A 144,179-nucleotide genomic window follows, 5' to 3' on the forward strand; every position below is an offset into this window, starting at 1 on the left:
TTTGCGAGAAACATGATTTCAAAGCCAGTCCTAGCATAACTGCCTTTTCCTCTGACACAGTCCCACGAAGTAGGCATCCATTCTTTTCTAATATTATGGGGACATTACTGGTTAAGGTTGAGAGGCTATGGACTAATAAAATAACTTTATACATAGAAAGATGTTACCGTGGTTCACGGAGAGAGAGAAACTTAAAGTTGTACGTTTTTTTGGTAAGCCTAACTTGTCTCATGGCTTTTTTTTTTTTTTTTTTTAATAAGGACAAAAGTTTGAACTTCCAGTACAGAGGCGGATAGAATTGTAAATGCACCACTCTTCCGGGGTTGGGGGAGTAGAATAATAAAACTTACTCTTTCAGGACCTTATACTGAACACTTTGATCTCTTCCCAGTAGTGTGACTGTATTAGCAAATTTGGTGCCCAGGATTGTTGAGTGAATGAACCTGTGCACAGTAATCCACTATAAATGTGAAATAAAGATTGTCAAATTGCACTGACTTAGAGTGGGTCAAAGTGACCAAAAAATTGGTCCAAATCCAAATCAAGGTTGTACATTGCACTGGATGGACCTATCTTTACACAGACACACACCCCACACAAATACTTTTATTTCTTACATTTCTAGAAGCTGGGAAGTTCAAGATCATATACAGATGGATTTGGTGCCTGGTGAGAGCCCCTTCCTTGTTTGTAAACCTTCCTATCATGTCCCTGTTTCCTTACATGGTGGAGAGAAAACATACCTTTTTAGTTTCTTTAAATGGGAGCAGTGTTCCTTTCACCTGCTTTCATGTTTCACAATGACATTTCTGATGAATCTAGAATGTTTATCTTGTAGAACAGCTATCATTCTGAATATATTTTGTCATGAACAGGTTAAGTTTAAATATATTTGGCAAGAATACTATGGGTGGTGGTGTGTTCTTCCTATTGCATGACATCAAGAAGCAGACAATTGGAGTTTGATCCATTTTGGTGATACTAAATTTGATCCATTTGGTTCAAGTAGTGTGTGGACCTGATCTCTTTCTGGTAAGTCAAGAAGCCAGTCAAGAAGTAATTTGTCTTTGTAAGTCAAGAAGTAATCTGATGGGGATATTTTGAGACCATTTTACACATAGCCTTTTAACTAATGGTTTTAGGATTTATTGATGATCCTTGCCTAAATAAGTTCTTAAATTTGGGGCTACAATGGTGATTTTTTCATGTTATCATTCCTTCTTTTGTGTATAAGAGCTTTGCTTCCTCCTCCCCCTCTCCCTCTTCTGTTTTTTCTGTTTTAAGTATCACTATGATTCATGGATTTTTTTTTTTCCATTCAGAGTATTTTAGCTCTTCGTTATCATCATTCTTTATGTTGCTCATATTGTCCCAAATTTGGCCTCTCAAGCTGGCTCGTCTATCCTCATTTGTCTTTGAGCACTTCCTTACTTTTTGACACAGATATTCCAGACTCACATTGTACAGACCTGGAATTAGCCACTTTCTTAGAATTTTTAAGGTGATATTTTCAAATGTATGTCCTTAATAAAGTTAAGTAATTTGTGGTAAACATGCAGTGGAATGTTATACACCTGATGAACTTGAGTTTATAAAGATTATAAATTTTAAATTAACAAAAATTAATCTTAAAGCTTTACTCAGCATTATATCAGTGACATATGTCAATATTATTAATGTTTTATGTCATAAATGTGAATGGCTAGATAGATACTATTCCATTGTTCAGATTTATCACAATTTATTTGAATCATTTCTCTCTGGTGAATATGTTGAAACCATTAGCTAACAAAGCCCAGGTGTTTGATTAACAAGAATCATATTTGACAATTTTACTTGAGAAGTTGCCTTAAAAGTTCCAGTACAAGGGTGCTTGGCTGGAGTGCTTGGGTGGCTCAGTCAGTTAAGTGTCCAACTGTGCCTCAGGTCATGATCTCACAGTTCCTGAGTTCGAGCCCTGCATCAGACTCACTGCTGTCAGTGCAGAGCCTGCTTAGAATTCTCTGTCCCTCTATCTCTGTCAAAAATAAATAGGGGCGCCTGGTGGCATCCGACAGGTCATGATTTCACGTCAGGCCCTGTGCTGACAGCTCAGAGCCTGGAACCTGCTTGGGATTCTGTGTCTCCCTCTCTCTCTGTCCCTCTCCTGCTTGTGCTCTGTCTCTCTCTGCCTCAAAAATAAATAAAAACATTTTTAAAAAAATAAAAATAAATAAATAAAAACACATAAAAAATTTTTTTTAAAACAAGGGTGCTTCTCTGTCTCAATTGGTGGAGTATGTGACTCTTCATCTTGGGCTGTAAGCTCGGACCCACATTAGGTATAGAGATTACTTAAAAATAAAATCTAAAAAAAAAAAAACCACAACCCTCCATATTGTTTAAAAAAAAAAGTTACAGTACAGTGGGGAAAATTGAGTCCACTTCAGGATGACTTACCAAAAGAATTTCGCTTCCCTCCCTCTTTTGATCTGTAGCATTCAAAGGTAGTTTCTATTAAATATTGAGTAGATACAAAAAGAACACTAATGAAATGCATGTAAGGTATAATGATTCACAATACAGCAAAAAACTGTATACCAACTACCTATTTTAAGAAAGAGAATGTTACTGTTAACTTTGAAGATCTTATTCCTTTTCCTTTCTCCTCAAATACAACAATTATCTACAATTTTGTGTTAAAATTCTGTTGCTTTTCTTTATAATTTCAACTATTCAACCCCAAAATATGTTGTTTAGCTTTGCATATTTTTGAGTTTTGTATAAATATTTTTATACATTCTGTGACTTGCTTTTTTTTTGTCACTATAAGATCCTGAGATTTAGCTATATAGCTATAATTCATTTTCCTTGCTGTATGGTGGTCCGTTGTATGTCTTTATCACAGTTTTTAACTGATTCTCTATTGATAGAAATGTAGGTTGTTTCAAAATTTGATATTATACAGCTGCTATAAACATTCTTGTACATATTTACTAATGGATATGCAGAGATTTCTCTAGGGCAGAGGCTGGAAAACTTTTTCTGTAAAAGGAAATATAGGAAATATATTAGGCTTTGTAGGTCATATGGTCTCTGTCACAGCCACTCAATTTTGTCATTGTAGCATGAAAGCAGCCACGGACAGTAGGCAAGAGAATGGGTGTGGCTGTATTCCAATAAAACTTTATTTACAAAGACAGGCAGTAGTAGGATTAGTTTATGAGCTATAATTTGCCAACCACTGTTCTAGGATATCTATTAGGAATATGGTATTACTGAACATAGGATATTTGGAGCATGCAAATATCTTCAACTTTACTAGGAAATATGCAATATTTTCCAAGGGAAATTTTCCAAAAAGCCTCTCACACTCTGTCTCTCAAAAATAAATAAACATTAAAAAAATTTTTTTAGGGGCGCCTGGGTGGCTCAGTTGGTTGAGCGGCTGACTTCAGCTCAGGTCATGATCTCACAGTTCATGAGTTTGAGCCCTGCATTGGGCTCTGTGATGACAGCTCAGAGCCTGAGCCTGCTTCAGATTCTGTGTCTCCCTCTCTGTCCCTCCCCTGCTCATGCTCTGTCTCTGTCTCAAAAATAAATAAACATTAAAAATTTTTTTTTAATTTTTTAAATTATTTGGGATATTTATGTTTCTTAATTTTTTTAAACATTTATTTATTTTTGAGAGACAGAGCATGAGTAGGGGAAGGGCAGAGAGAGGGAGACAGAATCTGAAGCAGGCTCCAGGCTCTGAGTTGTCAGCACAGAGCCTAAGGTGGCGCTCAAACTCACAAACCATGAGATCATGACCTGAGCTGAAGTTGGACACTTTACCGACTAAGCCCAGGTGCCCTGGGGATGTTTATATTTCATATGTGCCAAACATCTAGTTTATAGCTTGTTTTTTCATTATTTAGTGATCTTTTAATAAATAGAAGCAGTCTGTTTTGGGTCACCTGGGTGGCTCACTCAGGTAAGTGGCTGACTCTTGACTTTGGCTCAGGTCATGATCCCATGGTTGTGAGATCAAGCCCCATATCCAGCTCCATGCTGGGCATGGAGCCTGCTTGAGATTCTCTCTCCCTCTGCCCCTGTCCTGCTCTTGTGCATGCATTCTCTCTCTCTCTCAAAAACAAAAACAAAAAAAATTAAAACTACTCTGTTTTAATGTCCAATTTAATTTTTCTTTATGTCTTGTAATTTTTTATGTTTTGTTTAAGAAGCTCTGCTCTAGGGGCCCCTGGGTGGCTCAGTCGGTTAAGTGTGGGACTTTGCCTCAGGTCATGATCTTGCAGTTCATGGGTTCAAGCCCTACGTTGGGCTCTGTGCTGACAGCTCAGAGCCTGGAGCTTGCTTCAGATTCTGTGTCTCCCTCTCTCTCTGCCCCTCCACCGCTCACGCTCTGTCTTATCTCTCAAAACTAAACAAACATTAAAGAAAAAAAATTATCCTCTATACCAAGGTCATAATTTCAGTTTTCTACATTATCTTCCTAAAGCTTTATAGTTTTGCCTTACACAATTTTTTTTTGTTGTAAAATCTCTTAGAATGGGGGCACCTGGGTTGCTCAGTTGAGTGTCCAACTCTTGATTTTGGTTCAGGTCATGATTTCAGGGTAGTGAGATAAAGCCCCGTGTCAGATAGCATGGAGCTTGTTTAAGATTCTCTCTCTCTCTCTCTGCCCTTCTCCCATGCACTTCCATGCTAAAAAATAAAAATAAATAAATAATAATACAAAGATAAAAGCTCTTGGAATCAAACTCTTTCTGTAAGATAAAGAAGGGGTACAACGTGTGTGTGTATGTGTATGTGTATGTGTACATGTACCAATTGTCTTACATTATGAAAAGGCTATCCTTTCCCCTCTTACTGACAGTAATAAACTGGTCTGTTGGGGGCACTTTTTATTCAATTCTGTGGTCAATTTATTATTCCCAGCACTATATATATGCTCTTAATTAACATAGTGTTATAATAATTTTTGGTGTATGATAATACAAAGACCTATTTGGGACCTTATTAATCCTCTTCATTATATAGCTCTTTTACTGTTCGCTTTATTTCTTATTCTTTCTTATTTCTTTGCTTTCTTTCAGTTTATTCTACAAATTTTTCTCACATTTTAAGTTGGATACTTAGGTAATTAATCTTTATACTTCTAACATAAATTCTTAAGGTTGTAACTTTTCCTTTATGTACTACTTTGGCTGCATCCTACAATTTTGGTATGTAGTAGTCTCATCATGCACTTTTAAATTCTTCTTTTTAAATTTATGATATGATTTTTTCACCCATAAATAATTTGGAAGGATATTTCTTAAGCATATGGATTTTTTTCTAATTATTCTTTGATGGCTTATTATCTAACATAACTTTTGTGAGCACTGAAGTTGGTCTATATGAAATGAGTCTGTTGAAGGGTGTCTGGGTGGCTCAGTGGGTTGAGCATCCAACTCTTGATTTAGGCTCAGGGCATGATCCCAGGGTCATGGGACTGAGCCCTGCTTCGGCCTCCACACTGAGCGTGGAGCCTGCTTAACACTCTCTCTCTTCCTCTGCCCCTCTCCCCCACTCATACTCTTTCTCTAAAGTTAAAAAAAAATAAAATTAGTCCATTGAAATTTTTTCAGATTTGCTTTGTGGCCTAATATATGTCTGTTTTTTCTGAATATTCAATATATCTTTAAAAATAATTTGTCTTCTGCAGTTATTGTGTATATATAGTATTTTTAAAAATGTATCCATTAGGGGCGCCTGGGTGGCGCAGTCGGTTAAGCGTCCGACTTCAGCCAGGTCAGGATCTCACAGTCTGGGAGTTTGAGCCCCGCGTCGGGCTCTGGGCTGATGATGGCTCAGAGCCTGGAGCCTGTTTCCGATTCTGTGTCTCCCTCTCTCTCTGCCCCTCCCCCGTTCATGCTCTGTCTCTCTCTGTCCCCAAAATAAATAAACGTTGAAAAAAAAAATGTATCCATTAGATAAAGCTTATAAGTTTTTGGTCTAAATCCTCTATAATCTTACTGATTTTTGTCTCTCATAAATCAATTAGTAAAAGAAATATGCAAAATCTCCTACTATGGTTTTGATTTTATTTTTTCCTTGTAGTTTTACTAATTTTCGTTTAAATGTGTATATTTGGTAACATAAGTTTAGAATTTATATATTCTTGGAGATGTAATCATTTCATCATTATGTACTGATCTTTTTATAATAATGCTACTATTTAAGTCTATTTTATCCAATATTAACATAGCTACATCAACTTTCTTTTATATATATTTAACGTAGGTGCCCCTACATCAACTTTCTTTTCATTAGTATTTTGACTGATGTTTTTTCAGGAGTTCCCTCATTTTCAACCTTTCTGTGTGATTCTCTTAATGTGTCTCTTGACAATAGCATATAATTAGATTTTATTTATCCAATCAGACATTTACTGACATATTTGTATTTATTTCTACCATTTTATCACATCACTATATATGTCATATGTAACCCTTTAATGTTTCCATTTTCCCCCTTTATTCCTTCTTTTGATTGTTCCCCTCTCCCTTTATTTCCTCCTCTTTTGGAAGGTATATATTCTATTTTGGTGCCTTTGCTAAAACTTTAATTTAACAGGACATACCTGGGGCACCTAGGTGGCTCAGTCGGTTAAGCATCCAGCTTCAGCTCAGGTCATGATCTCACTGTTCATGGTTTCGAGCCCCACGTCAGGCTCTATGCTGAACAGTTCAGAGCCTGGAGACTGCTTCAGATTCTGTGTGTGTGTCTCTCTCTTTGCCCCTTCCCCCCTCGTGTTCTCTCTCTCTCTCTCTCAAAAATAAACATTAAAAAAAAAAAAGAAAATAAAATTGGAGACATTCTCCAAAGACGGACTTATAGTCAGTCATCAAAAGTGTCAAGATTATAAAAGGGCAAGACTGAGAAACTTTCAGACTAAAGAAGATTAAAGAGACATGACATTTCAACACAATGTGTGATTCTGAACTGAATCCTTTAGTGCAAATGACATTATTGGCATACCTGGTGAAACTTGGATGGAATCTAATATAGATGGTAGTAATGTATTAATATTAATTTCTTGATTTTGATAATATATTGTGGTTATGTAGGGACATCTTCAGGGTTGATGTGGCATTAGGTCAGCAATTTAGTCTCAAATGGTTCAGGGAAGAAAAGCTCTTTGCACTATATTTGCAACTTTTCTGTGATTTTGAGATTTGATAGATGGATTTTTTTTTAAGTATGGTGCAGTCTTTAAAAATATCTTGTGAGTTATACTTCTAATCTTAAAATAATTTTTAAAATTCAAATTGAAGCTCCATAGGCCATATATTGGTGCTTCCAAACAGTGAGGTTATTCTTGGCTTTTGATGGATCATAAAATCTTAAGATTGTTCCCCCATAAGGTGATTGACCTTATTTACCTGGAGATTTCTAGTGTGACTTGTCTGGAGCTACTAAGTAAGCCTGATAGTTCATGGCTTCTTTTTCACCCAGGTTGGCCATTTCAAGATTCTACTTCTCTCCCAGGAAGAAATGATCAAGTCTCAAATGAGTTTTAAATAATGTGTTTCTTTTACTTTTTTATTCTGCACTGCAGATAAAGTAGGTCACAATAATCTCAACAATAAGATGAGAAACTAAATGGATACAAATATGTCAGGAAAAAATATAAATTAGTAAGACCATGCAAAAATTGCAATTAGACTATACAGAAATAAGTTAATTTAGAATTGAGCTTTAAATTTGAATCTGACCTTCAAAGGGAAAACAAATTAGGACATAAAATTAGCAAGATTGATTACATAGTTTATGTTGTCTTCCATTTATAAAGCTAATTAATATCTCAGAGGAAAATAAACAATTTTCATGGATACAAAGTAAAGTGCTTTGCATAATTTTGAAGTTGTGGCCCATAGTTAGTCTTTCCTAAGCCTTCTTTACTTTGGTCTCAAAAAATGAAGTGTTTCTCCTCTCAAAAATATTGTATTATCTTTTCCATTCTTGATCCCATTTTTTCCTGTGTCTTCTAGGACATTTCTTCATCTGTTAATACTTAAATATATGAAATAGTTCTTTCTTTACACATTCCCCTTTCTTTACTTATGTCATTTTCCATATCCTAGGAGAAAAACAATTCTTCTATGTGTCCCTATTAGTTAATTCTGATAATAATAGAGGTTAAGTGCATAGACTTTAGAGATAAAAAGGTTTCAATCCTGGCTCCATCACTTTATGTGTGACCATGAGCAAGTTACTTAAACTGTCACTACCTTAGTTTTATCACCTAAAGATGAGTCTAAATTTTTGGATGGTGTTTTTTTTTTTTTTTTTTGAGAATTAATGAGTTGTTACATATAACTTGTTTAGAGCAGTGATTGGTTCTATTAAGTGTTTAATGTTTGTCAGATTTTTTCTGTCAGGAATAGTACTAACTTAGATCTTGGTGATACCTTTCTATCTCATCCCATTTGTATTATTTTTGTAAGAAAGTCCTCAAAGTATAGGATGTATGAAAGTAAGGATGCCTCACTTTCTTATTTCCATTACAAATGATTTTTTTCTTATTCTGTACTCTTTTGGAAGTTAGGTTTTTGGTTTTTTGTTATTTTGTTAGTTTTATAAGAAGGAAAGTTAAAATCTGGTCTTCATGACTTTTTTTTTTTTTTAAAGAAATTTGAAATCTCAGGGTGCCTGGGTGGCTCAGTCAGTTAAGTGTCCGACTCTTGGTTTCAGCTCAGGTCACGATCCTGCAGTTCATAAGTTCGAGCCCCATGTCAGTCTCTGTGCTGACAGCTCAGAGCCTGGAGCTTGTTTTGGTTTCTGTGTCTCCCTCTCTCTGCCCTTCCCCTGCTCACTCTGTCTCCCTCTCTCTCTCAAAAATAAATAAACATTAAAAAAATTAAAGAAAAGAAATCTGAAATCTCTTCTTTAGCTTCATAAATCCTAATAGGGATCCTTCATAGATCCTAATGGGGTTGCAGGGGAGGGGCTCGATCCCATGAACAGAGAGATCATGACCTGAGCCAAAATCAAGAGTAGGATGCTATTTTGGGATGAACACTGGGTGTTGTATGGAAACCAATTGGACAATAAATTTCATATATTGAAAAAAAAAAAGAGTAGGATGCTAAACTGACTGAGCTAGCCAGGCACCCCAATATATCTGTTAATGAATAGACTATCAACTCACCAATCCAGATTTCATTTTCAAGCTGGAGCAGAAAGAAAAGCCTTGGATTGTAGAGAAAGAAATGTTAAGATGTTCAGATAAGTGACTGACACATGTGTGAATGGTACAAAGTCACATAACAGTTGTTTAGAAGATAACACCTCTGAAATGTTTTCCAATGTTATTGTCTTAAAAGTCCCAGTCTTTTGAGTGGTAGTTGCTATAACTTCTCAGATACCTAGATGGCACTTCAATATATTTCTTATACATCAGGTCTTTCTTTTTATTGAAATTTAGGGGATTATATTCTGGATACCAAGTATCCCCACTTTCTTTGCACTTTGTTTTCATGATTATTTTCCTTTTTACTTGCATTTTTATTCTTTACCTCACCTGCTTTCTTATAGTTATTTGTTTATGTATTCAGTCCTTCAGAATTCTGGTCTTACCAAAACTATTTGACACACAGTTTCATTTTTCATTTCTTTCTCATTTAACTCTTTTCATACATTGTGAAATGGCTCAGAATCATAAATTTAGAGCCATAGGCATAACTTTCATTGCCCTTTTAATGCCTATACCATACTTTAAAAAACTCTCCCATTCCACTCCCATTTTGTTATATAAGTTGCTGCCTTCCTGCCAGCCCAACTCTAGCCTTACTACCCTGTGGGGTTTTTGGTTCTTTTTTTTCTACCAGTTATCTTGTGAAATATAACAAACTATCAAAAATGCATAAAACATAAATGTATGACTTTTTTTCAAGTTTTTCAATTACAGTTAGTTAACATATAGTGTAATATTAGCTTCAGAAGTAGAATTCAGTGATAAATCACTTCTATACAACACCCAGTGCTTATCGCAACAACTGCCCTCCTTAATACCCATCACCCATTTAATCCATCCCCCGCCACCTCCCCTCCAGCAACCCTAAGTTTGTTCTCTATAGTTAAGAGTCTGTTTTATGGTTGCTTATCTCTCTTTTTTCCCCTCTATTCATCTGTTTCATTTCTTAACTTCTACATATGAGTGAAACCATGTGGTATTTGTCTTTCTCTGACTTATTTCACTTAGCATAATACACTCTAGCTCCATTCATGCCATTGCAAATGGAACATTTCATTCTTTTTATGGCTGAGTAATATTCTGAATGTATGTATATATACATACATTCATTCATCACTCAGTGGACATTTGAGCTCTTTCCATAGTTTGGCTATTGTTGGTAATGCCGCTATAAATGTTGAGGTGCATGTGTCCGTTCAAATCAGTATTTTTGTATTCTTTGGGTAAATACTTAGTAATGCAATGGCCGGATCATAGAGCGTGGGGGATAAGCTTAGGAATCCCCCGGGGCTTACACCAATGAGTTAACAAGGCATAAAGAAATACAAAGTCATAAAATGCTCACACCCGAGTTTGGGTAAATCAGATTGGCACCCCAAGAATAGGGAGGCACAAAGGTGCCAGGATTAGGGAAGTGCAGATGCACCCCAAAATAGAGAGGGGGGTGCAGAGCCCCCAAAATAGGGAGAGGCAAAGGCCTGAAATAGAAATGTTGCAAAGGTGCCCAACACATAGGTATATGAAATAAACAAGATTAGATATTCAGGATGGAAGCACCCCCAATTTAGTACTATAGCAGAAAAGCTGCTTTCACGGGAGAATAGAGCCAAGTTAGGTAAATTGGTGAATTGGACTATGGACCGCTGCGCAGCAGGCAAAGCAGCCAGAGTGGAGATGGTTAACAAAAGAAAAGGTGCCTTGTCAACCCTGAGGTTATTCCCCCTATCTGTCTCATCCCCAGGCTAGCCAAGATAAACCAAGGTGCTGCCTCATGTCCGCTGTAAACAACCTTTCTCCTGACTGCCCAGCGCCTGGATTTTGTTTTGTATTAACCTAAACCCCTAACCACGGGTATCTTCAAGACTCCTTTTTCCTCATGTCCACAGGTAAATGTTCACAGATTCATTGCCTTTTGTACACGTCCATCACCATGTTTGTAAGCCTTCTGATCCTAATAAAAATGGGGTAAGGACCCTTATTCGGGGTTCATGTCTTTTCCCAGACATTAGCCGTCTCTTGCTTTCAATCCTGCGTCCCGCTGTTTTGCTAGACAAGAGAGAACTTTAGACCCAGAGTCTACGACAATAGAGTAGTTTTATTTTTAACTTTTTGAGGAACCTCCATACTGTTTTCCAGAGTGGCTGCACTAGTTTGCATTCCCACTATCAGTATAAGAGTATAACATAACAAATTATTATTAAACATCCATGTAAGCAGTATCCTGGTTAAGATACAGAACATTGCCAATTCCCCAAAAGCCCTTCAACAATGCCTTGCAATCACTATTCCAACCCTTTATCCTAAATATAACAATATCCTGACCTTTATGATCATAACTTTTTCTTTTTCGTTTCCATAGAGTGTTTTTAATTTTTCCAAATCAATTTTATTGAGGAGTAATATGCTATATTAGTTTTCCAGGAGTGCCATAACAAGGCACCACAAACTGTGTGGCTTAAACAACATAAATCATTGTCTCATAATTCTGGAGGCTACAAGTCTGATATCAAGATGTTGGCAAGGCTGGTTCCTTTTGAGGGCCGTGAGGGAAGGATCAGTCCCAGTTCATGCTCCTTGGCTTGTAGATGGCTATTTTCTTCCTGTGTGTTCACATCATCTTCCCACTGTACATGTGTGTCCTAATCTATGTTTTTTGTTTTTTTTTTAAGTAAGCTCTGCACTCAATGTGGGGTCTGAACTCATGACCCCGAGATCAAGAGTTGTATGCTTTACTGACTGAGCCAGCCAGATGCCCCTGTCCTAATCTATTATTTTTTCTTTTCCTTTTTCTTTTTTTAAATAATTTATTATTTTTTTAAAATTTATATCCAAGTTAGCATATAGTGCAACAATGATTTCAGGAGTAGATTCCTTAATGCCCCTCACCCATTTACCCCATTCCCCTTCCCACAACCCCTCCAGCAACCCTCTTTCTCTATATTTGTCTCTTATGTTTTGTCCCCTTCCCGGTTTTTATATTATTCTTGCTTCCCTTCCCTTATGTTCATCTGTTTTGTATCTTAAATGTCTTAATCTATTCTTATAACAATACCAGTCACATTGAATTAGGGGCCTGCCCTAATCCAGTATGATCTCATCTTAACTAATTATGTCTGCAATGACCCTATTTCCAAATAAAGTCATATTCTAAGGTGACTGGGATTACGACTTCAACCTATGGGGGTGTCTAGGTGGCTCAGTCAGTTGAGTGTCTGACTCTTGATTTTAGCTCACTACAACCTGAGACCAAAGTGGAATGTTGTTTGACTTCCTGGAGAAATCTAAATGCCAAGGGAAGGGTTGACTAGTGCTGCTTTTCCATCAGCCAACAATCTCAGAGTGTATCCAGAATAAGAATGCATGAATGTTTCCCAAGGACCAGATGTGGCCCTAGGTCTAATAAAGGAAAGCCACTTAGAGAATTGAATGAACTTTAGCATAGAGAATCTAGAAGTATTAAAATCCTAAGGGCTGGAGATACATTTGTCTGAATCAAAGGAACTGTAGGGGCACCTGGGTGACTCAGTGGTTGAGCGTCCTACCCTTGACTTCGGGTTGTGGTCCTGGGGTTGTGGGATCAAGCCCCGTGTCGGGCTCTGTACTGAGCATGGAACCTACATGAGATTCTCTCCCTCTGCCCCCCATCTCTAAAATAAAAAATAATAAAACAATTTTTAAAAGGAACTGCAAGTTCCCAACTGCTGGCTGTTCTCCAAAGAATGCACAAAAGCATTCCATTAGGTAGTCATCTATAAATATCTGCCAATTGCAGATAATCACAATGTTGAATCACAGTTTCAGTCAAGTAAGAAATTACCTGAACCCTTTTGCTTATTTTAGGTCTAATCTTGAAGAGATCAGAAATTAACACCATTTGCAACATGATAGATCTAGAGAGTATTATGCTAAGCGAAATAAGTCAGAGAAGGGCAAAAACCATATGATTACACTCATATGTGGAATTTAAGAAACAAAATAAACAGTCATGGGGGAAAAAGAGAGGAAAACCAAGAAACCAACTTTTAGTAACTATAGAGAACAAACTGATGGTTGCCAGAGGGGAGGTGGAGGGGGTAATGGGCTAAATAGGTGATGGGGATTAAGGAGTGCACTTGATGATAAGCATCACATGTTGTATATAAATGTTGAATCACGAAAGTGTACACCTGAAACTAATACTCCACTGTATGTTAACCAACTGGAATTTAAACAAAAACCTAAAAAAAAAAAAAAAAAACTAGTTAGCCAACTAAGTGATGAGTAAAAGTACTACCATGGTAAAGACAAGTTATTTCTATCACTCTCCTTCCCTGATGGAGACTGCAACAGACTGAAATATAATTAAGGAGAAGCCTCAAAAGATAAAGTTTTGAAGTCTTCATATACTGGATTGCCTAAGAATGACTGAAACCAATGAGTTCCCATGTTTCATCTGTTGGAAGAACCAACCTCAGTGAATTCACTGAATAAATTTAAGTGGGCACCAGGCAATAAAAATAGTTGCCAAGGATCCAACCTATTAATTAGCTGCACACAGTAAAGAGGCAGTACAGAAAAGTGGTTAAGTGTACAGACTTGAAGCAGACTACTCCAAGTTGAACTATAAAAACTTCTATTTTCTCAGATCCAGTAAGACAGTACTTTATGTGGAAAAGTATTGCCAGCAATATTGTGCTTCATTACGAAAACAGAGTTGCTATCATTTTCATAAGTATCTCCACAGTTTGGTCTGAATCATGGCTCTGCCACTGTAGCTTTGCAAACTTGGCCAAGTTATTTTATTTCCTTGTGCCTCACTTTCCTCACCTAAAATGGAGATAACAATTTCTACATACAGGTGGTGTGAGGATTCAGTAAGTTTATATACAAATGGTAAGTAGACATGTTCTAAGGAATATTGTCTGGCACTATAAACATTCTATAAATGATAACCATTATACGTTCCAGGATATCTTGTGGTAAGAATTCCATACATGATCTCTTTTTAACCAGATTCAACTACCCAAAACAGGAAACTAGTGTGCACTGTGAGTCACACGTAGGGAGATTACACCTATCAACACAGTGGCAACAGTCTCTGATTCTCATTGGCTGAAACCCTGGTAGAGCCAGTTCTCAGAATCATGGGGACTGAGTGGCAGGGGTAGAGACAATGGTTTTTCCACTAGCCCAATGATATGTTCCAAGATTTCTTTTGGTTTTACTGTCCTTGATCCTTTGCCCTCACCTTCACACCTGAGATTCTGAAAACTATCCTTTAATAAACCCCTTTCTACTTAAACTAGCTATAACTCTGCTGTGGATTAAAAACTTTGACAGGAGAAACAGATAAACTGTAACACATATGTAATGGAATATTAGTCCAGACACAAAAATAAAGTTTATTTGTATATTTCAGCCTGAATAGGTCTCAAAAATAAATAAGGAAATTTATGGAAAGGTAGTATCATTTGAGGAAATTATAAACTATGCAAAATAACATGTTAATAGGTACACATACATTATCTCTCATGATTTGAACATGTATTATCCAAATATTCAGTGTTTAAAATTTTTTACCCCACATGCACCATCTGAATAAAAAACCTCTCAATAATTAATCTTAATTCTCACACTATGTAAAAAGTTTAAATTGAAGAAAGTCTGGGTGATAGGATGGAGAGTATTGTGGTCACATCCCGGCCAACCTAATTGATTTTGTTTGTTTCAGACTTTTATTTCTGTTTAAACTTGTTCACTATCACTATCATTTCTCCAAGCATGTAGCCCTTTATAGGTTTCAATTCACTTCCACTATGTGTTCAGGAGCACTACCAACATTTAATTTAGAGTATTTTTTACATTATATCTTTGTTGGGTTTCATTAGAGAACATGCCCCTTGTGTTATAAAAGAAAAACATGATTGAATTTCTTTTGTTAAAGAATTATATGTTTAGGGGCACCTGGGTGGCTCAGTTGGTCAAGCGTCCGACTTCGGCTTATGTCATGATCTCAGTTTGTGAGTTCGAGCCCTGCATTGGGCTCTGTGCTAACAGCTCAGAGCCTGGAGGCTGCTTCAGATTCTGTGTCTCCTCCTCTCTCTGCCCCTCCCATGCTCATGCTCTGTCTCTGTCTCTCAATAAGAAATAAATGTTAAAAAAAAAAAAAAGAATCACGTGTTTAAATGCTTTATGTTCATGAGAAGTTTTTAGTGGATTATTTCATGGATGATAAAGAGTATCTTAGTTGCATTAAGAAAAGTGGAGTTTGGGAATGAGATAAATACACAGTACTAAGAAATGGTTCCTACCACTTCAAAATTACCCATCCAGAGGCACCTAGGTGGCTCAGTTGAGCATCTCTCTCTCTCTTTTTTAAAAGTGTTTATTTATTTTGAGAGAGAGACAAAGTGTGAGCAGGGAAGGGAAGAGAGAGAGGGAGACACAGAACCCAAAGCAGCATACAGGCTCTGAGCTATTAGCACAGAGCCCAATGCAGGGCTCAAACCCACATACTGTGAGACCAGGACCTGAGCTGAAGTCAGAGGCTTAACCATCTGAGCCACCCAGGTGCCCCAAACATCTGATTCTTACTTTTGGCTCAGGTCATGATCCCAGGGTTGTGGATTGAGCCCCACTTTGGGCTCTGCACTGAGCATGGAGCCTGTTTAAGATTCTCTCTCCCTCTCTCTCTCTCTCCCCCCTCCTCATGTGCTCTCTAAAATAAAATAGTTTGAAAAAATAAAAATTAGCCATCCAACACATTTAGGGAATAAATTAGATCTGGAAAAGTGATAGATACCTGTATATGGGCTAGAATTATACACACTAAATCTATAGGGGTACCTGGGTGGCTCAGTCCATTGAGCATCTGACTTTGGCTCTGGTCATTATTTTGCAGTTGGTGGGTTGGAGACCCACATGGGGCTCACTGCTGTCAGCATGGAGTCTGCTCTGGATCCTCTGTCTCTCTTTGCACCTCCTCCACTCATCCTCTCTCTCTCAAAAATGAATAAACATACATACATACATAAATAGATAAATCTATAATAGGGCTGCCTCAGGAAAAGGTTTGAGAAACAATGGGTCTTTGACATTCGTAGTTAATGTTTCATATATTTACTATAAAAATATGAAGCAAACATATATGTTAACATGTATTAATTTTACATAATACATGAGAACCTTGTCGCATTTTCTTAACTATTCAAAAGAATTTATCCATCCCATTCATTGCATACTAATCAGAAAGTTAAAAATTATTATATATACCATGGAAAGGTCTAGTAGTCACTACCTTAATCAGTGAACAAATTTAGCAGTACCAATACTAGGACAACTTATTTTACTTATATAATTATATTTAATACTTTATATTCTACACAGTGTATCTTCTGCTATAGTAAGTACATATCATCATTCTATTTATTTTTTACCAAAACTGCTTCTCCTGCATTTATTCATGAGGAAATAGACAAATTTTGAAAGCTGGACATTCTGCTAAGCCTAGATTCTAAAAATGGTAGTGTCTAAAAGAATGAGATGAGATGAGAGCCTCGATCAGATCCGTGTTTGGAAAAACATTTCATAAGCCAGTTTTGAGATAATTTGGGAACTTATGGAATTATTTTTAATTTTCTAATATAGTGCTCTTATAATTAAGACAATCTCCTTATTTTTAGATTATGCATGAAGTATTTAGGAGTGAAATGTAACTCCTAATAAAGTAGGAGTAATAAAATAAAAATAACTCCATATAAAATTAATAAAGATGTGGCAGGATGTTAACAACTAAGTCAACCTAGGATGTGATGGATAGTCATTGCACTATTATTTTAGCTTTCCTGTAGTTTTAGAAACCTTCAATAGAAAAATTTGGGGGGAAATTTAGCTTAAAAAGGCTTTAAAATACAAAAAATATTAGAAGATATTTAGGAAAATGTGAATAATCTTGGGGTGTATGTAGGAAACACTCTATGTAGATTATATTTCATTCCATAAAAGTAAAAATAAAATCTATTACAAAGGATATATTAAAAAACAAGACAGACTGAAAAATTATTTTTACAACACATATAATAAAGATAATAGCCATAAACACAAAAAACTTCTACAAATTAATGAAAGAAAAAAATACAATAGAAATTGCGCAGACTATCAATAGGTAATTTACAGAAAATTCATATGGCTCGTAAGCAGATGATATCATGCTCAATCTACCCAATATTTAAATAAATTCAAATTAAAGCAATGACATATTTTTCATCAGAAAGACTGACAAAGAGCACCAAGTGCTGTTAAATTGTGGGAAAATGAAAATGGGCAACTCAAACAGTGTTGATGGACTGAATGTACTATATCTGGAAAGTAATGTTACTAGCTATTGTAATAAAAAAAAATACACATACTACCTGATGTAAGAATCTATCTTACAGAAATAAAAACATATATATGCAAGTATTTATGTATAAAGGTATTTATTGACAATTGTCTAACGCAACAAGGAAGTGGAAACAATATAAACATTCATCAATAAACAATATGAACATATAATACTTCTACATACGTAGTATTCTGTAGCTACTAACACTAAAATGAGTAAGTTAGATTTATATGTACCTGGAAAGATGTCCATGATGTATTTTATAGGAAAAGTCACAGTTTGATATCCATATAGTGATCCTTTTTAAATATATAAATATCCACAAACAACCATGAAAAAAAGAACCATGTATAAACATGTACATTTCAGCATACAGAAAGCTACAGAAAAGTATTAATGAGGCTTCTAACATGTTAGTTTAGGAAGCCATATTTTCTTTTTCCTTTATGTATATTTGCTATAATTTCTCATTTTGGAGGTAATTGCATTATGTAATTTCAGAAGGCAATTCAGTCCAATATGATAAGAAAAACTACATAAAAATATAAGTTTAATTTCTAACATTTCCTTTGAGAATAAGTAAAAAAGCATTAGAAGTAGAGAACAAAGTAATGGCACCATGGTCCACTTGACCATCTTTATTCTTCTATTTGTTATACCATTTACCTCAAAAAAAACAACCTCTAATTCTGAAAGCTTGATTTATGGACTAGATATATCAGTGATAAAGCCATTTATTTTATTACCATGCTTCTAAAATCCCACAAACCTGTTTTCTTGTTTTTTGTTTTCAATATCTCATTAAGTTGAACTAAGAAGTGGGGTATAGGGAAGAGTAAGAAAGGACTGTGAAGGAAGATCATTACATAGAGGGATTTCCCTTTTTTAAAAGGACAAGGGTCCCATATGTAGAAGAAGAATGTGACTGGTTTACAGAGAAAGCAACTTGCTCTCTCATAAACTTAGTGGGCCTCAAGCTATAATGTTTTAGAATTTCCACCCCTGAGATTATTTCTTTCAGCTAGAGCAGTGTTTACAAAAATAGTTCACATGCAAAAGATATTAATAGGCATTATAAGAAGGGACTTATGGTCAAGTAAGTTTGGCACATGATGAGTTGAAGTTTTAAAAAGCTGCTTTACTACAATATTTATTACAGCCCTGATGAAATAAAATGAACTTATTGCTTCAAAAAGACCTTGAGAAACTTAACAGAAGACCATGGGGGAAGGGAAGGAGAAAAAAAATAGTTACAAACAGAGAGGGAGGGAGGCAAACTACAAGAAACTCTTAAATACAGGGAACAAACTGAGGATGGACAGGGGTGGGGGGAGAGGGAAAATGGGTGATAGGCATTGAGGAGGGCACTTGTTGGGATGAGCATTGGGTGTTGTATGTAAGTCAATCTGACAATAAATTATATTTTAAAAAAGTGATGTGAAATATGCCATGATTTACAGGCTTGTTTGATCACACAGTCTTTCTAATATCATCTGAGTTCTAGCATTACTTGAAATGACTACAGGAAATTTTAGGCTAACATATTATCTGTGGAATTAAATTAACACAGAGATATGGTCCTTAGTAAAAGGATTCAAAACAAATCGTTTTAAAGTAGCACATGCTATATTACTTTTACATCATTATAAAAATATTTTTCATGAGACATCCTATAGAGGCACCTGGGTGGCTCAGCTGGTTAAGCTTCTGACTCTTGATTTCGGCTCAGGTCATGATCCCAGGTCATAGGATCAAGCCCCATGTTGGGCTCCACACTGAGCACGGAGCCTGCTTAAGATTCACTCTCGCTCCATCTACTCCCCACCCTGCTCATACACTCTCTAAAATAAAAAAGAAAACACATCCTATAAAATGACAATAATCAAGGCAGTGTAATATTGGCAGAGGGATAGATACATAGATCAATGGAATAGAAGAGAAAACCCAGAGGTAAGATATACACAAATACATTCAATAGATTTTTGACAGAGGTACAACGGCAATTTAATGGAGGAAACACAGACTTTTCAGCAAATGGTGCTAAAGTAAATGGACATCCATAAGCCAAAACAAACTAAGAAAGAACACCTAGCTAAAGCATACAATATACATGAAAAGTTAACTCAAAATGTATCACAGACTTATGTGTAAAACATAAAATCATGAAAAATTTATGCAAAAACATAGGAAAAAAGTCTTCAGGATCTGGGCTAGGCAAAGAATCCTTAGATTTGACAGCAAAGCAAGATCCATAAAAGGAAAAACTGGTAAAGCAGACCTTATCAAAATTGACAACTTTTGCTCTCCAAAAGACCCTCTTAAAGGGGTGCCTGAGTGGCTCAGTCGGTTAAGTGTCTGACTCTTGACATTGGCTCAGGTCATGATCTCATGGTTTGCAGGATCAAGCCCCACATGGGGCTCTGCACTGATAGTGCTGAGCCTGCTTAGGATTCTGTGTCTCCCCTCTCTCTGTTCCTCCCCTGCTTGCACACACACACACTCTCTCTGTCTCTCTCAAAACAAATAAACAAACAAAAACCCTTAAAAAAAAAAAAAGGAAAAAAAGATAAGCTACGCACCTGGAAAAATATTTGCAAACCACATAACAAAGGACTACTATCATCTAGAATACAGAAAATACTCTTTCAAAACCTAGGAGTGAAAAATAAAACAATTCAAAAATGACTAAAAGACACAAACAGGCATTTCACCAAAACAGATATACAGATGACAAGCACATGAAAAGGTGTTCACCATCATTAGCCATTAGGGAAATTCATATTAAGACCACAAAGAGACATCACCATACCTAACATGAGGGCTAAAACAAAAAGTGATGACAACACCAAATGCTGAAACACTGGGTTACTCATATGCTCCTGGTGTAAATGTAAAATGGTAAAGCAATTTTAGAAAATACTTTGTCCATTTCTTGTATGAGAAAACGTGACTTTTGTGTAAGGCCAAGAAATTGTACTCTTAGGCATTTATACCAGAGAAATGGAAATTTACATTCACATAAAAATCTATACACAAATGTTCATAAATAGCTTCATTTGTAACACCTAAAAACTTATTTTTTTCCTTAAGGTTTCCTTCTAGTAAGAATTTTAATGTTCAGAATGAGGTACAACCTCACATTAATTATATGAGGAAGTTCTGCTCCAAAATCATTTATCTGATGATTAGTAAGAATGATAAAAGATTTACCTTATGTACTGTATTTGAAAAGTCTTCCTCTCATTTGAATTCTATAATAGTATACAATTAAAATACTGAAAAAAGGAAACCTCCCTGCACTGTCGGTGGGAATGTAAATTGATGCAACCACTGTGGAAAATATATGAAGTTTCCTCAAAAAATTAAAAATAGAAATACCATACTATCTAGTAATTCCACTACTTCAGTATTTACCCAAAGGAAATGAAAACACTGATTTGAAAAGATATATGCACCCCAATGTTTATTGCATTATTTACAATAGCTAAGATATGGAAGCAACCTAAATATCCATCAACAGGTGAATAAAGAAGATGTAGTATGTATATACAATGTAATATTACTCAGCTATAAAAAAAATGAGATCTTGCCATTTGCAACAATATGGATAGACTTAAAGGACATTATGCTGAGTGAAATAAGTCAGAGAAAGACAAATACCATCTGATTTCACTTAATCTGGGATCTAAAACACAAAAATAGAAATATAATCATAAATACAGAGAACTGGTGGTTGCCAGAGGGGAGGAGGTTTGGAAGATGGATGAAATAGGTGAAGGGGATTAAGAGGTACAAACTTCCAGTTATAAAATCAATCTATCAATAAATTAATTAAAGGGGCGCCTGGGTGGCGTAGTCGGTTAAGCGTCCGACTTCAGCCAGGTCACGATCTCGCGGTCCGCGAGTTCGAGCCCCGCGTCGGGCTCTGGGCTGATGGCTCAGAGCCTGGAGCCTGTTTCCGATTCTGTGTCTCCCTCTCTCTCTGCCCCTCCTCCGTTCATGCTCTGTCTCTCTCTGTCCCAAAAATAAATAAACGTTGAAAAAAAAAATTTTAATAAAAAAAAATTAATAAACAAATCATAGGGATGAAAAGTACAGCATATGGAGTATAGTCAATAATACTGCAATAATGTGGTATTGTGACAGATGGTAATGACACTTATTTTGGTCAGTATTGAGTAAAGTACAGAATTGTCAAATCACTATGATATATACCTGAAATTAAAATAACATTGTATGTCAACTATACTTCAATTAAAAAAAAAATAAAATGATTCTTGAGCCCAGAAGGAAACAATTTTAAAATACTGAAAAAACACAATTACAGTAATAACTAATATTTATTTAATATAAACTATGTATTACACATTGCTTTAAGTCTTTTTATGTATTTGCATCTTTAAATCATTATAATGAGAGTGATTTTAATGTTTTATAAATGAAAAAACTAAAGCAAACAGGGGTTAACTAGCTTTTTCCAAAGGAATACATGTGTAGTAAATGGTGGAGTTCAGATCATGCTGAACAAGAGAATGATGCCAAACAAGAAAACCCTACATTTTATGGTTGTGCTCTTGTATAAATTCACCAATGTCTAACAAAGATTGAAAAATGATGGAAACTGATTCTCCATTATATTACACTAGCCTCTCTCTGTTTGAATTTTCTGATAGAGTTACCTATGGATGAAAGTAAAAAAGGATTCCCACTTTCATAATCTGAATTTTCTGATATTCCAAAGCTGAGTATCATTGAGCAATCAAAGGATTTAATAAATTTATATTTTCATAAAGTTTTTCTCAATTATGAAGTTTATGATGTTGAGTGAGGTGTGAATTACGTCTGAAGTCCTTACCACATTCGTTACATTTATAAGGCTTCTCACCAGAATGAATTCTCTGATGTTGAGTAAGTTGTGAGCCACGATTAAAGGCCTTCCCACATTCATTACATTTGTATGGTTTCTCACCAGTATGAATTCTCTGATGCTGAGTCAGATGTGAACCACGAATAAAGGCTTTCCCACATTCATTACACTCATAGGGCTTCTCACCAGTATGAACTCTCTGATGGTAAGTCAGCTGTGAGCCACGAATAAAAGCCTTACCACATTCTTTACATTCATATGGCTTCTTACCAGAATGAGAAATCTGATGTAAAGTAAGTTGTGAGGCACAAATAAAGATCTTCCCACACTGCTTACATTCATAGGGATTCTCACTTGTATGAAGTCTCTGATGCTGAGTCAGTTGTGAGCTATAAATAAAGGCCTTCCCACACTCTTTACATTCATAGGGTTTTTCACCAGTATGAATCCTCTGATGCTGAGTAAGATGTGAGCCACGAATAAAGGCTTTCCCACATTCCTTACATTCAAAAGGTTTTTCACCAGTGTGAATTTTTTGATGTTCAGTAAGTTGTGAGCCACGAATAAATGACTTCCCACATTCTTGACATTCATAGGGTTTCTCTCCAGTGTGAATCCTCTGGTGTCGAATAAGCTGTGAGACATAGTTAAAAGCCTTCCCACACTGCTTACATTCATGTGGTTTCTTACCTGTATGAATCCTCTGATGTTCGGTAAGTTGTGAGCCACGAATAAAGGACATTTCACAGTCTTTACATTTATAGGGCTTTTCACCAGTATGAAGTCTGTGATGCAGGGTAAGCTGTGATCCATAACTAAAGGTTTTCCCACATTTCTTACATTCGTAGGGTTTCTCACCCGTATGAATTCTCTGATGTTCAGTAAGTTGGGAGCCACGAATAAAGGCCTTTCCACATTCTTTACATTGATAGGGTTTCTCTGCAGTATGAACTCTCTGGTGGTAAGTAAGTTGAGAACCACGAAAAAAGGCCTTACCACATTCATTACATTCATAGGGTCGTTCACCAGTATGAATTCTTTGATGCTGGGTAAGGTGAGAGCCACGTATAAAGGCCTTCCCACACTCTTTACATTTATAAGGTTTCTCCCCAGTATGAATTCTTTGATGATAAGTAAGCTGTGAGGCACAAATAAAGGCTTTTCCACATTCCTTACATTCATAGGATTTCTTAACAACATGAACTCTCTGATGGTAAGTAAGTTCTGAACCCCGAATAAAGGCCTGTCCACATTCTTTACATTCATAGAATTTTTCATCAGAATGAGCTTTCTGATGTTCAGTCAGTTGAAAGCCATGGATAAAGTATTTTCTGCATGCTTCACATTCATAGGATTTCTCAGGAAAATTAATTCTTTGTTTTAACATAAGGGATGCAGTCTGGCTAAAATTGGGGATTCCTTTACAAGTGATTAGTAGTTGCTTGAAAAATCCCTCTTTATTTCCCAATTGGCTTTCAAACTGGTCTTTGCATTCCCTATCATCTTGAAGGCTTTTACAATCACACTTAAGTCTTGTAAGCTGTTCTATGATCTCCCACTGAGATGATTCTATTTCATAAATTCCTTTTGTTGAGAACAGCTTTTTGGTCTCACATCTGGATTCCCAGGCTATAAGGTAAAAAGAAAGAAAATGTTATTTTCATATTCCTTGAAAAATGAAATTTCTAAGGTAGAAACAGTAGACTCAAATTGAGTATCATAGTCATAAGATGTCAATGGAACCAATGGAACAGAAAAGAAAAATCCAGAAACAATTATAAGTGCAAATTTAGTACATAATAAAAGCTGGCAGCTCAAATCAGTAGGAAAAACATGAACTCTTTTTAATAAATGAAATTGATAAACATACAGATAAACACATCAAAAAAAGAAAACTGGATTAATTCTACATATCTTACAGTTGGATAAATTCCAAATGGATCAGACATCCATATTTACAGGAATGAAAACATACATATATTAGAATAAAATTTGGGGGACTTCTTCTATAAACTAGGAATGGGGAAGACTTTCCTAGTCATAATTTGATAAAAATGACTGCACTATGGTTACAGAAAAAAGAAAGGTTGGCATGTCAAAAACACGGTTAAGGTTAGGTTAAGTAAAATGACAAACTTGGAAAAAATATTTGCCAGGTTGCAATATCCCTAATATATAAACAGTTTCTAAAATTAGACTAGAAAAAAAAGACTACCATATAAAACTGGGCACCAACACTATGTAAAAATAGTCTAAGAAAATGGGACAGTTGATAGAAAAGTAATGTAAGTAGCTTTTAACCATATGAAAATATACTCAACTTTGCTCATAAGATAAATGCAAATTAAAGCTAAACAGAGGTGAAGATATGAAGAAATTGGAATCCTCACAGCTTGCTGATGGGAATATAAAGTGGTACAGCTGCTTTGTAAAATAATTTTGTACTTCCTCAAAAAGTTAACATAGTTTCCATATTACCATGCAATTTTACTCCCAGTTATATGCCCAAGAGAAGTGTCCAACATAGAGTTCCCACATAACCCAAAAATCCACTCGTAAGTATAAAGCCAAGAGAATTGAAAACATATCTATATAAAAACACAAAAACATTGTCCATAACAGCATTAATCATAATAAGCATAAGGTGGAAACAAGTCACTCATTAATTGATGAATGGGTAAAAATGTGGTGTATCCTTAACAATAGAATATTTGGCAATAAAAATATTGACACATGCTACAATATGAATAAACTTTGAAAATATTATGCTTAGTTAAAAAAGCTAGTCACAAAAGACCACATATTGTATGACTGCTTTTATATGAATTATCCAAAGTAGGCGAATCCACATAGACAGAAACATCAGTAGCTGAACAGGGCTGGGGGATGGACAGAGACACAGAGTATCTTGCTACTACAAGATATTGGATTTCTTGCTGGAGTGATAAAAATGTCCTCAAATTGTGATGGCTATATGAGACTGTTAATATAATAAAAGTCATCACTGTTTACAGAAATGGGTAAACTGTACAGTATGTGAAATATATCTTAATAACGTACTTTTAAAAAACTACAGAGATGCTATTTCTTACCTCTTGGAATAGGGCATTTCCAAATGTGACATCAAATACTATTAGCAAGACTGTAAGGAAATTGGTACTTATAGACATTACTAGTAAGAATATGAATGGTACAAAGGAACCTATGAAAGGAAATACAGCAGTATTTAGCATAATTACATATATCTTTTGATCTAACAACTCCACTTCTGTGAAATCAATCCCAAAATTGCCCTAACAAAATGTCAAAAACATGATGCACAAAAACTGAAGCACAATGTGTTAAAGCAAGAGATAAAAAATAATCTAATTGGGGGTGCCCGGGTGGCTCAGTTAGTTGAGCATCCAACTTTGGCTCAGGTCATGATCTCACAGTTTGTGAGCTCAAGCCCCACGTCGGTTCCGGTGACAGCTCAGAGCCTGGAGCCTGCTTTGGATTCTATGTCTCCCCCTCTCTCTGTCCCTTCCCCACTTGTGCGCACGCTCTCTCTCTCTCTATCTCAAAAATAAATAAACATTAAAACAATTTAAAAACTATAACCCAATTGTCTATTAGATGACTGATGGAAGTAATTCATGGTATACCCACATCACAAAGTACTATGCAGCAGTTAAAAAAGGGGAATATATTAATATGAAATGCTGTTTACATACATTATTAATTGCGAGAAAATGTGTATGCGAGAAAAGCATGTATAGTTATGCCTTTTCTCTTAGGAAGAAAGGGAGAAGAGTAAGTATGCATGTATAAAGTACATTTGCTTTTATTTTTTTAAAGGGGGGATGGATTGCAGGTGAAGAAGGAATAAGTGGGGGGGGGCAAGGATAGAAGACCTCTTTCAATACAACTTGTTTTGTAAATTTCATTTTGGAGCTACATAAATATTTTCTGTTATTATAAAACAAATTATAACAACCACAGCGTAAAAGTGGAAAATACTGAATTAAGAAAACAACACTATTTACAATTGTTGGAATAACCAAAGAAATTATTTCAAAGAACTTTCAAATATAGTAATTTGACTGAAATATACATGGGGGAAAAAAAAGAATTGCCAAAACAATTGACTCAAACTGTTTTGAGTAACCATACTATTGGTAGTAATGCTGATCTTCTTTTAGAGACTTATATTTATAAGGTAGGATAAAATAAGTAATTATATGATATTCCAATCCTATAATTTTTAGTGTTCACGATAACTGGGAGTCTTAGCATGGGAGAAAATGGGTACAGATATAAGATCATTAAAAGGGTTAAATAAAAAGCCTATAATTAAGAATCTGAGGGGTGCCTGGGTGGCGCAGTCGGTTAGGCGTCCGACTTCAGCCAGGTCACGATCTCGCGGTCCGTGAGTTCGAGCCCCGCGTCGGGCTCTGGGCTGATGGCTCAGAGCCTGGAGCCTGTTTCAGATTCTGTGTCCCCCTCTCTCTCTGCCCCTCCCCCGTTCATGCTCTGTCTCTCTCTGTCCCAAAAATAAATAAACGTTGAAAAAAAAATTTTTAAAGAATCTGAATTGGAAATACTGGTATGAACTCATGCTATAGTTTACTTTGTTTTTTTTTTTTTAATTAATGCATTTTCTTAGAGCAGTCTTAGGTTTTAGGTTTATAGAAAAACTGACCAAAAGTCAGAGTTCTCTCTTTCCTTGCCACTCTCTTATTATTAATATCTTAATACTTTGCACTGGTGTAGTACATTTGTTATAACTGATGAAGCTTTATTGATATATTATTAACTGAATCCAATAGTTTACATTAGGGTTCACTCTTTGTGTTATAAAGTTATATGGGTGTTGCCAAATGCATAATGTCATGTAGTCACCATTACAGTATCGCACAGAATAGTTTACTTAAAAATCCCCTGTACTCCACCTAGTTATTCCTCCTCCCTCCCCAAATCCAGGCAACCACTGATTGCTTTCCCAACTCTACTATTTGCCTTTTCCAGAATGTGATGTAGTTAGAATCATAATATATGTAAACTCTTCAAACTGGCTCCTTTCACTTAACAAGACACTAAGCATTTTCATGGTCTCATGGTTTGATAGTTATTTTTCATTTCTGAATAATATTCCTTTGTATGGATTAACTACATTGTTTATCCAATTACTAAATGAAGGGCATCTTGGTTGCTTTCAAGTTTTGGCAATTATGAACAAGCTTCTATAAACTTATGTGCAGGTTTTTGTATGAACAAAAGTTTTCAATTTATTTGGGTAAATATCTAGGAGCACAATTGCAGGATCATATACCAAAACTATGTTTATTTTGTTTTGTTTTGTTTTTTTCAAGTTAGTTAACATACAGTGTAGTTGGCTTCAAGAGTAGAACCCAGTGATTCATCTCTTACATATGACACCCAGTGCTCATCCCAAAAAGTGCCCTCCTTAATGCCTGTCACTCACTTAACCCACTCCCATCATCCCACAGTTTATTCTCTGTCTTTAAGAGTCTCTTATGTTTTGACTCCCTCTCTGTTTTTATCTTATTTTCCCTTCCCTTCCTCTATGTTCATCTGTTAAGTTTCTCAAATTCCACATGAGTGAAATCATATGTCTTTCTCTGACTGACTTGTTTCGCTTAGTATAATACCCTCCAGTTCTATCCACATTGTTGCAGATGGCAAGATTTCATGATTTTTTCATCACCGCGTAGTATTCCATTGTGTGTGTGTGTGTGTGTGTGTGTGTGTGTATGTATGTATGTATGTATGTATATATCACTATTCCATTGTATGTGGGTATGTATGTATGTATGTATGTATGTATGATGTATTACATCTTCTTAATACATTCATCGGTTGATGGGACATTTGGGCTCTTTCCATAATTTGGCAATTGTTGATAGCGCTGCTGTAACATTGGGGTGCATGTGCTCCTTCGAATCAGCATTTTTGTATCCTTTGGATAAATTCCTAATAGTGCAATTGCTGGGTCATAGGGTAGCTCCATCTTTAGTTTTTTTGAAGAACCTTCACACTGTTTTCCAGAGTCGCTGTACCAGTTTACTTTCTCACCAACAGTGTAAGAGGGCTTCCTTTTCTCCACACCCTTGCCAACATCTGTTGTTTCCTGAGTTGTCAATTTTAGCCATTCTGACTGGTGTGAAGTGATATCTCCTTATGATTTTGATTTGTATTTCCCTGATGATAAGCGATGCTTTACTTTTGTGTATGGTGTAAGAAAGTGGTCCAGTTTCCTTCTTCTGTATGTTGCTATGCAGTTCTCCTAGCACCATTTGCTAAAGAGACTGTTTTTTCCATTGGGTAATCTTTCCTGTTTTGTTGAAGATTGGTTGGCCATATATTTTGGGGTCCACTTCAGGGTTTTCTATTCTATTCCATTGATCCAGGTGTCTGTTTTTGTGCCAATACCATAGTGTCTTGATGATTATAGCTTTGTAGTACAGGTTAAAGTCCGGGATTGAGATGCCTCCAGCTTTGGTTTTTTCAACACTACTTTGGCTATTCAGGGTCTTTTGTGGTTCCATACAAATTTTAGGATTGTTTGTTCTAGCTCTGTGAAGAATGCTGGTGTTATTTTGATAGGGATTGCATTGAATGTATAGATTGCTTTGCGTAGTTATCGACATTTTAACAATATTTATTCTTCCGTTCCATGAACATGGAATGTTCTTCCACTTGTGTCTTCTTCAATTTCTTTCATAAGTTTTCTACAGTTTTTGGTGTACAGATCTTTCACCTTGTTGGTTAGATTTATTCCTAGGTATCTTGTGGGTTTTGGTGCAATTGTAAATGCGACTTATTCCTTACTATCTTTCTGTTGCTTCATTATTGGTGTACAGAAATGAAACCGATTTCTGTACACTGATTTTATATCCTGTGAATTTACTGAGTTCCCATATCAGCTCTAGTAGTTTTTTGGTGGCATCTTTCAGGTTTTCCATGTAAAGTATCATGTCATCTGCAAAAAGTGAAAGTCTGACTTCTTTGCCAATTTGGATGCCTTTTATTTGTGTTATCTGATTGCTGAGGCTAGGACTTCCAACACTAGTTGAACAATAGTGGTAAGAGTAGACATCCCTGTCATGTTCCTGGTCTCAGGGGAAAAGCTCTCAGTTGTTCCCCATTGAGGATGATACTGGCTGTGGACCTTTCATATATGGCTTTTATATTAAGGTATGTTCCTTCTATCCAGACTTTCTTGAGGGTTTTTATCAAGAAAGGATGCTGTATTTTGTCAAATGCTTTTTTCTGCATCTACTGACAGGATCATAAGGTTCTTATACTCTTTTTCATCGTTGTGATGTATCACACTGACTGACTTGCAAAATTGAACCTGCCCTGCAGCCCAGGAATGAATCCCACTTGATCATGGTGAATAATTTTTTTTTTAAGTACTGTTGAATTCAATTCATCCAGATTCATCAGGGATATTGGCCTGTAATTGTCCTTTTTAGTGGGGTCTTTGTCTGGTTTGGGAATCAAGGTAATGCAGGCTTCATAGAATGAGTTTGGAGGCTTTCCTTCGATTTCTATTTTTTGGAACAGTTTGAGAAGAATAGGTATCACCTCTGCTTTAAATGTCTGGTAGAATTCCCCTGGGGAGTCATCTGGCCCAGGACTCTTATTTGTTGGGGGATTTTTGATAACCAATTCAATTTCTTTGCTGGTTGGACTACATTTAGTTTTGTAAGAATGTGTCAAACTGTCTTCCAAAGGGGCTGTACTATTTTGCATTCCCATCAACAATGAAAGAGAGTTTCTGTTGCCCTACATTCTTGACACTATTTGGAGCTGTCAGTGTCTTGGATTTTAGTCATTCTAAGAGACCTGTAGTTACATCCCATGGTTCTTTAAAAATGTGATACCCTGGGGTGCCTGGGTGGCTCGGTCGGTTAAGCGGCCGACTTCGGCTCAGGTCATGATCTCACGGTCCGTGAGTTCGAGCCCTGCTTCGGGCTCTGTGCTGACTGCTCAGAGCCTGGAGCCTGTTTCAGATTCTGTGTCTCCCTCTCTCTCTGTCCCTCCCCTGTTCATGCTCTGTCTATCTCTGTCTCAAAAATAAATGAACGTTAAAATAAATAAATAAATAAATTAATTAATTAATTAATAAAAATGTGATACCCTGATGACATGATATCTGAATATCTTTTCATATACTTATTTGCCATGAGTTTATCTTCTCTAGTGAGGCATCAGTTCAGATCTCTTGGCCACATTTAAACTGGGTTCTTTTGTTACTGAGTTTCAAGAATTCTTTGTATATTTTATATATAAGTCCTTTACCAGGTACTGTCTTGCAAAGATTTTTCTCCCATTCTGTGATTTGCCTTTTCATTCTCATAACTGTCATTCACTCAGAAGTTTTTAATTTTAATGAAAACCAACTGTATCTTTTGTGTTCATGATTATAGTTTTAGGTGTTTATATAAAAACTCATTCTGAGCCCCAAATCACCTAGATTTTCCCCTCTGTTCTGAAGTTTTATAATTTTCATTTTACATTAAGGACTATGATCTATTTTGAGTTAATTTCTGTGAAAACGTATGACATCAATATTGAGATTTTTTTTTTTAAGTGTGTATGTTCAGTTGTTCCAGTAACATTTGTGAAAAAGACTATCCTTTCTCCATTGGATTGCCTTTACTCCTTTGTCAAGGATCAGCTGAGTATATTTGTATAAGTCTGTTTCCGGGCTTTCTATTCAGTTCCAAGGATGCATTTATTCTTTCACCAATAATACAATGCCATCCTGATTACTATAGCTTTATGGGAATTCCTGAAGTCAGGAAGTTAAGTTTGTCTCTCATTTCCTGCATACTACAGTCTTCTTTTTATTCTTTTCACTTCTTTTAGTTGACTTTTGTAGAGAAATATTTATATTCCTTTCTCATTCCTTTTATGTACAGTTGACCCTTGCACAATAAAGGGGTTTAAAGGTAACAAATACCCAGTCAAAAATCTGCATATGACTTTTGACACCCTCAAAACTTAACTAATAGCTCACTGTTAACCAAAAGCTTTAATGATAACATAAGCAGTTAATTAACACATATTTCATGTTATATGTATTATATACTCTATTCTTTGTTGTTTATTTATTCTCAGAGAGAGAGGGAGAGAGAGCAAGAGCGGGTGAGGGGCAAAGAGAGACAGGGAGAGAGAATCCCAAGCAGGCTCCATGCTGTCAGTATGGAGCCCGACATGGGGCTTGATCCAACGAACAGTGAGATCATGACCTAAGCTGAAATCAAGAGCTGGACGCTCAACTGACTGAGGCACCCAGGGGCCCCAATATACTCTATTCTTACAATAAAGTAAGCTGGTGAAAAAAAAATTATTAAGAAAATCATAAGGAAAAGAAAATACATTTATGGTACTATACTTTAAAAACTACACATATAAATGGACCTGCACAGTTTAAACCCATGTTGTTCAAGTGCCAACTGGATCTTCTTTTGTGTATGGCTATTTTCGTTGTTATTACTGGGGGAGGGTTACATTTAATGTCCTAAAGTTATAACTCTTTTTTTTTTAATTTTTTTTTAACATTTATTTATTTTTGAGACAGAGAGAGACAAAGCATGAACGGGGGAGGGGCAGAGAGAGAGGGAGACACAGAATCGGAAGCAGGCTCCAGGCTCTGAGCCATCAGCCCAGAGCCCGACGCGGGCTTGAACCCACGGACCACGAGATCATGACCTGAGCCGAAGTCGGACGCTCAACTGACTGAGCCACCCAGGCGCCCCAAGTTATAACTCTTTAATTTGAATTTATACCAGCTTAATTTCAATAACATACACTTAATTTCAATAACACTACTCCTTTATGTCTCAGTCCCCACCCCCTGTGATTGTCAATGTCACAAAATTACATCTTTATACATTTGTGCCAAAAAACAAACTCAGTCTCTTAAAGTATTAGTTACTCCAATTAAGTAGAAAACAAGATTTGGAGCTACAAACCAAAGTTACCAATAATACTAGCTTTTAGACTAACATTGTGGGGTTTTGTTTGTTAACTTTATCAGTCTCTTAAATGATGCAGAAGAGAAAAAGTAGTTACAAGCTATTGTTACAATAATAGCTTTTATAATTGCTCATCTATTTACCTTTATTGAATTCTGTATTTCTCTATATGGCTTCTAGTTACTGTCTAGTGTCCTTTTATTTCACCTTGCAAGAATCCCTTAAACATTTCTTGCAGAGGAGGTAAGGTAAAGTGGTCACAAACTCTCTTGGCTTTTATCTAAAAATGTCTTATTTTATCCCTTTTGAAACACAGTTTTCTTGGATATAGGATTCTTGGTTCACAGTTTTTGTCTTTTAGCACACTGTATATATATATATATATTGGCCCACTACCTTCTGATCCCTAGTGTTTCTGATGAGAAATCTGATCATCTTACTGAGGATCACTGTGTATAATTATTTGCTACTCTCTTGTTGCTTTCAAGATTGTCTTTGACTTTTGAAAGTTTGATTATAATGCATCTTGGTACAGATGTCTGAGTTCATCCTACTTTAGTTTGTTGAGCCTGTATGTTTATATTTACATCTTTCATAAAATTTGGGAAGTTTTTCAGCTATTGTTATTTCAAATGTTGTCTCTTTCTGCTCTTTCTGCGACTCCCAAAATACATATGTTTAGCTGCTTGATGCTGTCCCACAGGTCCTATAGGCTCTGTTCACTTTCCTTCTACTTTTTTTTTCTTTCTAATCCGCAGACTAGATACTTTCTATTGTCCTATCTTCAAGTTCACTGATTCTTTCTGCCTGCTCAAACCTGTCTTTGAATCCCTCTAGTGAATTTTTCATTTGGGTTCTTGTACTTTTTAGTTCCAGAACTATTTCTTGGCATCTGCTTAGGTTTTCTAGTTCTTTATTGGTTTTTGTTTTGTTCACATACAGTTTTAGTGACTTTATCCACATCTTCCTTTAGTTGTCTATCTTTAAGACAGTTGTTTTACAGTCTGTCTGGTATATATGCCATCAGGTCTTTTTCCAGAACAGTTTCTGTTGGTTTATTTTTTTCCTTTGAATGGGCCATATTTTCCTGTTTCTTTGTATGCCTTGCGATTTTTTGCCACAATACTGGACATTTTATACAATTCTTTCTTTTTTACATTTATTTATTTATTTTGAGAGAAATAGAGAGAGAGGGAGAGAGAGAGGGAGAGAGAGAATGGGTGGGGTAGGGACAGAGAGAGAAGGAGAGAGAGAACTCTAAGCTTAGTACAGAGCCTGACACAGAGCTCAAACTCACAAACTGTGAGATCACGACCTGAGCCAAGATCAAGAGTTGAATTCTTACCCACCTGAACCACCCAGGTGCACCCATTTTATACAATTCTAAGTAACTCTAGAAATCAGATTCTCTCCCTCCCTCAGGGTTTGACAATTTATGTTACTATTGTTGTTTTGATTGTTGTAGGCTTCTGTGCTGAGGACCACACGCAGGTATAAACTTAAGGTCTTCTCCAGTCTTTTCTGGGCTTTTCTCTGGGTATGCATGGTCACTTTCTAATTTTCTCTAGATATGCCACTGTTTTTGAATGTCCTAGTCTTTAATATCTGGCTCCCAAATGGGAAAGAAAAAAATGAACAAGGTGAAAAAATGGTGCCAGCCCTTCAAGCTGTCCCCTGGAAGTCACTTCAGCCAGAAGGGGAGGGACTTAGAGCAAATGGGGAAGTGCAACAATGGCCACTTCCACTTTGTCTACAACTCTGTGATCAGGACATTGTTAGGAAACATGTTGGGGAAAGTCAATATTGTAGACTTGTCAATTTTCTCCCAAAATGATTTGTAGAGTCAATGCAATCTTAATCAAAATCCCAACACATTTGAAGGGAGAAGGCTGTCAACCTAATTAGAAAGACATAAGACCATGAATGGTCATAACATTCTTAAAGAGAAGATGAAAATATTTTAAAAGCAACTATAATTAAAAGCAACTATAATTAAAACTATGTGGTATTATCACAGGGCTTAAATATACGAAGTCCAGAAATATGCCCACATAAAAAAGGAAATTATATTTGATAAAAGTAGCATTTCGTGGGGGGAGAAAATAAACTTTACAATCAATCTTGCCAAGACAACTAGAAAAACTAGACCCCTATTTCACACACCATGAGAGAAGTCAACTATAGGTAGGATGAAAACCTCAATGTGAAAGGAAACATTAAAAATCTTTTTAAGGGGTGCCTGGGTGGCTCAGTCGGTTGAGGGTCCGACTTCGGCTCAGGTCACGATCTCACAGTTCATGAGTTCAAGCCCTGCATTGGGCTATGTGCTGACAGCTCAGAGCCTGGAGCCTGCTTCGGATTCTGTGTCTCCCTCTCTCTCTCTGCTCCTCCCCTGCTCACACGCTGTCTCTCTCTCAAAAATAAATAAAGGTTAAATTTTTTTTTAATCTTTTTAAAAATAATTATATAGAAGAATATATTAATGAATTAAAGGTATAGAAGGATATTTTTTAATAGCTCACAAAAAATATCCATCATAAAGGAAAAGATTGATAAATTCTACTACTTTAAAATTAGGAACTTTTATTCATTGAAAGATTCTAGAAAAAGGGTGAAAAGTCAAGGCACACAGCAGAAGATACCTAAAACACAAATATACTACCTATAAAAATAAAAAACCCATCTAATCAGTAACAGAAAGATTAACAATCCAGTAGAAGAATAAGCCAAAAATACGAACAGGAATCTACAAAAGAAAAGTTCCAAATGGCCAATAAATATATTAAAAAACAGCCCATTAGCATTCATTAGTAATCAGGGAGATGGAAATAAAATTCTAATGACAGATACAAGCTGAGTAGATAGGCAGATATTTTTAAATCTGACAATATTATGTGTGGTCAAGGATGTGGTACAGATTCTCATATACTATTGATAGGGACTGGGCACTGGTACAATTACTTCAGAACACAGTTTGGCAGTAAAATCAAAGATACACATATCTTTTGACCCAGCACTTTTACTCTTAGAATATCTATCTAAGATAGAGATTCCAGAGAACCTCATGCTCAGGTATATGAGTAAACATACTAAGTGACATTTATAGCATCAATATTTATAAACAGCCCAAATTAGAAATGACCTACATTTTAGCCAAGAATATACTAAAAATTAATAACCAAGAGTTAATTCTGGTATATTCAAACAATGGAATTCTTATAAAAATGAATGAACTAGAGCTACCTTTGGATGACTCTCACAAATACAGTATTGAATAAAAGGAGCCTGACACAAAAGAATATGTACAATATGACCCCACTCACCTAAATCCTAAAATGGGCAAAACTAAACAATACATTTTAGACCTGTATACCTAAGTCACAAATATATATACTCATAGGGTGTTTCTGGAGTGATGGCAATGTTCTGTTTCTTGTCATGGGTGGTTGTTAATCAAACTGTACATATGTTTTATGTACTTTCCCATATATTTCACTATAAAAATAGGTTTTTTAAAGTTTATTTATTTATTTTGAGAGAGAGAGAGAGAGAGAGAGAGAGAGAGAGAGAGCGTGCGTGCACATGCATGCAAGCAGGGAAGGGACAGAGAAAGGGGGAGAGAGAAAATCCCAAGCAGGGCTCTATCTCATGAACTGTGGTATCATGACCTGAGCCCAAATCAAGAGTTGGATGCTTAACCAACTGAACCACTCAGGCACCCTTAAAAATAGATTTAAAAAAATCATATGGCTGATAGTGTTACTTGTTCTAAATGTTAGCAATATTCCCTAAATAAAAATTCTATAAGTAAGAACACTGGATTCCCCTAATGCTCCCTGTGAGGGTCCAGGGCAAATTTGGAACCTGACGCTTATATTCTTCTCCTTTCAACTAAAACAGTTTGAGTTGGCCCAGTGTGGTAGAACAATAAGTGAAGGGATGCTAATCCATACAAAGAATTAGACTAAGAGATAACAAGACTATTAAATGAGTCTGGCACCAATTAGAGATCAAAGGGATTATTCTATGTCTAAAGTATGAAATGTGTTATAATCTAATTTTTTTCTAATTTTTTTAATGTTTACTTATTTTTGAGACAGAGAGAGACAGAGCATGAACGGGGAGGGTCAGAGAGAGAGGAAGACACAGAATCTGAAACAGGCTCCAGGCTCTGAGCTGTCAGCACAGAGCCCAATGCAGGGCTTGAACTCATGGACCTCGAGATCATGACCTGAGCCGAAGTCGGACGCTTAACCAACTGAGCCACCCAGGTGCCCCACAATCTAATTTTTAAAAATAAGACATTTCTGGTTCACATGGCCTGGGGGTTGGACTGCAGGTCTCCTTGCAGTGGCGGCATCTCCAGAGCAGAGTAGGAACTGCGGCAGCTGGAGTCATGGCAGGACAAGTGTTTAGAAAGTTTCTTCCCCTTTTGACCGAGTTTTAGTTGAAAAGAGTTGCAGCCAAAACTGTAATCAAAGGTGGTATTATGCTTCCAGAAAAATCTCAAGGAAAAGTTTTGCAAGCAACAGTAGTAGCTATTGGATCAGGCTCTAAAGAAAGGGTGGAGAGATTCAACCAGTCAGTGTGAAAGTTGGAGATAAAGTTCTTCTCCCAGAATATGAAGCACCAAAGTAGTTCTAGATGACAAGGATTATTTCTTATTTAGAGATGGTGACATTCTTGGAAAGTATGTGAACTGAAATAAATCATTATTGAAATGGCATAAAGTGAAGGCACCCATTCCAGTGAAGCTGTGAAATCTCTCATCATGTAAATAATTTTCATGTCTCTTTTTTATAATAAACTAATGGTGTCCAAAAATAAATAAAATAAGCAATTTCTGGGGCATGCTATAAAACTATCCAGGGAGGAAGAGAAAAGGCACTCAGCAATGGCTATAACTGTAGCTGAAGAGGCAAGGGAGAATGGGAGGTAAGGAAGTATAGGTAATTCATGGCCATCAAGGAGAGCAGAGTAAAGGAATGGAAAATGTAACATCAAGCACAATTTTTTAAAAATATGGACGACATTACACTATGTGGGTTGAAGTGGTAGCATAAGAATAAGTCAGTTGAAAAGTTTAAAAAAAGCTGTCAGAGAGAGTGAATGTTTGAAACAGATTTTGGGCTGGTAATTACAAGGTTTCTGTATCAGGGTGTGAATAAATGAAGGAATTTGGAAGAGAAAGATAATTTGAAATGAGATTAACGAATTGAGAATTAAGATGTATTATTATAAGGATGCTGAGATCACCAACAATGGTGACAGGTGTAGTGGAGGAGAGAAAGTTAGTGGGCAAAGTGTTTTGATCTTTAGTCTACTCAAGGAGAGGAAATTGGTAAATAATAGAACAAGAATACCTGGTGGGTGGTTCAGTCTTTAAAGTGCTTCAAAGGAGCTGGGGGCTTTGATAATGGAAAATAATGGACTGTGAGGGAAGACAAAACAAGAACCATTAGCAAGTGCTTTAAGGGAAAGCTGTATATTCATGGCATGGCTAAAGTGTTCATTTGAAGACAAAAGGTGAAAGGAATATTAAAACATGCTGAGGATAATATGGGATATTTCTTATAAAGTTTCAAACAGTAAGGTGGAAAAGATTTGGGTGTTAAGAAAAGAGTGGGGAATGAAATCCAATTGGGAGACATATAGATCTGGATGAGAAAAGAGTTCAGCTGATGATTGATGCCCTGGAAAGACTGGACTTCTGGACCTGAGTGAAGTAACTGAAGATGTAAGACAAATTGGAATTGGTCCTAAATAACCTCTTAGGAGAAGGTGGATAATTTTGCTAATGGAAATTGGTTTCTATGAAGACAGTTCTAGTGGTAAGAAAAATACTGCCATGTTAGTACAGGAAGTGATCTTGTTTCCCATAAATTCTGCTGGAGGCCTGTATGGAGGGGATAATTTTCTTAAAGGCACATGAGATTTTTTTAATATGAAATTTATTGTCAAACTGATTTCCATACAACACCCAGAATAGCACATGAAATTTTGAAGGTTCACTTAAGTCAGAGGCACATAGAGCTCTGCAGATCTCCTTTACAGACAACAATGTATGGTGTTGCAGCCAAAGAGTTATGATCTTACTAGGATTACTATATTATAGAATTATAGCTTAGAAATTACCATAAGAAAATCTGAAAGATCATTACTGAGAATGAGGTCAGGAAAGAATTCTCAGGATATAATGATATATAGGTTGAGCTCTAAAGAAGCATAGGAGTTAGGTGAGCAGAGTGAGTGATGTAAAGAGGTAGAGCACAGACACTAGATACATAGATACTAGATGTATCTGAGATAATGAATGAAGGCTACTGTGGCTGGAGTCTAATGAGAAAGGGGACAGGTAGCTAAGGAAGGGTTGTAAAATCTTTCAGGAGCTAGACTAGGTAGGGCTTTCTAATTTTGATTTTATTGTTATGTGATCTGATTTATATTTTTTAAAAACATTACTCTTGTGTCAAAACCATTTAGAAGGGTAGTGCAATACCCCAAATTAGAGACACTATAGGTTTAAAGTGTTGCTAGTGGATATTGTGAGAGCACACAGAATCAAGAGATGTTTAGTTAGAAGAAGTCTTCAGGAAAAACTTGATTGTATGGTAGTCACAACATAGAGTAGCCCCTAGAATGTTTTCTAGCCTTCTGACTGGAGCTATTCACAAGCTTCTACTTTGAAATCTTCTGTCTGCACTTCAAAATGCAGCAGTGTAGTTTTTTCATTTCTCCTAATTTTCCTTCCATAAAAATGATCTCTTATTGAGAACTTAGTATAATGTAATTGTATTCAGTATTCCAAATCTTCTCAACAATCTTATCAGTCTGGTAAAGTAATGTGCTTAAGACAAAAGCTGGCATTAAAACCGTGGTCTAAGTGATTCCAGTTCTTCCAATCATTCCGTATACTAAATTCCCTCCCATTTCCCTTCTCTTACCTTCTATCTGAACCAATCTACAGCTTTCTTTTCCCTCATTACCAAATCCAGTGATCAATTCTGAGTCCTCAACTTACTCATGTTCCCTGATATGAAAGATGCTGCCCTTTCGTAAATACCTTTTTCCACTTGGCTTCTGAGATACTACATTTTCTTTATTTTCCTATTAGCTCACTAGCTATTCCTTCTCAGTCTCCTTTGCAGAATCTTCCCCTTCCTTCTAACTAAAATACAGAGTGGATTAGGGTTTTTCTCTTTTTTAACTATTATATAACTTCATAAATTATTTCTCCTAAGTTTTAAATTCTATTTATATGTATATTATTTCTTTCCAGGTCATTTCTTGATTTCTTCCGATTTCTAATAGATATCCCTAAAGTATCATGAACAAAACAGAACTCTTGAATACCTGTCTTTCCTAACAAAGAAAAAGATATTCAGTTGCTCAGGCATAAATCTAAGAAGTTATTCTGGATTTCTCTTTCATCATATACCACTTCCAATTAATTAGCAAGAGGTACTTCCTTTAAAATCTGATCAGAATCTGGGGTGCCTGGGTGGCCCAGTCGGTTAAGCGTCCGACTTTGGGTCAGGTCATCATGTTGCAGTTCTTGGGTTCAAGCCCCATGTCAGCTCTGTACTCACAGCTCAGAGCCTGGAGCTTCCTTCCGATTCTGTGTCTCCCTCTTTCTCTGCCCCTCTCAGCTAATTCGCTCTCTCTCTCTCTCTCTCTCTCTCAAAAATGAATGAACATTAAAGAAAACTTTTTTAAAAATCTGATCTGAATCTGACTCTTTCATGTCACCTTTACTTATAAGCTACTGCCCTCATCTAAACCACCATAATTTCTAATGTGGACTAAAAATGGCTTTCCAACTGGTCTTCCTGCTTCACTCTTGCTCCCATTTTATTTTCTATACAGTATCCAGAGTAGTCTTTGAAAATAACAAGTTCAGTCACATAACTCCCCTGCTCGAAATAATTCTTACCGTACTTTCAACATAATCCCAATTCTCCATCATGGCATACAAGTCGCTGCATGACCCAGCCCCACCTCCTCTCTCAGCTCATTTTCAATGTTTATGCTCCCTCACTCATCCCAGCCACACCTGTTTATCTGCTGATCCTTAAAAGCATCAAACTCATTCCTACCTCAGTTCCTTTGCAATTGCTAGTCTCTCTGCCATACACACTCTTCTCTCAGAATTTGCACGACTTACTCCAGCACTTTAGTCATTTCTCTCCTCAAATGTCAGCATCTCAGAGGGCCATCCCTGACCACCCTCTATAAAACACCTCCTCCCATTACACCATTATTCTCCTCTGCTTGTTGTTTTACTTCATAACACTTATCACTCCTTCCTTCTACATTCTTATTTGTAACTATCTCTTCTGCTAGGAAAGAACAGATCTTTCCTAGGGATGGGGATAGGGAGTTTTTCTTGTTCACTCAAAACTTAGACCATAGAGGGTATTTTTAAAAAATATTTGTTAGATAAAGGCGCATACAGGTTTCACTGGATCAAAAATACAGGTAAAATTGTTATCACAGGAGAAGAAGGAAGGCTTTTCCCTGTTTGAAAATATAGGTGAATATGAAAGAAAAGCAAGGAAGTGGTAATTCGGGTAAAAAAGGGATTTCCTTTGGTAAATGATGCTAAAACAGTTTTACCTTCCAGCGTTCAAGCTTTTACTCCACATGCCTTGGTTTGATCTTTGAGGAGAACTGTTCAGCTAATATCTCAAAGTTGTAGCCAATGAATTAAGCGATTTGACTGTTCTCCACAATGGCCTCCCCTTGTTTGACCATCTCTTACTCACCTGAACTCTGACTTCTTGTCACATCCTGTACAACCTTCCAGGGCTCTTTCCCTTGTTTCAATAAGGAAAGTACATCTGTCTTAGAAATGGAAAATCCTGCTTATAAGAATGGAAATAGATATGGTTATACTCTGCTCATCCAAAATAAAATTGAACCCTTGTTCATAAAGGAAGAACGTCCGAAGAATACAGAAAGATTCACAGGAAGATTATCTGAAGAATAGAGATGATTAAGGTACTCAATGGAGCTGCCCATTTTAAAGTCTACAAGCAATAAATTACTTAGTTGGGAACAGGGATCTGAAATTCATCTAGGTACTTAAGACATTTCCTGAATTTGACAAAGATTGAAGTTGAATTATTGGGACCAAACTTACCCAGTGAGACCAGATTGTTATAGTTTTCCAACATCACATCTCTGTACAAATCCTTCTGTTCCAAGTCCAGGCATTCCCACTCCTCCTGAGAGAAGTCTATGGCCACATCCTTGAACAAAACCAACCTCTGAAATGACAAGTCCAAGTGTTAATGGCAAAATAAAGAAAGTTTTTTTAGAAGTAATTGAGAGGAACACACACACACACACACACACACACACACACACACACACAAGTAATGAGAGGAAGAGAAAAGTATCACATAAAGGGGCCAAAACAGTGAGCAAATATATTACAGTTGGAAGCTTTCTGTGTGGGTAAGTAATAGAAAGGAAGTGAGTGTGAAATACAGAGTATTTAAACAATTCTGAACATTCCTATTACTTACTCTTATTCATAGCCTCTTGGGAATAGCAATGGGAATGAACAAAACCCAGGTAAGTACAGTTTTCTGATTAAATAGAATAATGTATGCTAGCACATAACACATGCAAATCCTCAAATAAACTCAAAGTTCCTTCCTCCCCTTTCCCTTTAAAGAATGAAAACAGAAAGAAAAGAAGAGAGGGAAAAAGAGAGGGCTGGAAGGAGAGGAGGAGGAAGACAAAAGAAAAAATAAATCTGATGGGCACATTCCAAAATGTCTTTTAAAATGTTTACCTTAGAAAATAAGATTTATATATAATTTCAGAATTTCTTTCCAAGTCAAGTTTCAGAATAATTTCGTAATAATATTCTTTCTTCCTAGCCCTGGAAAATCCTTTCATAGATAACATTTTTAGACTATGTAATATTCCATATTAAGATTGTCATCATTTTCATATTTTGCGGTAGTTTGCACTCTTCCTCTAATGATCTTCACAGCTATGTTTCTGAAATTCTCAATCATTTAATCATCTGGCTGATCATATTTACCACTTATCATTGCTCACTGTACAGTTCTGCTTATTATGAGCAACAGAAAGCTAATGAAAGATGAGCTACACTCACACAGATGTGGCCCTTGGCTTCTACATACTATTTAATTCAAAATGGACCCTGTCAATGGTATTAATCACTGAGGTATTCCCTTACACAATTCTCTCTCTGTCCTCAATCCTACATTTGATCACATTACCAATCTTAAAATCACAGATTAGAACTCACCACATTCTGAGACTAACACCAATTTCCGTCTTAATCAATAAGAACATTCAGGTCAATGAGAAAGACCAAATTTTTCATGTGTAGTACCATCTCATCAAACCACATCCTGACTGGAGAGGTTCTATGCTTTCCTCAAATACATTTCCTGATTTGCAAATGTATCCCTAAAATATTGTTAGAGAAGTGGGGGGCAATTGAGAAACACCTGGGACCCATTCTCATCATTCACTAGAAGGGGAGTGAGCAGGAGAGCACTCAGTAAAGCAGAAAGTCTGGAGATAAGGATACTGAATATTCATATCCCAAAAAACAGTGATTGTTTGAAATAAAGGGGAATAAGAAACATGAACTCACACAAGGCATGACTTAGAATTTCAATTTATGAGTCCTCCTCTGGCTTCTTCTCATGGAGAAGTGCAGTCCTGAGAAGACAGGGGAGGGGAAAGGAAACCATGAAAAGAGGCCTACTTCTAAATGACTAAGTGAAGTATTTCTTCCCCTTTTCATGGCACCTGGTCCCTTCCACACCCCAACTTATATACTGAGAAAATCTTCAGAAGTTTTTTTTGTTTTTTTATAAATATGAAATTTATTGTCAAATTGGTTTCCATGCAACACCCAGTGCTCATCCCAACAGGTGCCCTCCTCAATGCCCATCACCCACCCTCCCCTGCATCCCACTCCCCATCAACCCTCAGTTTGTTCTCAGTTTTTAAGAGTCTCTTATGTTTTGGCTCCCTCCTTCTCTAACCTCTTTTTTTTTTTCTTCCCCTCCCCCATGGTCTTCTGTTAAGATTCTCAGGATCCACATAATAGTGAAAACATATGGTATCTGTCTTTCTCCGTATGACTTATTTCACTTAGCATCACACTCTCCAGTTCCATCCACGTTGCTACAAGAGGCCATATTTCATTCTTTCTCATTGCCACGTAGTATTCCAGTGTGTATATAAACCACAATTTCTTTATCCATTCATCAGTTGATGGACATTTAGGCTCTTTCCATAAAAAGATCTTCAGAAGTTTAAACAATCTCATCCCTTCCCTAATTCCAGATAACAGAAATGTAGAAGAATTAATTTATGCTAAAGCAGTATCCAATCCCCATGATGTTGTTAGGGTTCTCTGACCTGGCCTGAATGGCTCATCTTTTACAGCCTAGGGAACCCTGATGCAAATTTATCTAAGTAGTACCCACCTGAAGGACACTGATGGGGCTCTCAGGCCTGGAAATGGTTATCTTTGTAGGCCAATTCCTTGAAAAAACACTTTCCACGACTAAGATCTGACTCTTCCTCCCAGGTCTCAACACACTAAATACCTCAGGTGCTTCCCTGGCACATTCTCACATTCATGTGCAAGAAGCATTCTGAATCCAAAGCATAGGTTTCATCCAGACCACAGAAAGTGACATTACCCTCACCCAGTAACCAAGGAACAAATCCAAAGCATTCTCTAGCAGAAAACAACAGCCTGTTGCATGGAATCATGGCCTTAGCTGAAGTCAGGAATTCTGGAGGCAGCAGCTCTCTGTTATCTTGCCTAACATCATCCTGTCTCCCAATGTCAGACTAAAGATGGTTTGAAAAAGTACCTGTACAACAAATAATTTCATCAAGTGAAAAGTATGTGCTCAATGCCTTATACACATTAACACTTAATTGATCAGCAAACAGGTCTGTGAATTTAACCACCACTACAACCATTCTCCACCCCTATTAGGTCTAACATCTTTCTTGTATTCGTTTCTTTTTCTAACAGCTTTATTGATATATAATTCACATTTCATAAACTCATCCCTTTTTTTAAAAAATTTATTTGTTTTGAGAGAGAGCAAGTGGGAAAGGGGCAGAGAGAAGGAGAGAGAGATTGCCAAGCAGGCTCTGCTCTGACAGCATGCTCGAACCCACTAACTGTGAGATCATGACCTGAGTTGAAATCAAGAGTTGGACACTTAACTGAATGAGCCATCCAGGTGCCCCATAAATTCATCCTTTTAAAAATACAAGCTATAGGGGCGCCTGGGTGGCGCAGTCGGTTAAGCGTCCGACTTCAGCCAGGTCACGATCTCGCGGTCCGTGAGTTCGAGACGATCTCGCGGTCCGTGAGTTCGAGCCCCGCGTCAGGCTCTGGGCTGATGGCTCAGAGTCTGGAGCCTGTTTCCGATTCTGTGTCTCTCTCTCTGCCCCTCCCCCATTCATGCTCTGTCTCTCTCTGTCCCAAAAATAAATAAACGTTGAAAAAAAAAATACAAGCTATAGGTTTTTATTATATTCACAGAGATGTGCAATCATTACCACTATCTAATTTTAGAGTATTTCATTATCCAAAAACAAAACCCATATGCATTAGCAATTACTTCCATTCTCATTTCCCCAGACCCTGACAACAACTAATCTATTCTGTCTATAAAATTGCCTACTCTAGACATTTTGTATAAATTAAATTATATAATATGTGGTCTATTCTGGCTGGCTTCTTTCATATTATACATAGTATAATGTTTCAAGGTTCATCTATGTTTAGCATGGATGGGTACTTCATACCTGTATATTGCCAAACATTCCGTTGTATGGATACAACATCTTTTTTCCCCATTCATTAGTTGATGGACATTGCATTGTTTTCACTTTTGTTACTATAAATAATGCTATTAAAAACATTCAGGTACATGTTTCTGTGTGGAACACATTTCATTTCTCTTAGATATATACACTTAGGAGATTTGCTGGGTCATATTGTAACTGGTAACTCTATGTTTAACATCTTCAGGAACTGCTAAACTCTGTTCCAAAACAACTGCATCATCTTTCGATTCTGACAAAAATATGTCAAGGTTCCAATTTTTCCGCATCCTCACCACTATTTGAGGTTATAGCCATTCTTATGAATTTGAAACAGTATGTCATTTTGATTTTGATTTGCATTTCCCGAATGATAATGAACACATTTATGTGTATGTTGACCATTTCTATTCCTTCTTCAGAAAAATATGTATTCAAATTCTATGCTCATTTTAAAAATCTGATTGTCTTTTTATTATTGCTCTGTAATAATTTCTCATATATTTTAAGATACAATGTTTTAATGAACATATAATGTGCACATTTTGGGCACCTTTTGTGGGCTATATTTTCACTTATTTCATGGTGTCTTTTGAAGATCAAAAGTTTTTAACTTCGATTAAGTCCCAATTTATGTTATTTTTTCTCCTTTGGTTGTTTGTGCTTTTGGTGTCACATGAAAGAAACCATTGTCTAACCTAAGCAACAGAGATCTCCTTTGTTTTCTTCTAAGAGTTTTAAGGTTTTAGCTTATTGTTTTCTTTTTAAGCTTTTATTTAAATTCCAGTTAGGTAACACACAGGGTAGTATCAGTTTCAGATATAGAATTCAGTCATTCATAACTTATATACAACAGCCGGTGTGCATCACAACAAGTGCCCAAAACATCCATCACCCATTTACCCATCCCCCAATCTACCACCCCTATAGTAACCCTCAGTTTGTTCTCTATTGTTAACAGTCTGTTTTCTGATTAGCCTTTTTTCTTTTATACCCTATGTTCATCTGTTTTCTTAAATTCCACATATAAGTCAAATCATATGGTATTTGTCTTTCTCAGACTTATTTCGCTTAGTATGATACATTCTAGCTGAATCCATGTTGTTGCAAAAGGAAACATCCCATACTTTTTTATGGCCGAGTAATATTCCATTGTATACATACACCACTTCTTTATCCATTCATCAGTGAATAGTCATTTGGGCTCTTTCCATAATTTGGTTAACGTTGATAATGCTGCTATAAACATTAGGATGCATGCATCCCTTCGAATCAGTATTTTTCTATACTTTGAGTAAATATCTAGTAGTGTACTGCTGGATGATGGTAGGGTAGTTCTATTTTTAACTTTTTGAGGAACCTCTACACTGTTTTCCAGAGTGGCTGCACCAGTTTGCATTCTCACCAGCGAGAGTTCCCCTTTCTCTGCATCCTCGCCAACACCTGTTGTTTCCTGTGTTGTTGACTTTAGCCATTATGACAGATGTGAGGTGATATCTCATTATACTTCAGGTTTGTATTTCCTTAATGATCAATGATGTTGAGCACCTTTACACGTGTCCTGCTAGCCATTTGTATCTCTTCTTTGGAAAAACGTCTATTCATGTCTTCTGCCCATTTCTTAACAGGATTTTTGGGGGGGGGGGAGGTGTTGAGTTTGATAAGTTATTTATGGATTTTGGATACTAAACCTTTATCAAATATGTCATTTATAAGTATCATCTCCCATTCCTAAGCTTGCCTTTCAATTTTGTTAATTGTTTCCTTCACTGTGTAGAAGCTTCTTATTTTGATGAAGTCCCGATAGTTTATTTTTGTTTCCCTTGCCTCAGGAGACATATCTAAGTAAGAAGTCGCCATGGTCAACATCAAAGAGGTTACTGCCTGTATTCTCCTCCAGGATTTTGATGCTTTCCTGTTCCACATTTATGTCTTCCATTCACTTGAATTTATTTTTGTGTATGGTATAAAAAGTGGTCTGGTTTCATTCTTCTGCATGTTGGCATCCAGTTTTTCCAAAACCATTTGGTGAAGAGACTTTTTTCCATTGGATATTCTTTCTTGCTTTGTTAAAGGTTAATTGACCATATAGTTGTGGGTTCATTTCTGGTTTTTCTACTCTGTTCCATTGATCTACGTGTCTGTTTTTGTGCCAATATCATACTGTCTTGATCACTACAGCTTAGTGATAGGGTTTTCTTAGTTTATTTATTTAAGACAGAGTGAGCAACAGAGTGAGCAACAAAGAGAGCGCACATGAGCATGAGTAGGGGAGAGGCAGACACACACACACACACACACACACACACACAGAGAGAGAGAGAGAGAGAGAGAGAGAGAGAGAGAGAAAGAGGGAGAGGAGAATCCCAAGCAGGGTCCACACTGTCAGTGCAGAGCCTGATGCAGGGCTTGAACTCACATTCAAGAGTCAGACACTTAATTGACTGAGCCACCCAGGCACCCCTGTAATATAATTTGAAGTCTTGAGTTGTGATGCCTCCAGCTTTGCTTTTCTTTCTCAAGATTGCTTTGGCTATTTGGGATCTTTTGTGGTTCCACACAAATTTTAGGATTGTTTGTTCTAGCTCTGTGAAAAATGCTGGTGATATTTTAATAGGGATTGCATTAAAGGTGTAGATTGGTTTGGGTATTATGGTAATTTTAACAATATTTGTTCTTCCAATACATGAATATGGCATATTTTTCCATTTCTTTGCATCATCTTCAATTTCTTTCATCAGTGTTCTATAGTTTTCAGAGTATAGACCATTTACTTCGTTTAGGTTTATTCCTAGGTATCTTATGGGTTTTGGTCCAATTATAAATTGGATCAATTTAATGATATCTCTCTCTGCTACTTCATTATTGGTATGAAAAAGCAACAGATTTCTGTACATTGATTTTGTATCCTGCAACTTTGCTGAATTCGTATAACAGTTCTAGCAATTTTGTGTGTGTGGAATCTTTTGGGTGTTCTACATAGAGTATCATGTCATCTGCAAATAGGGAAAGTTTTACTTCTTCCTTGCTGATATGGATGCCTTTTATTTCCTTTTGTTGCCTGATTTCTGGGGTTAGGACTTCCAGTACTATGTTAAATAACAGTAGTGAGAGTGGACATCCCTATCTTGTTCATGACCATAGAGGAAAAGCTCTAGGTTTTTCCCCATTGAGGATGAGGACTCTGTGTCCCGCACATAGTGTAAAACCCTGACACCTGGGTTAAATTACTGAAAATTACTAGTAAAACAGGGCAGTTTTATCCTTGACACTGTCAAGAAACCACAGTTAGGGGTTCCAGTCCAAGATGGCAAGGTAGGAAGAAGACCCTGAACTCATCCCTTCCACAGAATACATCCAATTACACCTATCATAGAGCAATTCCTCCTGAAGAAGACCTGACAAACAACTAAACAGATTCTGTACAACAAAATGCAGAGAGAACAGCACAAGAGAATAAGATAGATAGAGACATGGTGACAAAGGGAACCCCCACCCCTGATGCTGTGAACTGCAGTGGGAAGGGATAACACTGAAGGGCCAGGGAACAGATTCATCTGACATTGTGCACAGGATAATCCAAATGCAGTTTAAGGGAAATGCTGTACTTGTTTTGGCAGCACATATACTAAAATTGGAATGATATAGAGAAGATTCAAATGGCCCCCACACAAGGATGATGTGAAGTTTCCATATTTTTAGTCTTGTTTCCTCTACTAAATTTACTGCAGTGAGAAACAAGAGCTACATCAATAAATGCCATCTGGTCACTGTGAAAAAAAATAATAAAAAATAAAAGAGTAATGGGGCACCTGGGTGGCTCAGTCGGTTGAGCGTCCGATTTTGGCTCAGGTGGTGATCTTGCGGCTTGTGAGTTCAAGCCCCGCGTTGGGCTCTGTGCTGGAAGTTCAGAGCCTGGAGCCTGCTTTGGATTCTGTGTCTCCCTCTCTCTGCCCCTCCCCTGCTTACACTCCGTCTCTCTCTCTCTCAAAAATAAATAAACGTAAAAATAATAATAATAAAAAAATAAAAATAAAAGAGTAACTACTTTACAAAAGTAAGCCCCAGAACACCAACAAATGGTAGAAAATCTTCTGGAACTCTCTCTGGGTCAAAGGGACTGGAAAGCAATAGGGTTTACACTCCCCTACGCACCTTGAAAAACTGGAGGAGGGTCCAGACACCAGAGCCAGCCTCCTTCAGTGAGCCCTGGGTGCCCTAGTCCACACCAGCCCCAGTTGTACTGGGGCACAGGGGGAAAAAAGCCTGGTTTAAAAGAACTAGCAAATAAAAAGTCCAGCCTTAAAATTCTGCCAAAAGGCAAGGATGCTGCTGGAACTGTCCCCATGTGGGAGGAGCTAATGGACAGTCTAAGTGCCCTACCTGCCTGCCACCTCAGTAAGCCCTAGGTCCCTAGCCCACACCGGCCCCAGCCATTCCACCAAGGTGGCCACAGAGTAATGCACACTAGGACACCAGTTAGTGCTCCCTACAGCTCCAGCCTTCATGCCAAGGTGACACAGGCATAAAGTACCCCAGAACACTGCAGGCCCACACCACTTTTGCCTCAGATGGCTTACCTACAGCATCCCCAGGGCAGAGAGCTCTGGAAACTCCTACCTGAGTTCGCTTTAGATTCAGCCAACCTGCCAGGGTGCCCCCTGCATAGTGTACCGTGGGAACTCCTGGCCCATGCCTGCATTGGTTCCCACCACTGTGCCAGGGCAAACCCTGTGCTGCATACAGTGAGACACCCTAGCTTGCACCTAATTCAGGTTCAGTTATCCTGCCAGGTTGTCCTTAGTATGGAGAACCCTGGGACACTCCAACTTGTGGCCACGTCAGCTTCAACTGTTCTACCAGGACACATTTTGCATGGAAAGCCCAAGGACCCCATTGGGCTATGACTTGCCTTAACTCCAGCTACCCCTCTGGGGCACAGTCTGTACAGATTCCTGGAACACCCTGGTTTACACCCACATCAGCTTCAGCTATCCTGCCAGTATACCCTCTGCACAGAGCCCAGGGACCTCCCAGCCCACACACTGTCTCAGCTCCAGCTGCCCCACCAGGGCACCCCCAGCCCAGAGCACACTGGGATTTACTAGCCTGAACCCATTTCAGTTTTAGTTGCCCTGCCAGGACGCCCTCAGTGCTTAGAACCCTGGGAACATCTGGGCTGCACCCACTTTAGCCTTAACTGTCCTGCCAGGGTGCCCTCAGTTCTTAGAACCCTGAGACCCACCCCCACCCAGCCTGTACCCACTTCAGCTTTAGCTATTCTGCCAGAATGCCTGCTGCACAGAAAGCCCCAGGACCTTCCAGCCTGCACCCTGCCTCAGTTCTAGCCACCCTGCCAAGACACCCTCCCCACAGAGAGCCTTGTGACACCCTAGCTTGCACCCACGTTAGCCTTAACTGTCCTGCCTGGACAAGAGCTGTGTGGAGCATCCGGGGACCACACTGATCTGCACCCACTTCAGCCTTAGCTGTTCAGCCAGAATGCTCACTGCACGGAGGGGACTCCCAAGCCCATGCAAGCCACAATTCCAGCCAGCCAGCAAAAGTCACCAAGCACACACAATCTATAAAGGGGACAACCATACACAAGACCATTCCTTCAAGTTTAAGTAGCTGTTCTGCCTAATCCATAGAAACAAACACGGAAAGTCAAGCAACATGGGGAGATAGACGAATATGCTCCAAAAGAAAGAACAAAACAAAACCTCATACAAGGAACTAAATGAATTGGAGATAAGCAATATGCCTGAAAAAGAATTTAAAGTAATGATCAAAAAGATGCTCACCCGGCTGGAGAGAAGAGTGGAAGAACTCAGTGAGATCTTCAATAAAAAGACAGGAAATATAAATAAGAACTAATCAGAGTTAAAGAATAGAATAAGTGAAATGAAAAACACACTAGAGGGAATCAACAGATTGGCAGATGCAGAAGAATCTACCAGCAATCTGGAAGACAGGCTAACAGAAAGCACTCAACTGAACAGCAAAAAAAGAATAGGGGAAAAATGAGGAAGTTTAAGGAATCTCTTGGATAACATCAAGCAAACAAACATTCACATTATAGGGGTCCCAGAGTTCTTATTTGAAGAAATAATAACTGAAAACTTCCCTAACACAAGGAAGGACAGCCACTCAGGCATCAAAATTAGCAAAGATGAAGTCAAGCTTTCACTTTTTGCAGATGACATGATAATATACATGGAAAATCCGATAGACGCCACCAAAAGTCTGCTAGAACTGATACATGAATTCAGCAAAGTTGCAGGATACAAAATCAATGTACAGAAATCAGTTGCATTCTTATACACTAATAATGAAGCAACACAAAGACAAATAAAGTAACTGATCCCATTCACAATTTCACCAAGAAGCATAAAATACCTAGGAATAAATCTAACCAAAGATGTACAAGATCTGTATGCTGAAAACTATAGAAAGCTTATGAAGGAAAATTGAAGAAGATATAAAGAAATGGAAAAACATTCCGTGCTCATGGGTTGGAAGAATAAATATTGTCAAAATGTCAATACTACCCAAAGCTATCTACACATTCAATGCAATCCCAATCAAAATTGCACCAGCATTCTTCTCGAAGCTAGAACAAGCAATCCTAAAATTCATATGGAACCATAAAAGGCCCTGAATAGCCAAAGTAATTTTGAAGAAGAAGACCAAAGCAGGAGGCATCACAATCCCAGACTTTAGCCTCTACTACAAAGCTGTCATCATCAAGACAGCATGGTATTGGCACAAAAACAGACACATAGACCAATGGAATAGAATAGAAACCCCAGAACTAGACCCACAAAAGTATGGCCAACTAATCTTTGACAAAGCAGGAAAGAATATCCAATGGAAAAAAGACAGTCTCTTTAACAAATGGTGCTGGGAGAACTGGACAGCAACATGCAGAAGGTTGGAACTAGACCACTTTCTCACACCATTCACAAAAATAAACTCAAAATGGATAAAGGACCTGAATGTGAGACAGGAAACCATCAAAACTCTAGAGGAGAAAACAGGAAAAGACCTCTCTGACCTCAGCCGTAGCAATTTCTTACTTGACACATCCCCAAAGGCAAGGGAACCAAAAGCAAAAATGAACTATTGGGACCTCATGAAGATAAAAAGCTTCTGCACAGCAAAGGAAACAATCAACAAAACTAAAAGGCAACCAACGGAATGGGAAAAGATATTTGCAAATGACATATCGGACAAAGGGCTAGTATCCAAAATCTATAAAGAGCTCACCAAACTCCACACCCGAAAAACAAATAATCCAGTGAAGAAATGGGCAGAAAACATGAATAGACACTTCTCTAAAGAAGACAGCTGGATGGCCAACAGGCACAAGAAAAGATGCTCAATGTCGCTCCTCATCAGGGAAATACAAATCAAAACCACACTCAGACATCACCTCACGCCAGTCAGAGTGGCCAAAATGAACAAATCAGGAGACTATAGATGCAGGAGAGGATGTGGAGAAACGGGAACCCTCTTGCACTGTTGGTGGGAATGCAAACTGGTGCAACCACTCTGGAAAACAGTGTGGAGGTTCCTCAAAACATTAAAAATAGACCTACCCTATGACCCAGCAGTAGCACTGCTAGGAATTTACCCAAGGGATACAGGAGTACGGATGCACAGGGCCACTTGAACCCCAATGTTTATAGCAGCACTCTCAACAATAGCCAAATTGTGGAAAGAGCCTAAATGTCCATCAACTGATGAATGGATAAAGAAACTGTGGTTTATATACACAATGGAGTACTATGTGGCAATGAGAAAGAATGAAATATGGCCCTTTGTAGCAACATGGATGGAACTGGAGAGTGTGATGCTAAGTGAAATAAGCCATACAGAGAAAGACAGATACCATATGTTTTCACTCTTATGTGGATCCTGAGAAACTTTACAGGAACCCATGGGGGGAGGGGAAGGAAAAATAAACAAAAAGAGAGGTTAGAGTGGGAGAGAGCCAAAGCATAAGAGACTCTTAAAAACTGAGAACAAACTGAGGGTTGATGGGAGGTGGGAGGGAGGGGAAGGTGGTGATGGGTATTGAGGAGGGCACCTTTCGGGATGAGCACTAGGTGTTGTATGGAAACCAATTTGACAATAAATTTCATACATTGAAAAAAATAAAAAATTAAAAAAAAAAAGAACTAGAACAAACAATCCTACAATTTATATGGAACACAAAAGACCCTGAATAATCAAAGCAAACTTGCAAGAGAAAAGCAAAGCTGGAAGCATCATAATCCTGGACTTCAAGTTATGTTACAAAGTAATCAAAACAGTATGCTACTGCACAGAAACAGACACATAGATCAATGGAACAGAATAGAAAGCCCCCCAACTATATGGTCAATTCATCTTTGACAAAGCAGGAAAGAATATCCAATGGGCAAAGAACAGTCTCTTCAACAATGGTGTTGGGGAAATTGGACAGCTACACATGCAAAAGAAAGAAACAGGACCACTTTCTTACACCATAGACAAAGCTAAACTCAAAATGGCTTGAAGACCTCAATGTGAGACCTAAAACCATAAAAATCCTAGAAGAGAACACAGGCAGTAATTTCTCTGACACTAATAACTGTAGCAACTTCTTTCTAGCTACATTTCCTGAGGCAAGGGAAACAAAAGCAAAAATAAACTTGGGACTACATCAAAATAAAAAGCTTCTTTCTGCACAGCAAAGGAAACAATCAACAAAACTAAAAGATAACCTACAGAATTGGAGAAGATATTTACGAATGACATATCTGATAAAGGGTTAGTGCCCAAATATATAAAGAACTTATACAACTCAACACCTCAAAAAATAACCCAATTAAAAAATAGGTAGAAGACATGAACAGACATTTCGTCAAAGAAGACATCCAGATGGCCAATAGACACATGAAAGAATGCTCAACATCACTCATCATCAGGAAAACGCAAATCAAAACTACAATGCAATATCACCTCACACCTGTCAGAAAGGCTAAAATCAGCAAGACAAGAAACAACAGGCGTTGGTGAGGATGTGGAGAAAAGAAAGCCTTGTGCACTGTTGGTGGGGATGCAAACTAGTGTAGCCACTGTGGAAGACAATATGGAGGTTCCTCATAAAGTTAAAAATAGAACTATTCTACAATCCAGCAATCACAGTTCTGATATTTACTCAAAGAATAAAAAGACAATAATTCAAAGGGATAAAAGCTTTTTAAAAGAATGTTTGTTTTTTAGTTTTTTTTTTAGAGAGAGAGGACATGTGTGCGCATGAGTCAGGGAGGGGCAGAGAGAGAGGGAGAGAGAATCCTAAGCAAGCACCTTGTTGTCAGCTCAGAGCTGGACTCGATCTTTGTAAGATCATGACCTGAGCCAAAATCAAGAGTCAGATGTTTAACCAACTGAGCCACCCAGGCATCCCAAAATAAGCTTTTGCACAACAAAGGAAACCATCAACAAAACCAAAAGGCAACCTACTGCATAGAAGATATTTGCAAATAATATATCCTGTAAGGAGTTAATATCCAAAAACAACCTACACAACTCAACACCAAAAAACACAAACAACCTAATTATAAAATAGGCAGGAATGCCTAAGTGGCTCAGTTAGCTAAGTGTCCAATTCTTGATTTCAGCTCAGGTCATGAGCTCATGATTTGTGAGATCGAGCCATCGTCGAGTTGTGCTGATAGCATGGAGCCTGCTTAGGATTCTCTCTCTCCCTCTCTCTGCCCCCACCTTGAAATAAATAAAACATTATAAACACTTTTAACGTTTTTTTTATTTTTTAGAGAGACAGAGACAGAGTGCGAGTGGGGAAGGGGCAGAGAGATAGGGAGACACAGAATCCGAAGCAGGCTCCAGGCTCTGAGCTGTCAGCACAGAACCCAATGCGGGGTTTGAACCCACGAAACACAAGATCATGACCTGGCCGAAGTCAGACGCTTAACCAACTGAGCCACCCAGGCACCCCAAAATAAATAAACATTTTAAAAACAATTAAATGAGCAGAGGATCTGAATAGACATTTCTCCAAAGAAGACATAGAGATGGCCAAGAAACACAGGAAAAGATACTCAGCATCACTAATCATCTAGGAAGCAAATATAAACTACAAAGAAGATGTGGTATATACACACAATAGATTATTACTCAGCCATCAAAAGTAATGGACAGGAGGAGGTCAAACTTTCACTCTTTGCAGATGTCATGATACTCTATATGGAAAACCCAAAAGATTCCACCGATAGAATTGATTCGTGAATTCAGCAAAGTTGCAGGATATAAAATCAATGCACAGAAATCAGTTGCATTCCTATATACCAACAATGAAGCAACAGAAAGAGAAATCAAGGAATAGATCCCATTTACAGTTGCACAAAAAAACGTAAAATACCTAGGAATAAATCTAACCAAAGAGGTGAAAAATCTATACACTGAAAACTATAGAAGGCTTATGAAAGAAATTGAAGAAGACGCAAAAAAATGAAAAAAGACTCCATGCTCCTGGGTAGGAAGAACAAATATTATTAAAATGTCAATGGGGCGCTTGGGTGGCGCAGTCGGTTAAGCGTCCGACTTCAGCCAGGTCACGATCTCGCGATCCGGGAGTTCAAGCCCCGCGTCAGGCTCTGGGCTGATGGCTCAGAGCCTGGAGCCTGTTTCCAATTCTGTGTCTCCCTCTCTCTCTGCCCCTCCCCCGTTCATGCTCTGTGTCTCTCTGTCCCAAAAATAAATAAAAAATGTTGAAAAAAAATTAAAATAAATAAATAAATAAAATGTCAATACTACCTAAAGCAATCTACACTGACAATGCAATCCCTATCAAAATAACACTAGCGTTCTTCACAAAGCTAGAACAAATAATCCTTAAATTTGTATGGAACCAGAAAAGACTCCAAATAGCCAAAGCAATCTTGAAAAATAAAACCAAAGCAGGAGGCAACACAATCCCAGACTTCAAGCAATACTACAAAGCTGTAATCATCAAGACAGTATGGTACCGCACAACAACAGACACTCAGATCAATGGAACAGAATAGAGAACCCAGAAATGGACCCACAAACGTATGGCCAACTAATCTTTGACAAAGCAGGAAAGAATATACAATGGAATAAACACAGTCTCTTCAGCAAAGGGTGCTGGGAAAACTGGACAGCAACATGCTGTCCAGAATGAACCTGGACCACTTTCTTACACCATACACAAAAATAAACTCAAAATGGGTGAAAGACCTAAATGTAAGACAGGAATCCATCAAAATCCTCAAGGAGAAAGCAGGCTAAAACCTCTTTGATCTTGCCCGCGATAACTTCTTACTCAACACATCTCTGGAGGCAAGAGAAACAAAAGCAAATATGAACTACGGGGACCTCATCAAAATAAAAACCTTCTGCACAGCGAAGGAAACAATCAGCAAAACTAAAAGGCAACCAATAGAATGGGAGAAGATATTTGCAAATGACATATCAGATAGAGGGTTAGTATCCAAAATCTATAAAGAACTTATCAAACTCAACACCCAAAAAACAAATAATCCAGTGAAGAAATGGGCAAAAGACATGAATAGACACTTCTCCAAGGAAGACATCCAGATGGCCAACTGACACATGAAAAAATGCTCAACATAACTCATTATCAGGGAAATACAGATCAAAACCACAATGAGATACCATCTCACACCTGTCAAAATGGCTAACATTAACAACTCAGGCAACAACAGATGTTGGCGAGGATGTGGAGAAAGAGGATCTCTTTTGCACTGCTGGTGGGAATGCAAACTGGTGCAGTCACTTTGGAAAACAGTATGGAGGTTCCTCAAAAAACTAAAAATAGAACTACCCTACGACCCAGCAATTGCACTGCTAGGTATTTATCCAAGGGATACAGGTATGCTGTTTCAAAGGGGCACCCAATGTTTATAGCAGTACTATCAGCAATAGCCAAAGTATGGAAAGAACCCAAATGTCCATCAATGGATGAATGGATAAAGAAGATGTGGTATGTATATACAATGGAGTATTACTCGGCAATCAAAAAGAATGAAATCTTGCCATTTGCAACTACATGGATGGAACTGGAGGGTACTATGCGAAGTGAAATTAGTCAGAGAAAGACAAAAATCATATGACTTCACTCATATGAGGACTTTAAGAGACAAAACAGATGAACATAAGGGAAGGGAAGCAAAAAGAACATAAAAACAGGGAGGGGGACAAAACAGAAGAAACTCATAAATATGGAGAACAAACTGAGGGTTACTGGAGAGGTTGTGGGAGGGGGGGATGGGCTAAATGGGTAAGGGGCACTAAGGAATCTACTCCTGAAATCATTGTTGCACTATATACTAATTTGGATGTAAATTTAAAAAAATAATAAAAAATAAAACAAGTTAAAAATAAATAAATAATAAAAATTTTAACAAATAAAATAAATAAAATGTAAAGTGGTACGTGGTACTAGATACATGTGTTAAACTCTTATCAATAGGACTAATTAACAGAAAAGACATTCTAAGTTAGTGAAAACTCTATATTGGAGTTTTTTCAAAAGAAACTCAACTTCTTTAAAATATACAAAATAAATATCTGGAGTCTGATAATAATAATATACATTTAGTAAGTAATGCCTTTGAAGGGCTTAAACAGTTAGCTTGTGTATTTTATAGATTAAAGTGTTTCCGTACAAATGTGAATGGAGCTAGAATGTATTATGCTAAACAAAATAAGTCAGTCCAAGAAAGACAAATACCATATGACTTCACATGTGGAATTTAAGAAACCAAACAAATGAACATTGAGAAGAGAAAAGGCAAAGAGAAAAAGAGAGAGAGGCAAACCATAAGAAACTCTTAACTATAGAGAACAAACTGAAGATTGATGGTGGGGCAGTGGGTGAGGGATGTGCTAAATGAGTATTAAAGAGAGCACTTGTTTTGATGAGTGCTGGGTGTTCTATGTAAGTGATGACTCACTAATCTCTATTCCTGAAAGCAGTATCATACTATTTGTTAAGTAACTATAATTTAAATAAAAACAAACAAAATAAAAATAAATAAATTTATTTTAAAAACTACAGTGAGATATCATCCTACACCTGTCAGAATGGCTAAAATCAAAAAGAGAATAACAAGCACTGAGGATGTGGAGAAAAAGGAACTCTCATGCACTGTTGGCAATGCAAACTGGTGCAGCCACTGTGGAAAACAGTATGGAAGTTCCACAAAAAAATTCAAAAGAGAGATATCATATGATCTAATAATTTCACTACTGGGTATCTGACCAAAGAAAATGAAAACACTAATTCAAAAATATATTATGTACCCTTATCTTTGTTGCAGCCTTATTTACAATAGCCAAGATATGGAATCAACCTAAATGTCTGTCGATAGATGAATGGGTAAGGAAGATGTGGTGTACACACACACACACACACACACACACACACACACACACACAGAGGAATATTATGCAGCCATAAAAATCAATGAGCTCGTACTATAGATGGACCTTAAGCATATTATCCTCAGTGAAATCAATCAGACTGAGAAAGATAAATACCATATGATTTCACTCATATTTGAAATCTAAAAATTAAAATGAATAAACAAACAAAAAGCAGAATCAGACTATGAATACAGAGAACAAACTGATGGTTGCCAGAGGGGAGGGGGGTGAGGCTGGGCAAAATGGGTAAAAGAGAATGGCAGATACAGGCTTCCAGTTATAGAATGAATAAGTAATGGGAATAAAAGGCACAGCATAGGGAATATAGTCAGTGATATTGTAATAGTGTGGTGTGGTGACAGATAGTCATTATACATGTGGTGAACATAGCATAACCCAGAGAAATTAAACCACTAAGTTGTACACCTGAAAACATGTGTGTCAACTATACTCAAAACATTTTTTTTTATTCAAAAACTAAAATTAAATCTCTCAGTACCCATAATGTCTTTTAGGCTTATTTGGGTTCTGGAGGCAACATATCCTCATTTACAAATTCTACTTAATCTCACGGATGCTAATACTTACAAATTGTCTCAACATGAAGAGGGCCCCCTCCAATGAAAGGCTCCACAATCTATTCAAAGTAAAATCAACAGTCACTCCTGTTAGTGTCCTCAGAGTCTCCTTCACTGGAGAGGCTATAGTTGCCTCCTCTCATATCTCTGGAGTCTGTGGATCACCTATGATGGCCACAAACTGCCCATAGGCTTATAAGACAAGAAACTGCCCTTTTTGGCCCTGCCACACACCATTAGTGACAATTACTGGCCTTCTACTGAGATCTCTTGAAAATAAAGGCTTTCACAGACCCTGAGCATGGGACCCTCTGAACCCAACTGCTCATTATGCCTTGAATCATAGAAACAGCACGCCCACAAGCTTGGCAAAGATGCTGAGGCCTCCTTGATTCAATCCTATAGGATGGAGCCAAGTCTAGAGGAACACTCCACCTGCAAAAAAGGAGTGTTCTTCCCTGTTCTTAGTCCCTTGCCAGATGTCATAGCACTAGAGGAGATCACCTCTTCCCCAAGCTCCTTAAACACCTCAGAAGGCCCTTGGTATTAACTCAGTAAATAACAATGGAAGTTCACAAAACAGTATGGTAACACTGCCTCTTGTCACAGGTGACAGAACTCAGTGACATGCTTTTGCTTTGAACTAGAATGTCTTCCTCAATAAGGGATGAGATTCAAGGGTCAAAATAAGTGGTCAAACTTCAGGAAGTTATCTTAGCACTGAGTGTCCTTTCAACAAATGGCCCCATCTGTATCCTTTAACAAACTCTTGGGTCACTGCCTAAAAGTTTCCCCCTTTAAGGGTAAAGAACTCTGGGAATCTCTGGCCTCACAATTACCCCCAAAATAAATCAAAACCACATGTCTCTACATATATTAAGGCTATGATACAAGGCCTCATCAGGATACTCCTTATTCCCCTCAGAGTTCCAGACATTACTGACAGTGACTTAGGGCACACATTTCACCTCTCAAAATATACAGTGCTGGGCTCCTGGGAAAGATATTCAATGGAACTTTCATCTCCCAATAGGTACCAGACAGCTGGTTTAATTAAGAGACATATCTTCTCTTCAAACAATTCCCTTTTAAACACTAATCTGGCAAAAGGGCCCCTTAATGTGCCTCTCTTGCCCCAAACCTTAATCTCAGTTTGAGTCCTCCTGGCTGACATTTCTCACAGAAACTTTAAGAAACCCCCTATCACCATTTCCTATATGTCTTGCCCTCCATGTGTATGAAGATTCAACAAATATGAGGCCTTTTAATAATGTCTCCCTCAGGGTGCCTGGGTGGCTCAGTCAGTTGAGCATCCAACTCGATTTTGGCTCAGGTCATGATTCCAGAGTCATGGGATTGAGCCCCACATTGGGCTCTGCACTGAGCATGGAGCCTACTTAAGATTCTCTCTTTCTCCCCCTCTGCCCATCTCTCCTGCTTATGTGCTTTCTCTCCAAAATAAAAAAAATAAAATAGGGGCACCTGGGTAACTCAGTCAGTTAAGCATCCAACTTTGGCTCAGGTCATGATCTCACAGTTTGTGGGTTCAAGCACTCCAGACTCCATGCTGGCAGTGTGGAGCCTACTTGGGATTCTCTCTTTCTGCCCCTTCCACAAGCTCATGCTTTCTCTCTCTCTTGATCTCTCTCAAAATAAACTTTAAAAAAATAAATAAAATTTAAAAATAAAATAAAATAATAATGTCTCTTATCCTAATGGATTTTTTTTAGTTTATTTATTTATTTAGAGACAGAGAGGGCATGAGTGGGGGAGGGGCAGAGAGAGGGGGAGAGAGAGAGAGAATCCCAGACTCCACACTATCATATCAGCACGAGCCCAATCTCAAGAACCATGAGATCATGACCTGAGCCAAAACCCAAGAGTCAGATGCTTAAATGACTGGACCACCCAGGCGCCCCCTACTGGATTTTCAATTCTGCCACCACTTCACAAGGGCTAGAGGTCAGATCAAGGTCACACACTTTCCTAACACCAATTAACCATAGATTATTATAAACCAGACACATATCCACCTGGTATGTGATCCATATGAATCTGAACTTTCCCTATCTAAGACACCATCCCAACATTTGGGTTACAGGGGTTGAAAATTAATCTGGGCTCTCCTTCTGATCCCTTTCAGGAAATTAAAATTAGTATTCTAGGGCTATTCCCATAGATAGTGTGGACAACTAAGAAGGGAGATAGAAAACTCCACTTAGTAAGCAAAAATCACATTCAGAGATAATAGTGAATAGCATATCCCATAAAATGAAATCAGAGGACTCCTCTTTGATAATAACACATGCCAGAAGAAAATCAATATCAGGTGACAAAAGCCTGTCAAGTAAAACTGCACATCATTCTGTTGACTATTGGTCTTATTACTATTGGTCTGGGTGTTTTCACTGATTTGCTATCTGAAGGCCCAAACCCTCCAAAGCAAGCCATTTTTCAACCAAATATGGGAAATGATGAGGCCCACAGGCCATTGAGTATGGCTACAAGCCCTACAGCACAAAGGCCCTATTGGTTTGCCCAACAGCAATCAAACGAGTACTTAAAACAGAGGTCCATAGGTTGAAAGGCCTGCCTACATGCTAGTGGTAGGACTCCAATCTCATCTACAGAGATCTTTTTTTTTTTTTTTAATTTTTTTTTTGACGTTTATTTATTTTTGAGACAGAGAGAGACAGAGCATGAACAGGGGAGGGGCAGAGAGAGAGGGAGACACAGAATCGGAAGCAGACTCCAGGCTCTGAGCCGTCAGCCCAGAGCCCGATGCGGGGCTCGAAGTGAGATCCTGACCTGAGCTGAAGTCGGAGGCTTAACCGACTGAGCCACCCAGGCGCCCCTCATCTACAGAGATCTTAATTGGAAATCAATCAAAAACCTTACTGACTGCGCACACGCAAATCAGGTGACATGATCTAAAACCCATTTGAAGCAGAGCCACCCCTCATTGTTTACTTGGCCAAAACCCTGGAAAACCAGGAGCTCTTAGCTACCATCAGTGGGATCTCAATTATGTTAGTCATGTCCCAGCTACTCTGGTCCGCCTATGGCAACATCAAAAATAATAGCAATGTTTTGTTAACTGTGCACCAACAAAACCCCTGAAATTAAAAGATATTTATAAATCGAGCTCTAACACTGCCTTCAAATTTTACAAAAGATTCAAAACCAATATATAACCATAGAGCCACAAAAAAACATGACCCACAGAAAACTCAACAGATTCCTGCATGGGAAGGGTTCCCTGGGCCTGCAGTAGAGACGACTTCATCCCAGGCACTGACACCACCTTGCTTTCAACACTCATGGGCTGCCCCTCCTAAGGTGCTGACAAACTGGACATACAACTTTTACTATTTTTCTTCCTTTTATATTATGTATCTTATTACATTTCCTAAAGCTTACTGTTTGCTTAATTCACAACTTGTTATATTTCTTGTTCTACACTGAAATATAAGTCCCCATCCCCATGAACCTGAAACTACCTTAACCCACTATAAATTCATTTGGGATCACAATGTCTCCTTAATGCCTTTTTCATTTCACCAGCTAACACTCCCACATTCCCACAGTTAAAGGGAAATCTTGTAGGGGCGCCTGGGTGGCTCAGTCGGTTAAGATTCCGACTTCAGCTCAGGTCATGATCTCACAGTCCATGAGTTTGAGCCCCCGTGTCAGGCTCTGTGCTGACAGCTCAGAGCCTGGAGCCTGCTTTGGATTCTGTGTGTGTGTCTCTCTCTCTCTGCCCCTCCCCTGCTCATGCTCTGTCTCTCTCTGTCTCAAAAATAAATTAAAAAAAAAAAACATTTAAAGGGAAATCTTGTAGAAGTTACTATTATCTATGCCACTTTAAAAATTAATAGAGAGGGGCACCTGGGTGGCGCAGTCGGTTAAGCGTCCGACTTCAGCCAGGTCACGATCTCTCGGTCCGTGAGTTCGAGCCCCGCGTCAGGCTCTGGGCTGATGGCTCGGAGCCTGGAGCTTGTTTCCAATTCTGTGTCTCCCTCTCTCTCTGCCCCTCCCCCGTTCATGCTCTGTCTCTCTCTGTCCCCCAAAAAATAAATAAACGTTGAAAAAATTAATAGAGATTATTGCTCCCCCCAGAAGGTAACTACCTCCTATATCAATCAACTCCTCACCCCTATAAAGAGAGGACTTCCCATAGCATGGCACCTTCTTCTACTGCCCCCTCTTCCTCCAGCTTCCCACCATAACCTCCCACCCTGCCTCACCAACCTTGCCCACTATAACTACACAGTCCTTTTGGTTTTAAACGAATACCACTAAGTTTTACATGTCTTACTTATAGTTCATACCCTTCAACCACATAGCTATTGGACTTATCATTTATATTATTGTCATGAAAAATATAACCCATAACTTTTAACATATTTTACAACTCCACCAAGACATTGTTAGAGACCCCAGAAATTTCAGATGTTTCCTTGGGTAATACCATGTGAATGGAAAATTTGGTTACAGGCCAGCCTACAAGAACTTCTATTTCTCCTTGTTTTCCTCCTTTTTACTCTCATAATAAAATGCTGTCTTTTTTATATTAAAGGGTGACATTTGCTCTATTATCTAGACGTTGCATTCACCATTTGGGCCATCCAAATATCTCAAATAGCTGAGCTCAAAACTGATGTCAAGAGATCAAGGAATCAATTGTAATGTTTTACAAGTGATTTCCTGCCCCAGGTTTGAAGTCATGGCTAAAATCTCTTAATTGCCCTTCACAGGCAGTTTGCTAAACCTCACCCTAACTTGCTTCATCAGGCTCTAACATTTATGGGTTATAATACACATCTAATCCAGTAGGCAAAGGCCTCCAGATACCTAACACCCAGGGACGGCCCCTTCTTCCTTGGGCCCATAGAATTCTACAAAATACCCAATCTGTAGGAAGCCCATAAAACCTAGCTAACGCCACCCCACTTGCCATACATAACAGGCCTCCTACTGTTCCAGTTTGCTGTTACCGTGTTCCTAGGTTCAATTACCTGTGTGGCAGCCTTCTAGTGTTTAGAGCTACAAATAACAAAGGGCTCTGTCTTTCATCTATTCAAGTGCCTTTATGATGTATCCTATTATCAAAATAAGCTTGGAATGTTATACAACAGAGACCAACTTCATTCCTTTGCACGTGGATATCCAGCTGTCACAGCACCACTTGATGAAAGGACAATTTTCCTCCATTAAATTATCTTGAAACCCTCCTTGAAAATCATCCACAAATGTGAGTTTATTTCTGGACTCTATTCTATTCTCTTGACCTGTATGTCCAACTATCCTTATGTCAGTCCCAGGTTGTCTTAATTACCGTAGCTCTGAAATAAGCTGTGAAATAAGGAATTATGAGACCTCCAACTTTACATTTCTTTTTCAAGATTGTTTCAGCTACTTCAATTTTCATATGAAATTCAGAATCATCTTGTCAATTTCTGCAAAGAAGCCAGCTGTGATTCTGATAGAAATTGCAGGGTATTTGTAGATCAGTGTGGGGAGTACTGCCATCTTAACAAATCCATGAACATGGGATATTATTACTTTATTTAGGTCTTAACTTCTTATAAGAATATTTTGTAATTTTCAGTATACAAATCTTGTATTTTTGTTAAATTTACTTCTAAATATATTTTTATGCTATCATAAATGAAATTTTTAATTTCATTTTCAGATTATTAATTGCTACTGAATATAAATTTATTTTTGCATATTTACCTGTATCCTGAAACTTTGCTGACCCCATTTATTAGCTCTAATAGTTTATTTTTAATACATTCCTTAGGATTTTCTTTTCTTTTTTTAAAGTTTTTTATTTATTAAGTAATCTCTATACCCAATATGGGGCTCAAACTCATGACCCTGAGATCAATAGTTGTATGCTCTTTCAACTGAGCCAGTCAGGTGCCCCAATTCCTTAGGATTTTCTATAGAGAAGATTATGTGATCTGCAAATAGAGATAGTGTTACTTCTTTTCCAATGTGAGTGACTTTTTATTTCTATTTCTTACCTCAAAAACAATGTTAAATAGAAATGGTGACTGCAGACACCCTCATATTTTTTCTGATCTTAGTATCCAGTGTTTTAACTATTAAATAAGACAGTAGCTGTGGATTTTTGAGAGATGTTCTGTATCAGGTCAGACTGCCTTCTACCGCTGGTCTGATGAGTATTTTTATCATAAAAGGTTGTTGAATTTTGCCAAATGGTTTTTTTTGCATCTATCGACTTTTGCCCTTTATTCTACTATTATGGTATACTATGTATACATATATTTTTTCAAAGTTAAGCCAACCTTACATTCCTGACATAACGCTCACTTAGCCATGGTGTACAATCTCTTATATTTGCTGGATTCAGTTTGCTGGCATTTTTGTGTGTGGATTTTTGCTGTGTAATCTTAAATACTAGTAATTTTCTTTTGTAATGTCTTGTCTAGTTTTGAATTCAGGGTGTTACTGGTCTCAGAAAACTCACTAGAAAGTGCTTTCTCCTTTATTTTCTGGAAAAGATTGTGAACAAGTGATGTTAATTATTTTTTTCTTAAAAATGTTTAATGTTTATTTATTTTTGAGAGACAGAGAGTGAGCAGGGGAGGGGCAGAGAGAGGGAGATACAGTATCTGAAGCAGGCTCCAGGCTCTGAGCTGTCAGCACAGAGCCAGATGCAGGGCTCAAACTCACAAATTATGAGATCATGACCTGAGCTGAAGTCAGCGCTCAACCGACTGAGCTACCCAGGTGACCTGAATGATGTTAATTCTTTAAATGTTTGATAAAACTCACCATGAAACCATCTAGGCTTCATTTTTCTATGTGCAAAGTTCTTTGATTACTAAATCAGTATCTTTGTATAGGTCTACTTAGATTTTTTTTTTCGAGTCACAAGCTTCAGTAATTTGTGCCTAAGTATTTGTCTATTCATCTAAATTATCAAATGTATTAGCATACATATGTTGATAGTTATTTCCTTATAATATTTTTTATTTTGGTTAGATTGGTTTTGAAATCTGCCCTTTCATTCCTGATGTTAGCAATTTGAGTCTTCTCTCTTTGTAAGTTAAGCAAAAGGTTGTCCATCTAGTTGATCTTTTTAAACAACCAAGTTTTGGTCTTGTAGATTTTTCTCTACTGTGTCTCTATCCCCTAGATTATTTATCTTCAATTCCAATCTTCAGTATTTCCTTCCTTCTCCTTGCTTCCGGTTTAATCTGCTCTTCTTTTTCTAGCCTGAGGTAGAAATTTAAATTATTGTTTGAGACTCTCTCTTTTTATAATATGGGAATTTGTAGCTATAAATTTCCCTGTAAACAATGCTTTTAGCTGCATCCCAATTTTGATATGTCATGTTTTCATTTTCATTCATATCAAAATATTTTCTAATTTCTGTTGTGATTTCTCCATTGATTCATTTGTCATTTATGAGAATGTTGTTTAATGTTAATATATTTGTGAATTTTTCAAATTTTGTTCCATTGTTAATTTCTAATTTAATTCCACGTGGTCAGAAAACATAATTTTATGACTTCAATTCTTTTAAATCATTTGAGACTTATTTTATGGCTAGCATATGGTCTATCCTGAAGAATGTCTCATGTACATATAACAAAAATGTGTATTCTGTAGTTTTAGGTGAAATGTTCTATAGATGTCTGTTAGCTTTAGACAGTTTAGAATGTTGTTCAAGTTCTCTATATCCTTATTTTTTGCCTAGTCTTCTATCAATTATTGAAAGTAGACTTATGAAGTCCCCAACTATTCTTGCTGTTATCTGTTTTCCATTAAATATGTCCATTTTTGTTTCATGTGTTTTGCAGTTCTGTTACTAGGTGTTGTATCTTCTTGATATTGTCTTTTTATCATGATAATATGCTCCTTTTTATCTAATACCAGCATTTGTGTTAAAGTCTATTTTATCTGATATTAATATAGCCAATCCTACTTGCTTAAGGTTGTAATTTACATTCTTTTCTCTCTCATCCTTTTCAACCTATTTGTGTCTTTGAATCTAAAGCGAATCTCCTGTAGGCAGCATATAGCTGGATCTTATTTCTAATTTTTAAAATGCAGTCCAAAAATTCTGTCTTTTGGCAGATTGGATTGCTTAAGCCTTTCACATTTAATATTAATATTGATATGGATGAACAGCATCTGCCATTTTGTTATTAGTTTTCTTTAGATCTCATGACTATGTTCCTTAGTTTCTCATTTTTTACCCTCTTTTGTCTGAAGTGGATGTATGTTAGTTTATCAGCTTAATTCTTTAAATGACTTAAAGCTATATATTTTAAAGTGCTTTTCTAATGATTGCTCTTAGGCAATCATTACAATATCCATCTTATTAGAAGCGACTTAGATTATTACTAACTTCATTCCAGTTTGGGGGAAAGTCTTTACTTTCAAATTTGAAAGATAGCTTTGCTGAATACAGGATTTTGGTTGTTTTTTGGTTTCTGTTTTCTGCACTTTAAATACATTGTCACACTGCTTTTTAGCTTCTATTATTTCTGATGAGAAGTTGGCTGTTAATCTTATTGTGGTTCCATTGTACATGATGAGTTAATTTTCTCTTATTACTTTCAAGATTATCTATTTTGGGCTGTCAACATTTTGATTATGATGTCTCTGGGTATACATTTCTACATTTATCCTACCTGGTACTCATTTAACTTACTGGATGGCTAGATTAGTGTTTTTCATCACATTTGAAAGTTCTTTGACCATTATTTCTTTGAATATTTTTTCATTCAAATGTAAAATCTAGCCTTGATACATTACAATATAGTCTTAGTATCAAGGCTGTTTTTGGCTTTTGCCTCAATATCATTAGTCATTCACTCAATTCTTGTTTTACTCTTGCTGGTTTTCTGTTCCATGTGTTTTATGAAGTTTTGAATTTCTGATTTAGATGTTGTTTCACATTGTCAAAGCTTATTTAATGAATTAACTCACACCAGAACCCTGTTACACTTTTCCTCTGTTTTCATGTTTAGTTTTGTATACAGTATTAGCTAAAATGGTTTAATTCTCACTTCTGTTTTCTTTTAGTAACTTTGCATATATGTGTATGTCCATATATATATGTGTGTGTATATATACATACACACATACATTTCCTACCATTTTCTGTTAATTTTTTCAAGTATTAGATTTGTGTTAAAGTCTATTTTGTCTGATATTAATATAACCAACCCAACTTGCTTAAGGTTGTAGTTTTTACATAAACAGGTATCATTAAAGAAGGATGTGAGATTTGGGGTAACTTAATAGAATTCCCAATTCAAGGGCATTTTCTTTTTTTTTTTTTTTCTTTTTTTATTTGAGAGAGAGAGAAAGAGAGAGAGAGAGAGTGTGTGTGTGTGTGTGTGTGTGTGTGTGAACACGGGAGAGAGAGAGGGAGAGAGAATCCCAAGCCAGCTCCACGCTCAGTGCAGAGCCTGACATGGGGCTCAATCCCACGACCCTAGGATCATGACCTGAGCTGAAATCAAGAATTGGATGCTCAACCGAGCCACCCAGACGCCCTGAGAGCATTTTCTTCTTTGATACTGTGATCTGCAATGTTCTTAGTAATAACAGCATAAACAGGTATCATTAAAGAAGGATGTGAGATTTGGGGAAACTTAATAGAATTCCCAGTTCAAGGGCATTTAGTTTCTGACACTTGATTCCGTTTTTCCTTTCACTATCATCCTTGAAGGCATGCCTCCCCTCCAGGAGTGGGCATTTCCTACGACTGCCAACTTCCAACTCACCATTTTCAAGAATCTTCCTTTCAGGGCGCCTGAGTGGCTCAGTTGGTTGTGTCCCACTTTGGCTCAGGTCATGATCTCAAGGTTTGTGAGTTTGAGCCCCACACAAGGCTCACTGGTGTCAGCACAGAGCCTGCTTTGTATCCTCTGTCTCCACCCTCCCACCCCCCCGCCTCTCTCTCTCTCAAAAATAATTAAAAAAAAAAAAAAAAAAGAATCTTCCTTTCAACCAAAAGGCAATGCTCTGGTCTAACAGGCTGTGAGTCATGTTGTATTTTCCCACTCAAGGTGGACCTCTATCTTCATGGGATTAAGTTATCCATTTTCCAACACTGCCAGCACTGCAATGTTTCCCTCACTTTTCTCTCCCTAACTCTTCAGTCTAGGATGGACATCAGAATTGGATCTGCCTGTTTGAGGAATGTATTTCCTCCACTTACATAGAAACTGAAGTTTATAGTAACCTCTAGCTCTGAATAAGGCTGTAGGCACAGACTGTTACATGCAGTTTTAATTGTTTTCCTTGTTGATTCATACTGCTTTTAAAGGGTATGTGGGAAGATACAAATTTAGGTATCCTATGGGAATCTTCAGAAGCTCTCCTAATTCCTTTCAATTATTTCAAAATTATAGAGAGAAAATCCAGTGAAAATTGTGAGATCTAAAAAACTGACCCAAATATTTGGAAATTTCATATTTGATAAAGGTGGAATCTTTAATCAGTGAGAAATATATGGACCTTTAAAAAGGTGATGAAGGGGATGCCTGGATGGCTCAGTCAGTTAAGTGTCCAACTCTTGATTTTGGCTTAGGTCATGATCTCACAGTCATGAAATCAAGCCCTGTGTTGGACTCCACACTGGGTATGCAGCCTGCTTAAGATTCTCTCTCCCTCTCCTTCTGCCCCTCCCTTGCCTGCACACAGGCTCTCTCTCAAAAAGAAATAAATAAAAAAATAAAAATAAAATAAAAAGGTGATGATGAAGTAAAATGAAAAATGAAAAAATTGGACTACTCCTCAGAATATATCAGATTAAGTTCCAGATGGAGGCCCTTGTGAAAATGTAAAAATTTAAATCACGTAAGAGGAAACAATGCCTGAATTTTTCTAAAATTCAGGAGTTAGAGAAACTTATCTAGCCATGAGCCAAATCTATAGATATTAAAGGAAAGATGGATATTTAACCACACAAAAAAAATTGATTTTAATTGGGAAAACACCGTTAGTAAAAGAAAAGATAAGTGACAACCTAGGAAAAGACATTTGGAACTTATATTACAGAGAAAGGGCTAACATAAATAAGATATAAGATGGCTTTAAAAGCAGAAAAAGAGGGGCGCCTGGGTGGCTCAGTCGGTTAAGCGGCCGACTTCAGCTCAGGTCACGATCTTGCGGTCCGTGAGTTCGAGCCCCGCGTCGGGCTCTGGGCTGATGGCTCAGAGCCTGGAGCCTGTTTCAGATTCTGTGTCTCCCTCTCTCTGACCCTCCCCCGTTCATTCTCTGTCTCTGTCTCAAAAATAAATAAACATTAAAAAAAAAATTAAAAAAAAAAAAAGCAGAAAAAGAATAATACTCCTATAGAAAAATGGACAACAGAAATGACAGTTCAAAGAAAAACAAATGCAAATACACTAAGTATATAAAGAGATGCTCAACTTTGCTCACTATAACAAAAATGTTAATTAAAATTACAATGAGACCAATATCAATGGAAAATACCCAAAAGTTTGCCAGTATATTCTTCTGGAAGATCCCTGAGAAAACCAGTAGTAAAATGTTGATTGAGTAAATGTACAGTTTCAAAGGAAGGAATTTAGCAATAACTAGGAAATTATAGAAGCATTTTACCAGTGACCCCACTCCTAGTAATTCCTTTCAAAGATAAGCTAGCAACATTTCAAAAAGATAAATGCTGGGGCGCCTGGGTGGCGCAGTCGGTTAAGCATCCGACTTCAGCCAGGTCACGATCTCGCGGTCCGGGAGTTCGAGCCCCGCGTCAGGCTCTGGGCTGATGGCTCGGAGCCTGGAGCCTGTTTCCGATTCTGTGTCTCCCTCTCTCTCTGCCCCTCCCCCGTTCATGCTCTGTCTCTCTCTGTCCCAAAAATAAATAAAAAACGTTTGAAAAAAAAATTAAAAAAAAAAAAGATAAATGCTGTTGAACTTGGTTTTTTATTTATATATCTTGTTGATTTTTCATTTCTTAATAATTTTTAGAATACTTCCACATTTTTTTGTATCCCTATAGACAATCATTATCTGCTAATCAATTTTTGGTTGCTTTTCAACGGTTACACTTTTTATTTTTCCCCCCAGGCTTGGTGAAGTGCCTACAATCTAAAGTAAATGTTGAATAGAAGTAGGGACATTACTCATTTTTCCTGATTTTTATTTATGGTCATACATTTTAAAACAATTCTGTTGAGATTTAATCCACACACCATACAATTCACATTATTAAGTGTACGAATCAATGGTTTTTAGTATAGTCACAGAATCCATTACCATAATCAATTTTAGAATACTTTCCTTATCCCTGCAATTGTTAGTCATCACTCCTCCAGACTATTTTCCAAAGCAGCTACACCATTTTATATTCTCTTTATATTTAAATATTATATTCTCACCAGTTGTATATGAGGGTTCTAATTTCTTCACATCCTTCTTAACACTTGTTATTATCTGTCTTTTCTATTTGAGCCATTCTAGTCGGTGTGAGTGATATTGCATTGTGGTTTTGATTTGTATTTTCCTGATGGCTAATGATGTTGAGGATCTTGTCACACGCTTAATAGTAATTTGTTTATCTTCGAAGAAATGCCTACCCAGATACTTTGGCGATTTTTAATTGGGTTGTTTAACTTTTTATTTTTAGATTGTAATATATCTATCTGCTGGACATAAGTCCCTCATCAGAAAAATGATTTGTAAGACTTTGGCCCATATTGTGTGTGGGCTGTCTTTGACTTTCTTGATGATGTTCTTTGAAGCACAAAAGTTTTTAATTTTGATGAAGTCCCTTTATCTACTTTTTGTTTTGTTGCTTTTGGTATAGATAAATACAAATACCTATAATACATATACACTCATGTGCTTCCTTATAGTATATTTTAAAAGATGGAATAAACTGCAACACAGAAGAAAGTGACTACTTATAGGTAGAAAGTACAACAATGGAGGAAGAGATCAAATTAAACCTTCTTTTGCATATTTGACTTTGGGACCAAGTACTTTATATAATTATAGGACAAAATTAAAATTTTAAATTTTTAAAAATTAAATTAAATTTTAAAAGACAAAATTAAATTTTAAAAGAGCAATCTCTAAAAATTAAAAAGTGAAACAAACAAATGTGATTCCAATTTGTGGCATAGCCTCTCAAGAGGCACTATTCCAAATGACTCTAGAACACACTAATTTGATTCCATATTCCTACTAGAATATACCCTAAAAAAACAAAAAGATTAAAATAAACAAAAAAACACCAAAAATAGAAAATTGGTTTCAGTAATCAAATCACTATTATTATTGAGTGTTCTTTATAAAGTGGGGAATAAAGAATCAGAATATTTTTTCCACACTTTATAAAGCAAGGAATAAAGAATTGTCCTTTTTCTGTTTCATGATCCCATCCAAGATACCACATTACATTAACTCATCATATCTCTAGGCTCCTTGGGATTGTGACAGTTTATTTTTTAATCTTTTCTCTTTTTTTAGTGTTTATTTATTTTTGAGAGAGAGAGAATGAGCCCACAAGCAAGGGGGGGGGTTGGGGGGGGGGGAAGACAAAGAATCCCAAGCAGGCTCCATGCTCAGCGGGAGCCGGATGTGGAGCTCCATCTCACAATGGTGAGATCATGACCTAAGCCGAAATCGACAGTCAGACACTCAAATGACTGAGTGGTTGCCACTGAGCCACCCAGGCGCCCCTATTTTTTAATCTTTTAAAAGATACGTATATATTAGCTTTGTAAAGCCATAGAAACAATGATCAACCCAGTAGCAATGAATATCCTAGCACCTAGAATATCGTCTTAAAATACCATTTCCCATTAATATGAAGGAGGCCTGAGTTAGGAAACGTACAAGAGCCTAGAAGAGGGTAATAATGGCGTGTTGGCCAAATCAGCCCACTGCTTGATTTCTGGTTTTGTTTGCAATTTATTTCAATTAAATATAATTCAATACAACTCAATCACTTTGGATCCCTGCCATGAGACAAGTCCTATTTGGGGCATTATTCAGCCAGTAACCTCACAAACAAAGGGTAGAAATGCATAACAATAAAATAACACATATTAATATGAGTCTTCTACTTTTCCTTTTCTCTCAAATTTAACTCCAATAAATTCCATGTATCCATTTTTCCCCCTAAACACACTATCGAGTTTATAAGAGGCCTTTTCATAAAAGGTGAGGTTCTGATTTGAAACATTACCAGAAATCTGACAATTGCTTCTTAGAAACAGAGTAATAGCATTTCTCTTTCATGGGTGTTACAGGGAATTTGATTTCCATTAAGTGTGTGTTCAGAAGGTGTGTATGTGGGAGGTGTTTGCTTAAAAACTGCAGCTGGTACCTGTTCTTTGTAACAATTTAATCATCTCTATCAGCATTCACTAAACTAGATACAAAATTTCACCCTTTAAATTCTTTTTTTTTTAAATTTTTTAAGTTTGTTTATTTTGAGAGAGAAAGAGAGAAAGCATCAGCAGGGGAGGGGCAGAGGGAGAGGGAAAGAATCCCAAGCAGGTTCTGCACTGACAGTGTACTTACAATGCACAGCCTGATGCAGGGCTTGAACTCATGAACCATGAGATCATGACCGGAGCTGAAATCAAGAGTCAGACAGTTGGGGCGCCTGGGTGGCTCAATCGGCTAAGCATCCGACCCTCAGTTTCTGCTCAGGTCATGATCTCGCGGTTTCATGAGTTTGAGCCCTACATTTGGGCTGTGCGCTGATGGCACGGAGCCTGCTTGGGATTCTCTTTCTCCCTCCCTCCACCCCCCTCTCTGCCCCTCCCCTACTCATGCTGTCTCTGTCTCTCTCAAAATAAATAAACTTAAAAAAAAAAAAAGACACGTAACTGAGTGAGTCACCTGGGTGCCCCTCACCTTTTAAATTCTGCTCCTATTTGATATACCCATTGTCTGTTTTTGGAAATAAAGTTTCATTGGAACTCAGCCATGTCCATTTGTTTATGTATTATATATGGCTGCTTTCACTCTACAACAAAGTTGAGTGGTTGCAACTGAGAAAGTATGACCCATAAACCTAAGAAACTAACTATATGGTCCTTAGCAGAAAGTTTGTCAACTCCTGACAGAGAAGATCTACCAAAAAGCAAGAAAGCTATCAAAGCCTACTAAGATCAAGTCAAAAAGACCCATGAGCCAATCTGAATAGGCTCCAAATGGTCAAATATGACACAATATGAATTTAAGTATACATAAATAAAATGACAATAGATTGAAACATTTAAGTGTATCAAAATCCATACCTTTATAATAATGGTAAAAAAGAAAATCAGTGGTCCCCAGAAGAGAATGCTAGCAAAACATCATTTCATTATCGTTCATTATTTCCTCATTTTGAAAACTGGTTAAGTTATGAGAAAAAAAAAATCTGTCCTGCCTCCCTTGAGCAATCTGTACCTCAAGATAACCAAGAAGTTGATATGGAAAATTTGCACTTTCTATAATTATTCCAGTTAAAGAAAGAAGATACAATTAATGAATTAGACTATAACTATTTAGCAATCTCTAACGAAATAATAATAGAAAATATCACAAAAAAGGCAGACATTATGTGCCTCTTCGTGGAAATATACATTAGCATCAGTGAATCATTTTGCCAAAGAGGTGGGGAAGAGGGTGGAAGGAAGCCTCTAGATACAACTTCTTGATCGAGCCTCTAGATACAACTTCTAAGAAATACATAAAAACACGTTAATGATGACAAATTGTGGGAAATTTTACTGGACAATCACCCAGTTTCTTCAAAAAATTCATTGCAAGGAAAGAGACAAAGAAAGAATGAGAAACTAAAGATTTTAAAAAAGACTTTATTAAAAGACTTATGAATCATCACAACACATGGATCCTATTTGGGCCCAGATTCAAAGAAATCTTAAAAACAAAGTTATCTGCCCTGTGGGGAAATCTAAACTCTAAATGGATATCTGATATTAAGGAAATATTATTATTTTTTCAGTGAGGATAATGGTATTTGATTATATTTTTAAAAGGCTATCATTTATGGGGCACCTGGATGGCTCAATCAGTTAACCATCCGACTTTGGCTCAGGTCATGATCTCATGGTTCATGGGTTCGAACCCCATATCAAACTCTGTGCTGACAGTTCAGAGCATGGAGTCTGCTTCTGATTCTGTGTCTCCCTCTCTCTCTCTGCCCTCTACCACTCATGCTCTGTCTCTCTCAAAAATAAATAAACATTAAAACAATTTTTTAAATAAATAAAAGACTATTATTTATACACACATTTATGAATAGAATGATACTTCTGGTATGTACTTCAAAATACTTCAAAATAATCCTAGGTGGGTAGATTAAAGACAATTGGTCATGAGTCAATCACTACTGAAGCCTAGCAAAGTGGTACATAGAGGTTCATTGCTATTTTTTTTTAATTTTTTTTTTTTCAACGTTTATTTTATTTTTGGGACAGAGAGAGACAGAGCATGAACGGGGGAGGGGCAGAGAGAGAGGGAGACACAGAATCGGAAACAGGCTCCAGGCTCTGAGCCATCAGCCCAGAGCCTGACGCGGGGCTCGAACTCACGGACCGTGAGATCGTGACCTGGCTGAAGTCGGACGCTTAACCGACTGCGCCACCCAGGCGCCCCTATTTTTTTTTTAATTTTTTTTAACGTTTATTATTTTTTTTTTAATTTTTTTTTTCAACGTTTATTTATTTTTGGGACAGAGAGAGACAGAGCATGAACGGGGGAGGGGCAGAGAGAGAGGGAGACACAGGATCGGAAACAGGCTCCAGGCTCTGAGCCATCAGCCCAGAGCCCGACGCGGGGCTCGAACTCCCAGACCGCGAGATCGTGACCTGGCTGAAGTCGGACGCTTAACCGACTGCGCCACCCAGGCGCCCCTTAACGTTTATTTTTGAGACAGAGAGAGACAGAGCATGAACAAGGGAGGGGCAGAGAGAGAGAGGGAGACACAGAATCTGAAGCAGGCTCTAGGCTCCGAGCCATCAGCCCAGAGCGCGACGCGGGGCTCGAACTCACAGACCGCGAGATCGTGACCTGAGTTGAAGTCGAACGCTTAACCGACTGAGCCACTCAGGTGCCCCGGTTCATTGCTATTTAATCTATTTTTGTACATGTTTGAATTTTTCACAATGAAAAGTTAAAGAAAATACTGGTCAGGACTTAGCAAATTGATTTTACCACACACAAAAATCAGGTTAACAACCCCATAGTTTGAAAAACTCTACAACAGCATATTAATAATTTCCTTAAACTTTCCAACAACCAGCAAAATACCTTGACTGAAACACAAAATCAGAAAATACTGGTTAGAAAAGTGACAATATAGCCTTTATGAGGGAAAAGATAGCAAAAACTATTAAAATTTAAAGTCCACATAAAAGTTATCCAAGAAATTAGCATTCATTCTACCAATAAACTCATTGATAAGCTAAATGTTATATATTCAAGGAAAGTTATCCCACCATTGTTTATAATAGTGAAAGACTGATAGCCATCTGAAAGTACAGAGAATTCCTTTGGCAGTCAGTACTCAAGAAACTAGTCACGCTGGCTGCCTCTGAAATAGGAAAAGTATGAGACTAGAGGCAAGGCTGGAAGGAAGAATTCACTGTATACTCTTCTGAACCTTTTAAATACTTAAACAATAAAAAATAAAATTGAGGGGCACCTGGCTGGGTCAGTGGTGGAGCACACGATTCTTAATTTCAGGGTCGTGAGTTCAGGCACTACACTGGGCGTGGAGCTTACTTTAAAAACACACATACATAAAAAAAAACAAGAGGGGCGCCTGGGTGGCGCAGTCGGTTAAGCGTCTGACTTCAGGCAGGTCACGATCTCCCGGTCCGTGAGTTCGAGCCCCGCGTCAGGCTCTGGGCTGATGGCTCAGAGCCTGGAGCCTGCTTCTGATTCTGTGTCTCCCTCTCTCTCTGCCCCTCCCCCGTTCATGCTTTGTCTCTCTCTGTCCCAAAAATAAATAAACGTTGAAAAAAAAATAAAATAAATAAATAAAAAAACAAGAAAATTGAAAACTAAATACTCAAAATCAAGGCTTTTGAATTTTACTCAGAGATGTGTTCTAGTCCTTAAAAAATCTTAGAAAAAGACTAAGTATAAAAATGGAATTGAAATATTTATCAGGTGAATAAATGTACCTTAGATCAAAAGGAGCAAAATGGAGTGGAATAACTTCTTTGGGTCCATTCCTTCTGGCCCCATTATTCTATGGAATAGCCAGGCCTAAAGACCAGAACACTAAAAGGATCCCTTTTATGGAGTTTCAAAAGAAAAAAAGCAAAAATTCCCACACCATGAAAAAACAGAAAACACTTCAGAGACGAAAGAATGATTTACCTTGGATAAAACTCTCAGTTGTCCAATAGTGGCTCTTCCTTTAGTCTCTGGTGACCCGTGTAAGTTAACTTACAAAGTTAAGACAAAGCCATTAATTGGTAAGGAATAAAGAATCTTGAGACACCAAGTCTTTCTTTCTTTCTTTGTTTTTTCCAATTTTTATTTAATTTCTAGTTAGTTAACAGTGCAATACTGGTTTCAGGAGTAGAATTCAGTGATTTATCACTTGCATATAACACCCAGTGCTCATCATAATAAGAGCCCTCCTAAATACCCATCACCCATCTAGTCCTTCCCCCCCCCCCAACTTCCCTCCATCAATCCTCAGTTTGTTCTCTATCTTTAAGAGTCTCTTATGGTTGGGGCGCTTGGGTGGCTCAGTCAGTTGAGCGGCCAACTTTGGCTCAGGTCATGGTCTCACATCTCCTGGGTTCGGGTCCCATGTGTTCGGGTCCCATGTCAGGCTCTGTGTTGACAGCTCAGAGCCTGGAGCCTGCTTCGAATTCTGTGTCTCCCTCTCTCTGTCCCTCCCCCACTCACACTGTGTCTCTCCCTGTGTCTCCTCAAAATAATTAACATCAAAAAAATTTTGTTTAGGGGCGCCTGGGTGGCGCAGTCGGTTAAGCGTCCGACTTCAGCCAGGTCACGATCTCGCAGTCCGTGAGTTCGAGCCCCGCATCAGGCTCTGGGCTGATGGCTCAGAGCCTGGAGCCTGTTTCCGATTCTGTGTCTCCTTCTCTCTCTGCCCCTCCCCCGTTCATGCTCTGTCTCTCTCTGTCCCCCAAAAAATAAATAAACGTTGAAAAAAAAAATTAAAAAAAAAAATTTTGTTTAAGTATCTTATGGTTTGTTTCCCTCTCTCTCTCCCCCCTCCCATATGTTCATCTGTTTTGTTCCTTAAATTCCACATATGAGTAAAATCATATGTTATTTGTCTTTCTCTGACTGACTTATTTTGCTTAGCATGTTACATTCTAGCTCCATCCACGTCGTTGCAAATGGCAAGAGTTCATTCTTTTTTATGGCTGAGTAATATTCCCTTATATATATACCACATCTTCTTTATCCATTCATCTGTTGGTGGACATTTGAGGACACCAAGCCTTTCTTTGAGCCCAGACTGACTTGTTAGAAGCAAGCAACTACTTCCACTCCCTCCATTTACTCAGAAGTAAACATTCAAAGGAAGGTTAGAAAGAGACTGAGAACCAGAGTCAGAGAGTACCACAGAGGGAAGGTCGAGAATTCCCACAGGTCTCCCCAGGTGATTTCCTGAGGGAAGTGATTGGAATCTTACAACCCTGGCTTTTTTCTCAGCCTTCCCCCCGCCCCAACCTGGGACTATTTCTGGTTCTTAAAGTCTCAATCTGAGATCAGGTTTGTGACTTAAAAGATAAATTTATCTGGAATCTTTAATCTGGGACTCATCTTTCTAAGTTCCCAAATCAGGCAGGGACATTTCCAGGGAACTTGGGCCCCCATGGCTACAAGGAGAGGGAGCAGCTGTTAATGGCTGACTCTAGCTGGTCTTAAGAGTTAACTTCCTTCAAGTTAACACACTCCTTGCTTGCTGACTCAAGGCCCCTGATCTGTGACAGAACTAATTTGCTTCCTTTGAGATATGCAGACCACTGACCTTCAGGAATAAAGGACCAGAATGTTCCCAGGCCACAGAGGCAAGCCTGTTTGAAGCTCTCTTAGCTTTCTGATTAGCCCAGCAATCTTTTAGCAAAATGTTTTTCTCGTTTAAGGTCACACAAATGACTTTACTGACCTCCCTCTGTGCATCTGTAGACCTTGCCCTCCTTTTCAGAAAGAACAGAGTACTCTTGCACAACCCCCAGGTACCAAGGAACAAGACTTTCTTGCACAACCCGCCCAAACTCAGAGTACCAAAGAACCAGAACTTCTTGCACAACCTCCAAGCACTGAGATAACTCTACAGCTAGCATCAACTAGTCTACACATAATCCAGAAATGTCACAGACCACTGCACTCCCTTAACTGATTAAACCCCTTTAAAATTCTCTGGGCCGGGGGTGCCTGGGTGGCTCAGTTGGTTAAGTGTCCGACTTCAGCTCAAGTCATGATCTCGCAGTTTGTGGGTTCAAGCCCCCTGTGGGACTCTGTGCTGACAGCTCAGAGCCTGGAGCCTGCTTCGGGTTCCTGTCTCCCTCTCTCTCTGCCCCTCCCCCATTCACACTCTGTGTGTGTGTGTCTCTCTCTCGCAAAAATAAACATTAAATTTTTTAAAAAAAATCTCTGGGCCAAAGATAAACAAGAAAACAAACAAACAAACAAACAAACAAACAAACAAAAAACACAAAACTAAATAAAAATGTCCGGGCCAGGGAAAAACCAGAGAGCTGGCCTTTGGACAAGACTTGGCCTACCCAGCTAGCTGACCCGCCTCCTGAATAAAGCTCATATTGCTTTTCAATCAAAACTCATCTCTTGTATTGGCCTTTCCAGCTGGTAGCCCAGCTTGGATTTCCGCAATGCAGCAAGCCACAGAGACCCCACAACCACAAGCTTCCAGAAACTGTCGAACCTCCAAATAGCCTCAGTGTGAGCATATCTCTATCCATGCCTGCCCGCAGTCGGCTCCCGGCTAGGCACAGCTGAGAGGGAATAGACACATAAAAAAGCAACGACATAATTAAAGAAGGAGTCAATCTCACAGCTTCGCACAAGTACGCTCACAGCTGGAGACACAATCAACACTCCTTCAAGTGGTCACACATAACCATGCAGTCTCACAGGCACATTACGTCACACATTCACACACATACACTGACGTGTGAAGGCCTAGGGCTCCACACACGCCGGTCTCCGACGCCGGGCTCTGACACGCCTCACCTTCAGCTTCCCCAGCGTCAGGCTCACGTCCCCCAGTCCCGGAAGAAACCAACGGCCTCGGTCGCCGCGCTGTTCCACTCGCTCCAGCACTACGGAGCTGACCACCTTAGAAGGAAGTGACGTTACACCCGGAGGCCTCTGGAAAGTGTAGTCCAGAACACGACAGACCCCAAAGAGCGGACAACCCGACTAATCCTCCCCGGGCTCCTAACGACAACCTGCTGCTCCTCCGCTCACTACCGACGAACCACGCAACCTGACAGTCCCAGTTTCCCACCGGGGTCACTCGCAATCGCAATCCCCGTTGCTTCCGGCTAAACGCCGGAAGTTTATTTCCGCCCCGAGGACTTCTGGGACTTGTAGTGTGGCCTAAAATCCCCCCACCCCCACTCCCCCCCGGAGAGCTGATGGGACAGTCTTGAACCCTCAGCCGCAGATTGAGCCTTGCTGCGGGAGGTGACTCCGCAGAGTTTGGAAGACCCGCGGTTGGAGGACACGATAGAGCGGAGTCTGTAGAGGCTAAACATGAGGAATACTTGGGCCCTAATGGCAGTCAGGCTTGTGGGGAAGTAGAGGGAGAGTGATGCTTTAGTGCTGGTGTGCGTGCGTTGGCTTCAGTTTATGACCTCGGGTGTGATTATGCTGCTGTGCCCGAGACTGTATTTTACGGTTAAAAAAAAAAAATGTTGAATGTTTAAAGTACAGTTTTTGAATGTAGCATAAAAAACTGCCCAAATCAGCTGGGTAAGTTTTCAGAGATTTCTCAGACCGTATAACTAGCACCCCAGAAGTCCCCTACCTGCCTCCTGTAAAGTCTCCATCATCTAACTTACAATGTAGATTAGTTGTGCCTGATTTTGAAGCTTACATAAATGTTATCATATTGTGTGCACACTCTTTTCCCCCTTTGGTCTGACTTCTTTCTGCCAATTATTGTTTGTGAGTTTAATCAATAAAGTTAGTTCATTCTCATTGTTGATGGTATTTGGCTTGTTTTCAGCTTGGGGCTACTAAGAATAGTGCTCCATAAACATTCTTGTTTGTAGTCTTTTGCTGTGTATATGTGTCATCTTGGTTACATATATTTTTAGGAGGAGAGTTGCTAGGTCATAGGTTACATATATGTTTAGCTTTAGTAAAACTAAACACATTGCCAAATGGTGTTCCCAGGTGGTTTCCCAATTGGAATTCCACCAGCTCTGTCTTGTAGTTCTAATTGTTCTGCCTTTTAACATACTTAATATTGTATGCCTTTTCCTTTTTAAACTTTCTGGTGGATGTATGGCTGTTTTCCTTTGAATTCCCCTGATGTGTACATTTGTATACCTTCCATAACAGTCAAAGATACCCAATCAACTTTAGCATTTATTGTGGACAAACAAGAGGAGCAGCAAGAAGATTTATGTCCCCTTGCAGAGGTGTGTGTTGTATGTATTGGTGTTGATCCAATGCTTTCAATATTGCCTCTTTCCAAACCTTATAAGGACAAATAGGACTGGAGTAAAGGCAAAGGTCCGTTCTTCCTGAAGAGCGACCCAAGGCCACATGCACTAGTCAAAGTATGTTGGGAACTTGACAGTGACCAAGGTTGCCAAATATTTGAAGCCCTTTTGGACGTTGGAACATAAGTTACTGTGATTCCAGGAGTTTTGGGGGTAGGGGAACACTGTACTTTTGAATAGCAGGGGAAACCTGTACTCTATTTCAATTATTTTCACAAATGCATTCCATTGTCTTTAGCTATTTCTGTGTTTTTTCATAGTTTATTAAAAATATAGATTATAAAAGTTTCTAGTATTCTAGTACATGCATCAATGTAAACTTTCTTCCATGTTCTTTTGTCAAGCAACATTTTCTATACAGAATACCCACTATTATTTATTCCTAGAGCAATTGTAACTTGTGTTGATTTTATCCTTAACAAAAGGGTGATGTCGATAAGAATCAAGTCAGTATTCAGATAGGTAGCTACCCTATGTGTTCTCTTATCAGTCAGATAATGTGTTCTGTATTATACATTTGGTAATAAACCTCTTCTCATTATGCCGTGACAGTTGTGATCTCAACCACCCCATACCCATTTATATACACTTTCTCTCTGATATGAATGTCATGATCAGCATAAAGATTGAATTCTGCAGGAAGAGCTTACTACATCTTAACATCTTTATTTGATTTTGTTTTTTTCTTCCCAATATGGAGTGTCTTAGTGAGTAAAGTGTACATTATGGTTCAGTGTCGAAGACTCTTAAGTCTAAAGTTCTTTTTTGGCCAGCAAAAGAGCAGATGCAGGATTAAAGCGAGACATGGCTAATGTCCAGGAAAAGACGAGAGCCCTGAATAAGGGTCCATGACCCATATTTATTCAGATCAGAAGGCCTACAAAGGTGATGGGCGTGTACAAAGAGACAAACTGTAAACATTAACTTGAGGCTGTGAGGGGGAAAGGGAGGTTTTGAAGATATACCATGTTTGGGGTTTGGGTCAGTATAAAACAAAATCCTGGCGCCAGGCAGATGGGTAGATGGTTGTTAACGGCAGACAGGAGGTGCCATGCCTGTTTATCTTTGCCAGCCTACGGGGGATGAGACAGATAGGAGAAATAGCCTCAGGGTTAACAAGACACCTTTTCTTTTGTTAACCATCTCTGCTCTGGGCTGCTTTGCCTGCAGCGCAGTGGTCCATAGTTCAGTTCACCAATTTACCTAACCTGGCCCTATTCTCCCATGAAAGCAGCTTTTCTGCTATAGTACTAAATTGGGGGTGCTTTCACCCTGAATATATTTGATCTTGTTTATTTTACATACCTATGTATTGGGCCCCTTTGCACCATTCCTATTTTAGGCCTTTGCCTCTCCCTCTCTATTTTGGGGGTTCTGCACCCCCTTTCTATTTTAGGGTGCGTTTGCACCTATTTCTGGCACCTTTGTGCCTCCCTATTCTCAGGGTGCCTTTGTATCCCATATTCTTGGGGTGCCAATCTGGTTTACCCGAACTCAGGTGTGAGCATCTTATGACTTTGTATTTCTTTATGCCTTGCTAACCCATTGGTGTAAGCCCGGGGGATCCCTAAGCTTATCCCCCACAGCTCAACACCATTCCATAAATAAAATAGATGAAGATAATAGTGACTAACATTTACTAAACAATTCACTAGTTATATTCATGCATTCATAACTCATTTACTCATAACATACCAATGACAGTTATGTTAGTCACCTCAATTTTGCCATACTTGAAGCAAAACATATACGATTGAAAGCAATATATATATAATGTGTGTGTGGAGTTGCATTAAAAAGGCTCTTGAGGGGTGCCTGGGTGGCTCAGTCCGTTGAGTGACCAACTTCAGCTCAGGTCATGATCTTGCAGTTTGTAAGTTCGAGCCCCGCATAGGGCTCTGTGCTGATGGCTCAGAGCCTGGAGCTTGCCTTGGATTCTGTGTCTCCCTCTCTCTGCCCCTTCCCTGCTCATACTCTGTCTCTCTCTGCCTCTCAAAAATGAATAAACATTAAAAAAATTTTTAAAAAGTCTCTTGAGGGGCATGTGCATAGCTCAGTCAGTTGAGCATCTCACTTCAGCTCAGGTCATGATCTCGTGGTTCATGGATTTGAGCCCTGCATTGGGCTCTGTGCTGGCAGCTCAGAGCCTGGAGCCTGCTTCAGATTCTGTGTCTCCCTCTCTCTGCCTTTCCCTGCTCACACTCTGTATCTCTCTCTCTCTCTCTCTCTCTCTCTCTCTCTCTCTCTTTCTCTCTCTCTCAAAAATAAACAAAACACTTAAAAAATGTTTTTAAAAAGGCTCTCAAATGAAACTGCCAACAGTGGTAACTTTAGGGGAGAAACTAGAGGAAGGGAAATAGTCAAAGGGGAGTTTAGCTTATCTGTAATATTTAAAATTTTTTAAGTATAAGACATTCACAGATTGTTTCAGAAATAAAAAATAAAGCAGGCAAGTATACGAAATGCAAACAGGATGTTGAAAGGAGCATTGTTTATAAAGACAAAATTTAGAAGGCAAACATTTTATCAATAGACTAGTAAAATAATAGTAGAGCCACACAGATAAACATTAGCTCTATTCAAATAAGGATAATGATATACTATTTACTGACTTGGAAAACTGTTCATGCTATGCTCTACCACAGGAAAGGCAATTTGTGAAAAGGAGTTTCTTTTAAAATTTTCTGAAAGAATTTGCTTTGAAAATTTTGAGAGTGGTTATTATAATAGTTTCTTTTGCGCTCTTTGAAATTTTCTGAAAAAATTACAATAAAATGTTAATATTAAAAGTAACACTTCAAAAAAAAAAGTAACTCTTCAAAAAGGCAGTACAGGGGCGCCTGGGTGGCGCAGTCGGTTAAGCGTCCGACTTCAGCCAGGTCACGATCTCGCGGTCCGTGAGTTCGAGCCCCGCGTCAGGCTCTGGGCTGATGGCTCAGAGCCTGGAGCCTGTTTCCGATTCTGTGTCTCCCTCTCTCTCTGCCCCTCCCCCGTTCATGCTCTGTCTCTCTCTGTCCCAAAAATAAATAAACGTTGAAAAAAAAAAAAAAGGCAGTACAGTTCTATTTGTATTAAAATATATAAAAATAATGAAGAAAAGAAGGTACAGGTATAATTACAGATATATAAGTATGTATATACATACACATATATAAACATATGCAAATGAATGATAAATCATTGCCCTGAAACTTAAGCATATATATATATATATATATATATATATATATATATATATATATTTTAAAGCTTATATAAATAAGACTGTACTGCCAAAACAGCAGGAAAAGCAACTGGAAAGAATAAGTAGTGATGGGTTCAAAATCTTGGAGAAAAATAAGTCAGCCCAGAACTGTAAGCACAATTAACAATTTTAATAATCAGCAAATATACATAAGACCAAAAAATACCTAGAATTATTGTAGGAAAAGTAAAATAAAATTCTAGGATTATTCTGTAATAAATTCTCTGACATTTAAGGTTGACATGCACCAAAGTTTTCATTTTTTTCATTCAAATTTATAAATTCCTGATATTAAGTAAGAAGTGAACTATTGATGGTCTTCTAATATTTACTATATCCTTGGGCAATTTCAGCTGTCAATACCAAATAAAGGGCTCCTCATATTAATTACAGGATCTAATCAGCATGAAGTCCTAACTCAAATTAAGTGAATGCCTTTCCCACAAATTATTTTCAGAGCTTCTTACCAGCATGACCTTTTCTACGTTGATTGAGATTTAAACTACGTACAAAAACCTTCCCATATTCTTTGCGTTCATAAAGTTTCTCACCCTTGTGAATTCTCTGATGTTGAGAAACGTCTGAAGAATGATAAAAGGCCTTTCTACATTCCTTACATTCAAAGGGTTTCTCACCAGTATGAATCCTCTGATGCCAGATAATGGCAGAGCTACTACTAAAGGTTTTCCCACATTCCTTACACTCATAGGGTTTCTCAACCATATAAATTCCCCAATGTTGATGAAGGTCTGAAAGTGATAAAAGGCCTTTCCACATTCTTTACAGACATATGGTTTTTCACCAGTGTGAATTCTCTGATGTTCTGTAAGTATAGAACTGTTACAAAAGGTCTCTCCACATGCCATACAAACATAGCGCTTCTCACCTGTGTGAATTCTCTGATGTTCTGTAAATTTTGAACTGCTACAAAAGGTCTTTCCACAGTCTTTACATATATAGGGTTTTTCACCAGTATGAACTCTCTTATGTCGATTAAGGGTTGAGCTACTTCCAAATGTCTTAGCACAATTTTTACATTCATAGGGTTTCTCACCACTACAAATTCTATGCTGTATAAAAAAATACGATGCACTCTTAAAGGCCTTGCTACATTCCTTACATTCACAGGGTTTTTCACCAGTCTGGATTCTCTGATGTCTTTTAAGATCCAAGGAATAATGAAAGGCTTTGCCACATTCTTTACATATATAAGGTTTCTCACCAGTGTGAACTCTCTGATGTTCTATAAGTATTGAAGTGCTATGAAAGGCTTTTCCACACTTCTTACATATATATGGTTTCTACCAGCGTGAATTCTCTGATGCAGAGTAATGGCTGGTTTGCTACTAAAGGCTTTTCCATATAACATACATTGATAAGTTTTCTCATTGGCAAGAAGTATCTGATGATAAATAAGGTCTGAGGAATGATTAAAAAAAAAAATCCCACTTTCCTTAGCTAGACAGGGTTCCTCACATGTGTAAACTCTCTGATGTGATAGAAATATTGAAAGGCTTTTCCACATTCTTTACCCTCATAGATTTTCTCCTCAGGATAAATGCTCTGGTGGACACGGTCTAAGACTCTACCACATTCCTTACGCTCACAGTTTTCATTAATAAACATGATCTGATGCTGAAAATGTTTTGAACCCCTACTAATGGCCTTCCCATATTCATTATGGTTCCTGAATTTCTTACCAGTATCAATTCTCTGATGTGTAGTTAGTTGGAAGTCACATACAAAACCTTTCTCATAGTTCTTGCATTCCCAGGCTTTGTCTTCAATATAAGTTTTTTGATATGGAGTAAGAGATAGGTGCTGACTGAAAGTGTATACATTTTCATAGTTGAAAATAACTTGTTTAAAAATTTTCTCACAAGATCCTTGTTTTTCATCAGTTTTTCTTTTCATTCCCAGTCATTTCTATAACAGGAACACTCAAGTTCATGTTTTGTAAGACTTTCCAATATAAACTATTGGGGTGATTCTATTTCATAAACTTCCTCCTTCAGAGATAATTCCTTGGTTTACACCTAGATTCGTGGTCTGAAAGAAAGCATAATAGAAAACATTTGCTTCCCCCCCCCCCGCCGGAAGAAATGAAACTTTTATGGTATAAATAGGGGAATTAAATTAAAATTAATGTATATGAGATGTGAATGATTTATACAGTGATCAAATACACTCATGGAATTTGACAAATGCACAAAGCATGTGAATTGATAGGAAGTCATACGGGATCATGAGATAACTAGGAAATTTTAAATGAATAGTTTTCAATTTTTGACACAAATTAAAACTACACAGATAATATTTTGCAACTGTCCGAATGGCAAAAGTCTAAGTGTTTGACAGCATATTCTTTCAGGAAGCTATGGAGAAATGGACTCTCTCACTCATTACTAGCTGGATGACAAAATGGTACGCACCCCCTTGTGGGGGAGAATTCAGCAACATTTAGCCAAATTATATACTTACTTATCCTTTTATAAACCAACAATATGAGTGACATGACTCAACTCTAAACATATACTGACATAAATTTTAGAAGATTTACTCACAATGCCCTTCAGTGCAGCACAATTTATAATAGCAATGACTGGAACTAACTCAAATGTCCATCCTTAGGTAACTGGTTGAAAAAACTATGGTGCATCTACTAAGTGGAGTATATTTTCCAACCGTAAAAACGAATGATGAAAATCTTCAGACCTCCCTGAAGTTATCTCCCGAATATATTGTTAAGTGAAAAAAGGAAGGTGGACTAAATTGTATATAGTATGCTGCCGTGAAAGTAAGAAAGGGAGATTTTTAAGATATACACATTGCTTTTATTTAGGAAAAAAATGGAAAGGTAAAGTCTTGCTGGGGGGGGGGGGGAGTGGGTGGGTGGGGGATGCAGAACAGTGTGGAACAGACTGGGATAAAAGCTAGACTTCCCTGAATATACCCTATTTTATGGATTTGCCATTGAAATCTTGGAAATATTCCATATAATTATTTTAAAATGGAATTTTACATTTTAAAATGCTTATTTATTCGGGGACAGAGGACACATGCACAAGCAGGGGAGGAACAGAGGAAGAGGGAGAAAGAGAATCCTAAGCAGCCTCCATGTCCAGTGTGGAGGCTGATGTGGGACTCAATACCACAACCGGGAGAGCATGACCTGAGACAAAATTAAAGGTCAGATGTTTAACTGACTGAGCCACCCAGATGGCTCCAAATTGAATTTTACAAAGATACCTCCAACTACCAAAAGCAAATTAGACAAATGATTTTAGTTTTATAATCAATTTTGGCATAATCAGAGTAGAACTATTGGTGATCATTTTAAAATTCAGTAATCTACCTGTGTATCACCAGTGGATCATAACCCATACTTCTAACAAAGAAGCAAGGATGTGAGAACCTGCATGACTAGATACCAAGATGTGTACCACATTTAGTCTCATTTCAAACCACACAGTGAAGGGAAAAACAGTGGCTGTAAGGCACATAAGGGGCCCTGAAGGTACTTGCAATGTTCTATTTCTTAAACTACATAGTAGCAAGATGGGTCTTCACTGTGTTATTACTCAGACTGTGCAACTTGGTTTCAAAATTTTTATATGTATGAAAATGTTATGGGGTTGAATTGTGTCCACTACAAATTCATACGTTGATCTCCTTACCACCTACCCCCCTGTACTTCAGAATGTGACCTTTGTGAAAACAAAGTCATTGTAAATAGAATTAATTAAATTAAGACGAGATCATACTGGAGTAGGATGAGCCCCTAATGTAATATGACTAGTGTCCTTGCAAAGGGAATCTGGTAACACACACACACACACACACACACACACACACACACAGAGACAGAGAGAGACAGAGAGAGACAGAGAGAGAGAGAACATGTGAAGCTGAAGGCAAAGATCAAGGTGATTCAGGAAAAGACAAAGAATGCCAAAGATTGCCAGCAAGCCAATGGAAGCTAGGAGAGAAGCACAGAAAAGCTTCTCTTTCACAACCCTGGCAAACAAATACAACATATTTCCCTAAAATCTTTAAAAAGGTTTTTTAAAAGGAAAAAGATCTTTAAATACATTTTTGTACCAAAAAGTAAGTGAGCACTTAAAAAATTATGTTAGCATGTCAGAAAGACTCAGAGCTAGCTTGAAGAGGCTCTGACTTGCCAAACCTGGGATGGTTTAAGCACTAAAATAATTAATGAATAATAAACCATTACAAAGAGTACAAATCCAGGAGTCCACATCAGTGAGGAATAGAAACCAAAATAAATCTGATAGCTAGACAAATAGTGAAGATATTTCCATACAATAGAAAACAGACTGAGAAATACAGAGGGAGTGCTGGAACTGAAAAATGACTGGGGCGCCTGGGTGGCTCAGTCGGTTGAGCATCTGACTTTGGCTCAGGTCATGATCTCACGGTCCGTGAGTTCGAGCCCCACGTCGGGCTCTGTGCTGACAGCTCAGAGCCTGGAGCCTGTTTCAGATTCTGTCTCCCTCTCTCTCTGAGCCTCCCCCATTCATGCTCTCTCTCTCTGTCTCAAAAATCAATAAAGGTTAAAAATAAATGACTATAGTGCAACCCTCATAGTTAAGACTGGTATGAGCAAGAACCATCAATGATGTTAAATCTAGTGGTGGGGGGCATTTGATGAGGAATACAATTTTCGTGGTGCCTTCCCATAGATGACTGTCTTAGTTGCAGGAAAAAATAAAAACTATACAATAGAGAAGGTGGAGAGTATCGAAGCCAGGTAATCAAAATTAACATTATCAACGAGGGTCAGAAGCAAATCATATACTTTTAGATATGATGCCCTAAGAGGGACAAAATATCACATCTTTCGTACCCTGGCAGGAGAAACATAACTTGAACTTAATCATGAGATAATATAGAAAACCTAAATGAAGACCATTCTATTAAAATAAAGAAAGCGAGGCTCCTGGGTGGCTCAGTTGGTTAAGCATCCAACTCTTGATTTTGGCTCAGGTTATGATTTCACAGTTGATGAGATCAAGCCCTGGGTTGAGTTCTGTGCTGCTCTTTATCCCAAATACTCTCTACAGAGGTGACTGCAATCACTCCCAATGCACGAGCTATCACATCTCTGTAGGGGCTGCAATGGACTGAATGTTTATATTCCCCCCCAAATTCATATATTAAAATTCTAACCCCTCAGGTGACAGTATTAGGAGAGGGGGCTTTGGAAGGTGATTAGGTAGGTAATGCAGGCAGAACTCTTATGAATGGGATTAGTGTCCTTATAAAGGAGACCCCAGAGAGACCCCCCCTTCTGCTCAGGTTACAGTGAGATGATCAACTATGAGGAAGTAGACTCTCATCAGACACTCGATCTGTAGGCGCCTTGATCCTGAACTTCCCAGTCTCTGGAACTGTGAGAAATAAATTTGTGTTCATAAGCCACCAAGTCTCTGGTACTTTGTTATAGCAGCCCAAATGAAGTAAGACAGGGGCTTTCCACTTTCCCATCATTAGCCCTTTCTTCTGACTTCCCTATTTAACCCCTCTTGTAGTAGATTCCACTTTAAAAAATATTATTTATGGACTTATTCATAGGTTCCTTAGTCCATAAACTTCTTAATAGCTTATAAGTCTTATAATCTTTCCATCACTTAATAATGCATCTTATGCAAATTATAAAATCAGTAACTGTTGATTAGAAGAATAAATGAATAAATACACACACAATAATGAAGTAAAAAGAAAACTGTTTCAGGGAAGAGAAGTGTCAAAAATTTTAAGAGATACTGATACACAAATCTAAATGCAAAAGAAAATGTGGAATTGTATTAGAATTGTATACAAAATAAATGTAGAAATTGGTCACTGAAAAGGTACAAGGATTATACTTCCCACTTTGAAATGGGAAGGAAGCATGAAAGAGAATGATGGAAAGTGAGAGTTGGAGGTAAAGGTAAGGGACATTTGGACAGCTTGGTGCACAGGTCTTACTTTTCTTTACAGGTTTTGACTGTTGACAAAAACTTCCCAGAAAATATCTCGCAGAGGTCTTTCCTCTGTAAACAGCTGGGTTACATCCTTCAATGCCCTCTCCTTGCCTGACTATCCCACACTTACCTGGAGCAGGTCCCTTGTCAGCTTTCTGCCAATCATCCAGGGTTCTTTCCCCTGCCCCAGTATGGATACCATATCTGGCTTAGAAATGGAGAGAGAAACGGTATATAGTTTTGCTATGGGAAGCCCAGAATTCAAAACTAAAGAGGAAAGGTCATTATTTAGAGAAGATGGGGCTTCAGTCTCAGCTTCAGTAGAGCTGCACATTTTCAACTCTATAAAACTCAAGCTATCTCTTTGGGAACAGGGAAATGGAATATATAAGATATCTGAAAGGAGCTGAGAAATTCACAGTGAGAGGATCAAATATTCCAGAGGAAGACTGAATTTTTAGAGATAGGTTTGCTTACCAACTGAGATAAGGTTGTTATAGTTTTCCAAAATCACATTTCTGTACACATCCTTCTGATCAAAATCAAGGCATTCCCACTCCTCCTGAGTCAAGTCTATAGATACATCCTTAAACACCAATCCCTGAAAAAACAAATCAGTGTATTAAGGTTATAATAAAAGTAGATGCTTTAATTCATTTATTTTTAATGAACTTTTTAAATAAGTTTATTTATTTTGAGAGGGGGGAGAGGCAAACAGAGGAGACAGAGAGAGAATCCCAAGCAGGCTCCCCACTGTCATTGCAGAGCCCAATGTGAGGCTCACACCCATGAACCGCAAGATCATGACCTAAGCCAAAGTCAAGAGTCAGATACTTAACCGTCTGGTGCCCCTAAAAACAAATGCTTTGAAATGAGAGAAAAGAAAAAGGCGAAAATATGGGTGATAAAGTCAGTGTTTACAGGAAAGGATAGATAGAATAAACAGGCTGGGTCTAGATACCTGGATGTCAGTATGATTTAATTTATGTACTTAAACATTCCAGTTCCTGAAGATAGATCAAATCACCCATTCACAGTAAGATATTTACAGGATCTAACCAGGTTTGGGATGTACAAAGGCCAGCTAAGTAAAGTCTCACTATTACATGAAATAGTATAAGCATCATCTAGTCTAATAATGCCTGGTATATAATTGCCAGTAAATGGTAATTCCCTCCACCTACTGTTTACCCATTTAGCTCTAAGGAAGAAAAAGTAATCACCTTTACAAAATATCTTAGAATAAAATTTGAGAATAAAAGAGATAAAGAGAAGATTCTTAAAAAAAATGAGGACAGAAAAAAATGGTCATATATGAAATATCAGGAATCAGAAATGCAATGGGCTTCTAAATATCACTATTAGAATCAAGAAAATGGTATAAAGCCATGTTTATAGGAGAGTTTTTCAACCTTAGCAATGTTGACAGTTGGGGCTGGATAATTCTTTGCCATGTGGGGTGCTGTCCTATGCATTATTTTTTGGATGTTTAGCATCAACTCTGACCTCCACAGATGCTGGTAGCACTGGCTGGTCCCAGCTCTGATGACCAAAAATACCTCCAGACATTGGCAAATATCCCTGGAGGGAGTGAGGATAGCAGCAAAATTGTTCCTGGTTGAGAATCAGTTAAGAGTCTAGAGAAGAAAAGGCTCGAAATATTCACCTCCTGCATCCACGCATCTCTGCTTGGAAGTAACTGGTTGTGCTCTATAAACATAAACCAGGGCGCCTGGGTGACTTAGTTGGTTGAGTGTCTGACTCTTGATTTCTGCTCAGATCATGTTCCCAGGGTCTTTGGAACCAGCCCCTGTGATGGACTCTGCACTGGTGGTGGAGCCTGCTTGGGATTCTCTCTCTCCCCCACTATGCCATTCTCACCCCGGTTGCACTCCCTCTTTCTCTAAAAGTTTTAGGGGCACCTGGGTGGCTTAGTGGGTTAAATGACCGACTTCAGCTCAGGTCATGATCTCTCAGTGAGTGAGTTTGAGCCCAGAGTCTCGTAGGGCTCTGTGCTGACACCTCAGAGCCTGGAGCCTGCTTCAGATTCTGTGTCTCCCTCTCTCTCTCTGCCCCTGCCCCACTCGTGCTCTGTCTCTTTCTCTCAAAAATAAATAAACATTAAAAAAAAAAAATAAAATAAGATAAAATAAAATAAAATAAAATAAAATAACCCTTGAAAAAAGAAAAGTAAAAGTCCTGAGCACTGGTTGCCAATCAGAGGAGGCACCTAGGCAACACAGCTGAGTAGAGGGAATGGAAGGAAATGGCTAGAAGGACCTGAAAGAGATGCTCCTACCTAGAAAAGGTCAGGATAAAGAAGCCAAATGCTCACTGTGTTTCAGGAAGCAGAAAATTAGCATTACCTCACCTGGCTTTCAGTCTTGCAGCTAATGCCCATTCCTCTTCAAGGCTCCCCTTCTGGAAAAGGGCAGAGTCCTGACACTGCAGGGCTGGCAGGGCAACGCTGGCCTCAGTTCCCAGAACAACCCGCAAACGGTAGTTCCATACCCTGCTTCCCCATTGTCCTCTCTCTCCACTTCATACAAATACACTCACAGGGATGGGAGAGAGAACCGACAAATTCCGCTCTAGCAGGCTCCACCTGCAGCAGAATGACCTTTGGGCGGCTGGCAGTGTCTGGAGACACGGACGCAAATGCCCCCTACCCCGTGCCACCTTACTCCTGAGCATTCTTCTGTCTCCCCTACACCTGGGAACAGGACTCCTGGAGACAAGACCCGCAGGAGAAAAACCCACTTCAGTTAAGACCCTGAGCTGGAGACGCGCCCCAATTCAGGCCCCATATCAAAGACCCCGTGGCGCTTCTGTCCCTGAAAAGGCCATGGCTTCCAGAAGCACAGCTGATCAGAATCAGTCCCGGTAGTCCTCACACGTGAATCAATCTCCAGATGTTAACATCCCAACTTGCTAACACCGCGGCGACAAATGCACAAACTTACCTGATATAAGGCCTCCAATCGCAAGGCTATGCTTATGTCCATTCGAGCCTGTGAGCCTTTCAGCCCCAAGAAGTCCGGCGCCAGGGTGTGAAGAAGGGATTGGAGCTCGGCAGATGCCACAGTAAACGGTCCCAACAAGGCCAAAGGCTGAAGCTCACTTTACCAAATAGCATCTTGCGCCTGCGCAACTCGGAGACGTTTCGGAGGCCTGAACTACAATCTCCAGAATCCTTTGAGTGCACTACACCCTTGACAGCACCACCCGGGCTCTAACCGCCTGTGCCTAGGGCAGACTGCCCTCCTTGGTGAACCAGCACGGTGGGGTGGGTGGGTACCCTCCAGACTGCTGTTGCTATTCAACAGCTAATATTATATAGTGACCACTGCCTCAGTGGCAGAAGGGTGCCAATGCCCTTGGCTCACTTGATCCCACCTGGGGAATCATTACTCTGTTCAACAGACTTTGGAAACCAAAGTCAAAAAAGTTCAGTGACCACTAGTAAGTAGAAAAGGGTTACAGGGGCGCCTGGGTGGCTAAGGGGGTTAAGTGTCTGACTCTTGATTTCCGCTCAGTCACAATCCCAGTTAATGGGTTTGAGCCCCGCATTGGGCTCTATGCTGACAGCGCAGAGCCTTCTTGTGATTCTCATTCCTCTCTCTCCTCTGCTCTCGTGCTCTCTCTTTCAAAATAAATAAACATTAAAAAAAAAAGAAAAGAATTGCAACCCAAGTTTGATTTTTTAAATGGTTTAAGGTTTTTGTTGATGGTATAAAATTGGTTGACTAATTTTGCATATGCTAAATAAAATTAAAAATATACAAGGTGAAAAATGAACACCTTGTGCCCTTGTCCCCAATATTGACACCCAAGATTCTCCAAGCAACCAGTGCATTCACCACTCTCACACCACAACAATATATATGTGGGTGTGGGTGTGTGTGTGTGTGTGTGTGTGTGTGTGTGTGAGTTCATATGTATAGATAAATATAAACTTCAACAAAAATATTAGCTTGTAATATACGCTTAAAATATTTGTAACTTCAGGAGCATCTGGGTTGGTTAAGTGCCCCACTCTTGATTTGGCAGGTCATGATCTCACCATTGTGATCTCACCATGCTAGGTATGGAGCCTGCTTAAGATTTTCTCCCTCTTTCTGCCCCTCCTGCTGTACACTCTCTCTTTCTTTTTCTCTCAAAGTAAATAAAGTTTAAAGAATATTTTAATTTCAGATTAATACACATACTGCATTCTTTTAATTTGCTATATAGTCCATTGAATAGATGGATGATAATTTATATAACCAATTTATTACTGTAATTGATCCTCACTCCCTACCTCTCACCCTCTTCTTTTGCTATTACACCAGTGCCAAAAAATATATTCTTGTTTCTTGTGGATATGTTGAAAACAGCTGTTACATAAATTTCTCCATAAATTCTAGGGATATATGTACCTGTGTTTTAAGTTTTGATAGGTATTTGCTACTGCCCTCCTTTAGGTTATGCCAATTTAGCTGTCCAACAGCAACATGTATAGATCACCATGTTCCTACTCTGTGGCTAAAAGATTAGATACCAAATTTATTTTGTCAATCTGATAGGTGACAACTACATTTCTAAATGATATCTATCATATCGGGACAGGAGATAAAAATCTTTCCAAAGGAGCAAAATTCCTTTGCAGTGTCTCTTATGTGACGTACTTTTTCATACTCACTTGTTTTGTTAGATCGTTGTTTACATCTTCTCTTAATGATTTGTATTCCCTATTTTTGTTATTAAGCAATATAGACAGTTTTCTGTTTAAAAAATGTACCGGTTTAGGAATTATATTTTTTCAATAGTGTTTCAAATATTTTGCCGTGAAAAAGTAGACAAATATATTTTCCTACAATGACTTCATGGTTTTGAGTTAATTTCACATTATTATTTTCTTCCATGGTTTTATCATATTTTTGTTCAATTCTTAAGTCAATTCTTAATCCATATCTTTGATGCATTTGCATTTTAATTTGCTTTGAGCGTGGCATTAGGGATCCATTTTTTTTCCTCTCTCCTAGGTGGCTGTCCAATTACATAAGGCCATTTATTGTATAATCTATGTTTACAGACATGTCCATATTCTACACATGTCCTATAAATTGGTATATTCTCTAATATAACCACAATAAATACACTTAGGAAATTTAACAATGGATCACACAATATCATGATCTAACATATGGTACAATTCAAATTTCTCCCAATTACCCCAGCAATTATTTTATTTTACTTTAGGTTTAATTTATGTATTTTAAGTGATCTTTACACCCAATGTGGGGCTTAAACTCATGAACCCAAGATCAAGAGTTGCATGCTGTACTGACTGAGCCAGCCAGGCAACACCCCTCCCCCCAACAATGATTTTAAAACTTCTTTTTAAATCCAGGATTCAAAGGTCATGCATTTAGTTGGCATATCTTATTAGTCTGCTTTGACTTAGAACAGTTCACAGATCTCTTGTATCTCAAAAATTTCATATTTTTGGTACCTAGACTGCTTTTCTTGCCCAGAATGTCCTCCTACATATTTAGGAAAATTATTTCCCCTTGTTTAACTTTGGGCTAAATATTTCTTGAAAGAATACATGGGTGATATTGTATCTTTCTTAATGTATCCTATCAGGGGCCACTTTGTCAGTTCTTCCCATTCCTAATGTTAATTTATTACCCTAAGAACTATAGTCAACAGTCTTATCTACTGAAAACTGTATTTTCTTTTTGAGTAAACTATGGAGTGATGCTTCAGACTGTTTGAATAAATATGGATACAAATTTATGAATAAATATGGATACAAATTTGTCCTATCTTTGCCATATGGCTACTAAAAGCATTTGTTGGGGCACCTGGGTGGCTCAGTCGGTTGAGCGTCTGACTTCTGCTGGGTCATGATGTCGCAATTCGTGAGTTCGAGCCCCGCATCAGGCTCTGTGCTGACAGCTCAGAGCCTGGAGCCTGCCTCGGATTCTGTGTCTCCCTCTCTCTTTGCCCCTCCCCACTTGTGCTTTCTCTCTCTATCAAAAATAAATAAAATATTAAAAAATTTAGGGGTGCCTGAGTGGCTCAATCGGTTAAGCGTCCGACTTCGGCTCAGGTCATGATCTCTCGGTTCGTGAGTTTGAGCCCCACGTTGGGCTCTGGGCTGACAGCTCAGAGCCTGGAGCCCGCTTCAGATTCTGTGTCTCCTTCTGTCTGCCCCTCCGCTGCTTGCACTCTGTCTCTCACATTGTCTCAAAAATAAATAAACATTTTTTTTTAATTTGAAAAATAAAGCATTTGTTGAAAAATCTAAATGCAACCAATGTATATATATATATGAACTAATACATTCAAATCTTCAAGATTTGTAACAATTCAAAGGATATTAAATGATCCAAAACGGCATCATTATCATATACTACCTTTCCTATGTATTTGGATCTATAGCTGAACTTTTAAGTAGTTCTAGTGACCCATTACATTTTTGCTGAAGCTATACTCTTAGTTATTAGAGTTATATCTTAATATTTGATGGTTCTACTTATCCAATTCCTCTCCTCCTCCTTCAGAATTTTACTGGTTATTTTTCCATTTAGACTCTCGAACTAGCTCATGGTGTGCCTGGGTGGCTCAGTCAGCTAAGCGTCCAACTCCTGATTTCGGCTGAGGTCATGACCTCATGGATCACAAGATCCAGCCCCGCATGGGGTACTGTGCTGACAGTGCAAAGCCTGCTTGGAATCTCTCCCTCTCTCTCTGTCCCTCCCCTGCTCTCTCGCTCTCTCTCAAAAATGAATAAACTTTTTGAAAAAATAGAATTAGCTCAAATGTTTTAAAAAATTCCTGGGTATTTTTAATTGATATTGCATCACATTTGTAACCTAAGGAATTGTGATTTCTTAATGATATTAGTACTGCAATCCCAGATGTTATATCCATTGATTTTTCCATCTTCTGATTGCTTTGGTAATTTTTATTTTTTCCATAATGATTATGGATATTTCTATTTTTTTTTAATATAATTTATTGTCAAACTGGTTTCCATTCAACACCCTGTACTCATCCCAAAAAGTGCACTCCTCCCTGTCCATCACCCACTTTCCCCTCCCCCCCCATCTACTCTTAGTTTGTTCTCAGTCTTTAAGAGTCTCTTATGGTCTGCCTCCCTTTCTCTCTGTAACTTTTTTTTTCCCTTTTCCCTCCCCCATGGTCTTCTGTTAAGTTTCTCAAGATCCACATCTGAGTGACAATATATGGTATTGGTGTTTCTTTTGGATATTTCTACTTAAGCCATGCCCTGACACATACCCATGAAAATTTTGAGATAATAAATGTGTGTTGCTTTAAGCTGCCAACATTGTGGCAATTTGTTATGCAGCAATAGAAAATGAATAAACCCTATTAGTGGTCATCCTTCCAAGTAGAAGGTGTTGATTCTAGTTCACAGTTGTTCCCAAATCCTCAGAACCACCTATATCATACCTCCTCAGAGATATCAGCACTAGCCAAGCTAAACCCCACTCTTAAGGCAGTCTGAATCCCAGATACATGGAAATTTCCTCTGTGTTCCTGTAGCATCTGTACCAGATTTCAAGTATTAATTATTGCAATACATGTCTAGATTTAGAGCTGTAAGTTCCGTAATTTTTCCCACCTCCCACATGTTTTGCTGTGTAGGATACTCAGTGTCCTTTATGTTCAAAGAAATTCTATTTTGTCAGTATTTCACCCTTAGCCAAATGTTGGTTTAAACATGCATTGTATCAAGAGTCAGATGTTCCTAAAATCCAATATTATTTTTTAATCACCCAGATAATGTGGGCAATAATATTATCAGCAATGTTTCATGCTGATATAAATTTTAGGATTCAACATAAGAGGTTGAATTAAAGGCATTATTTATTATATTTTTATGGTTCTCTTCTTCAGGATGGATGCATCTTGCGACCAAGGAGGAATGATGATGACTTCAGTATATTCACTAGAGGTTTAAGATTTTTCTCCAATATTAAACTTAGGCAAATATACACCATAGTAGAGTTTTTTCATAAATAATAAAATAGCCAAAGGAAAAAATAATTTTGACAATGGATTATATTTACTGAGTATGTTACCGCCTTAATTATAAATATTTGTGTAAATTAACTCATTTGATCCTTACCAAACCCAAGTATGCTAGTGAATATAGCCATGCCCACTTTACATAAAGTATACTAATACGTATAAATATGTTTTTAATATAAATACATTGAAATGGAAATAATTTTTAAAAAATCAAAATGTCCCCACATTACATTTGGGCAAAATCATTAGGAAAAACTCTGCAAGGATAAGTAACATGGAGGGGAAGAGAGAAAAATAGCATAGCATAGTATGGTCAAAAGGGAAGCCAGCTTACTCTGTCATGTTAGGGGCACCTGGGTGGCTCAGTTGGTTAAGTGTCCGACTTCAGCTCAGGTCATGATCTCACACTCCGTGAGTTCGAGCCCCACGTTGGGCTCTGGGCTGACAGTTCAGAGCCTGGAGCCTGCTTCAGATTCTGTGTCTCCCTCTCTCTCTCTTTGCTCCTCCCCCACTTGCACTATCTCTCTCATTCTTAAAAATAAACATTAAAAAAATTAAAATATGTACATGTTAAAAGGTATGCATGGATTATTTCAACAATGAAAAGCAGACAAGCAAATACAATATGCCAAGTAGGATGCTACATGTGACATTCCTTATAAACACAAAAAGTGGAGTTAATCACAGTATTTAGCCATAGATGTTTGGTAAAAATGATGGTACAGTCATATATATTAACATTATTAATACACTTAATCACATGGAATGTTCTGTATGACATATCTTGTCATTAAAAAGGCAATTTATGAGACAATTTGAGTAATGTCATTACATTTGCTTTTAAAAATTTATGAAAAGATCTGTTCCAACAATGTGACAGTAGCTATAGTCCCTTGGGAGGATGAAAGGTAAATTTATTGGCTTCTTTGTAGAATTAAAAAATTTAGAAAAAATTATCACAACAAAATATCACTTTTATAAAATAAAAATATTAATTTATATATACAAATAATGATATCATTTTATCAATATTAAAATATATATCTTAAAGTGATGCTATTTTAAATAAAATGGTACAGATGTAAAGATATGCAGGTAAAACTTTATTCTAAAAAGATCAATTGAAGAGTTCCGAAATTGGATGTTGGGGTATAAAAAGACTGTCATTAAATACAAGCTTATAACACTAAAAATATAAAATATCATGAAACTGTGCATAAATAGCATCAAGAAATAGGTACTGAATAAGTTGCACTGGAATAAGAATTTTGGTGATGGAGTGCCTGGGTTGCTCAGTCAGTTAAGCGTCTGACTTTGGCTCAGGTTATGATCTCGCAGTTCATGAGTTCAAGTTCTGCTTTGGATTCTGTGCTGACAGCTCAGAGCCTGGAGCCTGCTTCAGATTCCATCTCTCTCTGTCTCTCTCTGCCCCTCCCCCACTCGCATTCTATCTCTCTCTCTCAAAAATAAATAAACATTTTAAAAATTAAAAAAAAAAGAATTTTGGTGAGAACAAAATAAATTCAAATTTTTAATGTACAACTTATAATAGTATAGTATTTTAGCTATGCATAAACTAAACAAATTATAGCTATATAAAAAACAAAGTTGATTTAACATATTTTAAAATATGAAAAAATACAACAAAAAAGATTTTTTACCTTCTCCACTCAAGATTAGAAAGTTTTAAAAATTGGGGCACCTGGGTAGCTCAGTTGGTTAAGTGTCCAACTTCAGCTCAGTTCATGATCTCACAGTTCATAGGTTTAAGCCCCACATCAAGCTGTGCTGACAGCTCAGAGCCTGGAGCCTGCTTCGGATTCTGTGTCCCTCTCTCTCTCTTGCCCCTCCCCTGCTCATGTTCTGTCTCTGTCCCTCTCTATCAAAAATAAACAAACATTAAAAAAAAATTAAAATAAACAACAAAGTTTTTAAAACTTAGAAAGGAATGAGTTGTTGATAGAGGCCTTCCAATATTCATTTTATTCTTATGGTAGTTAAACTGTGAAACACATAAGTCATTCTCATATCAATTATATTTCTACATTTTCTCACCAATAAATTCTTAGGATTTCTCCTATTATGTTTCTAGGGTTTATCTTCCATGCCATGTTACCTAAAAGATATGCTTAAATACAAAGCTTCCTTTATACTATTTCTTACTATTATGAACTTTTTGATGGCGATTAAGATTTGAACCTCTTGCAAAAGCCTTCCCACATTTCTTACACTCATAGGGTTTCTCACCAGTATGAATCCTTTGATGCAGAATAAGGTCTGAAGAACGAAGAAAAGCTTTCCCACATTTGTTACAAGTGTATGGCTTATCACCAGTATGGATTCGCTGATGCCGGGCCAGGTATGTTGCACAAGTAAAAACTTTCCCACATTCATTACATTCCCAGGCTTTCTCACCTGTGTGAATTTTCTGATGTTGTATAAGTATTGAGTCCCTACTCAAGATCTTTCCACATTCTTTACATTCATATAGTTTCTCATCAGCATGAATTAACTTGTGTCGAGAAAGTTCTGATGAACGACGAAAGGCCCTTCCACATTCCTTACATTTGTAGGGTTTCTCACCAGTATGAATCCTCTGATGTTGAGTAAGATCTGAAGACTGACGAAAGGCTTTTCCACATTCCTTACATAAATATGGTTTCTCGCCTGAGTGAATTCTCTGATGTGCTGTAAGTATTGAGCCAGTACTAAAAGCTCTTCCACATTCCTTACATTTGTAGGGTTTCTCACCGGTATGAATCCTCTGATGCCGAATAAAGGCCGAAACATTACTAAATGCCCTAACACAATACTTACATTTGTAAGGTTTCTCACCAGTATGAATTCTTTGGTGTTGAGTAAGGTATGAGGAATGACGAAAGGCTTTTCCACATTCTTTACATTCATTGGGTTTCTCACCTGTGTGAATCCTTTGATGTACTCTAAATATTGAACTTGTACTAAAAGCCTTTCCACATTCATTACACTCATAGGGTTTTTCACCAGTGTGAATTCTCTGATGGCGAATAAAGGCTGTACCATTATTAAATTGTCTAACACAGTACTTACATTGAAAGGGTTCCTCACTTGTATGAATGCTATGATGTAGAAAAAACTGTGAAGCATTAGTAAAGGCCTTCCCACTTTCTTTAAATTCATTAGATTTCTCCTTAGTAAAAATTATCTGATGTTGTATTAAGTGTGGGCCACTATTCAAAGACTTCATACATTCCTCACGTTCATAGGATCTCACACCAATATGCACTGTATGATGTGAACTAAGTTTTGAAGTTCTACCAAAGGCCCTCCCATATTCCTTATAGTCATAAAATTTCTTGGCTGTATGACTTTCTTGATGTGTAGTAAGTTTTGAGTCCTGTTCATAGGCATTCTTATATTTTTTGCATTCATAAGATTTCTCTTTGGTATTAAATGTTTGATGTAGAGAGAGAGATGTATGCTGAATGAAAGGGGACATGTCTTCAGAGGTACACGAGACTTGGCCAAAATGTTTTTCCTGAGATCCTTGTTTAAGTCCACGCTTAGTAAATCCTTCCATTATAACCCATTGAGATGAATTTATTTTATAGTTATCCTTTTTCAGAGATAATTTCTTGCTCTCACACCTAGATTTATATTCTGAAAGAAACCACAAATAAGACATTCACTTTTTTTGGTGGTGGTGGGGATAGACACAAAACTTAGAAAAGGCAGAATTACATTGACATTAATCTATAAATGTAAATGTAAATTATAGTTCTTATATGGTGGTACAATTTGAGAGATAAAGTATAGAAATTGAAAAGTGATAGAGAAAGGCATGGGGAAAGGGATCAGAAAAAGATTAAGTCAATGATTCTTAAAGTTTGGAATAAGTTCAAAGTATACTTCGGCAAAAACCCGAAAGTCTGATAACCTAGTCTAGGTTATTTAATAGGCAAGTAACTTCTCTCACACATTCAGTGTAGCAAATATCATAGGAGGATATTTGCCAGTTTCTAGCAAAAATTATATAAGTATTTATCCTTTGAGCAATCCCAGTTCTAGGAACCCAAACATAATTTTAGGAAAGAATCTGAAGAGATTTATGCAGAAAGTTATCCACCACAGATAACTTTGTAAGAGCAACTGACTATAACCAATCCAAATATCCACCAACTTGATACTACTTGAACTCACTGTAGTGTATGCACACAGTTGACTTCTATGTAATTGTATAAAGAAATAAGAAGTATCTATATATTCCTATTGAATGATCTTCATCACTTTTTTAAGTTAAAGAACAAGGTGGAGTAAACTGTATCTAGGGTATGCTGCTACCATTTATGTAAGAAAGAGGATATATAAAGATATGTGCATAGATGCTCACATTAAACAAAACAGAGAAAGGATAAATCATGAAGTTTATACAAGATATACTATGGTGGGGGAATAAAAAAAATGGGAGGGGTAAATTCAAATATATAACACAAATGTAGTAGAAATTGATATTAGGTGAGGAATATGCTATTTTTGCAACTTTTTGGTATATATAAAATTATTCCAAAACTTAAAACAAAAGAAAAAAGAAGTCATGCCCATAAAAATCATGAAAAAATATGTACTACTTCTATTGAACACTTTCTGGAAGATGTAGGAATAGTGATGAGACTAGAAAGGAGTATCAGTTACAAGCATAGGAAAACAAAAAACAAAACTGAAAATATTTGCAAATTTTGTGACTGTCTGCATGGAAACTCTACTAACTACTGGAACTATTATTTCTAATAATTAATGAGCTATGGCAAAAATAAACATATAACACCAAGAAAGATAAATCAGTTTTATATGTCTTTTTTTTTTTTTTTTGCCACTGTCTATATGGAATGATTTTCACAACTTGTTAACAATTATTGAAAGAAAACCAGGACAGTATGGGGCGCCTGGGTGGCGCAGTCGGTTAAGCGTCCGACTTCAGCCAGGTCACGATCTCACGGTCCGGGAGTTCGAGCCCCGCGTCAGGCTCTGGGCTGATGGCTCAGAGCCTGGAGCCTGTTTCCGACTCTGTGTCTCCGTCTCTCTCTGCCCCTCCCCCGTTCATGCTCTGTCTCTCTCTGTCCCAAAAATAAATAAACGTTGAAAAGAAAACCAGGACAGTAAAAAAGAGTGCAGAGAGAATAAAATGTAAAATGTAAATCATGTAAAATCAGGAAGGAGAATTAAGAATATACATGTGAATGTGCTTTATTTCTGAAAAAATAAATGCAGAAAGGATTAATCAGACTACCCTAACCCCCACCCTCACCCCCCAAAAACTTTTTACCTAGATTGAGAGGGGCAATGAATGAGAGGCAGAGAGAGAGGAAAAAGAGCAGAGAGAGAGGGGAAGAGAATCCCAAGCAGGCTCCGCACTGTCAGCATGGAGCCTGATGCGGGGCTCAAATTCATAAACTGTGAGATCACGACATGAGCCGAAATCAAGAGTCAGATGCTTAATCAACTGAGCCACCCAGGCGCCCCCTAAGTATATTTTTATATTGACTTTTGAAGCATGTAAATGTTTTATATATTCCAAGTATAAGTTAAAAAAAAAAACTTAAACTCAACAATTAAAATAAACTGCATATTAAGCTGAAAATGCACAAAAAAGAATTAATCTAGCAATTTTTCAAACTGTACTCTGATTAGAAATCCTTAGTGTAACATATTCTAAGGGAAAACAGGAAAAGAAACAAAGTGTAATAAATCATGAATATGGCTTCAGGTAGGTTTTCCTGTCAGTAGTTGTACGATATTCTAATTTTGAAACCGTTCTGTAGTATTGGGACAGAGTCCCAAGTCTTGGGACAGAAGACTTGAGTAACTATACTCATGTTGGAGGAAATAGGGTTTTTTCACTGTTCAAGAAAAAGTTACAAAACTGAAATGCAGAAAAGTGAGACAGAATCTCACCTTTGGACTTCAATTAGAGTTATTAGTATTCAATTATGAAAGGTAGTTTCCTGGGGCACCTGGGTGGCTTAGTTAGTTAAGCGTCTGACTTCGGCTCAGGTCATGATCTTGTGGTTCGTGAGCTTGAGCCCCGTGTTGGGCTCTGTGCTGACAGCTCAGAGCCCAGAGCCTGTTTCGGATTCTGTGTCTCCCACTCTCTTTGCCCCTCCCCAGCTCACACTCTGTCTCTCTCTCAAAAATAAAGATTAAATAAAGAGAAAATAAATAGAGAAAATAAAGAGAGAGAGATAGGTTCCTGTCTCTTTCCATTTAATGGATATAAAAGCAATGGCAATCCAGTAGTAATAAGCACACTACACACTCATATTGGTCAATCAACATCATTCCCTATTACAAGAAACTAAGACTTTAAAAAAATTTTTTTTTAAATGTTTATTTATCCTTGACAGAGAGACAGAGCATGAGAGGGGAGGGGCAGAGAGAGAGGGAGACACAGAATCTGAAACAGGCTCCAGGCTCTGATCTGTCAGCACAGAGCCCGACGCGGGGCTCGAACTCACACTCACAGACTGCGAGATCATGACCTGAGCCAAAGTCGGACGCTCAACCGACTGAGCCACCCAGGCACCCCAAGAAACTAAGACTTTTAATGAATGAGCTGGCTAATTCCAAGTTGGGAGCAAGAATAATACAAGATGAGACTGGAACATATTTTTGTTCCAGGAAAGAAGAAGGTCATTAAAGATTCATGCACTCATGAAAAAAAAAGGATGCAGAAGCTAGCTGTAAGGGGCTTTCAATGGCCAAATATGAATGATAGTTTAATAACAAAAAAGAATGATTACAATGGGTTATAAGATACTGATTTTTTAATTTTTTTTTCAACGTTTATTTATTTTTGGGACAGAGAGAGACAGAGCATGAACGGGGAGGGGCAGAGAGAGAGGGAGACACAGAATCGGAAACAGGCTCCAGGCTCTGAGCCATCAGCCCAGAGCCTGATGCGGGGCTCGAACTCACGGACGGCAAGATCGTGACCTGGCTGAAGTCGGACGCTTAACTGACTGCGCCATCCAGGCACCCCGATACTGGTTTTTTTAAAAGAAGCAATGAATCTGTAGTGTTTCTCAACAAAAGTGGAAAGAAAAATCTCTTTTTAACAAAGCAAGGCCAACCAATAAATGCAGAAAGAAAGCGATAAAATTAGAACTTTTCTAAGCTCAATGTAATAACTGTTTTGAATAAGAATGAATACCAAACATTTTGGGTGAAAGATTTCTAGAGGATAGTTATACGGTCTTCAAGTATTACTGCACTAATTATTTAGTATTTATAAGGGGGGAAATGTACCTTTCCAATGGAAAGTTCTGGCAGTCGTCTCCAATCACCTTGACTTTGCCTCCTGATATGATGAATTAAGAAGTACACAACCCCGGGGTGCCTGGGTGGTTCAGTCGGTTAAACGCCCGACTTTGGCTCAGGTCATGATCTCATGGTTTGTGAGTTCGAGCCCCATGTCAAGCTCTGTGTGTCTCTCTCTGTTCATCCTCTGCTCTGTCTCTCTCTCTCTCTCTCAAAAATGAATAAACATTAAAAAAATTTTTTAAGAAGTACACAACCCCAAGTATCAAATCAGACAAAATTGCTTAATGTGAATTCAATATTGGGGTTGTGCTTAGATAAATCCTGAATGTAAAACATTATAGGACAATTTGACATTCACTGTTAAAAATATTCTTGTTTGAAAAAAAATGGGCAAGATATTGTTCTTGATTCCAAGACTAAAAGAAACATAGCATAATTTATTTTTAAAAAGATACACATTCCTCAAGATGATGTAATAAAATTGAACATATGCATTGTATATATTGCTGGAAAAAGCTTTAAAAATCGTCTACTTTTAGGGGCACCTAGGTGACTCAGTCAGCTGAGTGTTTGACTCCTGATTTTGTTGTGGTTGTGAGATTGAGCCCCACATTGAACTCTGTGTTGAGCGTGCAATCTGCTTAAGACTCTCTCTCTCCCTCTCCCTCTGCCCCTCTCCTGCTCACCTACTCTCTCTCTCTCTCTCTCAAAAAAATTGTCTACTTAAAAAAAATCGATCATACTGGGCACGTGGGTGGCTCAGTTAAACATCTGACTTCAGCTCAGGTCATGATCTCGCGGTTCATGAGCTCAGGCCCCGTGTCGGGCTCTGTGCTGACAGCTTAGAGCCTGGAGCCTGTTTTGGATTCTGTGTGTCTCTCTCTCTGCCCTTTCCCCATTCATACTCTCTCTCTCTGTCTCTGTCTCTCTCTCAAAAATAAATAAAACATTAAAAATTTTTTTAAATCAATCATAAAAATATGGGAAAAAACTACTTACAAAAGAAAGTATAGAAGAATGGAAGTTTCAATTAGAAATTAAAATTGGAAGAATCTGAAAGACAACCTCATTATGCAAGTATATCTCTATTATTATATATTAATATTATATCTAAAGTTTATTAAGAAAGGAAGGCATATGATATAGTGTTTTAGAGGAAATCCATGATGAATTTGTATATATGTGTATGAGTTTGTGTGTGTATATAATATAAATGCATGTAATATGTGTGCTATAGTTATCTATTTATGGGATGTAAAAACTCATTTTAAAAATTGATTTTGAAAGTTAACTTCTATCTGTTCATCAGCAATTCAGATGAAAACATGTCCATTATATCTAAACTTCTTTGATTTGACTTGGAGAGGCAATGTAGCTTATGAGCTAAGAAGCATGTACAGCTTGGGTTTAAACCTTATCTCCAACACTTACTAGTTGTTGACCTTGGACAAGTTACTTCAAGTCTCTGTGTCTCAGTTTCCTCTTCTGTAAATAGGAAAAAATAGTATTTTTGAAAAATAAAAATCTAATTATGTCATAGCTCTGCTTAAAATCTTTTACTTATTTCCACTTCAGTCAGAAAAGGTTCAATCATAATTTGCAATGTCATCATAAACTGACTCTTTCCAACATACACATCTCTGATCACAGCTCATACTCTTCTCTTTGTTTGCTCTATCCCAGACATTCTGGTCACCTTGGTGCTCCTTATACACAATGAGCCTGCTTGCCTCAAGACGTTTGTACTTACTGTGCCTTCTGCCTTGAATCATCCATGTTCATGACCTTCTCCCTCACTCCCATTCTATTTTATGCTGATTGCATGCATCATGCAATGCTTGATCATCCTCCCTCACCTCAATCTCTTCTTGTCTGCAACCTCTACTATCCTATTCCAAGCACAGGACCTTTACACCCAAAACTCTCTACCAAGATGACTGCAGTCACTCCTAGGGCTCCAACTATTACAACTCTGTGAGGCTTTTCCACCATTTAGTCTTTAGCCATTTTCCCTGGTTGTGGTATTTGAACCGCAAATAATTCTACAATTATAATTAATTCTACATTTTGAATGATTTTTATGGATTTTTAAAAAAGTTTTTATTCAAATTCCAGTTACTTAACATGCAATGTAATATTAGTTTCAGGTGCATAATATAGTGATTCAACACTTCCATACATCACCCAGTGCTCATCACAGCAAGTGTACTCCTTAATCCCCATCACCAATTTTTCTCAATCCCTAGGCTATAAGTTTCTTAATAGCTGATATATTTTATAATGTTCTAGAAAAATATTCTCCACAACACAGAATATTAGGAAGTGTTGGCTGAAAGAATGAATACATGAATAAAATAATGACTAAAAAAACTGAATATATTGAATACCAAAATGTTTAAAGGCATGACACATGTATAGACCAAAGGCAAGAGAGAGTGAACTAATTGGAATTAGATCTCACATAAAAGTAGAAGCTTCTCATTAGAATTACCTACTAGGAATAGGCAGAAAACATGAGAGAAAAGAAGCATGGAGAGTATTAGGTTGAAGATGGAGGTGTGGGCATTTGGAAGTTCATAGTGTAGTTTACTTTTCTTAATAGTTGTTGGACTTTGAGAGGAGATTCCTCTAAACATCTCAAAGATGTGGTCTCCTCACTGAGCAGCTGGTTTATATCCAGCCTTCCTTTTCCCTTACATAATCGTCAATCACTTACCTAGGTACGGGTCCCTTGTCAGCTCACTGTCAAAAACACTCCAAGGCTCCTTCCCTTGCTCCAGTAAAGAAATCACATCTGGCTTGGGAATGCAAAGTCCTACTCACAAGAGAAGAAAGGAGATTTTTGTTGTAGGTATCCCAGGACTCAAATCCTGTCCTGTGAACAGCAAATAAAAGGTGATGCCACTATTGGAAGGGCCACAAAAAAAGCAGAGAAGATGGAGTTGGCCTTGGGACCAATGAAACTACATATTCCTGGGGTGCCTGGGTGGCTCAGTTGGTTGAGTGTCTGACTCTTGGTCTTGGCTCAGGTCACGATCCCAGAGTCATGGGATCAAGCCCCACATCAGGCTCTACACTGAGTGTGGAACCTGCTTGGGATTCTCTCTCTCTCCCTCTGCCCCTCTCCCTTGCTCTCTCAAAACAAACAAAAACAAAACAAAACAAAACAAAACAAAGCCATACATTCCCAACTCTACAAATCTCAAGCCATTTCTTTAGGAATAGGGAAAGGAAATACATAGGATATATGAGAGGAGTTGAGAAATTCTTCTCAGGGAAAGCAAATATTCTAGAGCACTCTAGACTTTTTGGATAAAGGTATACTTACCAACTGAGACCAGGTTGCTATAATTTTCCAACATTACATATTTGTACAAATTCCTTTGAGTCGAGTCCAGGCATTCCCACTCTTCCTGAGAAAAGTCGATAGACACATCCCTGAATATCACAAATCCCTGAAACAAAAAACCTGAGTTATTCTTGTGTAATGAAAATAAATGACTTCATGGTAGAAGGAGAGATGAGAAACAAAAGGAGAGGAAGTAAAGGAGAGTTTTGGAGAAATGGAAAAGAAAGAAATGGAGAGCAAATAGGGTGGGTTCAATACCTGTGATATGAGTGAAGACTAGAGTTAGTGTTAATCAAAGAACAGGACTCACACAACCCAATTCCTACAGATAAAAACTGTGCCCAGTGAGTGAATTCCAAGGTCCATTCTGGTTTTAAAATATACTAAATCCAATTAAGAGGAACATCCCAATTAAAAAACGAATGAGTATGTAGTATATTCTCAATAAAGAGGAGTATGCTCCTGCTTCCCCTTCCTCCCTGAAAACTCAAATTATAAATAATTGGTAAAGTCTTGAAAGGGTATCAGAGGATAACATTTTAGAATAATAGGAATATAAAGAAGATCTTAACATTTTGGGGGTGCCTAGGTGGCTCAGTTTGTTAAGCATCCAACTCTTGATTTCGGCTTGGGTCATGATCTCATGGTTGGTGGGTCTGAGCAGAGCGCACTTGGGATTTTCTCTCTCCCCTCTCTCTCTGCCCCTTCCCTCCACACCCTCTCTCTGAAAATAATAAATAAACCTTAAAAAAATCCAAAATTTTTCAATAATCAGAAAGTAGGTCACATGAAACATACCAGAAAACAGAAACACAACGGCCTGCTCAATAGTGGCCCAAAATGGGGTGCATGGGTGGCTCAGTGGGTTAAGCATCTGAGTTCAGTTTAGGTCATGATCTCACAGTTCATGAATTCGAGCCCTGCATTGGGCTCTGTGCTGACAGCTCAGAGCCTGAAGCCTGCTTCAGATTCTGTGTCTCCCTCTCTCTGCCCTTCCCTCACTCATGGTCTCTCCGTCTCTCAGACAAAAAATAAATAAACACTAAAAAATGCTTTTTAAAAAGTAGTGTCCTAAAGTGACAAACAAAACAAAATTTAAAATGTTAACAAATTTAGGGCTGCCTGGGTGGCTTAGTCAGTTAGGTGTCTGACTCTTGGTTTCCGCTCAAGTCATGATCTCACTGTTTCATTGGTTCAAGCCTTGCATCAGGCTCTGTGCTGGTGGCACGGAGCCTGCTTGGGATTCTCTCTCTCCCCTTCTCTCTCTGCCCCTCCCCCACTCATACTGTGGCTGTCTCTCTCAAAAATAAACTTAAAAAAATTTTTTTAATGTGACAAATTTTGCAATACTGAGATATGAACTCTCAACTAGAGTCATTTATTCAGTCAAAATTTATACAAATGTGAGGTTGTATAAGACATTTCTGCAGAAGCAAAGGATCACATATGTTATCTCCTCTGCACCATTACTCTTTTGTTGTTTTTTATTCTTTTATTTAAAACAAAAGTTTCATCTTATTGAGGTATAATCAACACATGAATTGCATATGTTTAAAGTGTACAATGGGATTATTTGACATATGTTTATTTTATGAAATGATTACCACAATTAGGTTAATTAACATATTCATCCCTTCACATAGTTACTATGTGAGGTAACATAAGTGAGAACACATAAGTTCTACTTTTTTAGCAAATTTCAAGTACATAACACAGCATGATTAACTATAATCACCACGATGTACATCAGATTCCCAAAGTTAATTCACCTTATCACTGAAGGCCTATATCCTTTGACCAGCATATCCCTATCTTTTCCTCCAACCCAATCCTCCTTTGTAACCACCATTTTATTCTGCTTCTGTGAATTGGACTTTTTTTTTTTTTTTTTTTTAGATCTCACATATAAGTGAGATCATTACAGTATTTGTTTTTCTCTGGCTAATTTCAGTTAGCATAAAGTCTTCTAGATACATCCATATTTTCATGGCTGAATAGTATCTCATTATATGTTGCTGTCTTTCTATCTATCTATCTATCTATCTACTTACCTACCTACCTACCTACCTATCTATCTAGATGTCTATAAAGAGAGCTCACATCTATTTTATCCAGTCATCTATCAGTGGACACTTAGGTTGTTTCCATATCTTGACCATTGTAAATAATGCTGCAAGAAAATGAACATGGTAGTGTAGCTATCTCTTCAGGATACTGATTTTGATTTCTTAGGATATATACCCACAGATGGAACTGCTGAATCATATAGTAATTCAATTTTTAATTCCTTGAGAAATCTCCTTACTGTATTCCCTAGTGGCTGTACCACTTTACATTCAACCAACAATGTACAAAGTTTTCTTTTTCTCTATTTCCTCACCAACACTTATCTGTTGTCTTTTTGGCAACAGGTCTGAGATGATATCTCATTGTGTGATCTTCAGATTTTCTCTAGTGATTAGTGATGTTAAGTACCTTTCTCTTAAAAATTTTTTCATGTTTGTTTATTTTTGAGAGAGAGAAAAAGAGCACACGACTGCAGGAAGGGCAGAGAGACAGACACAGAATCTGAAGCAAGCTCCAGGCTCTGAGCTGTCAGCACAGAGCCTGACACAGGTTTTGAACTCATGGACCGTGAGATCATGACTTGAGCCTGTCAGAGGCTTAACCGACTGAGCCACCCAGGCACTGCTAAGCACCTTTTATATACCAGCTGGCTATTAGTATTTCTTTTTTAGAAAAATTCTATTCAGGTCCTTTCCCCATGTACAAATCATGTCATTTGTTTTTGTTTGTTGTTTATTTGTTTTGTTTTGTTTGCTACTGAGTTATATAAATCCTTATGTATTTTGGATATTAATGGCTTATCAGATATATGGTTTGCAAATATTTTTTCATTCCATACATTGCCTTTTCATTTTGTTGACTGTTTCCATTGCTAGGCAGCTTTTTAATTTGATGTGGTCCTGCCTATTTATTTTTGCTTTTGTTGTCTGTGTTTTTGGTGTCATATCCAAAAAATCATTGCTCAGATGAATGTCAAAAAGCTATTTCTTTACATTTTCTTCTAATAGTTTTATGGTTTCGGATATTACATTTTCTTTATCTTGTCATTCATTTTTTCTTTGCTCTTATCTGACTGGGTAATGTCAAATGACTTGTCTATGACTTCACAGATTCATTCTTCTGCTGGGTTAAGTCTGCTGTTGATGCATTTTTCCTTTCACTCATTGTATTCTTCAGCTCCATATTTCCTGTTTTTCTTTTTTATGATTTCTATATCCTTGTTAAAATTTTTTTGTTTGTGCATTGCTTTTCTGATTTCATTGAATTATCTTTCTATATTTTCTTCTTACTGAGCTTCCTGAAACAATTATTTTGAATACTTTATTGGGAAAATTGCATGTCTTCATTTATTTGGGGTCTGTTACTGTAAAATTATCATGTTTCAGGGCATCTGGCTGGCTCAGTCAAACATCTGACTCTTGATTTCAGCTCAGGTCATGATCCCAGGGTCATGGGATCAAGCCCTGCCTCTGGGTCCTCACTGAGCACGGAGCCTGCTTAGGATTCTTTTTCTCTCCCCCTGTGCCCCTCTCCCCTGCTTTCACTCGCTCTCTAGAATAAAAAAAAATTAAGGGGCACCTGGGTGGCTCAGTTAGTTAAGTGTCCAACTTTGGCTCAAGTCATGATCTCACAGTTCATGGGTTTGAGCCCCATGTGGGGCTCTGTGCTGACAGCTCAGGGCCGGAGCCTGCTTCGGATTCTGTGTCTCCCTCTCTCTCTGCCCCTCCCCTGCTCATGCTCTGTCTCTCTGTGTCTCAAAATTAATAAAACATTAAAAAATTTAAAAATTGTTTAAATTAGTTTTCTTTATTTTTGAGAGGCAGAGAGAGACAGAGCGTGTGGGGGGGAGGGGCAGAGAGAAAAGGAGACACAGAATCAGAAGCAGACTCCAGGCTCTGAGCTGTCAGCACAGAAGCCAATGCAGGGCCTGAACTCACGAACCATGAGATCATGACCTGAGCCAAAGTCAGACGGTCAACCGACCGAGCCACCAGGCACCCCACATTAAAAAAATTTTTTTAATTTAAATCATCATGTTCCTTTGTTAGTGTAATGTTTCTTTGATTTTTTGGTGTTCACTGAAGTTTTATATAGTGTGTTCACATTTTCAGAAGCAGACTCTTCCTCCTGTCTTTGCTGATTTGCTTCAGAGGAGAAATGCCTTCTTTCAGCCTTTTCTGTGGACTGAAAGGAGGTAGTAAAGGATGTTTTATATCAGGACTGGGGAGCAAAAGAGCAAAGAGTTACATAAGAGATCAAGAAAGAGAAAAAAAAAACATTAGCACAGTGGCAAGAGAATATTCTGGTATAAACATAAAATGGAAAATCTAGGACAATAGATGGTAAGTAGACATGAAGACAAAACTGTCCAGATGGGCTCACTAGGCAGATGGAAGACCATGGGACACTCTCCAACTAACAATGTTCTATACCTTGTGAAAATTGTATGGTGCCATTAATGAAAATTGACATTGTTTCTAAAGTTGGGGTCAGTTACTATAAAATTATCATGTTTCAGGGCATCTGGCTGGCTCAGGCTATAATTATACAAGCAATGTTTCCATGAATAATATCCTTGTGCATATGCCTGACACCAGTAAGATAAAGTCCTAGAATTGGAATTGCTGCTGACAAGACATGAATTTTAAAGTTTTGAAGAAAATTCCAGCTGGCCCCTATTGAGGCAGTACCTACTGATTCAACTTGCCTACCAAGATGGTGTGAGAATATTATTTCCCACTCTGTGCCCAACATTTGCCTATATGAGAAGTAAAAATGGAATTTCTCATTTATACTTCAAATAATATTGATAATTATTTTTACATTATAAGAATGAGTGCTTCTGCCTAGTTGTTATTGCAGTTCATATTCTATGAATTATTTTTTCATATTCTGGCCACTTAAAATTTTTTTTTAATTTATTTTTTTAATTTAATTTTTATTTAATTTACTTTTTATTTATTTTAGTTTCGATTTAATTTTTAATTTATTATTTTTGAGAGACAGAGTGTGAGTAGGGGAGGGGCAGGGAGAGAGGAGACACAGAATCTGAAGCAGGTTCCAGGCTCTGAGCTATCAGCACAAAGCCCAATGTGGAGCTCAAACTCACGGACTGTGAAATCATGACCTGAGCCGAAGTCAGATGCTCAACTGACTGAGCCACCCAAGTGCCCCTGGCCACTTCTTTTTAAAAAATTTTTAAATGTCTATTTATTTTTTGAAAGAGAGAGAGAGAGCAGGGGAGGGGCAGAGAGAGAGGGAGACACAGAATCCAAAGCAGGCTCCAGGCTCTGAGCTGACAGCACAGAACCCAACATGGGTTCAAACCCATGAGATCATGACCTGAGCCAAAGTCAGAAATTCAACCAACAGGGGCCACCCAGGTGCCCCTATATTTTGGCTACTTCTTAATGTGTTTAGTAATTTTCCCTTATTGAGATTAGTAGTAAGTTTGCATTTGCAACTTATGTTGCAATATTTGCAACAAATGTATCATAGTTTATAAAAAAAGGCAAAAAGTCATACTTGTCAATCTTTTCCACAAGGGACTCCTGGTTTTGCATGATTTAAAAATATCATCTTCTTTTCAAGCTGGCATGGAACACTCACCAAGATAAACCACATTCTGGAACATAAAATATAGCCTAACACTGAAAAGAATAGAAATCACGCAATGTCTACTCTCAAATAACAATGGAATTAAAAGAAGTTAATTAACAGGAAGATAACCAGAAAATCACAAAATATATGGAGATTAAACAACACATTTCTAATATATAGGTCAAAGAAGAAATTTCAAGAGAATTTAAAAATATTTTAACTAAATGAAAATGAAAATACAACCTATCAAAATTTATGGGATGCAGCAAAAGCAGTTGCTCTAGCAATTAATGTATATATATTAGAAAAGAAGAAAAATCTAAAATAAAAAGTCTAAGTTCCACCTTAAGAAACTAGACAAAGAACAAATTAAATCTAATGGAAGCAGAAAAAAAAAAAAGAAATAATAAGAATTAGAGCAGAAATCAATGAAATTGAAAATAGGAAATTGGGGCGCCTGGGTGGCTCAGTTGGTTAAGCTCTGACTTTGGCTCAGATCATGATCTCATGGTTCCTGGGTTAGAGCCCCGCGTTGGGCTCTGTGCTGACAGCTTAGAGCCTGGAGCCTGCTTCGGATTCTGTCTCTCCCTCTCTCTACCACTCCCCCACTAGTGTTCTATCTCTCAAAAATAAATAAGCATTAAACATTTTTTTAGATGTTTAAAGAAACAATGCACAATCTTCTCAAGCACACGTGAAACAATCTCTAGATCATATGGTAGGCCATAATATAAGTCTTAATAAATTTAAGAAGACTGAAATCATATCAAGCATCTTTTCTGACCACAATGATATGAAACTAGATAACAATTACGAGAAGAAAACTGGAAAATTTACGAATATAATCAAGTGGGATTTACTCCATGGATGCAAAAAAAGCTCAACAGCCACAAATGAGTGAAAAACGCCACATTAACAAAATAAAGGATAAAAATCATACAATCATCCCAACAAGGTTCAGAAAAAGCATTTGACAAAATTCAACATCCATTTATAATAAAAACTCTTAAAGAAGTGGGTATAGCAAAGAAATGCCTCAACATAATAAACACACCATCCATATATACATAAAATATAATTTCTCCCAGCTTTATTATTTAATCACAGCTTTATTAATATAATTGACTATAATACCATAATATTGTGTAAGTTTAAGGTGTACAATATGTTGATATAATACATATCTACTGCAAAATGATTAGCATCAGAGTGTTAGCTAACACTATCATTTAAAATAATTACCATTAAAATTTTTTTTAAGTTTATTTATTTATTTTGAGAGAGAGAGATCATGCGAACAAGGGAAGGGCAGAGAGAAAGGAAGAGTCAGAGAATCCAGAGCAGGTTCCACACCGTCAATGCAGACCCCAATGTGGGGCTTGAACCAACGAACCGTGAGATCATGACCTGAGCAGAAACCAAGAGTCAGAGGCTTAACCTAATGAGCCACCTAGGTGCTCCACCCCTCCCCCCCCCATTTCTTTCTTTCTCTTTCTTCCTTTCTTTCTTTTCTTTCTTTTTTTTATGTTTATTTTTTTTTGAGAGAGAGCGAACAAGAGGGGGAGGGGTAGACAGAGGGGGACAGAGGATCTGAAGTGGGCTCCGCGCTGACAGCTTGACAGCAGCAAACCCAATGCGGGGCTTGAATCCATGAACCCTGAGATCATGACCTGAGCTGAAGTCACTTCACCAACTGAGCCACCCAGGCACCCCAAATAATCACCACTTCTTTTTTGCAGTGAGACATTTAAGATCTACTCAGCAACTTTCAAGTATATAATATTTAGTCACCATGATATATATTAGATCCCTAGAATTTATTCAACTTACAACTAAAAGTTTGTACCCTTTGACCAACATTTCCCCACTACCCCCACCATCCTGTGGTAATAATCACTATACTGTTTTTGTGAGTTCACCTATTTCAGATTCCACATATGAGTGATATCTTATAGTATTTTCCTTTCTCTGACTTATTTCACTTAACATAGTGCCCTCAGAGTTAACCCAACTTGTCACAAATAGCAAGATTTCCTTCTTTCTCACGAATGGTATTCTATTGTATATATACCACTTCTTTATCCATTTATCCACTGACTGACTTAGTTTATTTCCATATCTCGGCTATTGTGAATAATGCTGCAAGAATATGGAAGTGTATGCATGTGGAATTTAAGAAACAAAACAGATTAATATAAGGGAAAGGAAAAAAAGGGGAGAGAAGCAAACCATAAAATAGACTCTTAGCTATGGATAACAAACTGAGGGTTGCTAGAGGGGAAGTGAGTAGGGGGATGGGCTAAATCGGTGATGGGTATTAAAGAAAGCACTTCTTGTGATGAACGCTGGGTGTTATATGTAAGTGATGAATCTCTAAATTCTACTCCTGCAACTAATATTACACTATATGTTAACTAACTAGAATTTAAATAAAAACTTGAAATAAAATAAATATAGCATTAAAAAAAACATACCATTAAAGAAAAAAAGAAAAAAGAATATGGACTTATAGATGTCTCACTGATACCTGTTTTCATTTCCTTTGGATATATACTCAGAAGTGAGATTGCTGAATCATATGGAAATTTTATTTTTAATTTTTTTTTTAATTTTTTTTTTCCCAACGTTTATTTATTTTTGGGACAGAGAGAGACAGAGCATGAACGGGGCAGGGGCAGAGAGAGAGGGAGACACAGAATCGGAAACAGGCTCCAGGCTCTGAGCCATCAGCCCAGAGCCCGACGCGGGGCTCGAACTCACGAACCGCGAGATCGTGACCTGGCTGAAGTCGGACGCTTAACCAACTGCGCCACCCAGGCGCCCCTATTTTTAATTTTTTAAGAAACCTCCATATTGTTTTCTATAGTAGTTATACAAATATACATTCCCACCAACAGTGCACATCCTCACCAACACTTGTTAACTCTGGACTTCTTGATAATAGTCATTCTAACAGCTGTGAGGGAATATCTCATTGTGGTTTTGGTTTGCATTTCCTTGATTAATGACATTGAGCATCTTTTCATGTACCTGTTACCTATTGTATATATTCTTTTGAAAATTCTTTTGAAATTTTTTTAGATTTCTGCCCACTTTTTAGATTTATTGGGGTTTATTTTGCTAGTGAGTTGTATGAGTCTATATATTTTGAATATTAACCCATTTTTGAAATATGATTTGCAAATATATTTTTTTCATTCCATAGACTGCTTTTTCATTTTGTTGTTTCTTTTGCTGTGCAGGAAACTTACTTATTTAGTACCACATATTTATTTTTGCTTTTGTTGCGTGTGCTTTTGGTGCCATACCCAAGTAATCATTGCCAAGACCAATGTCAAACAAGTTTTTCCTGTTTTTTTTCTAGGAGATTTAGGGTTTTAGTTCTTATGTTTAAATCTTTAATCCATTTTGAGTTAATTTTTTTGAGTGGTACAAGATATGAGTCCAATTTCATTTGTTTTCCATGTGAATATCTAGTTTTCCCAACACCATTTAATGAAGAAACTATCTTTTCCCCCACTGAAGAATCTAGGCTCCCTTGTCAAATATCAGCTGACTATATATTCAAGGGTTTATTTCCGTGTTCTCAATTCTGTCCCATCGGACTGTTTTTATGCCAGTACCAACCAGTCTTAGGTACTATAGCTTTGTAGTATAGTTTGAAATTAGGCAGTATGATGCCTTTAGCATTGTTCTGCTTATTCAGGATTACCTGGGTTATTCATGGTCTTTTGTGCCTCCATACAAATTTTAGTATTGCTTTTCTATTTCTGTAAAAACTGCCAGTTGAATTTTGATAGAGATGGCATTGAATCCATAGATGGCTTTGGGTAGAATGAACATTTTAACAATAATTCTGATTCACAAACATGGGGTATCTCTTATTTCTGTCTTCAGTTACTTTAACCAAAGTCTTGTAGTTTTCACTACACAGATCTTTCACCTCATTGGTAAAATTTATTTCTACATATTTTATTATTTCTGATGCTATTATGAATTAGATTATTTTTAAATTTCTTTTTCAGATATTTTGTTGCCAGTGTATAGAAACACAACTCATTTCTGTATCTTGTTTTTGTACCCTGTAACTTTATTTTTTGATTCACTCTTACAGCTTTAAGGTGGAGTCCTTCAGATTTTCTATATGTAAATTCATATAATCTAAACAGACAATTCTACTTTCCTTCCAATTTAGATGCCTTATACTTATTTTCACATATGATTGCATTGGCTAGAAATTCCACTAGTATGTTGAATAGGAGTGGTGAGAGTAGACATCTTGGTGTTATTCCTGAACTGGAAGAACTGTCACCTTTCACTGTCAAGTATGATGGTGGCTGAAGGTTTGTCATATTTGGCTTTTATTGTTTGAGGAAGGCTCCTTTTATACCCAAATTTGCTGAGTGTTTTTATCATGAAAGGATGTTGTATTTTGCCAAATGCTTTTTTTGCACCTGTTGAAACGATCATATGATTTTTATCTTTCATTCTATTAATGTGGTATATCACATTTATTGATTTCTATATGTTGAACTATCCTTGTATCCCAGGGGTAAATCTCACTTGATCGTGGTGTATGATTCCTTTAATGTCCTGTTGAAATCAGTTTGCTAATATTTTCTTGAGAATTTTTGCATTTATGTTCATCAGGATTATTGACCTGTAATTTTTTTTTTTTTTCTTGTGGTGTCTTCATCTGGTTTTGGCATCAGGGCAAGGCTAATCTTGTGAAATGAGTTTGGGAATGTTCCTTCCTCTTCAATTTTTTGAAACAGTTTGAGAAGAATTGGCATTAATTCTTTAAATGTTTGATAAAATTCAGCAGTGAAGCTTTCAGTGCTGGGCTTTTCTTCATTGGAAATTTTTGATTACTGATTGAAGCACCTTACTAGTATAGTAGTTGGTCTAGATTTTTTTATTTCTTCATAATTCAGTCTTGATAGGTTATATGCTTCTAGGAATTTATCCACTTCTAGGTTATCCAATTTGTTAGCATATAAGTGTTTATAGTAGTTTTTTATGATCCTCTGTATTGCTGTGATATCACTTGGAATGTTTCCTCTTTCATTTCTGATTTTATTTGGGTCCTTTTACCTTTTTTCTTAGTCTAGCTGAATGTCAATTTTATCTTTTTGAAAAGATTTTAGCTTTGCTAATCTTTTCTATTGCTCTACTAGTCTCTATTTCATTTATTTCAGTTCTGATTTTTGTCACTTCCTTTTGCTAACTTTGGCCTTAGTTTGTTCTTTTTCTGGTTTCTTAACATTTAAAGTTGTTTATTTGAAATCTTTCATTTTTCCCACTATACGCATTTATGGCTATAAATTTCTGAGAACTGCTTTCACAACATTGCATTTGTATTTGTCTATTGAATCTCCATTTTCATTTGTTTGGAGATTTTTTTTGTTCTCTTTTTGATTTTTCCCTTGGCCCAGTGGTTATTCAGGAATGTGTTGCTTAGTTTCCACATATTTGTAAAATTTCCAGCTTTCCTCTTGTTCTTGATTTTTAGTTTCAAACCATTGTGGTTGGAAAAGAAACTTGGTATGAGGTCAGTATAAATTTCCTAAGAATTGTTTTGTGACCTATCATATGACCTATCCTGGAGAACATTCCATGTGCACTTGAGAAGAATGTGTATTCTGCTGCTGCTGTTGAATGGAATGTTTTATATATGTCTGTTAGGTCCATTTGTTCTAATGTATGATTGAAGTCCAATGTTTCTATATTGATTTTGTCTGAATGATCTATCCATTACTTAAAGTGAAGTTTTAAAGTCCCCTACTGTTCTTGTATTGCCTATTTCTCCCTTTAGATCTGTCAGTATTTGCTCAATATATTTAGGGCTCCAATAGTGGGTGCATAAACACTTATAATTGTATATCATCTTGATGAATTAACCAACTTATCATTATATAATGACCTTCTTTGTCTCATTATAGTTTTTGGCTTAAAGTCTATTTTGTCTTATGTAAGTATGGGCTAACCCTGTAAGGCCAACCTCACTTTCTGTTGGTTTCTGCTTCCATGTAATATCTTTTCCATGTCTTCACTTTGAGCCTACGTACGACCTTAAAGCTGAAGTGCCTCTCTGTGAAGACAGCATGTAGTTGAATCTCATCCATCCAGACATTCTATGCGTTTTGATTGGTAAATTCAATTCATTTACATTCAGGGTAATTATTAATATGTAAAGACTTACTAATGCCATCTTATTACTATCTCTCTGGCTGTTTTGTAGTTCCATTGTTCTTCCTCACCCCACCCCCTCCCTCTTACTGCCTACCTTTTCCACGGATGGTGATATGCTCTGATTCCCATCACTTTATCTTTTGTGAATCTAATAGGTTTGTGCTTTGTGGTTATCACGAGACTTACATAAAACATCTTCTAGATAAAATAGTCCATTTTAAGCTGATGAATAGTAACTTTAATCCCATACAAAAGCCCCTATTCTTTATTGCCTTCTTTTATGTTTTTGATTTTACCATTTACCTTTTTTTTACTATTCTGAATTCATTAACAAATTACAGTTCTTTTTTTATATTCTTATTTGTTTTATGGTGTCCCATACATCTTGTAGGCTTTTTTCACTCTCTTTCATTCCTTTTTTCTTGGTTCTCCTCTGACTGGGAGTCCCTACCCTTCATTTCTCTGATTTTATATTTGCTTGGTCTATCCTTGTGTTGATGTTCTCTATTGCATTTTTCATTTCATTCATTCTTCAGCTCCAGATTTCTGTTTGGTTTGTTTTTAGGATTTCTCTTTGTTGGATTTCTCATTTTATTCATGTACTATTTTCCTGACTTGCTGAGTTCTGTGTTTTATTGTAGCTCATTGAGTTTCTTTAAAATGGCTAATTTGAATTCTTTATCAGGCAAACCACATAATTGTGTCTTTGAATCGAGGATTATTGAGATCTTGTGATGTCATATTCATGGATTCCTCATGTTTCTTGGAGTTTTGCATTGCTGTTTTCTCATTTGAAGTAGTCACCTCCTTCAATCGTTACTAGCTGCTTTCAGGTCGGAGATACTTTTTGTTGGTCCTGCTTATAACTAGGTCTTTCTCTGTCCTTGTAGGAATACATGTGCTCCATGCTTCTTGCCCCCTTGTGGCTTCTTTGTCTCCTCTCAAACTTACAACTCACCAGGCTGGCTGCTGGAAACCTCTTTTGTCTTTCTTAAGATAATACTATAGCTCAAGTTTGTGATTTCTCCCTTGCCACAGACTCTGGTTTGTTTTCTGCATGCTCTCGGTCTACCAAAACTGGCTCTTAGTACCATACTTGGGAGCTGAAGGATTGGGGGAGCTGTGGGTTTAACATTTGGGGCTTTAGGGGTGCCTGCAAGCCAGATGGAGGTTCCTTGGGCAAGGCTTTCCCAGTGGCTTGTGTTGAGCTTCCTGCTTGAGTCCTGAATGCAGCCAAGTAAGAACTGTGTTTATTTTTGCTGTTTTTTTAAATTTTTTAAATGTTTATTTATTTTTGAGAGACAGAAGGCAAGTGGGGGAGGGGCAGAGAGAGAAGGAGATACACAATCTGAAGCAGGCTCCAGGCTCTGAGCTGCCAGCACAGAGCCTGACACGAGGCTTGAACTCATGAACCTTGAGATCATGACCTGAGCCAAAGTCAAACACTTAACCGACTCAGCTGCCCAGGCACCCTGAAACTGTATTTCTTTAATGCACTCTGATATTCTTATATCCTGATATCAGGTACTGCCTCAATACTATGGGTGCTGCAGCAGAGAAACAAGTTTCTTGAGCAGCATTCTATACAGGTGGGGAAGCTGGGCAATCACCCACTATTATCACTTGCAGAAGTCATTGCTGGTTAGTTCAGCAACATGGTGTGCTGCCTTGGGGAACAGGTAGCACTGGTGAAGTTCATCTTACACCCCCCACCCCCAACCTTTTTTTTTTTTTTTTTTTTTTTTTTTTGCTCTAACAGAGTGCTAGAATCTTTCCTCAGGAAATCTGAAGTTCTGCAAAGGCTCTCTCATCTGTGAGTGTCTGCTCAAATCAGCACTCTCCAGATTTACCCTGAATGCAGCCAAGAGGGGCTGGGGCTGGTTCACAGACTTCTGCTGTTTCCCCAGTCTGTACCAAGGACTATCAGCTTATTACTTTATGTGGTGGGTGAGACTCCTCTCAGGTCCTTTAGCTTATGGTGTTGGATCTCACAACAACCACAGAGGCCCTTTTTCTTATAGGTGGATGCTGAATTTTAGTTGTTAAACTTGGAGGCCAAATGAAGGCATGCATCTTATGCTGTCATTATGCTGAGGTCATTACTCAAAGTTCAAATTTCTATGAAGGAGCTACCCTCTTTATTTTTACCTCAGTATGAATTTTGCCTTCTCACACATTACAATCTCATATTTTTCTTTATCAAGATGAATTATCCCTGTTCTATAAGAAACAGATGTTAGTCAAAATTTTCTTATATTCATTTACATGAATATCTTTTTTTTCCCATTATGATGTCTTTGATGTTGAATAAGACAAGGATACTAGGTAAAAACTTTTCCCTAAAAAAAACAAAATTGAAAGATAATAATGACGAAGGCTAATACTATGCAAGTTTTATTATGTGATAGGCACAATTGTAGAATCCACATAACAAGCCTCTGAAGTGAACGAATTATGCCCACATTACCAAAAGCACATTATATATGCATATAAAATGACCTGGAAGAATAAGTCGGTTAACATTTAGGAAATAACTGGGTCAAGAATGTTGGCCAAAGGGAAGCAGAGCTTTATAATATATAAATCTTTAAAAGTAGAAGAGATCCCACACATTTTCTCTGAAATGAATAAAAAACAAAGCAGACACATTCAAAAGGGGCCATCAAGATAACTCTTTATAATGGTAAAATTTTCAATATTTGACAAAATAGGGGTTTGATAAAGACAGATGAATACTTTGAAGCCAATAAAAGTAACCAATATATTTACAACAAATATTAAAGGCTGGTTATAGTATAGCACAATCACACTTTCTGTCAAAAACAATGATATGTAGTTTTAAAGAGTTTGCTCCAAAAGTTTGATAAAGATTGTCTATGACTGGTATGATTACAGATAACTATCTATTTTGTTCATATCTACATTAATATAGAGAAAAATTATTTTGCAAAAAGAGAAGTATAAACTTTATAAAAGGAAAATAAAGCAATCTTCCAAAACAAAAGATACAGATCCACAAGATATTAAAGGGTACTTAAAAGTAACAGTAACTTAACACGAACAAAATGGAACACAGATACAAACACAGATATGCAAATTTAGAAACAAAGACTGACCCGATATCCATGCTTTATATGTATAAAAATATAAATTACCATCAAACAAGCAATAAAAAATACAAAAATATAGTTATTAAATAAATGGCATTCAAATGAGAAACAGGAAGAAGACTAAATTTAGACCCTCAATAAATAATTTAAAATAATTTTGAGATGGATTAGTAATTCTGTATAACGCACAAAAAATTAAGAACATAAAAAAAAAAACAAAGGTAGCAGGATTAGCCCCCAAGTGAATTTTTCAATGTTTAAAATAAAGGCAAAATACAATAAATGGTTTTTTAATTTTTAATATTCACAAGTATGAATTTTCCAAAAGTAATGAAAGAATGAATATAGACAGAGATCTTCAGAGTGGTTTTCTTTTCCTGTATAAATTCTTTCAGACTAAGTGGTAAAGCATAAGTAAGGCATTTGTACCTTAATTACATTTGTAGTGACTCTCACCAGTATGAATTTTCTTTTCTGCCCTGTGTCCTTCCTTAACCACATAATTCTAACTTATAGAGTTTCCAATTCACAGATCTACTACTTACCAGTATGACATTTTTTATGTTGCTGAATCTCTGAACCTCTCCCAAAAGCCTTTCCACATTCCTTACATTCATAAAGTTTCTCACCAGTATGAATTTTCTGATGTTGAGTAAGGCTTGAGCCTGTACCAAAATTCTTCCCACATTTCTTACATTCATAAGGTTTTTCACCAGTGTGTATTCTCTGGTGCCGATTAAGAGCTGAACCACTACTGAAGGACTTTCCACATTCTTTACATTCATAGGGTTTTTCACCAGTGTGAATTAGCTGGTGTTGGATAAGTTTTGAGCCACTACCAAAGGCCTTGCCACATTCTTTACATTCATAAGGTTTCTCACCAGTATGAATTCTCTGATGTTGAGTAAGGTCTGAACCACTACTAAAGGCTTTCCCACATTCCTTACACTCATAGGGCTTCTCACCAGTGTGCATTCTTTGATGCTGAATAAGTTTTGAACCACTTCTAAAGGCCTTCTCACATTCCTTACACTCATAGGGTTTCTCACCAGTGTGAATTCTTTGATGTTGAGTGAGATCTGAGCCACTATTAAAAGCCTTCCCACATTCCTTACATACATAAGGCTTCTCACCAGTGTGAATTCTTTGATGTCGAGTAAGGGCTGATCCAAAACTAAAAGCCTTCCCACATTCATTACATATATATGGTTTTTCACCAGTATGAATTCTCTGATGCCGAGTAAGGGCTGAACCACTACTAAAGGCCATTCCACATGCTTTACATTCATAAGGTTTCTCACCAGTATGAATCCTTCGATGTTGAGTAAGGTTTGAACCACTGCCAAAGGCCTTTCCACAATCCTTACATTCATAAGGTTTCTCACCTGTGTGAATTCTGTGATGCCGAGTAAGGGCTGATTCAAAACTAAAGGACTTCCCACATTCCTTACACTCATAGGGCTTTTCACCACTGTGAATTATCTGATGTCGAATTAGGCCTGATCCAAAACTAAAGGCTTTCCCGCATTCTTTACATTCATATGGTTTCTCACCAGTATGAATTCTCTGATGATGGGTAAGGTTTGAGCCACTACCAAAGGCCTTTCCACATTCACTACATTCATAAGGTTTCTCACCAGTATGAATTCTTTGATGGTAAGCAAGGTTTGCACCACTACCAAAGGCCTTGCCACATTCTTTACATTCATAAGGTTTCTCACCAGTATGAATTCGCTGATGTCGAATAAGGACTGATACAAAACTAAAATCCTTCCCACATTCCTTACATTCAAGGAGTTTCTCATCAGTATGTATTCTCTGATGCTGGTTATTGAAAGTGGGCATGTCTTCAGAAGTAAATATCATTTGACTGAAATGTCCTTCCTGAGATTCCTGTTTTCTCTCAAACTGGCTTTTACATTCCCAATCACCTCTGAAACTTGAACACTCAATGCTGTTTTTTAAAAGTCTTTCCATTATCTCTCATCAGGATGATTCTACTCCATAAATATCCTTTTTCAGAAATAATTTCTTGGTCTCAACCTTGATTCACAGTCTGAAAGAAAATATAAAAGCAAACATTCACTTTTTTTGTGTTCTGGGAGGAAAAAAACCTTTTATAATAGAAATGAAAAGACTTAACCGAAACTAATTTTCATAAAAAGTGAGTAGTTTATACAGTTCTCAAATATGATGGGGCAACTTGACAAACCGATAAGGAAAGTAAAAAGAATGAGAAGTCACACTGGAAGGTAAAGAGATATTTAGGAAAATAGATTAGTCAGTTGTTCCTATAGTGATCTAAATAAAAAAAAAAAAAACCTTCAAACATGGGACCTTGATAAATATAAAGATGTCTAGGCTCTACCCCAATTTTGTAAGAGAATAAATCTAGCATCATATACATTTTAAAATGTGGGTAATTACCAATTAACCCATTTCTTAGGGTTGTTTGGAACACTAACTACACCTAGGAAAAAATCTAGGATAAATAGGTAACAAACATAAATTGCATAGAATTTGAAGGAAATAAAAGAGAATGTTACTTCAGATACAGCAGTATCCTGATGAAAGATTAATGTGATAAATGAACAATGAAGAAGGAAGAATCTATTGTGGTTAGAATGTGGCTTACTTATGCCATTTGATAAAATCCATGTTTGTGTAGGAAGTCTATGAATCTAAGCTTGGGAGAGCAAAAAAGGGGATACAGCAAAAGCTACTGTAATTGAGAATCTAGTTTTAAAATCTGAGAGAAAGGAATAGCAGATAGAGGTAATGTGGTACTATTGGCAGATTTCAAAGATGCAGATAAGTATTCTGAACCCCAGCTCCAATGATTATTGAATAATTCTGAAATCACACATAATGTATATATGTAGTTGTATTAAGTAACTGCACAGTGTTTAGTAGCTATTATTTTGTAAGACTTCTATGCCAGAAAAGAAACTAGGAAAATGAATGGATTTAAGATATCAATTAAGTCCCTGAGCAAATATGTCAAGCCCCAAAAGGTGAAAACATCTGAGCTCCATTCTCTTCCTATAACACTCATACAGCAATCTTGTTTGAGGTTGGCCTAAATATGTCTTGAAATTGTTCTTTCCCTCTCTACTGTCAATAGATGATCCAGGCCAAAATTATCTTTTATTTGGACACAAAAGTAGCATTTTATCTAGCTGTCCGCCTTGCTAGTTTTCCACCCCTAACAGCCAGAGTGATATTCAGCCTGGCACTTTCATGTTCAAAATGCTTCAGTGGTTCCCACCGTTCTTAGGAAAAGACCCACAGTCCTTAACTTGGTCTTAACAATTCCTTAACAACCTGCCTCCTGCATGCCTCTTCAACTTGCTACCTATTTCCTTTTAACAATAAACTACAGCTACATTGGTCTTCTCAGTTCTTCAAATGCACTAAACTTTAACCACCCCCCCCCCCCAAACACACATGCCATGATTTCATCTGCCCTAAATAACCATCCATACCACCGTCTCCACTGCCACCTCTTTTGGCCTTACAAGCTCCTGGCCATTGTTCAGGTCTCTGCTAAGTGGCATATCCTAATAAAAATCTTTTCTGAATATTCAATCTTAACTATGCACATCTCACCATTATCTCACAAAGCACTTTGTTTTCTTCCATTCTTTGTGTTTGTTTGGTAATGGGTGATTACACATTTGTCTCCTACAATTGCAAATTTCATATTTGAATGTTTGCTTAATGTCCGTCTGCTACAGTACAGCCAAACTTCAGGAAGGAAGGATAACCAACGTCTGTTACTTTAATCAACTTGAACCCTGGCACATACAAAAAGAGCAAAGTACATTTAGTGAATGCCTAATGTAGTAAGTTAGTTTCAAAATTCAAAATAAGTTAGTTTGATAAACTTCTAAAAACAAGATTTCTCTAGAAAGAGAATACACTTTTCTCTCAAAGAGAACAAGTGGATCGCATGCAGTTTTTCCTGTCCTTTTAACAGACTCACTGAAATGAATGAAATGGATTTTTTTAAAAAAGGACCAAACCCACAAGGTCAAAGACAAGTAAAGAGGAGGTAGCAGCAACAAAAACTTTTGAAGTGGGAAAGCATGAAGACAAATTAAGACTAGCTTAACAAACCAAAAAATGCCAGGAGCCTCTGAAATATTCTTTCAAGTTTGCTGTATATTAGAAATTTTTCAAAGAAAACAGAAATGACAGACTGTTTTAGAAAATAGCATTTAAGAAATTTTCCAGACCTGAAGGACATGAATCTCCACATTTAATGGACTTACTTGATACCTAGCATAAAAAATAAAAATGATTCACACTAAGATATGTTTTACATTAGGTTTCAGGACACTAGGAACAAAGAAAAGAACTTAAAAGGCTCCAAAGAGTAAAAACAGGGCATCAATAAAAGAGCAGGAATGAAAATGGCTTTGAAGTTCTCAACCATATTCTATTTTTTTTAAATTTTTTTAACGTTTATTTATTTTTGAGACAGAGACAGAGCATGAACGGGGGAGGGGCAGAGAGAGAGGGAGACACAGAATCCGAAGCAGGCTCCAGGCTCTGAGCCATCAGCCCAGAGCCTGACGCGGGGCTCGAACTCACGGACCATGAGATCGTGACCTGAGCTGAAGTCGGACGCGCAACCGACTGACCCACCCAGGCACCCCTCAATAATATTCTAAACCAGAAGTCATAACCTTAAAATTCTGAAGAAAAATATTTCAAGTAGAATTCATGTCCTGTGAAAGAACAAATATACTGGTTGAAAAGCCCTTTTCAGATATACTAGAATTCACAAGTTTAACACATTTATCCATTTTTACATGCCACTTACACAAAAAAAACAATTTTGATAATTTCACGTTTTCTTAGAGTAAACCAAGAAACAGGAAGGCATGAAATCCAAGAAATAAAAACTGAACAAAGAAGAAGGGAACAGAATTCAAAAAGTAGGCAAAATGTAGAATAATAGTGGGCAGAGAAGGACAAAGGATTGTAGGAGGGCTGTCTAAACATAGGAAATGCCAAATTTCCCAAAAATTTGTTTTCTAAAAGACCGAGTATGAATTAGTGATAGTTAAATGGACAACCACATACAACAAAACAGGCAACATTACATAGCAAATAAAGTTGTACAGCAAAGTAAACATGACTCATACCTCAGTTATGAATAAATTCATGATAAAGAGTAATGAGCTTTAGAATGAGAGAAGATATTTATTTACATTTATTTATTTTTGAGAGACAGAGAGAGACAGAGCACAAGCGGGGGAGGGGCAGAGAGAGAATGAGACACAGAATCTGAAGCAGGTTCCAGGCTTTGAGCTGTCAGCACAGAGCTCAACGTGGGGCTTGAACTCACAAACCGTGAGATCATGACCTGAGCCAAAGTCAGACACTTAACCAACTGAGCCACCCAGGTGCCCTGAGAGAAGATATTTATAAAATATTTTTTTATCAAAAACCTAGTATCCAGAATATAAAGATCTTTTTCAAATCATTAAGTTAAGCTAAAAGATCCAAGAGAAAAGGAACCACTAATAAATAAGAAGATATCTGTTATCTAATAAAGAATTAGTCTTGTATTTGTCCCAGGTTTCTAGATCATAGTTTCTAAAACTCTTGGAATTTCCTAAGTGATATAAGTGTCTTTCATATTGGATCACACTTGAGTTTATGCTAATGAGGTAACTCATGTTGTGCCTGTATAGGTAGCTTCAGCATTGGAGGCGGTCATCAGAAAGACTGAGCCAGCCCAACCTCTGGGACAGCAGAGTAAAGCTAGAGACAGAGATCAATTATGCAGGCAGTAATTAAGCATTCATGTCACAGTGGAACCCCAATAAAAAGCCTGGACACTGAAGCTCAATATAACTTTCTGGCAGATAAACACATTGATGAACCAGAAAGGTAATGTACCCTAATTCCACAAGGAAATTCTACAGAAACCATAGTTGGGTTCCTTCCAGATTTTGCTTATGTATCTCTTCATTTGGCTATTCCTGATTTGTATCCTTATGGTTTATAATAAAACTTTAATTCTGAGAATAGTGCTCTTCTGAATTCCAAGAGTCATTCTAGTAAATTATTAAACCTGGCAGCGAGGGTGGTCACGGGAACCCTTTCCCCATAACAAGATTTGTAGCCAGTTGGTCTAAAGTAGGGAGAGGTAAACATTTAGCTAAAACCTGTGGAGTCTGACACCAACTCAGGGTGGTTAGTGACAATTCAACTGCAGTTCACCAGTTGGGGTTAAAAACAGAATAACATCCCATGTGCACAGACTGGAAAACTTAGGAGTATTAAAAGATAGCAAAACTCCTCAAAGCAATCTGCAGATTCAATGCAAACTGTATCAAAATTTCAATGGCCTTTCTGGAGAAATGAAAAGCCAATCTTCAAATTCATATGGAATGGGCAGGGAATAGCCAAACAAAATTGCAAAAGAAAAACAGAGTATGAAGATCTACCTCCCAGTTCTAAAACTTACAAACAAAAAGCTACAGTAACCAAAACACTGCACACTGACACAAGGATAGATCTATGGACCAATTGGATAGAACTGAGAATCCAGAAATAAACCTAAACTTCTATGACGAATTGCCTTTCAACAAGGATGACAAGTCCATTCAATGGGGAACAGAAAAATATCTTTAACAAATGGTGCTAGGACAACTGGATAAATATATGCAAAAGAATGAAATCAGATCCTCTATCTCAATTCACATAAAAAATTAACTCATGAAAATGGACCTACTTCTTTACACTACACACAAAAATGAAATCAAAATTAATTAAGGACCTAAATGTGAGAACTGAAACCATAAAAATCCTAGAAGAGAGCACAGGCAGTAATTTCTCTGACATCAGCCATAGCAACATTTTTCATAATGTCTCCTGAGACAAGGAAAATCAAAGCAAAAACAAACTATTGGGACTATATCAAAATAAACAGCTTCTGCACAGCAAAGGAAACAATCAATAGAAATAAAAGACAACCTACTGAATGGGAGAAGATATTTTCAAATGACATATCCAATAAAGGACTAGTACCCAAAATATATAAAGAACTTTTATAACTCAACACCCAAAAGATAAATAACCCAATTTAAAAAATGGGCAGAACCCATGAAGAGACATTTCTCCAAAGAAGACTTACAGATGGCCAACAGATGCTCAACATCACTCATCAGCAGGGAAAAGTAAAAAAAAAAAAAAAAAAAAAAAAAGTAAAAACCACAACAAGATATCACTCCACACTTGTCAGAATGGCTAAAATCAACAACAAAGAAACAAAAAGTGTTGACGAGGATGTGGAGAAAAAGGAACCCTTGTGCACTGTTTGTAGGAAAACAAATTGGTGCAGACACTGTGAAAAACAGTATGGAGACTCCCCCCAAATTAAAAATACAATGATCCAGTAATTCTGCTAGTGGGTATTTACCCAAAGAATATGAAAACACTAATATGAAAAGATATATGCACCCCTATGTTTACTGCAGCATTATTTATAATAGCCAAATTATGAAAGCAAGTCAAATGTCCACCAATAGGTGAATGTACAAAGAAAATGTGGTGGGATATCTGGGTGGCTCAATCGGTTAAGTGTCCAACTCTTGATTTTGGCTCAGGTCATGATCTCACAGTTCGTGAGTTCGAGCCCCAAGATGGGCTCCGTGCAGACCATGCACAGCCTGCTTGGGATTCTCTCTCTCTCCCTCTCTCTCTGCCCCTCCTCTACTCATGCTCTTTCTCTCTCCCAGAAATAAGTAAATAAACTTATAAAAAGTTTATTTATATGTATATATACATATATTTATATGTATTTTATATGTATATATACATATTTATATTCATTTAGTTTATTTATATGTATATGTGTACTTATGTGGTACATATATATACAATGGAATATTACTCAGCTATAAAAAATCTTGCCATTTGCAACAACATGGATGGATATAGAGGATGTAACACTAAGCGAGTTAGTCAAAAATAAATACCATATGATTTCACTCGTGTAATTTAAGAAGCAAAACAAAGAAACAAAAAGAGACAAACAAAAAAACAGACTCTTTTTTAAAAATTATTTTTAAGAGAGAGAGAACACAAGCAGAGGAGGGGAAGAAAGAGAGAGAGGGAGACACAGAATCTGAAGCAGGCTCTAGGGGAGAGGCAGAGAGAGGGAGGGAGACCAGAATCTGAAGCAGGCTCCAGGCTATGAGTTGTCAGCACAGAGCCCAATGTGGGGCTCAAACTCACAGACCATGAGATAATAACCTGAACCAAAATCGGATGCTTAACTGACTGAGCCATCCAGGTGCCCTTGGGTTATTATTTTTAAGATATATTTTTTTGGTCAAATATTGTGGAGTGCTTCTGTGAGGGTGGTTTCAAATGAGTTCAACATTTAAATAAGTAAACTGACTTGTGAGTAAATGACTGAATATAGCAGACTGCCCTTCCTAATGTGTGTGTGGGCCTCATATAATCAATTGAAGGCCTGAATAAAACAAAAGTCTGGGTGAATAAAGGGAATTTCTCCTTTGTGACTGCTTTCTAGCTGGGCCATATATTTTCTTCCTGCATTTAGAATCAAACTGAAACATTAGCTCTTCCCAGATCTCAAGTTTGCTGGCCTTTGGACTGGAACGACACCATCAGCTCATCTGGTTCTCTAGCTTGTGGACTGTAGATCTTGGGGCTTACCGTTCTCCATTACTGCATTAAAACGATTCCTTATTATAGCTTTATGAATTTCCTATTGGTTCTGATTCCCCAGAGATTCTAATCTTCCTCCCCTTCATCTATCTATCTATCTATCTATCTATCTATCTATCTATCTATCTATCCATCTATCTATAAACACACGTGTGTGTGTGTGTGTGTGTGTGTGTGTGTGTGTGTGTTGTTTAAGTAAGAATCATTGCACATGTACAGCACTATCTAGAGAGACTAACCTTTTTTGGCTTTTCTTAATACAACTGAAAAGAAGAGTTTGAGAACATTCAAGAAAATTATTTTCCCTAAGTGAGAATAAACTTCCACTTTTTCCATGATATCATTGGCTAATTTTATGTTTTTATATCTACCCTGCAGACTTAACTCCAAACTATTTTGGTTAAGAACATTAGCTCTGAAGTCTGACAAATCCAGCTTTCAATCCAGGTCCTAAAATCCAATTCCTAACACTTACGTCCTTGGGTAAATTATTTACCCCACTAAAACTCTATTTTCTCATCTTAGAATATTGGCAAGAAATTATCAGTTTCTAAGGTATTATATACAGACCCTTATACACAATAAAGCTCAAGAAATGGTATTTTAATTTTTCAATCATCCTTATCTTATGCTATGTGGTTATTTTGTGTAAGTCCACAAAATCATAATAAAGAGTGTTCTGTTAGACAGTCTATTCAGTGTATTGTCAGATCACCTATTACTTTTTTGCTTTTGATTCTCTATTATAATTGTATTGGAATTTCATTTTAAATTTTATTGTTTTTAAGATACAACTTTAAAAAATGATTTAATATATACATAAGTGGCAATATATGACAAGCATACCAATGTACTGAGGAAGGGAGTGCTACATTCTTGTTTTATGTTCAAAATCTACATATGATTTGAGGGGTGCCCAGGTGGCTCAGTTGGTTAAGTGTCTGACTCTTGGTTTCGGCTCAGGTCATGAGCTCATGGTTCGCAAGATCAAGCCCTGCTGTCAATGCAGAGCCTGCTTGGGATTCTCTCTCTCCCTCTCTCTGTCCCTCCCTCGCTGGTTCTCCCTCTCTCTCTCTCTCAAAATAAATAAACATTTAAAATCTACACATGATTTGAGTAATAGGCACACAAAGTCATCTGTAGATAAGTCATCTTTCTTGGATGTCTCTAAACTCCTCTTTTCAACAGCACCAACAAGAGCTAAAAGAGGTTAATCTCTATAAATAGTGATGTATCCCTAGAGTTAAAATACATTGCTTGAAGATGTAATGGGTCATCACTGTTGGCTTCTGTCCCAGAGACCTAGATCTATATAACTCTTTTTAAGTTTATTTACTTATTTAAGTAATCTCTACAGTCAACATGGGGCTTGAACTCACAACCCCAAGATCAAGAGTCATCTGCTGGCCAGCTGAGCCAGCCAGGCACTCCTAGATCTATATAATTCTTAGAAAGAGTTATACCAATGATGTTCATTTCTTTAGCCTGTAAGGCTCTTAAATGTCTTATCCTTCCCAAAAATCCCATCTGATCATAAAAGAATCAGTGAACAGAGATTGATCTAACTTTAAATTAGCATCATATCATGATGTTTTTTTTAGCTTTATTTTTCTTTGATCTTTCCTTTTCCGAGAAAAGCACAACCAACATAACCCAGTCTATTTCTACAATATATACTAAAGAGTCATCCTTTATTTGAAAAGAAAAAAAAGGGCAAGGTGAGTATTTAGAAAATTGTTAGAGCTTACTCTACTTTCCTTTGTATTTTCGCAAGAAAAAGTCATGTTATATATAAAGGACACCCTTCATGGACATATTTCATGGTTTCCTGGACATAGCACTGTGTCACTGAAGGTGCTAACGGGCAATATAGTGTTTCATACATCAATTTACCTTCTCATCTCTTGGGAGACCTGGGGAGGGGATACACTTTACTAAATTCAAACCTAGAATATATTTTATACATGCCTGAATGTACAAAATTTTAAATTTTAAAAAAGAAACTGTACTTTCTCCAATTTATCTGATAAAACTAATATAGCCATGATGCCAAATAAGAAAATGCCTATATGTAAAAGAATAATTTCAGGCTGATCTAACTTATGAACATATTTACAAAAATTGAAAACAAAATTCTAGCAAACCAGATACAACAAAAAAAGATTATAACTAAGTTTATTTTAGTCAAAGAAGATAAGATTCCTCCAACATTAGAAAATATGTTAATATAGGGACACCTGGGTGGCTCAGTCAGTTGAGTGCCCGACTCAGGTCATGATCTCACAGTTCATGAGATTAAGCCCTGAGTCCTGCTCTGCAAGGACAGTGCAGAGCATGCTTAGGATTCTTTCTCTCCCTCTCTCTCTGCCCCTCCCCACTCACCTAGCACTCACTCTCAAAAAAATTAACATAAAAAAAGAAAATATATTGGGGTGCCTGGGTGGCTCAGTAGGTTAAGCATCAGACTTTGGCTCAGGTCATGATCTCATGGTTCCTGAGTTCGAGACCCACGTCAGGCTCTATGCTGACAGCCCAGAGCCTGAAGCCTTCAGAGTCTGTGTCTCCCTCTCAGTCTCTGCCACTCCCCTGCTCACACTCGGTCTCTCTCTCTCTCAAAAAAAAACATTAGAGAAGACTTAAAAAATAAAATATGTTAATATAATTAACTACATTAACAGATTAAAAAGAAAAGGCACAATTTAATAGGCAGAAAATAATTCAATGAAATTCAACATCCAATTATTAAAAAGAAAAAAAACTTAAAAGCCTGTGAGTAGAAGGAAATTTCCTTATACAGATGAATGGTACCTATAAAATATAGGAAAGAATATACCAAATAATGAAATAGTAAGTGCAAGTCCTTAAAATTTGTAGCAAGTAAAATATATAAAGCATTGGAAAACAAGAAATGAAACTAACATTTGCAGATCTTATGACTGCCTATAAGGAAACAATGCAAAAGATTCTCTAACAGACGTTATATTTAGAAAGAGATTTTGCAGAAGTCTCAGAAATAAACCAGAAAACAAAGGCCAACTTCATCTCTACAAACCAGCAACAAAATTAGAAAAATACAGTTTATTTAGGGCATCTGACTGGTTCAGTCAGCAGGGCGTGTGACTCTTGATCTTAGAGTCATAAACTGAAGCCCCATGTTGGGTGTAGAGAAGAAAAAAAAGAAAGAAAGAAAGAAAGAAAGAAAGAAAGAAAGAAAGAAAGAAAGAAAGAAAGAAAGAAAGAAAGAAGAAAAAAAGAAAAAATACATTTTATTTATAAACAGCATCACACAAAGTACTGAGAAATGTATAATATATGGACAGAATTATAAAAGTGGACTGAGATATTAAACAATACCTAAATATATAGAATGTCATTTCTTATTAAAAAAGGAAGCATCAATTTTATAAAGCCACCAATTCTCCTAAGTAATCTATGTATTTAATGCTATTGTAACCAAAATCACAAGTTTTTCACAGACCTTTACAAGATGATTTTCTAAACTATATACAGAAGACTAAGGGGCATTCCTTAAAAATAAGTTGGAAGGACTTGCTCTATCAGATATCAAGATTTACTATCATACAATACTAACTGTAGCAGTGGCACAGAGAATAAAATAGAGAACTATGTCACAGAAGACTGAGCCAAGAATACACTCATACACAGAAACTTATGAACCTGGCACGACAACAGTGAACAAAAGATGGATTCTCCAAAAAAAGCTGTTTAAAAAAATCAGATATCCATATACAAAGGGATAATATCTCTATCTCACACCATACATAAGTTAAAATTAACTTTAAATTTTTTTAATGTTTATTTATTCTTGAGACAGAGCATGAGTGGGGGAGAGGCAGACACAGAATCCTTAGCAGGCTCCAGGCTCTGACCTGTCAGCACAGAGCCCAATGCGGGGCTCAAACCCACAAACTGTGAGATAATGACCTAACCTGAAGTCGAACGCTTAACTGACTGAGCCACCCAGGTGCCCCTAACTTTAAAACTCTTTAAAGACTATATGCTAGTTATCAACTTATTGCCTCTCAGATCCCCAATTCATCCTTTACTGCCTACTTTGTAAATGGAGACAGATCAGGTCTATTTGAATATTTTCCTTTGTCAGCACAATGTTAAGCTTTGTCAGTAAAAGATGTTTGTTTTTAATTTTTATTTTTGAGAGAGAGAGACAGAGCGTGAGGAAAGGCAGAGAGAGAGGAGAGGCAGAGACAGAGGGAGACACAGAATCCTTAGTAGGCTCCAGGCTCTGAGCTGTCAGCACAGAGCCCAATGCGGGGCTCGAATCCACAAACCGTAAGATCATGACCTAAGCCAAAGTCAGAGATTTAACTGACTGTGCCACCCAGGCGCCCCAAAGAAAAAGATGTTAGAAAGACACTGCAAGTAGACTATTCCCTCTAGATTCTGGCGTGCTTGCCTGTCAGGCTTGTCCAGTGCCCTCGTGCAGCACATGAAGCTGCCCACGTGCCCAGCTCCTGCAAGTTGGATGGCTTTACCTGGTTCTCTCAGTGTAAGCAACTCCTCTAGCTCCCAGCTCTTAAAGCACAAGGTGGCCAATAACATCCATTAGCCAGCAGTTTTCTTTGGCAGTTTTGTAGCACATGCTCCTGGTAAGACTCCACACCCTACCCTAGAGGGCAGATTTCCAGCAAATTCCAGAGGAGGTACTTCCAACAAGTGCTGCTAGTGCAGCATCAAGGCAGGGATAGGACCTTAGAGGCAAATGAGGTATCTAGAACACAAAATTTAAGCAAACACTCACTCAGGTGCCAACCCTGCACTTCTATGACCCTGAGAACGAGTACCCCCTTACGAATGAGGCAACTAGGGTGCCAAATTTGAGGCACTCCTACTCAGGGTCATGAAAGTGTAGAGCTGATACCTGAGAATGACTGCTTCCTTAACTTTCCCCCCCTGATATCTTAGTGGCCTCACCTTAGTCCCAACCCTACACCACTGTGACTACTCTGTCATTTAGTGAACCACAACTGTGCCCTCTCCAACAAGGTCTGGATTTCAGCCCTGGGCTTCCTTGGGAACTCCATTTCAACCATTAAAGTGATGGCAGCTTTTTATATATGCTATTCATATGGTCTTTAGTGTTCTCTTTACAGATTACTAGACAATCCTATGTTACTCCAGTCTCATTAGTTAATAATTCTTCATATTGAACTTCCCCAGTTCAAATTATTATGTGTTTCCTGTCTCTTGATGGGATCCTGACAGCAACAGAATTGGTACCTAAAGTGGTCCCAGGAGACAGGCCTGTAAAGTTGGGATTTGGGGATTAGTTAGGTCATGCCTTTCAGCCATTCCTTACATCTTTGTTGCACTGAACTATTCTATCCTTTTCCAAATGTTTACTAATCCTTTGGGCTTGACTACAGATAAAGCTCCTTGTGGATAGCATTTGGGATGCTAAAAATCCATGGCATGCAGTGGGATCACAATTAATCAAGCTGTGGTTGATCGTGATAAAATGCCGACTAAAGCATATATCTTGGGAGCCATATATCTTGACCTTTATTGTAGTAATGATGACTTATAAGGGCTGTGGTGTGAAATGTGAATTCATATGAGTTCATTCCAGTGCTTACAAAGAGAAATTGACAAGATTGGGTCTGTTAACTCTGAGTTCAAGTCACACTCTTGAGAACCAGAGCACGTCCATGCAAATCCAAAGAGTCTCCATTTCTTGAAGTCACAGGGCTGATATTGCGGAAAATCAAACATAAAATTGTGCAGGCTGCTGACTTATGATAATAGTTGAATTCAGTCTTGCCATATTTTTCATGTAAAAGTTTGAGGACTAATTGGTAAAAAATTTGATCCTTAGGGGCTCCTGGGTGGCTCAGCCAGTTAAGTGTCCAACCTCGGCTCAGGTCATGATCTCACTGTCCACAGTCTGTGGGTTCGAGCCCCACATCAGGCTCTGTGCTGACAGCTCAGAGCCTGGAGCCTCCTTCGGATTCTGTGTCTCCCTCTATCTGCCTCTCCCCTGCTCGTGCTCGCTCTCTCTCTCTCTCTCTCTCTCTCTCTCAAAAATAAATAAACATTTAAAAAAATTGTTGCTTAAATATGGAATGGGGACATCTAGTTGGGACCCAGATGAAACTGACAATCTTGAGCCCCCCCACCAAGTCTTTTGGGGACTCTCTTAACAGTGGAAGTAACTTGCAATCCAGTGTCTGGGAAAGTAGCTTTCCTCTGATTGAAAATCCTATGATAGCATCACCTGGAGCAGTAACTTAAAAGGTCATGCTCATTCTCCTCAAGATACAACAGAACCATTCTGTTGCCATTAGACCTATAACAAGGGTCCAACCTCAACATGTTCCAGGGAGACAGATTTATGCTATGAGCCAGGAGGAAATAACATACTATTAGTTTGCTAGGGCTTCCATACCAAAATACCACAGACTGGGTGGTATAAACAACAGAAATTTATTTGCTCACAATTCTGAAGATTAGAAATCCAAGCACAAGGTGTTGGAGAATTTGGCTTCTTTTGAAGCCTCTCTCCCTGGTTTGCATATAACCACCTTCTCACTGTCCTCACATGGTCTTTCCTCTGTACATGAGCATCCCCCGTGTCTCCTTTTGTGTCTAAATTTCCCCTCATAAAAGGGTATCAGTCAGGTTGGTTTAGAGTCCCCCCTAACAGCCTCATTTTAACTTAATTATCTCTCTAAAAGACCTATCTCCAAATACAGTCACATTATAAGGTACTGGGAGTTAGTGCTTCTACATATGAATTTTGGAGGGACACAATTCAGTGCATAATATTCACTAAAACAAGGGTTCTGGGAGCAGAGTGACACGTTCCAGCTGTACCTTTCTGTGTAGTTTTAACTTTTGGAACCAAGTTAATGCTTTACCAATTCCTATAATCAAATCAGTCAGACTGAACCGATAATTTTTGAAAAGTCAAACACATACAAACAGGAACAAATAAATCTAAATGTATTTCAAATGAATAATACAACCGCACTGAAGGAGGGAATAAAAAAATGAACCCAAGTAAATTTGAACACAGTATTTTAACTATTATCCTTACTCTAAACAAAGAGAACTATAAACAAATACTGAACTACACTTAGTATTTGATATTTGTTATTGTATAGGTTAGCAGTTCCAAAACTATTTTTGTATATTCTAGAATTGAACAAATTAGTAAATATAATGAGCATGTGAGAGTCAGGTTTTTTTAAAAAAATTTTTTTTTCAACATTTATTTATTTTTGGGACAGAGAGAGACAGAGCATGAACGGGGGAGGAGCAGAGAGAGAGGGAGACACAGAATGGGAAACAGGCTCCAGGCTCTGAGCCATCAGCCCAGAGCCCGACGCGGGGCTCGAACTCACGGACCGCGAGATCGTGACCTGGTTGAAGTCGGACGCTTAACCGACTGCGCCACCCAGGCGCCCCGAGAGTCAGGTTTTTAATTATTGGAGAAGAAAGATACAAATGTGGAACAGGATAAAACTAGAATGAATACTATAGTCCTAGCAACCAGATCTTGGTTTCTACACATTCTTTACTGCAAGGAACCAGGCTCTTTAGAGAAATGGTTCAATTCTGGCTAGAGCTAAGAGAGTATCTGGATATGAGCCTATTGCAACTTGTTGTACCAGAAAGTAAGGAAAGTCTCAAAGAATCATATAGAAAGTTAAAAGGATGCAGAAGTCACCCTGAATAGGCTACTGGTGGCCAAATCCAGAACAATTAGAGTATCAGACTAAATAGTAAAAGATTATACCTCATTGAGCAAAATAAAAATCTATGAATTTATACTGACATAACAAATGAATAAGTAAGTAGTGAAGAAGGGACCACTCTTCTTTATGATAAAATGCCAATTAATTAATATAGACAAAATGATGGAAGTAAAAAAAACCAAAAACCAAAACAAAACAAATAAAACAAAAAAAATCTTGAAAGCATCATAGTAATAATGGATCCAGAAAGTAATACCAATGGATGCTAGAAGTAGTATGTGAAAGTTTGTGGAAAATCATTTACACTTTTAACATATCTCCCATATGCAACATAACATTACAGAGACAACTATTACCTTTATAGTGAAAAAACATAGTAGATACTACCTTAACCAATTATCAAAGTCAACATCTCCAAATACGGGACAAGTCAACATGAGGTATCCCGATAGGATGCACTGAGAAGGATAGAATCACTTTTGTTGTATTCCTGCCATAAATTTTATAACCTGAATATAAGTATTAGGAACCATAAGACAAACCCTAACTGAGGGACATTTTACAAAATAACTTGCCTACCCTTTTCAAAAATGTCAAGGTCATGAAACACAGAGAAAGAGAAACTCTTCTAGGTAGAGAAGACTAAAAAAAGACATGATATTAAATTCAATAATTCAATGTGTGATCCTAGACTGTATCCTGGACAGTGCCTGGGGATGGAGGATGAGGGTAGGGTGAGTTGCTACAAAGAAATTAGGACTAGTGAAAAATCTTGAATATAGACTGTTAAGTAACTGTATTGCATAATTGCTAAAATTTTCTTACTTTAATAAGTGTACTGTGGTTATGTAAGAGAATGCTCTTGTTCTGAGGAAATAACACACTGACGTGTTTAAGAGTAAACAAGCAAACATCCACAACTTATTCTTAAATAGTTCAGGTAAAATGTGTGTATTGTGTAAGTGTGTGTGCACATGTATATATAGAGAGAACAACTGCAAGCACATATAGGAATGATAATGTAGATAGGGCAAAATAAAACTATTGGTGAGTCTGAGTAAAGAGTACACAAGACTACTTTGTATTATTCTTGTAACTTTTCTACAAGTTTGAAATTTAATCAAAATGGAAAAGTTACCCAAAACAAGACATATTATCAATAATTCTCACGTTAAATATGAAACTAAATAGAAATACAAGATACTAGAAATGAAGTAAAAAGGAGAGCAATATAGATATAAAAAAAAACCTGGACATGGGAAAATTACAAACATAAAAATTAGTAACACTGAACGTTAAAAAATAAAATAAAACTGATCAGAATTCAATATTCTAACAAAAGAATCTCAAAAAACAGCAGGAAAGGATTAATGAAGATAAAAACAGACTACAAAAAATTTAATAAAGTATGTAAGATTCACAAAACTCAAGGCTTGCTTTTGAAAAACATGAAGACTGCTGATTAAGCATGTGTGTATACTATATGCTTTAGGTTTTCTCCCAAAACGCTGCTAAAATGACCAATGACAGTTTCATATTAATTGCTGGCAAGAGCACAGGTATGGCAGGCATTGTTGACTGCCTCCTTCAAAATCATCCCTCCTCTACTTCCTTGCTACAAGACTGGTTTTGTTTTAATTTTTGATAGCTACAGTACCCAGCAGCTCCAGAAAATGAATCATGATTTGCCTAAGTCAGTGATTAACTCTCACTGCAATCAGAATCAATTGGGTAGCTTTTTAAAAATGTTTATTTATTTTTGAGAGAGAGAGAGAGAGAGAGAGAGAGAGAGCGCACAAGCTGGGGAGGGGGCAGAGAGAGAGAGAGGGAGACACAGAATCCAAAGCAGGCTCCAGGCTCTGAGCTGTCAGCACAGAGCCGGACACAGAGCTCAAACTCACAAACTGTGAGATCATGACCTGGGCTGAAGGCAGATGCTTAACCAATTAAGCCACCCAGGCGCCCCAATTGGGTAGCTTTTAAAAAATTCTAGAGCTTGGGGCGCCTGGGTGGCGCAGTCGGTTAAGCGTCCGACTTCAGCCAGGTCACGATCTTGCGGTCCGTGAGTTCGAGCCCCGCATTGGGCTCTGGGCTGATGGCTCAGAGCCTGGAGCCTGTTTCCGATTCTGTGTCTCCCTCTCTCTCTGCCCCTCCCCCGTTCATGCTCTGTCTCTCTCTGTCCCAAAAATAAATTTAAAAAAACGTTGAAAAAAAAAAATTAAAAAAAAAAAAATTCTAGAGCTTGAACCCCACTGCAGACAAATTGCATCTCAGTGTTTTTGTTGTCACCTTGTATGAGCTTTTAAGTCATTAGTTCTCAACTGTGGATAGCATTCTAGAATCATCAGTGCTTTTTTTAAAATGATGATGCCTAGGCCATATCCCAGATGAATTAAAATCAGAATTGCTGTGGGTGGGACCCAGACATCAATAACCAAGGTTAAGAATAACTAGATTAAATTAAAAGAAATCATTAATCCTCTGTCCCTATTTGTTGCAAGTGCTTTTTTTTTTTAAATTTTTTTTTTCAACGTTTATTTATTTTTGGGACAGAGAGAGACAGAGCATGAACGGGGGAGGGGCAGAGAGAGAGGGAGACACAGAATCGGAAACAGGCTCCAGGCTCTGAGCCATCAGCCCAGAGCCCGACGCGGGGCTCGAACTCCCGGACCGCGAGATCGTGACCTGGCTGAAGTCGGACGCTTAACCGACTGCGCCACCCAGGCACCCCTGCAAGTGCTTTTTTACACCTTATGTAGCCATAAGTAA

General features: G+C 37.6%; 3 protein-coding genes, 1 non-coding gene and 1 pseudogene across 5 annotated transcripts in view; 2 read left to right on the forward strand and 3 right to left on the reverse strand.

Moving 5' to 3' along the window:
- Positions 1 to 21,906: 21,906 nt before the first annotated feature.
- LOC122494983 (zinc finger protein 420-like) lies at positions 21,907 to 80,868 on the reverse strand. Of its 2 annotated transcripts, XM_043600611.1 has the most exons (5): positions 80,567 to 80,868; positions 43,084 to 43,151; positions 41,584 to 41,710; positions 41,207 to 41,302; positions 21,907 to 24,081 (listed from the first exon to the last, which is right to left on the reverse strand). In XM_043600611.1, the coding sequence occupies exons 2-5, from the start codon at positions 43,090 to 43,092 to the stop codon at positions 22,385 to 22,387; spliced, it is 1,929 nt and encodes a 642-aa protein (XP_043456546.1). In that variant the 5' UTR covers positions 43,093 to 43,151; positions 80,567 to 80,868; the 3' UTR covers positions 21,907 to 22,384. The 2 variants fall into 2 exon arrangements, with proteins under 2 accessions (XP_043456546.1, XP_043456547.1); XM_043600612.1 differs by lacking the exon at positions 41,207 to 41,302 and having other exon boundaries at positions 80,567 to 80,867.
- On the forward strand, positions 36,671 to 37,176 carry LOC122495058 (annotated as a pseudogene).
- On the forward strand, positions 48,898 to 49,004 carry LOC122495337. Its single transcript, XR_006300409.1, has one exon. It is a non-coding gene; the product is annotated as a U6 spliceosomal RNA (small nuclear RNA).
- Positions 80,869 to 85,641: 4,773 nt separating the features above from the next.
- Positions 85,642 to 87,306, reverse strand: LOC122495005 (zinc finger protein 420-like). Its single transcript, XM_043600683.1, is given in 4 exon segments — positions 85,642 to 86,073; positions 86,076 to 86,615; positions 86,618 to 86,821; positions 86,824 to 87,306. Coding segments are annotated over 4 exon segments (1,455 nt in total). The 5' UTR covers positions 87,227 to 87,306; the 3' UTR covers positions 85,642 to 85,765.
- Positions 87,307 to 101,305: 13,999 nt separating this feature from the next.
- LOC122494297 (zinc finger protein 850-like) overlaps positions 101,306 to 144,179 on the reverse strand; it is a 52,608-nt gene continuing 9,734 nt past the window's right edge. Inside the window, exons 3-7 of the mRNA XM_043599363.1 lie at positions 125,498 to 127,015; positions 114,161 to 114,277; positions 109,465 to 109,516; positions 108,073 to 108,115; positions 101,306 to 102,984 (exon numbers count right to left, since the gene is read on the reverse strand). Of these exons, the coding sequence (XP_043455298.1) occupies positions 101,498 to 102,984; positions 108,073 to 108,115; positions 109,465 to 109,516; positions 114,161 to 114,277; positions 125,498 to 126,936 (3,138 nt within the window). The 5' untranslated portion in view covers positions 126,937 to 127,015 and the 3' untranslated portion in view covers positions 101,306 to 101,497. The remainder of the gene's footprint in view (positions 102,985 to 108,072; positions 108,116 to 109,464; positions 109,517 to 114,160; positions 114,278 to 125,497; positions 127,016 to 144,179) is intronic.

Source organism: Prionailurus bengalensis, chromosome E2 (genome assembly GCF_016509475.1).
Source record: "Prionailurus bengalensis isolate Pbe53 chromosome E2, Fcat_Pben_1.1_paternal_pri, whole genome shotgun sequence".
Classification (NCBI taxonomy): Eukaryota; Metazoa; Chordata; class Mammalia; order Carnivora; family Felidae; genus Prionailurus; species Prionailurus bengalensis.

What these genes read in the sequence shown, in the direction of transcription:
- LOC122494983 (XM_043600611.1), bottom strand. An exon ending in TAACAATCTGGTCTCACTGG is followed by an intron (nt 41,303 to 41,583) that starts GTAAGTTTGGTC and finishes TCTTATAAGCAG; the next exon opens with GATTTTCCATTTCTAAGACA. An exon ending in GACAAGAAGTCAGAGTTCAG is followed by an intron (nt 24,082 to 41,206) that starts GTGAGTAAGAGA and finishes TTTACCTTATAG; the next exon opens with CCTGGGAATCCAGATGTGAG.